This window comes from Amblyomma maculatum, chromosome 11 (genome assembly GCF_055883805.1).
Source record: "Amblyomma maculatum isolate TAMU_Amacu chromosome 11, ASM5588380v1, whole genome shotgun sequence".
In the NCBI taxonomy this organism is placed as follows: Eukaryota; Metazoa; Arthropoda; class Arachnida; order Ixodida; family Ixodidae; genus Amblyomma; species Amblyomma maculatum.
The window spans coordinates 67,414,754-67,536,649 of NC_139354.1; the positions used below are offsets into that span (position 1 = coordinate 67,414,754).

General features: G+C 45.3%; 2 protein-coding genes and 1 non-coding gene across 4 annotated transcripts; 1 reads left to right on the top strand and 2 right to left on the bottom strand.

The window, feature by feature from the left end:
* Positions 1 to 40,652: 40,652 nt before the first annotated feature.
* On the top strand, positions 40,653 to 110,590 carry LOC146174032 (uncharacterized). The gene is made up of 7 exons (XM_084583700.1): positions 40,653 to 40,806; positions 83,616 to 83,791; positions 89,222 to 90,598; positions 92,820 to 92,954; positions 104,016 to 104,150; positions 105,686 to 105,868; positions 108,603 to 110,590. The coding sequence occupies exons 2-7, from the start codon at positions 83,638 to 83,640 to the stop codon at positions 108,629 to 108,631; spliced, it is 2,013 nt and encodes a 670-aa protein (XP_084439826.1). The 5' UTR covers positions 40,653 to 40,806; positions 83,616 to 83,637; the 3' UTR covers positions 108,632 to 110,590.
* Positions 75,013 to 75,086, bottom strand: TRNAN-GUU (transfer RNA asparagine (anticodon GUU)). The gene has a single exon. It is a non-coding gene; the product is annotated as a tRNA-Asn (tRNA).
* Positions 110,591 to 113,653: 3,063 nt separating the features above from the next.
* LOC146174034 (uncharacterized) lies at positions 113,654 to 120,240 on the bottom strand. 2 transcript variants are annotated; one of them, XM_084583679.1, is made up of 4 exons: positions 119,994 to 120,240; positions 119,410 to 119,577; positions 115,741 to 115,851; positions 113,654 to 114,820 (listed from the first exon to the last, which is right to left on the bottom strand). In XM_084583679.1, exons 1-4 carry the CDS (start codon positions 120,144 to 120,146, stop codon positions 114,692 to 114,694), a joined length of 561 nt encoding a protein of 186 aa, XP_084439805.1. In that variant the 5' UTR covers positions 120,147 to 120,240; the 3' UTR covers positions 113,654 to 114,691. The 2 variants fall into 2 exon arrangements, with proteins under 2 accessions (XP_084439805.1, XP_084439806.1); XM_084583680.1 differs by lacking the exon at positions 115,741 to 115,851 and having other exon boundaries at positions 113,655 to 114,820; positions 119,994 to 120,239.
* Positions 120,241 to 121,896: the final 1,656 nt, after the last annotated feature.

Here is a 121,896-nt window from a genome sequence, read left to right on the forward strand (position 1 = left end):
CACTGCTTCGGAACTACAGACATTCTAACTCGAGGGTCACGTGATAGATCCGGACAAACCTAAGCGAAATTGGGAAACGTGAGAAGAGCTAACGCAGAATGTTCATTTGGGCTAGTTGGTAAACATTCATAACAGCAAAACAGCGCAAACAACGGTGGACAAGAACGATAAAGACACGGGACGAATTGAGAGTCAGCGCTCGTCCCGTGTCTATCTCGTTCTTGACCACCGTTGTTTGCGCTGTTTTACAATTATGAAGAGATAACGCTCCTTAAAAACAAGTTCTGTCATCGCTGAGACTTTCAAGCAGCGGCCCCAGAGGTATGTTTCGTGTTCCCAGTTTGGGCAATATATGTGATGCTGTACGACATTTTAACTCGAAGGCAAGTTTGGGACATGCCGCCGGCAGGAGACAATTAAAACTTTATAAAGTTGGGTGGTGGGAGTGCCTGCAGGAACAAGTCATACATGGCAAAATTACTTTTGAAAAGGAATTAAATTACATTACTAATTACTTCGCTGAAAATCGCAGAAAAGCAATTAAATTGCATTACTCATTACTGCTCGCCAAAAGTAATGAAATTACATTAGAATTACTTCGACTGAGTAATTAAATTACTTTGAAATTACTTTCTAGTTTCCATAAATGCAAAAACTAAGTAAAGTTATTAAACAAAACGACTTGTTCTGCAGAATATTCTAGTTGACCATAGTGCTGCTCAATTCTGTCACCTTTTGCCAATCCGTTGCGCTGGCTTCGGATTGCACCACGTCGTTCCTGCTTCGCGCTCTCTACTTTGTTGTCTATTGATGAAGCGATGACGCACTTTAGTAAAAGTAATTTCGAGAGGAATTAATTACTTTGCTGCGAAATTACTACCAAACGTAATTCACTACATTACTAAATTACCAAGCCGAAAAAGTAATTCATTACATTACAAATTACCGAAAGAAGTATTTAAATTACAGTAATTTCATTACTGTAATTCAATTACTGCCATGTCTGGAACAAGTATAGTAGCGTGCCGTTGCGGCGGTGACAGTAAAACACGAATGTTGGTGAGTTGGTCGGCGTTATTTTTTTTTTTCACTTTTAGAGCTCTACTGCTACCATTTCTTGCGGTCAAATGACGTCGGGATTTGACCTATAACAAAAGGATGCCGTCGCCACTCATTTACGGTAACGCAGTGGCAGGAGTGCCTCCCAGGGTGCATCGCCATGTGTACAAAGTATCGTTGTTCAGCCATGGTGAGTTTTAAATTTGGCCAGAGCCACCCCCAAACTTTGACCTCAGCTTTTTGAACCATAATCAATGTCCAGCCTAATGCGACTATGGTGAACAAGGGGATGACCTCCAAATTTCACCTTCACCTACCCAAAATTTGTCGCACCCGGTGTGTTTGGTTCGTTTGGTTTGTGAGGTTTAACGTCTCAAAGCGGCTGAGGATATCAGAGACACCATAGTGGACGGCTCCGGAAATTTGAAAAATTGTACGCTACCCATTTCTCCCCTGTTTTTCAGGCGCACCCCTACATTTGCCCAATAATATTTCCTATCGCAGTGCTGTAGGTGCCTGGTCTTACCCTCATTGCATGTTGACAGACACACCAGGCGTGTATTACCAGCTCCCGTCGGAGAAACAAACACTTGGTCCAAATAAAAGCGCTACCACTTGCGGCACGAAATGTTTATTCCCTTTTACAAACTAGTTCGCACTTTCATCAACCGTAAAACACACTGCTAAATCATCGCATGCAATATCCTCAAACTCGAACTTCAATTTCATAGAGACTGTAACCTCCGACATTGCTTCTCGAAATCCGTCACAAGCACAAGGGCTCAAAGTAGACGTCAAGAGCCAAAGGTGACAAAGGGAAGCCTTGTCTTACATATAAATGCACAAGTATAGTCCTTATTAACGCCATCTGTCATAACTATTCCAATGTTGACATGATCCTATATTGTGAACAGAACTTGGCATGCAACTTTCGTGAACGCCATGTGCAGGTGCTGTTGCAACATGATCATGCGCCCATGCATTCCATCCCATAAGTCCAATGTACTACTGATGGTATGAACGCTGGCAAAAGTCGCCCTGTATTTATGTCACATGTTTAATGTCGCCCTTCAGGGGCTGGTACTACACTCTGCAGACGTCGGTCGAAACCTTCATGTATATTTTATGCCCTACATTCTTTGAACTAATTAGATACCAATATAATTCCAGAGACTAACTGAGTCAGATGAATCGTTTCATAAATTAGTACCATGTGAAGCATTTCGAATTATGAGTGAGTCACCTCGCTTTCATAGCCTTCGCTAATACGTCCTTTTAAGGGTGTGTCATTTTTGTTCTAAACGCTTTACATATAGATACATAGAGACCTTCTGGCCCAGAAGACTTGTCCGAACACAGCTCCTGGATCGTTATTTCGATTTTTCGCTGCTGTTGAGCGAGCTTCAAGGGATTGCATAAGTTCTTCCCCTAATCTTGCTATTAGAGATATGAATTCTATTCCGAAGCAGTTAGTTTTGATTATTTTAGGTAGTGCATTCATTTCATCACTAAGCACCCGTTTAGTGGGCATCTCCGCCTGCCAGTTTTTCATTAGGCGGCATTATTACCACTCCACGATATATTTCTTCATCTAAAGCCTCGAGCTTATTTCTTGTTCCTATTGTTTTGTTTTTTTACAGTAATTTATTCTTGATACCCTCCGTTCCAAAGATAAATTGTAGGGCACTGTGAAGCCCTTTTCCTTTCACACAAAGTGTCCATGCTTTATCTAAATCAGCTCTTTTAATATCATATTCGAACCGCTGCCACACTTGTACGAATTACCTAGACACACTTTTCTGCATGTTTTCTATATCCTTCTTGACGTTCATAACGCACTTTGTATCATCCAGTGCTTTATCATTAAATTCCACAAGTCTCAATCAAATTCATAGCTATTTTCTTCGTAAGCGATGGCAAGAAAGTGGCCACTAAAACTGGTATAATCTCATAGCCGTCAAAACATGACAGCGCGCATTTAAAAGGAACATGTATTCGGTCCAGTCTTTCACGACTACCTTTCTGAAGGTACGTGCATTTTTCCTGGCCCTCGTGCGTCAATATCAAGCCTGCATCTTCAAGGTCATGTTCATTAACAAATGCCGAATGTAATTAAGCAGCGCCCTTGCCTCGAAAGCAACGGTTTGGTGATTTATCTAATGGTCTGTATTCGCATTTGGGGTGCCCAAGCTCTCCAAACGCCTTCCAGCCCGTAGAACATTACCTGTTAAAGAAAACAACAACTTTCTTTTTTGTCAACATAAAAGAGCCAAAAGCAAATAACACAAAGGTAAGCGCAGGGTATTTTTTGTGTGGCAGATCATAAGTAATTGTTCATAGCGAAGGTAAGTGGTTTAAAAGTGGAAAAAAAGAAAACCACATGCCACCGGCGGGATACGGAGTCACGACCTCCGAATTAGCGTCCGGGGCTCTATCACTGAGCTACAGCAACGGTTATTTATTTTCCACCTTCTTCAAACTTAAAGTAAAATAATTACTATGTAAGTTTAAAATTAAACCCCAGTCGACGTAGCTCAGTGGCAGGCGAGTATTCTACCATTGAACCTTTGTTGTGTATGCCTGAATTTTAATGTGTCATACGTAAATAGCGTATGTAAATAGCGTTTGTGTGATTTTTGTTGATTTTGCTTCTGTAAAATGCAATGCCTCAAGACCAGACAATAGGGAAAGAAAACAAAAAGTTGACGTTGCTCAGTAGTAGAGCACCGGACACGAAATTCCAAGGCCACGGGTTCAAATCTCACCGGCGGCTTGTGGTTTTAATGTTTTTTTACTTTCAAAATAATTTCCTTCACTGTTATCAATTACTTCAAAAGCAGCAGCACAAGTAATACCATAAGCTTCTCATTGTGTTAATGGCTCTTGGCTCTTTCCCTACGTGCCTCATAGCAAAGCCCCTCATTTTCCCTGCATTTCTCTTTGGTATAAAGCGCACGGTGTGTAGACACATTTAGCTGTTCAGGCAACTCGATAGGAATTAAAATCGCGGATAATAAAATACTTCCAATTTCACGTGAGAACACATACTCCACAGCCGCAATGAAGTTTCGTACAAAAATAATGCTTCCCTCCAACCTTTCAATTGAATTGCAAACGCTAATATTCTAACTGTTCCTAAAAACGTCAGCAATTCTGTCTGTACTACGTCTTCAATTTTAGTTTCCTATGCTGCAAGCAAATTGGTTGCGTCTTCTAACAGGCGGCGGTTCAGTTGCGGTAGTCATCAATGCACAAAGAGGCCTCCTAAGTTTAGCGTAACACTGCGTAAATTAGTCACAAGGTTGGTAACCATCTAAAAGTGTTCGAAATTGCTGATAAGTACACCAGTGGAAATCCAAAGTTGGTTCTGACGGCGGAACTCGGTGTTATTCCTATCAAATATTGGGCTTAACCATTGTGACAGGCAACACCTTAGCTATTACAGAATTTACGCAGACGCATTCCTACTTTTCTGGGCATGTTGGCGTTGCGCTTCAAAGACGTGCGGCGGGGTTGAAGATGCCCTCATTCGAGCCTCTTCGCCACATTTGCCATCCAATTTTAATTCCTGGTGATAGCCTTTCTAAGCATGCGTTACTGTCAACTTTGAAGACGTCAGGATGTCGACGTTGTCATTGTCTCAGGCGTTGTCACGCCCTGTCGAAGTCAAGCTTGCTATTCAGTACTCCTGGTTGATTCAGTACACCTGTTCGATTCTTGGGACCCATTCACTTCTGGTCGTAGCACATGATGGCCGAAAGTGAATTAGTAGGTCTCACAGGCAAGTTTGCACAGTCGGGTTAAAGCTGGTCATTATATATTTGGCGTGGTTTGACACCATTATGTCATACGTTACGACTTCATGCTGATAAGTGTGTGTGAGGTTAGAAAGGCGCTCGTTGAAGGACCGGTAACTACGCGAATGCCAAAGTGCATGTCGGGAAGGGGTGCGTGTATGCGAACGAGAATTTTCAAGCTATGTCTCAGACAGCAGCCATTAACGTTGCAAAGTCATATCCGTAAAGACGGAGCTTTAGTGTCCCCTACATTTTTTATTCCAGGTGATGGCACGCTGCTGATACTGTTATAAAAGATATGTTCAGTAGCGATTGCTAGTTTATGAATCCAATACACAAGGCGGAGCTTTTACACTTCATCGTGACACATCATATATATGTTGCAGAAACTTTTTTTTTTAAACTCCCTCATCGGTCGTGCTTTGACGAGGTGAAGCGATGATAACTGTATCCGCTAAAATTCATCCACCTCTTCGTTACTCGATCTCCTTATGACAGCATCCACACACACCTCTAGAGACAGCACTAAGCGCAATCTCAAGAATGCTCTCTGTATGGCCCATGTTAGAGGAAGATGGGGAGAGAAACTATATATATATATAAGGCGATAATCATAAGGCGTCGACAACGATGGGCAGTCTGGCTCACCAGTGCAAGCAGCTCATCCAGCCTATTGCTGATAATACATGCAGTCTCCGACTAAGCAACGGTAATATCTACGATATTATTTCGTAAACTGGACTAAATATTGGATGAAATCCTCGCTGGCAAGACTATTAACACGGTGGTGTTTAGTTGAATCAGTCTATAATCAAATGACCATTACTCGGAAGTCTTTTGAAGGCAAAATACAGTCGGAAGATATCTCGAAAAACTTCGCTCTCTTAAATATTCTAGTAGTCTGAGTGAAAGCGAGATCTGCGGTTGAAGTACCTTCCTGCTCTTATCTTTCTCATAAAATCCTAGACTTGTGAAATAATATCTTCTTTGCGCCAGACTACTACAGGAATAAGACAAATCCAGAACACATTTTGAAAACAATTTTGTTCATTCGTTTTTGGCATAGACCAGGGTACGTTATTGCTTTGCATTAGTAATTGAAAACCTGGTTAGCATATTTCCTTGTCTTTTATTCGCCGTAGTTCATATTGAAGTCTGTTTACAGTATGTTGCAATATTATCATGAATTGTGCTATGTGTGCTGTATTAATGTTATTTCTACTCACTGTGCATTTTTAGGAGTTCCAATTCATGGGACTGGGGAAAGAGACGGGCGCTTAGAGAGGAATTTCACTACCTTTTCGCCAACCGCCCAGAGAATCCGCTACCCGAGTCGTCGTGGTTAGTTAAGATAACGTAAAACTTTATTCAGACGATCAACTCCTTGAGTTACCTTAACTAACTAAGGCGACTGGGGATGTAAATGCATTTTGCCACAAAAAAGTTAACGTCTATCACTGTACAAAAGAAGTTGGTGAAAAAACAAAACAAAGAAAAAACAAGCTAGCTTTAAGTGGAAGTTATCTCATAAAGCAAGTACTTGCCCTACAATCCCTAAACAGTCATCATAAAGGGGAATAAAAAAACGTAATATTTAACTATGAAACCTGAAAGATGCATATCTGGACGAGAAAGTACATTGTTTAAGTTTCGAGTCAGCGGTCTGTGCGAGAGAGAAATGACTTCAAGAACAGCGCCTGGGAACCGCCTTCGTTAAAGCAGCACGCAGGCCGACTAACGAAGGGCATCGTACGTATCCCCACTGTGCAGCCCGAGAAAGACGATAATAAAAAAAAAGACAATAACATGGTTAAATCACACGAAAAACACGGCAATAAAAAATTAAGGAAGCAGCGGTTGGAGTCCGGTGGGAGCCTGGTAACAAGAAGAAGACGCGAACCGTCGGGGTCCCATTGTCGTGCAAATAAGACACGACAGTCGAGGGCACTCCTAATTAAGTCCACGGCGCGTTGGCAGTCCCTGTGAACGCACAAAGTGTCCGCGGAGCTGCGCCGCTGGCCCCCGCAGCCCTCAGCACGGATGGTGGAGGGCGGAACCAGCGAGACAGAGGAGGAAGTTAACCATAGTTCTTGGAGGTCAAGAAAACTGCCATCTTAGATCTCGAGATAAAGGTGACGATTGTGTCTTACGTTGGAAAAAGCGTCGAGTTGGTCATTCTAACAGCGCATCTGCGTCGCATTCGGGAGGGACAGAGTTCGAACCCTGGTGTCCCCGGGAGTCAATCCGCACACTTCATTTGCCTAGCCCATGCGTTAATCTACCCACAAACTTTAAAACACACTCCCCTGAACTATTTTGCTTTTCGCTCCATTTATATATATTTAAGTTTGTACCTACTTCTTAACCCGGTCTTAGTTTTCGAGGATACTAATGCTCATCCCCATTTTCTTTAAGTATTCCCTAGTAGCCTGGGAAATATTATCGCGCACTTCAAGTTCTGACTGCGTGATGTAATGCAAAATCACGGTATTTATATTCGGGTACAAAGATTTGATGTTGGGAAAGGTTGAGGGTCGCCGGAGAAGGGGTAGGCAGCGAACGCGATGGTTAGATGGCATCCTCGAGGCACTGCAGATGAAGTTATGTGATGTTAGGGAGATAGTGAGAGACCGGAAAGCGTGGTGTGACATGGTCCATAGGGTCACGAAGAGACGGACACGACTGAACTGAACTCAACTGACTGACATTTAACAGAACCTGTCACCACCGAGTGCTGATAACAGCAAATATGGTGCATCTAAGCAATTGCGCCATTTTTAAAACAAAAGGCTGTTTTTGAATTGCAAGCTACGAGAAATTTTCTGATCGGAGGTCTCCTTTTTTTATCGTACGCTGTAAATGCCAACGGCAGAGGCAAACCAAGTAGTCGCCAGAACCGCATGCATGTCTAGTTTTGTATCCCGCAGCATGGACGACTAAGAAAACTTTAAAAGAAAAAAAAAAGGCTTGAACATCACGATCCTCAACAAACAAAGTTTGCGATCGGCGAGTGTGACAGAGAAAAAGAGCGTTCTCTGATTGTTGAGTGGAATGTAGACACGGCTTCGACAAGAATGAGCAGGAATTTCGCTGTTGAGTTTGTGAACGTTTTGAAAGAACAACTTGATCTAAGCGGGCAGGAAGATATCCGATGCCCCTAAGGCGATGGCCCACTCGTCTTTGTCGTTCATGTATTGCTTCATCTCCTCGTTGTCGTGTCAGTTGAAGGGTGTTGATCATTGCGTCGAGAGCCCCCTCTGTTTACCGGACCGGCAACAAACAGCACGATGATGGAGCAGGCATCGAACAATCGCCCGTGTCCTCGCCTGTTCGCGACCAGGGCAGAAACAATAACAGGAAGACAGCTTTCAGGAAACAGAATAGAAAAGATGACACGGTAGTGATAGCAACCAAACCCCTCCACCGCATTTCATCTTCTTGGCCCTACAAACGCCTCGTCTTCGTCTTACCCGAGGACAGAAGGTCATTGTACTGTCCCCTTCTCGCCGCAAGGCGGAGAGGCAGTCTCAGCGAAAGGGATCTCCCGCTGAGGCAAGAACGCGGGGGTCTTGGGTTAGAAGCGCAGACGACAGTATTCAGGTTATTTGCCTTTTTTTTTTAACAGTATGCTTTTATTTGTTTTTGATAACGAAAGGAATCATGCTTGTCAGCAGGAATGTGTCTGACAGAAATGCTGCGTGTCATTTTGAGTTCGCTGACATTCGGGATACACCTGAATTTATAGAATCAGATCAGAGATTGACAGATTGCCTGTTGCAAGAGCCTGGTACTCTGCTCTAACTCTGGTAAAACATCTTCGAAAAGGCTCACTGTATATCCTGGAACTTTGCCATTGCCTTGGTAACAGGAAACACTTGTAATTAAGACCTCTCGAGTTTGATGTATAGTTAGAGACAGTAAATTGGAAATACTGATCGGCTCATGTGGCTACTGTTCTCGCCGAGAAAGCGTAGATAGCCGCTTTAAAGCGGTGTAGAGGTTTAATGTTTCAGCACTCCTGGAGTGCTATCAAAAAACAAAGAGGCGCCTATTCTGCTTTCTCACGGCCACCTTTGAAAGATAGTGATAGGACCTTCAGCGACTGCGGGATCTTTGCTTCGGTATAAGTAAAATATGTTATTTTATTTTCCTGCCGAGTGCACTTCCGCTCTTGGGCGGATCTCAGGTAGGTGAGGGGCCAACACAGTCCCTGCTTGTTTTCTTTCGTAAGGAATATAACGTTTATTTGCGCTTTTTTTTGCTTTTTACAGCACTCAAAATGAAGCCAGCATGACCTTCTGAACCATATGACGGCGAAGGATACAAGCATGAGAGCACTAATTTCTCTACCCGCCTTATCGCATTTTTCATCCTGTAAGGCCGCATTAACCGTTATTTTGCGGCACTTCAACGGAAATTCTTCCATGAACGTATATTCACCCGTCAGACGCCCCCAGTAATCATGTACAATGCACTAGCGGCTTCATAAGTGTCATGTACACTTAACAGCAAACGCGTACTCTGTGATAAATATTGCAAATAATGTTGTAACTTTTCATCTAACAGCTACAGGCCAAATGTTAGGCATCCACGTTCTTCTAGCGCTTCGTCAGTGCAGCTCAGATCGCGTCTTGCGTATTGCGGGTCATACAAGTTCACCTATACACGGCAATGTACATACAGAGGTGATAGCCAACTTGCCCAGAAAGTGAGAGCGCTGGCCAACTTGGCCACAGAAAGCGAGAGCACAAATTGAGACATACGTACTTTAGTCTTTCTTAAGTTTAAATGTACAGATATTAAAACCTTCTAAGTATAATTCTTTAGGGCTCTAGTCCTCTTTCTAAACTATTAAAGTAACCCTGAAGAAACGGAAATGTGCGACTGTGCAGGTAATTCAACCGCTTTCTAATCGATTGGGAGCCTGCGCACTATCCTTTAAGATACTGAGACAACTGATTCAGCTTTCTTAATTTTGTGGGTTGCATATATAAAGGAATTAGCGGTGAGGGGGCGGGCAGAAGAGTTCAGGATCTCGCTACAGAATAGGTATTCAGCTCTAACCGAGGACGGCGACATTACCCTAGAAGCAAGGAACAATAATTTCAGAGATATCATTACTGAGTGCGCGGTAGAATTAGGCGGTAGGACAGTTAGAGAGGATACCGGTAAGCTGTCTAAGGAGACGAAAGATTTGATTAAGAAACGCCAGAGAATGAAAGCTTCCAATCCAACAGACCGGATCGAATTGGCCGAGATATCAAAGCTAATCAATAGGCGCAAGGTGGCCGATATAACGAAGTATAACATGGAGAAAATTGAGCATGCTGTAAAGAACGGGGGAAGCCTTAAAGCGGTAAGGAAGAAATTGGGCATAGGCAAAAACCAGATGCATGCGATAAGGGACAAGGCGGGCAACGTCATCACGAATATGGACAAGATAGTCAAAGTAGCTGAGGAGTTCTATACAAATCTCTACAGTAGCCAAAGTAGTCAGGACCGTAATGAGATTGGCGGTAGGGACAAACATTCAGACGTTCCACCAGTGACGAAGGACGAGGTCAAGAAAGCATTAGAAACTATGAAAAGGGAGAAATCAGCTGGAGAGGATCAGATAACTACGGATTTGCTGAAGGACGGGGGGGATATCGTGTTAGAAAAACTGGCCACCTTGTATACGCAGTGCCTGGTGTCATCGACGGTACCGGAACCATGGAAGAATGCAAACATTATCCTCATTCATAAGAAAGGGAACTCTAAGGACCTTAAAAATTACAGACCAATCAGCTTACTGTCTGTTACGTATAAGGTATTTACTAAGGTAATCGCTAATAGAATCAGGACAACCTTAGACTTCAATCAAGCAAAGGATCAAGCAGGGTTTCGGAAACGGTACTCTACTATCGATCATATCCATACCATCAATCAGGTGATAGAAAAATGCTCGGAATATAACCAGCCCTTATACATAGCATTCATTGATTACGAAAAAGCATTTGACTCAGTTGAAACCTCGGCGGTGATGCAGGCATTGCGAAATCAGGGGGTAGATGAGCCGTACGTGAAAGTGCTGGAAGTGGCTGCACAGCAACCATAGTTCTACATAAAGAAAGTAACAAAATTCCCATAAAGAAAGGTGTTAGGCAAGGAGACACAATCTCCCCAGTACTATTCACAGCTTGCTTAGAGGAAGTATTCAGAGACTTGGAATGGGAGCAGTTAGGGATAAGGGTAGATGGAGAATACCTCAGTAATCTGCGATTTGCTGATGACATTGCCTTGCAAAGCAACTCGGGAGATGAACTACAAATAATGATTGATGACCTAGACAGGAAAAGTAGAAAGGAAGGCTTGAAAATCAATATGCAGAAGACTAAGGTAATGTTCAACAGCCTCGGGGAAGGAACAGCAGTTTACATTAGGTAGCGAAGTACTGGAAGTAGTAGGCGAATATGTCTACTTAGGACACGTAGTAACCGCAGATCCGGACCATGAAAAGGAAATAACAAGAAGAATAAGATTGGGATGGAGCGCATTTGGCAAGCACTCGCAGATTATGTCTAGCAGCTTACCGGTATCGCTCAAGAGGAAAGTATACAACAGTTGCATCTTACCTGTACTCACCTATGGGGCTGAAACGTGGAGGCTAACCAAGAGAGTTCTACTTAAGTTGAGGACAATCCAGAGGGCTATGGAACGAAAAATGGTAGGGGTAACATTAAGAGATAGGAAGCGTGCAGAGTGGGTCAGAGAAATAACTCAAGTTACCGACATTCTAGTGGACATTAAGAAGAAGAAATGGACATGGGCAGGACATGTACTGCGAAGAGAGGATAACCGATGGTCGCTTAGGGTAACAAACTGGATTCCAAGGGAAGGAAAGCGTAGCAGGGGGCGGCAGAAAGTTAGGTGGGCGGATGAGATTAAGAAGTTCGCAGGGGTCAAGTGGATGCAGCTAGCACAGAACCGGGTTAAGTGGAGAAATATGGGAGAGGCCTTCGCCCTGCAGTGGGTACAGTCAGGCTGATGATGATGATATATAAAGGATGAATAGTTCCGTTTAGCCCCAGACGCGATTTATTAAATGTATTGCCGTTTTTCCTAAATATATGGTTGTTTTCTTGTCATGTGTTTCAGCAGAAGCCTTCAAACGAACCCGGAGAGCTTTAACGGCGCTTCCGTTGTGGGTTCGAGCCGTGTTTGCATTGCCTGCTGGTGCTACGCATCCGATGCTGCAGCGGTCGTGGCGACATTTGTACGATGTTTGCGCTGTACCGGTGTATGCGCATCACGCTGAACCTGCCTTCTACCTAACGAGATTGGCTTTTTTTTTTTTGTGTGTCGGCCATCGAGAATGACGAATGGTACAATTTCCCTGAGGGCACCGCGATGCTCCCTCTAATCACATCTGCCTCTGATGGGTGAAATAAAGGAAATTCGCTGGCCTTTCAGCCATGATAAGGCGACAGCAACGTTCTATGCAGGTCTTGTCATTCTTATACGGATTCCTCACCGATAGAATTCATTGTGCGCACTGGCAACATAACCCTTCACTATCTCCTCAAATCACTGTCAAATATTAGCACCCTACGAGCGCCGTTTGCGTGATTATGCACCGCTTGCTCGGGCTGTAGCCACTGACGTTGCCACAATGTATGTGGACAATAAAATTAGCTGGAGCTCTTATAACCATCATCATGTTCAGAACAACTGCAAGTTTAGTCAAGAAAAGGATAGCGGCTGCTTCTTCGTAAACCTCAACACTCAGCCTTATCCGAGTGCTCCCCTTTAACTTATCCAACCTTTAAACTGATGATCTTCGAAAAGAACCTTTGATGGTTTGGATGAGCCTTTATCTAACGAAATATTCTGATTGTTGAAAAGACCAACCAAAAAGCCAATGCTTCAAACATTTCTGTCCAAGAGCCCAAACCATAACTTGTTCATGTTGTACTGTCGTAAATTTTCAGACTCGATTCAGTTTTTTTCATTCGAAGAGGGCAGCCTGAACCAGTGGGCTGAAAGATAACGCATTGCTGGAAAATAATGCGCAAAAATAAACCCAAAGCTCATTCTGTTTCTCGGACCTCAAATCGGTATTCTTGTAAAATGACCTTCTCAGAGCATATCTTTGCAGAAACGTGCTCAGTCCTTTAAGTCAGAAGACCAAAGGTGATTGAGTGCTAGCATAGTCTGGTTACGTAGACCGAAAATAAAGACAGAGGAACTTGCACCGGTTCGAAATTTCAATGTTGCTGATATGCAGCTCGAGTATTTTAGTAACGCCCTACTGAAAAACGAAACCTTCTACGGGGCAATAACCTCCCACAATCTCATCAAATCACACAGACTCTCATACGGTGCACATCATTATCATAACATATCTTCTATAATTTATGGTAATGAGCTAGAAACAATGAGATCTTACGCAATTATATGCGACTTGTGTGTGATTTCTTACGTGAATTGAGTGAGACTGTGTGAGAAAATGTGAGGTTATTGCCTCATGCAATTTTTTAAGTAGGGCGATCAATGACTTCTGTGCAGTAGGGGGAAATAAGAAAGCAACCGGCACTAAGTCCAATGAGATGAAAAAGAGAAAGAGAGACAACACCGGAGGAGAAAGATGTGAATGATTTTTGTCTGCTTGCAATCACCTCCAATACGCATCAAACCACAATCACGTGCCACAACCGGTTAACCATGACTACCCCGACAGTGGGTAAAATATTAGCCCTGATGAAGCAAGTGACTTCCCTCATCGTAGAAGCTCTTCGGCCTCGCAATGGATAATGCACTATCTCTGGTGGTGCAGTGGAACTGTCGAGACTTTGCGAATAAGGCCTCCGAAGTGAACATCCGTCTTCGCGACAAAAAGCTAAAGGCGTGGGCCTTCCTACATCAAGAGCATAACTCACTTCCTCGCCTTTCAAGATTCTGCGCTTACCATTCACCTTCCACTCCTGATCGCCGTTGTATCGCCTCTTCCCTCAACCCAGGTAAATCTGCCATTTATATTCACAGTTCACTTCCCCACACACCGATCGACCTTTCATGGTGGTGTAACACACGCCAAGAGTTTGCAGCACCCCTAGTTAAGCCTGTACGCACCCCACTTATTCTAGTTTCCTTTTATGGTCGTCCTGGTTCCGCATCTCCTAATCTTAGATGGGTTCGTTTTCTGCGTTCTACCTACTCGGGTATCCCTATTCTAGTCGGTGGAGACTTCAACGGCGCACACGTTTTGTGGAGTTCCCCATCGGATTCTCCTAGGGGTACACACATCCATGGCAGCTTTTCAGATAATTCTTTTCATCTTTTCAACCACCCGCATACATCTACCCGTCCACGAGGTGGGCTTTTCACCTGATTTGACTTGGTGGTTAGGCCCTGGTAGCCCTCGTTGGGCTGTTGAACTAGATACCTGGGGTAGTGATCACAGTCCTATCTTTATCTCTCTCACTCCTTCGCGCATACGTAAAATACGCCGTAGCGTACGAATAACATCATGGGAGTCTGTATGCGCAGGCAATCGCTTATCTGAATTCAACCCATCATCAGCATTGTCTTATCTCTCTGCTCTTCTTGCGTCCCACACGATTACCACCACTGTAAATGAAGAAGAGCCAAACCAAGACATCCACATCCTGAATCTTTGGGCTCTGCGTCGCCAGGCGGATCATTATGCTGCTCGTTACCCCGGTGATCCATCGGCTATCCCCGCTCTTCACCGGGCTACCGCACGTGCACGGCGGTATGAAAAGCGTCTAGGAAGGCAACGTTGGACTGCATGGTATACGCGCTTGTCCTCCAAGCAGGGTAATCGACAACTTTAGCGAGTGTTTCGCGCCATGGAGCGCTCTTCTCAAATTTATGATTAGACAGAGAGCATTCGCCTTGCGATGAATGTGGATGAGGACACATTTGCAAAACAGGCGGCTAGACAGTTTCTTCCACACTATGATTCCACCTCGACTTCTCCACCTTCCTTACCGGTTACCGAACCCCTCAATGAGATTACTTATGACCTAACCATGGCATAGCTGCTGGCCTCCATTGAACGCCTCAAATTTAACTCTGCTCCCGGGCACGACGGCATACCTAACTCCTTATTCCGCAACTTGGAAGGGATTACTTTGCAGACCCTGCTTGAGGCATTCAACGACGTGTGGTATTCTGGTGTCATGCCGAACGAGTGGAAACCTTCTATTGTTGTTCCAATACCGAAGTCAGGTCATTCTCCAGTATCTCTCTCGGCCCTTCGTTCAATTTCTTTGACGCCAACATTCTGCAAGCTTTACGAAAATATTATCGCCGCTCGCTTATCGTGGTGGTTGGAATCCCATGATTGTTATCCAGAATTCCAAATCGGCTTCCGGCCACAAATAGGAACGGAGGACGGCCTTGCTACTTTGGCTGCTGACGTGCTTCACCACTCTCCGCACAGTCATCTTGTTAGAACTGTGATCGCTACAGATATAACAAAGGCATATGATAACATCCTTCACTCAGCTATTCTTGCCTCCTTAAAAGCTCTTGGTCTCCCTCACAGGTTTCTCATCTCCATTCACGCCTTTCTAACAAATAGAACGTTCAGTGTGCGTGTCCATGGAAAGCCCTTTGGTCACTGCCCCTCAAACAGAGGAGTTCCCCAGGGCTCGGTTGAGGCAACAAAAATAAAACATATTACCATCCGTGACATCCTCACTGAGCTTCTCCGTGATCCTTCAGTGCTGTAAGTAGGAGCTCGAGGTTTGACCTTCTTTAAGCCATTCCTTTGAAAGCTATCACAAAGACTTCGCATGCATTACCTACAGCCTGTACAGATGTCTCATGATGTCTCATGCAACGCAGAACATGTCGTCGGTAGTGGTGGTACCAATATATAGACCAACACTGATCTGCGACGTAAGCACAATGCGGTGGCGCTTCTGTCGCCAGGTTCAGCCAACTGTGGTTGAAAAGTAGGCTTAGCGGCCTTATAAATACATGGAAGCGAACTATTTCGAAGCCGTTTTCTAATTTCACAAGGCACCTATGATGTCGTTATTCGACACGGAGCAACCATGAACATCCCAAAACAGATTGTGAAAGAATGAAACCTCATTACCGGGGCGAAGTATTAGAGAGATTTAGCTTACCGTGATCCGCGATCCGCCACCGTGACTCTGTAGCGCGCGTGGGCGGTGGGGCGCTCAAGCTGATTGGTCCCGACCGGCAGGTCTGTGCGCCGACATCCAGTATGTGGCGCCATCTATCGGCGTCAAGGGTGGTCTGGGCATGCGCAGTTGAGCGCGCGGCGGCGGATCACGGTAGCAGATCGCGGATCACGATAAGCTATAACTCTATTTTTACCACACCGCGAAACGTATGGGGGTGCGAGTTGGGAGGGCGACTCATATATAGAGGCACATGTAAACACAACTTACCGCAACATTTTTCTAGTTTCGCAGAGCACCAAAAGTGGTGGCCGCGGTAGCTGCTTTGAAGAAATGTGTGACAAAGTATGCTGCATCATTGTGGAAGCAATCTACTTTTAAAACCCCTTATTATCTAGAATCTGAGTTAGAAATGCATTTCGGCAGCGCGGCCCATACAACATATATGTAAAGAACGGTTCACAAAGGAGCTTTGCGCTACGAAAGAAGACGTTTGTTAAGAGATGGTGCATCATTTTAAGGCCATGAATATATGTGTGCAACAACATTTCGCGTCTGAGTCCTCGCGCATTTCTAGACGAACCCCCCCCCCCCCCTCGTCTAGGAGGCCAGTCGCCCAAGAGGCTTTTTTTGTGAACGTCCTGTACCATGTCCCAACATCATGATGCAAGGCGGAAGTAAAAAAAAAACACTTCCAAATGTTGGCGACGCACATGAGCCGCGTGAGGCAGTAATGATACTGTCGAGACACGGTTCGTTTTGTAATTAGAGAGGAAGAGGAATAAAACACGAAATAACAGGCACTACGTCATTCCGTTCTGAAAACATCGATCGTGGCTAAGTAGAGTCGGTAAGTTTTAAAATGAATTCGTATAGTTTCATCGCTATACATGCATGTAGTGAGCAAGTCGTAAGCAAACATTTTGACAGGCTTTAAAATCCGACGTCTGTGCACACGCTGCGTGGTATGAGCCGTACGGAAATAATAATAAAAAAAGAATAAGATACTGCACAGAAAGCGCCGAACAATATATGAGGACCATAGCAATACCACGAAAAAACGAAAATAAACGAAAAAGATAGTTAATTAGCACATCGCCCGTTCATGACCTACCTCATTCAAAGTATGCCTCCAAGGGTTTGCATGCCTGGACGGTCTCTGGAGTGAAGCCACTCAGAGAAAAAACCATGCACTGCAATGTTTGTCATGTCCAATGGTGGTAGAGCGTCCGCGTCAGTACGAAGGCCTTCCCAGCGAGTTTCAGACATAGCAAATGGGTCCGGGTGCACAACGCCGTCTATGTACAGCTTTTCATCGTAGCGCTGTTTATCCGATTGTGACAAGCTTTTCACATTTCTGCAGCGCACACAACAATCCCTTGCAAGTACTGCAAGTCTGACGATATACGGGACTCTTCACAGTACGATAAACTGACCGCGCACAGTTGCAGACGACCATGCCCACCGGTGCCGTCGAAAGCAGACGCTCTCCAGAGCTGAGGCAGCCGCTGTGGGATACCGCCGGCTGCGCCGTTGTCTGCTGCAATGCGCGATTCTCGTTCGGTCCATATTGCCATATAGTGTTTGACAACAGCTTCTATATAAAACAGCGCACATGAAACACGAAACACAGAGAAGAGCAGGACGGACCAGAGCGCACTAGCAACTGATGCGTGGTCGAAGAAACACCTCTCACGCGGTGAGCATGCGCCAGGAAATTCAGCACGTGTCTAAAACATAAAATCAAATCCGAAACATGGCATAGTTGTGCTAAGAACTTATGAAAGAACAGCCCACCAGTAGGACAAAAAACAAAAAACAAACAAAACCTAAAGCCATAGTGTAACCAGAGCAAACAATCGGCATATTATGTGCAGGCTCGTTGATGAGGGCACACAGAAAGCTTCCTGTGGGGTAAAACACCAGAATAGGTTTGTTCCTTGTGCAAAAGGTGTCGTGTATCGCATTCCCCTTAGCTGCGGCCATATCACGTGGGACAGACGAGGAAATGCGTGAACAAGAGGCTGCGCGACCACGCTACATCGTTAAGGACAGATCATGGTTCGAACCTTCCTCTGCACTGCAAAATATGCAAGGACTGCGAAGGTGGGTGTGTGCCCAAATTGGGAGCGACAAGCATCATCGGGCGCGGAAGGCAAAGAATTGACAGAGAGATATTGGAGGCTTGGAACATAATCATCCCAGGTGACGACTTGTGCGTTAGTTCTGCATCGGTATTATTGCTAGAGAAAGAACGCAGATTCCTGGGTAGCTGATAGCTGAATTTGTAGCACACTCATCCAGTTTTCGCTTACCTCATGTACCGATTGTTTGCTCTGGTCACACTATCGTTTTAGGTTTTTGTTTTTTGTTCTACTGGTGGGGGGAGGGGGGGGGGTTCTTTCATATGTTCTGAGCACAACTACGTCATGTTTTAGATTTGTTTTTATTTTCTACACACGTGCTGAATTTCCTGGCGCATGTTCACCGAGTGAGAGGTGTTTCTTCGACCAAGCATCAGTTGCTAGTGCGCTCTTGTCCGTCCTGCTCTTCTCTGTGTTTCGTGTTTTATGTGCGCTGTTTTAGATGGATCGCTACCAACTAGCCCCAATTTCGACATTACTGAAATGTTGTCTAGGATGTATCACTTGCGCGACAGTGTTATCAAGCTAATTTACCCCATGCGACAGCATATCAGGCTGTAAACAAGACTGCGCGATTCGCTTCATAAACCTTTTGGGGGTGTCCAGATTCACAACATAGATTATTCGTCGTGTTTTAAAAGTAGACTGCCTTCGCAGTGACGCTGCATACTTTGTCACACATTTCTTCGAAGCACTGGCCAATGTTCAACAACCGGCCACAACTTCCGGCGCTCTGCGAAACGAGAAAAACGTTGAGGTAAGTTGTGTTTACATGTTTTTCTATGGGTCGCCCTGCCAACTCGCACCCCAGTACGTTCCCGGTGTTTTAAAGATACTTCGCCTCAGTAATGAGATTTCATACTTCTACGATCTGTTTTAGGATGTTTATAGCTACTCCACATTGAATAACGACACCATATGTGTCCCGTGAAAAAAGAAAACTGCTTCAAAATATTTCAGTCCCCTGTATTCCTATGAGCGCTAGCCCTACTTTTCACCCCCAGTCGGCTGCGGCGCCGCGATCGCCCCCTTTGTTTGTAAACACCTTGTTGGTCTATAAGGGAACTCATGTTCAAGCTTCTGCTCAGGAGTAAGCGCGTGAGCGCCGTTTACCCCACCTTTTCATTTCGCGGATATATATTTTTTGCGTCTTCTGTAGTGAATTTTAAATTCGTTTATAAAAAACTTAGCTGTGGTTTAGCTTGTGGTTAAACCTGGAGTTACGCGAGCGCAATCGGCAAGGCTATGCTTAGGTTAGGGTTGAAAGTAAAGACTTGACCTTGGCACATAGCTTCCTCTGTGGTTTCAGCTTTTTTATGCCGATATAGGGGAATCACTTCACGTATGAGCACACCCATGCCTCTCTTCGTGGTGGTAGTGGTTTATTATTATTAAATAATCAAAAAGAAGGAAAAGAGTATTGCCTGCCGCTGCAACTGCTATCTAAATCATCTGAAGCACCTGAGCGGCGGCCGGCGGGAAATAAAAGGGGATAGGGTGAGGATAGCGAGGGGAAGTATAATGGGAAGCGATAGGAAGAAAGGACATTCACATTCGGGTATAAAATACCTCTATTGGTATGACATCGCCTCTACGTCGACCTCCGGGGTACACCGCCGTCACAATTAACGTTTGAACGAACCTTCTTTCCTAGCAACTCGCTGTTGTCGCTCGCCTCTACCAACTACCGAGTTATCTGTCTTCTTCTTCATTTCCTTATTTTTTTCTACATCTTCCTCTTGTTGTTAGTATTATTTTACACCTTCTTTTCCTTCTTTTTCTTCTCATGAACAGGCACGTCGAAATGGCGGGACTGGCAATGTAGCTCTCGCTACAAAAAAGAAAGAAACAGTATGTGTCTCGCTTCCAATGCACACTGCCACGCTTCATTTTTCTCTCTTTTTTTTTTTATCCTCGCACGCAGGCTTCTAGCGCGCTACTTCTCTAGATATCGGTTGCCATCTGTCGGGCGCGCGTGGCCCGGGCACTGCGAGTCGCGCGGGCATCTCACTTAGAATAAGTGTTTGTGAGCAAGCGTTTTTCAATTGCGTTGTGAGCGTGCTCTACAAACTATGCACACATTTCTCCTTGCTTTATTGGGCCCTTGGGTGATGCCTTAACCAGAAATAAAAGCAGGGGAGGTGCCCTTTAAGTTTTTGAAAACTTGGGGTTGCGGTCTGCACTCTATGAGTGTACGCTCTCTAACCCCTTTTCTCTGGGCATGAGACAGGTTCCTTGCTTTGTCGCTCTTTCTTTCTTTTTTCTCCCTCCCCATGTGTAGGGCAGGCTACTGCACATCGCCTATTTAACCTCCCTGCCTTCCTATTCTACTATTTCTGTCTCCCTCTTTCTTGAAGCCCATTGTTTTCTCTTTGAGACGATATTCGAGGGCAGTCTGCCATGTAGTTTATGAACTAGAAATCACCACTTATACGCAGAAATTAGCTCGCATTTTTTATTATTGTTATTGTGGCTGCCCTGCATATGTGAAAAATACACCTCTTTTTCTCTTTTACGTTTATTTTGGCATGAGGATGTTGACGTTTTGACACGACTCCATGGTGTGGGGAGTAACAGGATCGAAGAGCTTTGCACTGAATATATTCGGTCACCGGAGGTTTGCCTATGACTTTATTTTATCATTTCGGTTACGGGGATATAAACACAACCACCAGCAATCCAATTATTATTTCCGTATTTCAGAAAATCGTCGGCGAGAAAAACGGTTCATCGTAGCATCTTTTTGCAATTAGTAACGCTCTGCAACAAAACAAAAAAAAAAACATGATTTCATTGTATGCTATGACGCTGGCCTAAACGGCTACGCAGCGCAGCTTCAAAGCTCTTCTGCCTTCTGAAGTCGCGTGAGCCGGCTACTTTTTTAATAACTTAACATTATATGAAGACATAATACAAACAGCGAAACAATGTGCACTACAGCGGTATCTCAGTGGTTAGCGCTCTTGACTGTTAAGCCCGAAGACGATCATGGCAGCGGCGGCCGCACTTAGATGATGGTCGTGCGGCGATAGCCTACGACTGGGATTTCAGGAGATGGCAGGTTGCAGTGGGGTGCGTCAAAATGCGTGTTTCAACACCCAGATGGAGCTCCATGCATTGTGGAGGCCCCGCCAGATTCTGCCTTGATACCGGTAAAATTGTGGGCTTAATTGTAAGATTGCCGGTGCCCTCAGCATGAGGGAAGCCACGGCTGACCCCGAGCCGAATGCACTTCCGCTCTCGGGCAGATCTCAGGATCAGCACAGTCCCAGGTTGTTTTTTGCTCCAGTATTCGAGTAGTTCCGCAGACGGTTGGCCACCTGCTTTTTTTTTCGAACATACCATGCAGATAGATAACGCGGCAGTTACCATTTAACCATCACCCCGACAGTGGTCGTGTGGCGAAAGCGCATGGCTGCTCTTGGGGTAGGTGGCAGTGGTGGGGCTTCAGGGTGCGTGTGTCGTCACCCAGGTGGGACTCCGTGGGTTGTGGTGGCCCCGCCACGTTCTGTCCTGCTGCCGGTGGGATTGCGGGCTTAATTGTAAGATGGCCGCTGCTCTCAGCATGAGGGCAAGCCACGGCTGACCCCGAGCCGAATGCACTTCCGCTCTTAGGCGGATCTCAGGTAGGTGAGGGATCAACGCAGTCCCAGGTTGTTTTTTGCACCAGTATACGGGTAATTTCTCAGACGATTGGCCACCTGATTCCCCGAAAATACCATGCAGATAAATAACGCGGCAGTTACCATTTACCATCACCCCGATAGTGGTCGTGTGGTGAAAGCGCATGGCTGCTCTTGGGGTAGGTGGCAGGTTGCAGTGGTAGTGCTTCAGGGTGCGTATGTCGTCACACAGGTCAGTATCTGGCTCTGCCAGATACTACCCTGCTGCCGGTGGGATTACGGGCTTAATTGTAAGATGGCCGCTGCCCTCAGCATGAGGGCAAGCCACGGCTGACCCCGAGCCGAATGCACTTCCGCTCCTAGGCAGATCTCAGGTAGGTGAGGGATCAACGCAGTCCCAGGTTGTTTTTTGCACCAGTATACGGGTAATTTCTCAGACGATTGGCCATCTGATTTCCCGAAAATACCATGCAGATAGATAACGCGGCAGTTACCATTTAACCATCACCCCGATAGTGGTCGTGTGGTGAAAGCGCATGGCTGCTCTTGGGGTAGGTGGCAGGTTGCAGTGGTAGTGCTTCAGGGTGCGTATGTCGTCACACAGGTCAGTATCTGGCTCTGCCAGATACTGCCCTGCTGCCGGTGGGATTACGGGCTTAATTGTAAGATGGCCGCTGCCCTCAGCATGAGGGCAAGCCACGGCTGACCCCGAGCCGAATGCACTTCCGCTCTTAGGCGGATCTCAGGTATCTCAGGTAAGTGAGGGATCAACGCAGTCCCAGGTTGTTTTTTGCACCAGTATACGGGTAATTTCTCAGACGATTGGCCACCTGATTTCCCGAAAATACCATGCAGATAGATAACGCGGCAGTTACCATTTAACCATCACCCCGATAGTGGTCGTGTGGTGAAAGCGCATGGCTGCCCTTGGGGTAGGTGGCAGGTTGCAGTGGTAGTGCTTCAGGGTGCGTATGTCGCCACACAGGTCAGTATCTGGCTCTGCCAGATACTGCCCTGCTGCCGGTGGGATTACGGGCTTAATTGTAAGATGGCCGCTGCCCTCAGCATGAGGGCAAGCCACGGCTGACCCCGAGCCGAATGCACTTCCGCTCCTAGGCAGATCTCAGGTAGGTGAGGGATCAACGCAGTCCCAGGTTGTTTTTTGCACCAGTATACGGGTAATTTCTCAGACGATTGGCCACCTGATTTCCCGAAAATACCATGCAGATAGATAACGCGGCAGTTACCATTTAACCATCACCCCGGTAGTGGTCGTGTGGTGAAAGCGCATGGCTGCTCTTGGGGTAGGTGGCAGGTTGCAGTGGTAGTGCCTCAGGGTGCGTATGTCGTCACACAGGTCAGTATCTGGCTCTGCCAGATACTGCCCTGCTGCCGGTGGGATTACGGGCTTAATTGTAAGATGGCCGCTGCCCTCAGCATGAGGGCAAGCCACGGCTGACCCCGAGCCGAATGCACTTCCGCTCCTAGGCGGATCTCAGGTAGGTGAGGGATCAACGCAGTCCCAGGTTGTTTTTTGCACCAGTATACGGGTAATTTCTCAGACGCTTGGCCGCCTGCTTTTTCTAAAATACAGTGCAGATAGATAACGCGGCAGTTACCATTTAACCATCACCCCGACAGTGGTCGTGTGGCGAAAGCGCATGGCTGCTCTTGGGGTAGGTGGCAGGTGGCAGTGGTGGGGCTTCAGGGTGCGTGTGTCGTCACCCAGGTAGGACTCCGTGGGTTGTGGTGGCCCCGCCACGTTCTGTCCTGCTGCCGGTGGGATTGCGGGCTTAATTGTAAGATGGCCGCTGCTCTCAGCATGAGGGCAAGCCACGGCTGACCCCGAGCCGAATGCACTTCCGCTCTTAGGCGGATCTCAGGTAGGTGAGGGATCAACGCAGTCCCAGGTTGTTTTTTGCACCAGTATACAGGTAATTTCTCAGACACTTGGCCACCTTATTTCTCGAAAATACCATGCAGATAGATAACGCGGCAGTTACCATTTAACCATCACCCCGATAGTGGTCGTGTGGCGAAAGCGCATGGCTTCTCTTGGGGTAGGTGGCAGGTTGCAATGGTGGTGCTTCATGGTGCGTGTGCCGTCATCCAGGTCAGCATCTGACCCTGCCAGATACTGCCCTGCTGCCGGTGGGATTGCGGGCTTAATTGTAAGATGGCCGCTGCCCTCAGCATGAGGGCAAGCCACGGCTGACCCCGAGCCGAATGCACTTCCGCTCCTAGGCGGATCTCAGGTAGGTGAGGGATCAACGCAGTCCCAGGTTGTTTTTTGCACCAGTATACGGGTAATTTCTCAGACGATTGGCCACCTGATTTCCCTAAAATACCATGCAGATAGATAACGCGGCAGTTACCATTTAACCACCACCCCGATAGTGGTCGTGTGGCGAAATCAAATGGCTGCTCTTGAGTTAGGCGGCAGGTGTCGGTGGTAGTGCTTCAGAATGCGTGTGTCATTACCCCGGTGACGACACACCATGTGCTGTGGTGGCCTCGCCAGGTTCTGCCCTGATGCCGGTGGGATTGTGGGTTTAATTGTAAGATAGCCGCTTCCTACAGAATCAGGCCAAGCCACGGCTTATCCCAAGCCGAATGCACTTCGGCTCTTAGGCGGATCTCAGCTGGTGTTGGATCAACACTGTCCCAAGAATTTTTTTTGCTCCAACTATGTCTTATTCTATCTATATTCCCAGATCACGTAGCATCGCTGTCCAAGCTCCCCGTGGCACCTCCTTAGGTGTAAGGTGAGAGGGTGGCAGTTCCTTATCCTACGGGGCTGGAACGGTAGGTCAACGCTGCTTGCGGCGGGGGCTAGCCAGCCACCAAAATTTTATCCGTTGTAGGCCGTCATTGCACCCGCCACCGCTTTGGTGGTGGACGACGGCTGTTGTTGCGGCGCGCGTCTTTCTTTCCCTCTCCTTTTTTCTTTCTTCTCTATTCTCTCTTCTGTCCGCACGAGGCAGCGGAGGTGGCTCAGCTACAGAGCCAGTAGCAGGCCCGTACATTTTCTTTTCCTTCTTCCTACAGCCACAGCCACAACAACAGCCTTCTTAGTGGCAACATGAGCAGTGTTGTCCAGCTATTACGCGAAACTATTGACGCTACCGCGTTAATGACCCCGCTATAGGGAAACACCAGCCGTAATTCCCCTTGTCTAGAGTGAGGATGATAGCAGCAATAACAATGGTCATGTGTTCAGTGATATGATATTGATGGTAGTGATCAAAATGAAAGTGCAATAAGTTCATAATGATGATAGTAGCGATAGTGATAAAGATGATGGTTGAAGAGAGCAAAGTAACCAAGGCTAACGAAGTTTTCGCTTCGTCTGGGTTTAGGAGGGTTAAACCACAGCAATCTTTTAATGCGTAAGCATTCCTCGGCTCATGAGTGGTGGACAAAGCCTGTGGCCTGAGTGTGTTCGCGCGAACTGTCGGTGATAAATTGTAATTGATGTAACAATTTGGAGATTACGCAAATTTGACTAATAAATTGAGTCTGCGAAACATGTATATTATATGTTTAAAAATATTTGACTGAATAATTATTTACTTAAATTACCCAACTTGAAATTTGACAAAAATGTATGCCATACATAATTCGAGCATTCCCAATTCATTGGTGGCCTTCTAGCTTGCGGGTGCCACCCGGAATATTTCGCCTGCCTGGGCCCCCGAAATTTGACTTCGTCCGAAAATTTCCTAAATCGGTGCCTAAACTAATTTTGTACGACCAACTCACTGGAGGGTGCAGCGGTGGTGCCGAGGTAGAACATCCGCCTCGAATGCAATCAAACCGTGGCTTGAATGAAAGACAGATACGGTGATCCATGACATTAGTGTGTAGCGCAAATGGCCTGTGTTATGTACCTTTTCTTTGCCTTTCGTCCTTTTGCGCTGCACACTCCTCTCATGGAGTTAAAGAGGTTAGCGGCAAATTATCTATGCTATAAATGATTTGGTTAAGAAGCGCCAAAACATGAAAGACATGGTATACACTGGCAGAGCTATCAAAGGTCATCAATTGGCGTAAAGTAGCCGACATGAGGAAACATAATATGGGAAAAAATTGAGCTCGATCTAAAGAAAAGTGGTAGCCGTAAAGCGGGGACGAGTAAATTGGCCATCGGAAAAAATCAGATGTTTAGAGTAAAGGGAAAAGACAGACACTGTCATTACTGATATGGATTAGATAGTCGAAGTAGCCGAAGAGTTCTATACTGACATATACACTAGCCCAACTATAGTCAGGACAATAATGGTCTTGGCAGTTGTTAGGAGAAATCAGACGTTCCGCAAATAACGAAGGGCGGGGTTAAGAAAGCTTTAGAAGTTATGAAAAGGGAGAAAACAGGTGGGGAAGATCATTTCACTACAGATTAGTTAAAAAAACAGTGAGAATATTCTGCTAAAAATACTAGCCGCCAAATATGCAACGCCTGATGACATCGATGGTACCGAATTCTTGAAAGAACGCTAACGTTATTTTAATTCATTAAAAAGGGGACGTTAAGGACTTGAAAAATTACAGGCCAATCAGCCTACTAGCCGTTACGTACAAATTATTTACTAAAATAATTGCTAATAGAATCAAAGAAACCTCAGACTTCAATCTACCGAAAGATAGAAACATTCTCGGAATATACCCATACCCTCTGCATAGCATTCATTGATTGCGAGAAAGCATTTGACGAAGTCGAAACCTCAGCAGTCATGCAGGCATTTCGAAAACAGGGTGTGGATGAGACATATGTGAAAGTACTAGAAGGTACCGACTGTTGCAGCATAGCAATCATATTTTTTTATAAAGAAAGTAATAGAATTCTCATAAAGAAAGGCGTTAGGCAAGGAGACCAGATTTCCCCAATACTATTCACAGCTTGCTTAGATGTTGGTTGGTTGGTTCATTTATGGGTTTACTAAGGTAATTTTGAACTGCCTGGGAAACGCAAATCAGCTTAATATAGAAAAACTATGGTGGAGAACTCTGGACATTTCGACCAATCGGAGTTCTTTAACGTGCACTGACATCGCACGGCACTCGGGCGCCTTGCTTTTCACCTCCATCGAAAAGCGGCTTCCGCGGCCGGTATTCGATCCCGCATCCTTGGACACAGTACACGAGCGCCGCTTAGAACATGTAATCAAATATTTGGAACGGGAGTAGTAGGAAATGTTGTGCCGAAGGAGTATGGCCCGTAGTTCCCGTCACCCGTTCTGTGATCGAGCTGCGATGAGACCGAGTCAGCGTCGATGAGATGGGCAAGGGCGTCTTTATACACTATATACAGGGCATTTATAACAAATCGGCACGGAGGCCGAGGTCTACAAGCTAGACACAACTCTAGTCGCACAGCGACAGCCGGGGAGACTCGACGCGTCCCTCCTTGCGAGCGGCACGGCACTCCACGAACGCTCGTTGATGTCTCGCTCTCCAGAGGCAGTACCTTATACAGCCTGGAAAAGCCGTTAATACTCAAATTGTCTAATCCAGCGGCAGCACGTGTCGGCAACCCGAAAGGTCCAATGAGCGAGGGCACATACTGTTCGCTTCAAATCAGCCGCGGTGCGAAGCTAACTCGCCACTAGGGGACTAGCGCGGGGTGTGTTGAAACAAGCTGCCCGCCGATGTTTCCTGGCAATGCACCACTGCGTTGCAAAGCAGCACCGAAGCTTGCGAATGGGGTGCTAGCAGGTGAAGCTTGACATTCGGTTGAGCGCAATCCGGGCGGCTTGCCCGGGCACAACAGGGATAAATGTTGATGGGAAATACCTCAGTAATCTGCGATTCGCTGGTGGCATTGCCTTGCTAAGTAACTCAGACATCGAAGGGCTAAAAATGTTTGATGACCTAAGCAAAAGAAGCGGAATTTTAAACTTAAAGACTAATAGGCAGAAGACTAAGGTAATGTTGAACAGCCTGGAAAGGAAAAACAGCTCAAAATTGAAAACGAAGCGCTGGAAGTGGCGGACGAATATGTCTACTTAGGACAGGTAGTAACCGCAGATCCGGGCCATGAATGGGAAGTAGCCAGGAGAATAAGATTAGGATGGAGCTCATTTGGAAGGTACTCACATTAAACAGTTGCATCCTACCGATACTCACCTATGCGGCTGAAACAAAGGTCAACGAATAGGGTTCTACTTAAATTGAGAACAATGCAGAGGGCCATAGAACGAAAAATAGTAGGTGTAGCATTAAGAGACAAGACGCGTGCAGAGTAGATTAGAGAAACAACTCAAGTTACTGACATTCTAGTCGAAATTAAGAAGAAAAAATTGGCATGGGCAGGACATGTAATGCGAAGAGAGGATAACCGATGGTCTCTAAAAGTAATCAATTTGATTCCAATCGAAGGAAAGCGTAACAGGGGGCGGCAGAAAATTAGTTGGGTGGATGAAGTTTTCAAGCTCTGACTGCGCCTAGGTCTTCAAACGAAAGCCTGCACGAAAGCAAAGATCTTGATAAATCTATAGAAGGAAAAGAGACCGGGTGTGATTCGCTAAACTCTTCTCAGAGCCTGCACTATGTGCTGTTCAAGCTCTGGTGTTCAGAAATTCCGAGGTTTGATTAAAGTTTATTAATTAAAGTCCAGAGCTACAGGCAAGCGACAAAACGCAAATTCGTTACCGGACACTAACGGAACCAGTACCACACGACGCTTGTTTCCCTGTTTAAAATTATACCCCTCGCCCCATCATCAGGATAATGCTGTACAAATAGCCGACTTACGAAATTCTTTGGACAATACAATCCTCCGTCCATAGAAATAAAGAAGAAATAATAACTGCAGGTTATACCAGGTCTGTAAAACGAAATAAAAAGAACGGGCAATTTCTATCACGCCAGGGCCTAATGAGGCGGGGAATTCCCACTAGCACTTCAGTAAAGGAGATAAACTGCACTGCGCTGAGGGCAGCATGGAACATGTTGCTGGCCATAAGATGTAGCAACGATGAACACCGAAAGAAAAAAGTAATTACGAAGGTTCTGTGTGGAAGGGAGAGAAGAGCGTGGAATTCGAGTTCGTGTGCGTGTGCGTGTGCGTGTGCGTGTGCGTGTGCGTGTGTGCGTGTGCGTGTGCGTGTGCGTGTGCGTGTGCGTGTGCGTGTGCGTGTGCGTGTGCGTGTGCGCGTGTGCGTGTGCGTGTGCGTGTGCGTGTGCGTGTGCGTGTGCGTGTGCGTGTGTGTGTGTGTGTGTGTGTGTGTGTGTGTGTGTGTGTGTGTGTGTGTGTGTGTGTGTGTGTGTGTGTGTGTGTCCTGTGAGCCTTAAACACTTAAATAAGGTCTCATATATAAATGCGTCTTCGTAATATAAACACGCACGTCTGAAGTAAGTGATAGTTTAGATTCCTAAATAACGACATCATGCAATACACAGTCTCGCAGCAGTCCTCGAACGCGAATTAAACCCCACTTTCTGGCAAGCAGGAAAACACGTTCCAGGATCGTAATAAAGACGGAGTGAGCAAATGTTTGGGTTCACCCCGCACTCCATGATCGCGGGTAACTCCCGGGTTTTTGCCCCTTATTCCAGCCCCCCCCCCCCCCCCCTCCTCACACACACACACAGACGACCCGTCGTTGACTCCGTGCCGAGCGTGCAAGCACCCAGGCAGCCCCGCCCTAACATCCAGGAATAGAGGCGCGCTATCGAAAGCTCCGCGCGGCCGTAACTCATCTGCGACGCCGCCGGTAGCCGGACAGGTTCCCCTCATCCTCTGCTCCTTCCTCGCCCTCTCCGTTGACTCCCGGGGCGCCTTGGCATATGAGACTGCTGCATTAAGTGTTGCCCGATGGCACGCGTCCCCATCCAAAGACGAGTCTGAGTAAACATTATTGAAAGAAGCAGGCCTGCAAGAGGACAGCTGCGATGGAGGCAAAACAGGTGAGAGAGACAGAAAGAGGGAGATGCTTTAAGCGGATGTGGTGAGGCGAAGCGTGAAGCAGCAAAGGCTTGACTGCATCAAAAAGAGCAGTGGGTAAGGAACGGATCAGTCCAAGGCTGCTGGCTTGATTAATGCGCTTTGATGCAGTAACAGGCGGTTTTACGCTGAAGTGCGTTATCGCTCGCAGATTATCGGACACCAGATGCAAGCGCAGATAAACACAAATGAGTACATTTACGGAGAAAACATAGCACGCTCTCACGCACCCAACCATGTGGTACGTGAAAAAATATAAGCACGTGTCTAGACAAGCACCTTTAGCAGCTCATAAAACCGATCGAAACACAGAACCGAGCGGAAGAAACATACGAACCGAACGGAACGCTAACAATAAACTTTTATTTCAAAGGAAGCAAACTCATAAAAGAGCGCTCATTCTAAGGGACATGTGGACAACATAATCGAAAAAAAAAAAAATATTGCTGATGGGAAACCATAACAGACAGGCGGATAACAAGCGAAAGTAAAGGTTTGGTACACAAACGAGCTAAATTTTCACTCAGCAAAAAGCAAATCTGCAGCGAATGTGAGGCCGCGACGACCATAAGGCCACAGATGATAGAACTGTCTAGTTATTCATATTTCAAGTAACTAGAACTTTCTTTGCTTCAAAAATATTTTTTTTATTTTATTATTCCTTCAAGCCATCAGGCTAGTTTAGCTTATTTTGCCAGTCACTTTTCTCTACAGAACCCGCATATACTTTGTGTCGATTGTCCTAGAACTGCACTCAAGACGACCAATTACCAGACAGTTTGTCCTCCTTTGCAAGCCTCTTGGACAATGCCGAAATTTGGCTGCCTGTATAATGAATGCTTCATTGTCAGTGCCGAACTCGTGAACAGTTATTGCATGCACCCTTCGAGAAAAGTATTTTATCAACACTGTGATAAATACAACATACTTAAATGTTTCATGGGTTCAGCGTCTCTTGTTGAACACGCGACAGGAGTCACATCCGGGTTAGAATGAGACACTTACTCAAAGTCCCTAACACTGACAAGCGTCTACAGGATAAATACAGCGTAATTGAAGCAAGCCACGTCACAGTAAATATAAAAATATAGCAAAATAAAGCAAAAGAAAGCGTTAGTAAGTATGTGCGTTCGTGCATCGATTGGCAGCGTCGCAAGCCTCCTCCTCTCCATCAGCCGGCTCCACTACAGCCTCTCCCGTGCCCATACCGACCATTTGATCGTGTTGGCATCGATTTGTATGGACCTCTGCCGTACACACCCGCAGGGAATCGTTGGTTTATCGTGGCCGTCGATCATCTTACTCGCTACGTGGAGACAGCAGCACTTCAGGATACCACCGCACCCAATATCGCGTCCTTTCTTCTTCATCATTTCATTCTGCGGCGCGGAGACTCCATGAACTTCTAAGTGATCGAGGCAAATCTTTCTTATCCGAGCTTGTCGAAGCGCTCCTACGCGAAGGTCAAACCATCCACCGGACAACCAGCGCTTACCACCCCCAAACCAACGGCCTCACAGAGCGCTTCAATCGCCCACTGGGTGACATGATGTCCTAATACATCGCCTCTGATCACTCCGATTTGGACAAGATTCTCCCCTTTATAATGTATGCCTACAACACCGCTGTACAAGCAACTACAGTATTCTCACCATTGTTTCTACTGCAAGGGCGTGAACCTTCGTCTCCACTCGACACCATCTTCCCCTGCCATCCTGATGCTGCCAGGCACGCTGAAGAATATTGCGAGCTGGCTCGCTCGCTTACTTCGGAGGAGCAAGCCCAGAAGAAGGCACACAGCGACAGCACTCCCTCTGTCCACCAATTATCTCCAAGTGCTCATGTATGGCTTTGGGTCCCATCGAAACCACCAGGTCTAACCAGCAAGTTTACTGCCAAGTACCACGGACAATATCTAGTGCTCCAACAGGCTTCTCCCGTCAATCACCTAGTTGAACCGCCAGCCGCTTCCCCCGAACTTCGCCGCCTTGGGCGTGAGATCGTCCCCGTCGACCGTTTGAAGCCTTATTACGATCCCGCCATCATTTCGTCTCCTTGAGTCACCAGGATGGCTCCTCTTTTCTGCGGGGGCCAGATTGTAAAGAAGAAGTTCCGTTTGTACGGACAGAAAGAGGGAGTGCTTTTGCGGACTAGCTGTCTACAAGCTAAGCCACCACCGCTCCGGTCCTGCTCACTACTAGTGCCTGGATCCCCGCTTAACACTACTAATAATAGGAAAGCAATTCTCCAAAACAAAGAGTCGGGAGCGGACGAGGAAAACAGAGAGAAACACAGCACGCTTGGTTCGAGTGTCCACTGCAATAATCTGATCAACGATAACAATTCAATGTGCTGGGAAAGGGAGAATAAAATTTTGAAGGAAAACCTCTGAAGACTTCGATTTTTTTCTTTTCGCCAAACGTTTTAAAATACACTAACATAAGTCGAGCTTTCTCTAAATACAAAAAGCTTTCAAAATTTCGCTGGAGAGAACCTTACGACCGTGTTTAAATGGTATACTTTTCATAGGCATTGGGATGCGCCCACAGGACGCGCCACAACGAGCGCGAAAATTATGACTTTTTTTCTATTTTTCTCCTCACGTACAGTAATACTGCTCAGCGAACTTACTTCTCAACCACTATAACGGGCCCATATGAACAAAATGCTCTACATATGACTGCTTATTCACTCTGACCAGTGATTTAAGTGTTACGTCATGCGACTCTTCTCCCGAAATAACCACTCATCTGACTGCACAGATCTGTCAACTTTTTCGGTGCTTGAAAGAGAATCTGCAAATAACTTACAAAGTTAACCTTCGCAGGCAATGATTAACAATCTTTGTGAACATGTCCAAGCAGCGATAAGTTGAGATGTAAGTTATCGACTTTGAGTGTTTCGTGATTAGCAGTTCCTGAATGGCACGAAAGTGGAAACAATATTTTTCAGAAATTTGCTGTGAAACCAACTTTCCCAAGTTATAATTATTTCTTTTGGCAAAACAAAATATGAAACTGCCAAAACTCAGTTCCAATCAGAAGATATCAAGTCAATTCAGTCACTTCATAATGCCGGAGGGCGACTTTATAAATATTAGCCAGCTTTGTTGTTCAGATTAACATTTCATATATAGAACCTTCCAGTATACGCCCTGCATTTCTGGGCGCCGGACTTAGGCCTTACTTTGATACATTTGTAAAGAAAAAGAAGTTCAACTTATCATGTGAGCAACTGAAACGCATCTACAGCTACATCTACATCTACAGCGGTAGATGAAAACTGTTAGCCTTTTGACACCGTTTATTGCAAGAGATAAGGAAGCGCCACTTAGCTTTACGACCGCTAGGTGTTTAGTGTTCATTTGTGTTCTCTGGAGCAACACCCAACTTTGAGCTTTCGCATTTTCTCGTATTTTTTCATATTCGAACAGCCATTTTCTTGATAAACGGCAGGCTTACTTTGTATCATCATCAAAACTCTAGCCCCATCACATTTCCTGTCCGCTGCTTACTATATGGACATCATACTTCTCGCCACTCCTCTTCCTATAGGCCGTTTATCCCCCTAATCTTCCTCTCTACAGCGGAGTGCCACATCGATGTTCTTTTTTTTTTTTTTTCCTAGACTAAAAAACGTCCGCCTTTCCTATCCTTCGACCGTCGGCCGAACAATGAGCAGCCAAGCAAGAACACGGCTCAGTGAAAATGACAGGTCAGATGAAAGGGGCTGCTGATTGCAAGGTGTCCGTAACAGCAGCACTGCACGCACTGAAAGGAAAAACAGATCGGCTGAAGTGGGGCGAGCAGCGCAGATTACAGGGTTGGTGGCCATGTTCAGGATTTTCTTGTCACCGGTTTTGTCCCCCCCCCCCCCCCCCTGTAGAACATGGCGCCCGCTAAAATGAAGAGGCAGCTGTGCGGTCGCCTACTTAAACTCCGGATATTACTCGGCATTAGGTATTACTGCCACCTAGTTTATACTATAGGTCTATCGTAAGTGCTTATCTAAAGTCCTCAGGCGCACCTCAGTTGACAGAAACAGGTGACACGTAACGCGCAGGGGAAGGAAAGCCAACAGAACGGAAGCAGTATCCTGTCGTGCCTAGAAGACGGAGAGCAGGTTTACTGGCCCCAAATGGTCCAGTAAAAAGTGTAGCAAGTGAAAGAACGTCAGAGAGGAAGGATTATAAAGAGAGCAAAGAGTAAGGAAGAACCACAGCGGTGACCTATGCAGTACATTACAAAATAAACTACTAATGCGGACCGAGTAAAGCTTATGTGCCCAGCGCCGCCGTGTAAGTGCAGGCTTGCCAATGGGCAGAATAGAGCCTTCCCCTGACCTTTGTGATGATCGGCTGCCATACGGTGGCATGCTTAGGGTACTCAGCTCCAACTTGTGCAGAACACGCAAGTTAGATACGGTAATTTTTGGTGCGGCAGTCCTAGCAGAACCCAACTGAAGTAAACAACAAAGAACTCTGAGACACGCCGTAATACTATAGAGTGTCGGAGCGTCAACAATGGTAACTGCGGGCATCCCACTGTAGCTCATGTTGAACCCCATTCAGCATGGCTCACCAAATTTATGTGAGGAATTGGAAGAGGTGTCGAAAAAAAACAATAAAGGATTTTTTGCAGAACCACTAACTCTATGGTTCGGGGCATAGGCTCGTCCACTGACCAGACATTGTGCTTTCCTGGCGAAATTGCGTCTGCTTGCACGGCTTCATTCTTTCTTTGGCAATGTGATCGAAAAAATTACGAGCGCGAGACGCCAGCATGCCCATGTATGTTGTTCCTTGTCTGCATTCGCTACCCAATCGACCTGGAAGCTGAAGCTGCAGAATGCGCTACCAGGATGAATTGACACTGCACTGGATGGCTTCATTATGCGCGATAGCTTGGACACTTTAACGTGATAGCTTGGATAACTTGAACACTTTTGGAGGGTCATTCTCATCCAAACCGTGGATTTGTTGGACTTCTTAAGTCGAAAAAGAAATGTTTCTTTATTTGTGGCGTCCTCGTTTTTCTGGGCTTTGATTAATAAGTGAACCCAACTCTCCTTCTGTTATGAAAAAATAACTTTCAGCATCGTTCTCCTACGCAAAGCTTCCGGCCTTCGTAAGGGCTGCAGTGAATTCGGCCCTGGTTTGAAGTGCTTGGAGATGATTCGCAATGATACTAATAACGAATCAGAATTATGGATAATTCAAGTTGATCCATGCAGCTCTGTCTAATAAGAACAGTGTGAAAAGAACAGAATATCTGAGAAAGAATACATGAATACGAAGCAAGCGCCGTCAACCTATTAGCAAACCAGTCAGTATGGTAAGCACTATCCCCGTCTTAATCTGATTTGACCTTGTTGTCCTGTCCTCATGGTGTAATAGGAGACAGTGTGGCTCACTGAGGCTTAACGTAGCCGCCTAAGTGAAGGACCCAGTATTAATTTAGACCACCTGCGATCTTGCATTGTGTACGTCAAACTCATTTGGCCATAAATAACACCCTCCGCTGTGGTTCAGTAAGTGTGCAACTTGACAGCTGAGCGAGAGGTAGGGGGACCGAACCGTAGTTAGGAGGAGCGCGGCATGTATGCGGGTTAGAAATAAAGTAAGGTCATGCGATGTGGAATGTCAGGGCACGTTGATGAACATCACATTGATGAAACTAATTCACGTGGAATTACGTTGTGTTGGCTTCCGCAGGGGAAAAATCGAAAAAAAAGAATGCACTTTTTAGTAACGTACTTATTCCCTATCGTTCGGCCTGAGTCAGGCCTTACGTTTTGTATAGAGTCACTCCTCGTTATTATGGGCAAGTAAAATCTGTAGTTTCTCTGGTCGAAATTATTATTATGCATTTACTCTCCACTTACTATAGAAACTCGATGTCCATACAACGTGATGGAAATGCACAGAGACGATTGAAATCATTAGCGTTCTCCATCCGTCAATATGGACAAAGATACGAGCAAAACTGTAATAACGAGAAACTTTGCATGGAAGAACTATTGACCATGAAAGCGAAATATGCGCAAAATTACGTAAAGTAGTTAGGCATATTGCAAAAGCCATCATACCACTCAACGGACGGTAAACCGACGCTTTTTTATAAGCACATCAACTTCTAAGCACACGCATTACTCCTCTTCAGAGCCTGCTTCCTCTTCAGAAGGCTGCTGAAGCGCCTCTCTATCTGGAAGTTGTCCAAGTGATGCGGTGAAACGTGCAAAATCTACCTTGCGCGTGAAAGTAAAAAAAAAAAATAATAAACATGTAAATCCTGTGAGTGCCTTTTAAATTCGTTAATATTTTCAGAGACATCGAAGCCCCAGAGATGCCCATTTCTTTTACGTTGTCATGCCTCCTCAATTAGTCCCCAGTAAAATTGAAAGTTTTCATCATGCAGGAATAGTTTTTAATAGTATTTGTAAATATTTTCATTTAATCTTTACACTTCAGGGCCATGTGCCAAACATTTACTTTGTGATGGAGACGCGAATAGTTATTAAAGCGCAACAAAGAGAGGAAAGAAAATAGCTAGAGCGGAGAAAAGTAAGCGAAAGGAAGAAGAAAGAAATAGCTATAAGTGGCATGATAATCATATTATCTGCTTTATTAGAAGCGCCAAGGGAACATACCTGAGCACAGTTGAGGATACAGAATGAACGCCATATAAAAGGGGCATAAAACGCCCAATAAATTTTTAATATTACCGATAAATAACATAAGCAGCGCATAAAAGCGTAAAAGTCATAACGGAAACTATTATCCAAACTGCCCCATAATTTAATTGCTACAGGTAAACTGGTTAACAATTATATCAAAGTCAAACTTAAACCGAAGCAGGAAAGTGCTTCCATTCTAAGATCGTTCCACTCTGAAGAATGAAACAATCTTCCTAATGAAATAGTATCGATTACAAGTACAAGTAATTTTCGCATAGTTTTAGCTTGCGTTGTATAAGCACTGTCATTTCTCTATGCATTAATACATTTATTGTCGATTTTTTAGCTGATTTTATACATAGGATCCATCAATTATGTACTCGAGTTTCGATTATTTCTCTCCAATTACTTTTCTGCCCACCCCCTCCTAAATGCCTGTATTGTCCAAATGATAAAATATATAAATAAACAGTAACAAAATAACACAAACCAACACGCACCAAATCATCAGACAGCAAGGCACCATCCGACGCACTTCGCGAGCAGGTTAGGGCATCGTGCTTACAAGAAGGCGCCCTTGCGAAGTGCCTAAAGCAAAGGCAACACACACACACACACACACACACACACACACACACACACACACACACACACACACACACACACACACACACACACACACACACACACACACACACACACACACACACACACACACACACACACACACACACACACACACACACACACACACACACACACACACACACACACCTAAATAGACATGAACCCAAAGGAATCCTAGAAAATCGACTTATAACCAGCTCTTCCAGTCAAATCTCCTTTTACTTGCAACCCTTAAGCTTACCGCACCAATTCATGACTAAAAGATGAAGTGAGTGAAGCCAAGCACACCATATCAATTTCTGACTCACACTATAGTGGAAACCGCGAACTGCTGAAGTGCGAAGACACATGCAGATAAAAGAACCTTATACTGGTCATGCCGGAAGTGCGGATGTTCTTGTTGCTTCTTTATATCTCAACGATGCATTCAGATGTTCAAGAAAGGAGAATAGCTGGTATTGAAGCAAAATTCGTTACGCATCTGTCTAGCAAGAAAAATATCACACCATTAAATTTTTCTGCTAACATATTTTGTTCTTTATCTTCCGTTTCTATCCGGCAATTCATCTTGTTTTCTTTTATTCTGTGCAAAATTCTATATTTTGAGCTATTGCCTTTCTTATCCACGCAAGAATAACGCGCTTATTGTTTTAAGCGCGGTATTCTTGCGTGGCCAGAGCTGGAGCACTTCAATTATTTTATTAAGCGCTTCTATGCGGTAAGTAGGCTTGTCGCTCCCTTCTCATGCGCAAGGGCCGGCACAGGTAGAGGCGGCATTATATAGAATCTATCCTTGTGAGGTAGCCCTTCTTTCTTACTTTTACGGGAGAAAAATTAATCTTCTTCATCTCAGAGTAGAGCCTTAGACAAGTTAATGACATAACCAAGATCACGGTAAAAGAAGTGGGACGACGGGTGGAAAATCGTCTCTCCTCTACAGAAACCGAAGCTCGGACCTTCGGGGTAACAGCCTTCTTTTTGACACCGTTATGCAAGCACACACTGCACCGTCTCAGCTATATCTTAAGAAAGAGAACTTGTCGAAATATTATCCATTAAGTCGTAACCATCATCATTGACACTATTCATTTAAAACGTGTACAGACATGAAGACTGAATTGTCATTACAAAGATTGCCTTCTAGGAAGGAGTATGTTTAGAATACTGCATTTAGAAGAGTGCGTTGTTGGGCGAGTCGGTCAGACATGTCTTCCAAAGTATACTGCGCACACACAAACAAGGACTGTGCTTGTTGTGTGTACCTTCACGTCTTTGTTTTGTGTGCGCAGTGTACACTGAAAATACTGTATTTAGCCGGAGCCGTCGAACTAAAGTTTCAAACTTTCATTGTTACATCCACGAAATCTTACACTGGCAACCGGAAATCTAAATAAGTTTGTGCAGCAATTTTACAGTCGTGGTTTATAACATATTTTTAGGAATTCTTCGGCAGTGTGAGCAGCGAATTGATGCCATCTGCGGTAATTTTGAGCTCTATCGTCTTAATTATTGTCTTTTGTTTGCTTTCTTCTCATTCTCGACAAGAAAGAAACAAAAAAGGGAGATGTCGCAACGGGCGAGAGTTTATCACTCAAATGAGCTTCGGGATCTCTCCGTATACTGAACCGCTTCCCCCGGGAGTATGCTACAGTGAGTTATTTCCGGCATAGCATCAATTTAATCGTGTCACTTAAACATTCACGTGTTTTGGGTGGCAGCACTGGGCAGTAATAATCAGTGGACTTCCATTTCAGGCAACTGAAAGTCGCTTGGCCTGCTTGAACACGCTAGCTGGTAAATGAATCATATTTCGACCTATAGATCGATGATTCCGGCTTGAGCGAGAAGTCACAGGCACGAGTATATTTACATTATGTAGTTTCGTCATGGTGGGCAACATTACCGTCGAAAACATTGGTGCCTTCCTTTCATCTTACAACACGCAGCAAAACGTCCTATCCTGTATAGCGTTATTCAATGCAGACCTCGTTTTTTCTTGAGCTCTAATAATACATCAATTCAAAGAAAGATATGTTGGCAATTAATTAGACAGCTATCCAATTTCTTGCACGCAACCTTTTTACCCAAATCTCGTTGTTTTGTTAAATGCACTATCGAAGGCCTCTCCAAGCAGTCTTCTGTCTGTTCGTTCTGGGTGGGGGTGAAGAGGGGACTCAGTAAGCGCAGCACTCAAAAGCCAATTTATTCAGCTTCCGTGAAATGCTTCCCACCTGGTTCTTCTTTTATTTCTCGAGAAAATACATACAATCGAATGAGAGCGCCAGGGGAATAGAAACGTTCAAAATCAATTCAGACACGCGCGGGAAACCTGGAAGCCCCAGCAGCGCACTCAAGTCATCCCAGCTTGAAAGAGCTCCTGAGCCGTTACGGGTCGCAAAATGGTGCGTTAAAAGCGTTCCGAAGGGAGACGGCGACGGATCGGGGAAATGCGCTGAGCCTAGAGCAAAGACAACACACACACACACACACACACACACACACACACACACACACACACACACACACACACACACACACACACACACACACACACACACACACACACACACACACACACGCACACACACACACACATACACACACACCTAAATATACATGAACCCAAAGGAATCCCAGAAAAGACCGAAGACCGCGGCAGTCCGAAACCGACGGAGGAAGGTACAGCCAGAACAGAGTTGACCCCACACATACACACAGAAAAAAAGGATCAAACGCTGCAGCTCAGGGAGGGGCAAGGCATTCTGCGTTAGCTGTATGCACCCTACTCGTTTCTAACAAAACGGCGACAAATCGCGAGCACAGCGGTAAGCCGACGAGGAAGGGCCCTGGATATGTGTACACAACCGCGAAGAGCCCACCAGGAGAGGAGGAGTGGGCAGGGAGCGAGGAAAAGTCTCTCCCTTCCTCCAGGATCAATTCTCCCGTCCCGTCATGTCCCATTCCCCACCTCTCCACGCGCTTTGCTTACTATTTACCCCAACCACTACAGAACTGGCAACGTACGAGGTATCTTGATGCCCGGAAACTAGAGGTAAATAAAATAGAATAGAATCGCAGGCGGAGCTAGGAGCAGTAACAGGCTGTTCTGTCACGTATTAGAGCCGCGCTTGCTTCCCTTCCACCCGGCAGCTTCCGTTTGACGCGGATGCGAAAGACGGCCAGACGCTCGAAATGAAGTCCAGTGCACAACGCAGCACACTGCAACAGCACCACTGCTCCTCAGATCTCACTACGCGTCGCCGGCTACCTAGTCCTCTGGGAGCGAGAGTAGGAGAGGGCAGGAGAGGAAAACGGCGGAGAGAGGAATTGAAAAAGAAGCAGAAATAGAAGGAACTGCATCCTCCCCTGGCGTCGAGAGTACAACGCGGCCCACGGGGGCGTCCAACCAGATTGGACCGGTTTGCCCGACGCGCGGGTAGCGCGGGTTCCCAACGCGACGCGCGCGACGCTGAAAGAAGCAAAATAAAGCTGAGAGAGCAAAAGCGGGCACAAGGCGACGGCCATGGCTTGCGGTGGGCGCGCGGAGAAGGCACTCCGCTAGGCGGCGCGACCAGTCAGCTGCTTCTTATCCTCTCTCTCTTTTCCTCTCCCCTTCTAACTCTCTCAAGCTCTTTCTCTCCCATCCTCGCTCCATCCGATTCACGCCCTCGGTGGATTTGTTCGCAGCAGCCGGGCGATCCCTTCAAGCAAGCAAGGCGCCTGCACCACTGACGCCGACGCGAAGCTTGGGATCGTACGACGTGCTCGACTCGTGTGGTAAGTAGTCGAATACGTCCGTTCGACGGTATTGCGGAATTTCTCTCGAAGGTACTGCGTGAGAAGACAGGGCAGCCACCGAGAGTGGGGCCTGTACTACGCTCGCTCCACGACGCCTATCATCATCCACCGTAGCGCTGGCTCCTCCGGCGTGCCGAGGATGCGGAGCGCGATTCCTCGCAGCCGTAGTGCGGTGCTCCTCCGTGCTGTCCGTATGATGCGCGGCGGCCGCTGCTGAATGTGGGGTGCTTGGAAACCGTTGCCGGAATCGTGTTGAGAAATGGTTTAGTGCAAGGACACTTCATTTCTTCCTTTGTGCCCATCTTCTTGCAAGATTTCTTTTTCTTTCTAAATTTTTCTACGCATCCCTACGGAAATCGAGCGTGATGAATTGACGATATTTGATGAGGCACCAGAGTTCGCCGCAGCTTTTCACTTCCTTCAACGAGGTGCGCCCAGCGCGAAGCGGGTGTGATTTTAGCAAGAATTATTGACCAGAACCCATGAAAGCAACCGAGTGAGAACAAATCCAGTTGTGAAGTTTGAAGTCTCCGTTGTACCAAAGATAACAGCCGCCCGTAAAGCTTTGTAGCACTTTGTGCCTTACAGCTTAACAGACCGACCTCGGCTTCGCGATTGGCGAAGCATTTCTAAAGGCTATTTGCTTCCGACATATCCGAGCGCAGAAGCAGGTCGGTCCCAAAGTGATTTAACGTTGTTATCCTAGTAAATGTTTGCTGATACTCGCTAAAACGAACCCCTAAGGAGATGCTCTCCGTAACCACGGGAAAAAATTATGCCTATACCATTTTGGAGGAAAGTAATAAATGATTCACAATACCATTAGCTCGTGCAACATGTGAAATGCGGCACATTAACGATTCAATTGAATGTATCAATTGCGTGTGAATAAATTACTGAAGCAGCTTTCATTCTTTATGGTAGTAGTATAACTTTAGCAAGCTTTCTTTCTAAACATTCTTTATGGGGTTCCTATGTGGCTTTCTAGAATCGCGCTGTTGAGCAGTTATCTAAACGTTCATAAATTACTTCATATATATTCTGTGTAGTTCCGTTCAATACTTGTCAAAGGATTATAAAAATCGTGCCGACGAAACTGATTTAGTATGTATGGAACTGATTAACCGTTTAATGAGCCTGGATTTGGTCTAGTTTGTGAATAGTAAACATTTCTGTGTGTCATCGTCTTGCCACGTCCCTATCCTCTGTTTTCAGTCATAACTGTAGCTTCTGCAAACTTGATATAATCTAATTGAAGCTGAGAACGAACGTACCCTACGACCATTTTATATTTATTACGTCATCCAGTCAAAATGTTACTGCCGCACTGGCTGTAAAATTTATTTTTATATTGCAGACAACAGCTTCATTGCAGCCAATAGGCAGTTTGATGGGTGTCAATATGTGTAAACTTTATATGTTCAGACAGTCTAAGTAACCATAGCTCACAAAACAAGTTCAAATTTACTCTGTATTGTTTAATTTAAAACAATTCGCTCAGAGTGGATGTTTACTGTAGCCTTTATTCAAAGTTCAGGCGCCAACATTGTGAATTAATAAGCTCTTTTCACGATTATTACAGCTGGCTTGAGCGTAAAAAGATTAGTCAGCCTCGAGACCTGATTGTTATTCAAGCCGCCGAAGATAATTAGAAGACTATAATAAAACAAATTGTGCCGCTAGACTGAGTGGCTACTCACCAGGTGCAACGGATCTCACACATCAATACTAGTTTTCTTTTATCTTGCAGCTTGCATCCTATTCCATTTCGGTTTCGACTTCCCAGCAGCGCACTAAAAGTGACATATTCCATGCGCTTTCCATTCTCAACTGTACTGCACTCATGTTTAAAATACTGCTCTCTGATTACGTCACGCTTCTTGGCAAGAGATCCCCGGTTGCGAAGCCCTGCAGTCATCAGTACGGCGGGCACGTGCGGACAGATTGCCGCAATCTCGGTAATGGGGTGCGCCCGAGCGCGTAACAGCAAAACATGAATGGCAGGGCATCGACGGTTTCATCCGGCCACTTCGGAAAGAGATCACTGCGCTGCCGTGAGAGCATCATGGCCAAAGACACCACTGCTTTTAGCCCATATACTGCCTTGCGCAATCACCCAGATTGAAGCGTTTAGTGGCGATTATGGTCTTACAACATCAGGCGAACAGTTTGGAGTGTAGTCGTTGAAGACGAAGTCTGGTAGGTGCCTCCAATTTTCCATTAGGTCTTTCATAATTTCTGTTGCTTCAGTGAGAATTGGCAGCTACGGTGCGTCAAGAAGTTGAAAACAAGAAGCATCTTTTCAAAAAAGATCGATGGCACATAAAACGTATTGAAAAGTCTCAGCACGAAGAAAATTACGAACACAAAATGAAAACGGACACGACATATCGGTAGAATTCGCCCGAGTAATTTTGCGTTCTTGTGCAGATTTTTTTTTTATTTGCTAAACTGTTCCCATTTTCTGATTTAAAGCCAGAGAAAAAAAAAACACTGTTCAACCCGTTAATTCCTGGTTCAGACATCTGAACTATACACTTCTGCACAGCCTCTATAACTGTTCTTCAAGCAGTCCATGAAGAGCACTGCTCTTCATCACTATAGGTAACGCGTGTCTATGCGTTCACCATGGATCAGTATGGCAGCTTGTTAGCGACTGGTGCGGCTCATTTCAGCGCTCAGCGAGAGGAAATACATGATAAGCGCTCAGTGAATCAAAGCTCAGCTGTTGCAGCTCTAAGCGCTTGTTGCTGAGAAGAGAGCTGTTGCCACCCCGTTTATCTATAAGGGAAAAGGCGTACAGGACAGAAAAATAATCTGAGTAGAAAGCATCCAAGGTTGCGTGCGTCTGGGAAACCTTTTGCAATCTCTGGCACGTCACTCGGTTCATCTCGGCCTGTACTCAGTCATTCTGAGATATGTCGAGATAACTTTAATGTAGCCGAGTATTGTGTCAACTTTCAGTGACCTTGGGGCAAACCAGTAATATGCCACGTGTGAAACTCATTCGGTGCTATACGCTACGTTTGAAGCCGAGTAGGGGTATACCGATAAAGATGCGAAAATCGCGAGACTACTTGCCAATGGTAGTAAAGAGAGATAAAGCCTAAACAGTCTGTTCGGCATTCATCTCAATAACATCATGCTTGAAAATGGGTATACTCACACACTCGTTATATAGGCGAGAGTTCTTTGTAACGTTTTCTGTTGTTTCTCACCAAATTCTTCCATTCATTGTACATACCCAAATTAGCTTTTACGTCAAATTGCAGTTGAGGTCAAAAGTTCTGCTGAATACTTGTACCGCCTTAACTCGTACAAACTTTGCAAATACTAAACAAACAGAAAAACATGAATGCGGATGGGTTGCCTGTACACGTATACAGCCAGATTGTTTCGTAGTATGTTTTTCATGCTTCAGATCTTCTCACGCGCTATACTTAGTTACTTGAGCTCAAATATTAGCTTATCAGTGACATGGGTTAACGCATGTATAATTACCTCCTAATAATCCTAAATTATGATTCACAAAAGTTTTCGTAGGCGATGCATGCATGCTCCGCGTGATGGAGACGTGTAAACCCTAAGGAGAAAAAAGAAGGCCAATTTCATTGAAGTTTTCGTGAGACTAGTGTCAACCAATAAGAAAGCGGCGTTCCTTTTTTTTTCTTCTGTATGTTCTTTGAGCGTTACGATTGTGCTCTCCTTTGGTGTGCTCGAGTGTCAACAACAGCCATGCCGCGTGATTAAGTGCTCAGGTAGGCGCTCCGCAAAGCTCCGTAATTTATCTATTTATTTTTGCTCTTTCCTTCCTCAGCTTCCGTTCTTGACATGTCGTTAATCACGCTTAGCTAACAGTTCACTTTAGTATTTCCCTTTTCTTTTCCCGGGCAAGATTAGGCAATAATATAAAACCGATAGTTCCGAACAATGCAGCTTTACCTTTCGCGGAGTTTGTTCTTGTTTACTTTCCACTCGACATAGACAAATGCGCTTAAGTCACCGGTTGACTCGTGCCCCCCTGCTTCTGTTTGCAAATGCACCAGGCGTGATTTGGACAAAAATGCTGATCTATTCATGTTCAACATCTTAAGGTGTACACACAATCTGGCTTGCATAGGATGCTGGTTAAGCGTTTTGATGTCACAAACTTTAGTCGCCGCTTGTACAAGAATGGTATTAATACCGTTTCTTGGGCTAGTTGGTTCATACTCGTACTGTGAAAAACTGCGCAGAACTAAACACACCACAAGAAAGAAGACGGGACAAAGGCGCCTTTGTCCCGTCTTCTTTCTTGTGGTGTGTTTAGTTCGGCGCAGTTTTTCACAGTACAAGAATGGTAGTTTCTTGCTTTTCACTCGTATTTTAATCAATAGGCCCACAACCACATCTCATGAATAGGATGTATCAAATTTTCTGTTCCCTTATACCTTCCACTCGTTATGACCCACTCCCAATGCGCAGATTAGAAATACCTCGTGTCGCTATGACCCTATTCCAGTGACTAGAGTAGAAATACTGCTGGCTGTTTCAATTGGAGTCACAGCGGTAGTGGGCATTATAAAAACAACAACACGAAACATTGTTAGACAGCTCTTTTAAAGTCGCTTCATGAGGGGCTGAATGAAGCGGTTCATGTAATGTATTCCATATTTCATCAGTATGTGAAAATAACGACAGTCTTAAACAATTGAAGGAGAATCTGAACGAATTAATTATAGGTTCAGTGGGTTAAATTGTCGTATCGTTCGGACTGTGTCCATTATGTGCGACATTAATTGATACCTGTGCATCTACTGCTCCGGTGTCTTTCTTACTATTCATTCCTTTTTCTCATCCGTTCATATTTCGCGCTCTTTGGCCGCAGTTCTCTTTCCAACTTAAGGCGCCCTAATCAACCTTCAACTCTATTTCGTTGTTTCCATAACAAAAACAGCTTGTTTATTTTTTCTTATACCAATAAAAGTATGTGGCGTTGTTTTAAGTACTCATAAAACCTGTGCGCCTAGCTTGGATGTTAAACGCCCCTCTTCCGATGCGCCCAAGCTCACAGATTCTGCCAGCGGGTTCGTGGCAAAAAGTGCTAGTCCTTCACAGAACCATCTTTATAGTCCTGTTTCTTCTTTAGACTCCCTTCCTTCTTATGGAATCCTTGTGCACTGAATGTGTAACCCTTGTGCGCTGTGCCGCTGCTTTATGAAAGTTAATTTTTGCCTTAGCTTAAAGGTCTGTAAGCACGTGTGGATGGAGTTCATTCTACCCATGCGGGTTTTTCGCGCCAGCCATTGTTTTCGCTCAGCTCAATCGGAAAACGTTTGTTTTAGCTTGCACTTTTGCTGTCGGCGCAAGTGTGTGTGTGGCGGAAAGGTATTGGGAGAGGGCGGGGGAGGGGAGTTTACTGGAAGCAGAAACAACTGCATTGATCAATGTACTCTTTGTGGCTCTTCTGCGTCAATGATAAAAGCGATATCGACTTTACGGAGTTTCCAGCACTGATTCCGCCTAACAAAGTTATCTGTTAGGCTTGTCTGTATTCTGTTGAACCAAGTGACCACGGTACTGTCCAGTCCTGCCGACCATCGTCTTTTACTGCTTTCTCAAGCTTCGGGCATGCCACTCGATTCCGACAGAGAGTCTCTCAAAATATTGTCAAAGTGATTCAGTCCTCATAAATTTTTAGGCTAACACAACATTCCTGACACACAAGTGCCAAGCTTAATAGAAAACAAAGGTTCGAAGAAACACATAGATCATGGTGGCAACGTTTGCATCTAGCTACAAGCGTTGCCATCGTAACGTTTCTCCTGACTTTAGCTGATGTGGACCAATAATTATATCACGTGATTTTGAGCATTCCCCTCCTCAAAAAGGCTACAAATGAATATTGAGTATTGAGAATATTGAACTAGCAGAGATATGGATGTTGCTATTTGGTTTGAGGCTACCTTTCCCGGCCAGAAGGTCTACATGCAGGTTCTATCGTCAAAGTGGTCTATACAAAGTATTCGGCTAGCACCTTAGCTCCGTCGTAATCAATGTCTTCATGGAGGATTCAAAGTTCTCCACTTCATTTAAAACTCCACGGTGCTGCACCACTTCCGTAAGAGTGACAGCGCAAAATGAGAGCAGGGATGTCGCGGTTCGGCCACCAGCCAATGCTCTCTTGATTTTCCTTTAACAATATAACTGGTAGAATAAGTTACTGCTAGTAAATGAAAATAGTGATTTTGATGCATAAAAGCAGTACACATATCTCCCAGAATCATTGTTGATATTTTACTCAGCGCGAAAAACAAAGACCGGGGAAGAAACACAGACGGACAAACCAAGCGCTTGGTTTGTCCGTTTGTGTTTCTTTCCCGGTCTTCGTTTTTCGCGCTGTGCAAAATGCTTAACTCCCACTAACTGGCCTAGTATTCAGTTTTGTTGAGAATCATTGTGTTTGGAAAGAAAGTTCTTTTCTCACGCTTTTCTAGCATTTTAGAAAGCTGTTCTACGCTGATAGAAAAAAATATACGTCTGTGTCCGGAGGCCACCGAGTTCAAGGCCGTAGAAAGTCCAGTGCGGGAGTTAGAAAAAGCAAGTTTGAATCACACGGGTCAGCAGTGAGAAAGTAAAAATGTCTAACGCGCTGATAACGCTGTGTGTTTTAGCCTCTGATTAGGTGACGCCAAGTCTAGTTTCTGCTATGCTGCATCGTTTTAGTATTGTTTCAGGGTTGGAGCCCTGTAACCACTGGTCAGCGTACACATACCCTGATTGCCGGCGAGCAAACTGAAAGCAGCACGATCATAAGCAGCACCAAAGGGCACAAAGGCTTGGAAAAAAGACAAACGCTGACTGAATGCTGGACACTTGCGCCTATTCCATCAACTCGTTGCTGATGAAATAGCAACACACGAGACTTCCCTCCATCCAAATCGGAATAAAAGTATAGAAAATTTTCTGTTGTTACGAAAGAATTTCTGTTCAGTTTTTGCAGGAAACCATTGTGACTACATAACTTTCTGTAGTAACATCATAATATTCTACAGTTATAACAGAAAAGTACTACAGAACCACAGATAACGGAAAGCTGCTACAGAAAAAATTGCAGAACTACATAAAAGTATTGCAGAACTACAGAAAAATCTGACATTTACGAAAGAACTACAGAATATTTTGTAATATTTTTGACAGGGTTCTGTAGATTTCTTCGACTGGGATGGCTACCCAGCCATGATTTTCGTTTAATCAAGAGACAATAGTACGTGCCCTGTACGAGCTGAACCCCCCCCCCCCCCCCCCCCGGTCCCCCTTTCGGCTTTGGTTTTATTTTTTGTGGCATAGAGTGCACGCTTGCGTTCCCACGTCTTTATTCAACTGTAACGAAGCTGGACAAAGAACGAACTCACGTGTACTATGGAAACAAGACAGCGCACACAAGTCTATCCATCCGCACGTTTCCCACGCATGACAGATTAGGGATGGCAAGGGAGAGGAGTCGGAAAAAGAAATTGAGTGGGATCCGGAACTGATGAGTCACTGTAATGAAAGTCCGGGTTCCGCTTCTCCCACTCATGTCCTATGAAGCCACCTGTCGAGGGGAGTGTTGGATTCCTGGGGAACCTGAAATCTGGATGCGTACTCGCGTCATGCACGAGAGAGGGCGGATGCGTGGCGTGTGTGTAGAGTGACACGCACCGCTGCCTTCGGTCGAAGCTCAGGTATATCTACGCTTGGGGCACTAATGTGCCCTACGATCCAATTTTCAGGCCCATTTTTATCCCGATTATCCCCAACTCTTCAGTTTGTTGATGGCTGAAGGTGTGCTATCTATGTTAAAGTGAAATAAAAAAAAAGAGAGAGAGATTGGTGCCAGTGAAAACAAGCCCAGTTTTGAAATATGTGACTGTGCAGCACATAATCGAATTGAAAGAGTTCGTGAAAGATAAATTGGTGCTTCGCGTTGTGACATATATAGAACGAACAATAGCAGAAGAAGATACGCGATGTATTGCAGCAGGTTATGTTTATTCTAATGTGGGTCCTGAGCGACACCATATTTTAAGAAAATCGATTGGGTGGTTTCACTTGCATCTTCGCAGATGCCGACAGCACCAGGTTAAACGCTGCACCAATATATATATATATATATATACCAAGAAAATGTGGCTTCCAGTACGGCTCCCTGAACTTACCATATAATGCGTCTATTGTGCATTCTGTTATAATGATGCGAGATTTTTCTTCGACAATTCCATTCAATCTGTTACTTTAATTCTTTTTCCTGATTACATTTTTAGTTTTCTTCTTGTTTGGTTATTTTACTTTTTCGTCCTGCCTGCTTTCTTTTCGTCCTGTCGTGCTTTATTTTTTTTTATTTCATTCGATCTTTTTGCTGTATATATAATGGCAATTGGTGGCGAGATATTCACCTCGCTTGCGCGGATAATTCAATTATTTCATAAGCGCTACCTGGAAACAGTCATTCCGTATGCCGATTTTGCAATGTGTATCTTTTTCGTGATGCAAGGCCTTGAAGAATATCCCTCTGTCGATCGTCCCTATACGCTATAAGGGGGTGACAAATGCTCGAAGGTACGGGTATAAGGATGTTGTAAGTTTCTTTTCTTCTGATTCTGAGAAATAAGTGGTGTGCCCGGTTTATACGAATCGCTCACTCGTTTCTCCCTATTCACGGTTCTTGCGGCAGCAAATCTCCATTGACACACTGGGCAGTGAGGTTTCAAACCGCTCAATATCACTGGCTTTGAGAGGAAAGCAGTTTCTCGAATTCAGCTGTTACGAAACTTTTGCTTCAAATCCTGGCGATTTGTCGGGAACTTTTCTTTGCGGCAACCTGCTCGACGTATTCGCGCTCTATGGCGCATCTGCCACGGCTTGCAACACAGGGGTTGGCAGTACGAATAAACGATTTTTGTATATGTTCCACCTTACAGGTGGCGTGCCAGACTTTAGATTTCGAAATTATCATCCATTTTACTTTGCAGTTCCGGACATGCATCGCCTTGGAAACTTTCACGTTACATACCTGTCCGTGCCGAATGCATTTCGAACCGCTGTCGCTGATATCCAACGCAATTTCAGAAAACGTTACTGCCGAGAACATCTCGGAAACATATCAATCAGTAAGATAACGCTGAACTGAAAAAGAAAACAAGATTTTTTTAGTTAGTTAGTTAGTTAGTTAGTTAGTTAGTTAGTTAGTTAGTTAGTTAGTTAGTTAGTTAGTTAGTTAGTTAGTTAGTTAGTTAGTTAGTTAGTTAGTTAGTTAGTTAGTTAGTTAGTTAGTTAGTTAGTTAGTTAGTTAGTTAGTTAGTTAGTTAGTTAGTTAGTTAGTTAGTTAGTTAGTTAGTTAGTTAGTTAGTTAGTTAGTTAGTTAGTTAGTTAGTTAGTTAGTTAGTTAGTTAGTTAGTTAGTTAGTTAGTTAGTTAGTTAGTTAGTTAGTTAGTTAGTTAGTTAGTTAGTTAGTTAGTTAGTTAGTTAGTTAGTTAGTTAGTTAGTTAGTTAGTTAGTTAGTTAGTTAGTTAGTTAGTTAGTTAGTTAGTTAGTTAGTTAGTTAGTTAGTTAGTTAGTTAGTTAGTTAGTTAGTTAGTTAGTTAGTTAGTTAGTTAGTTAGTTAGTTAGTTAGTTAGTTAGTTAGTTAGTTAGTTAGTTAGTTAGTTAGTTAGTTAGTTAGTTAGTTAGTTAGTTAGTTAGTTAGTTAGTTAGTTAGTTAGTTAGTTAGTTAGTTAGTTAGTTAGTTAGTTAGTTAGTTAGTTAGTTAGTTAGTTAGTTAGTTAGTTAGTTAGTTATGTAGGGTATGCTGCTGGGCTGGTTGGTGGTGGTTGTGTCGCATGGTGTCGCAGCGCTGGCAGACAAAGACAAATAGACTAGGGACACACATAACTGCGCCGAGTTAGTTAGTTAGTAAGTTAGTTAGTTAATTAGTTAGTTAGTTTGTTTGTTTGTTTGTTTGTTTGTTTGTTTGTTTGTTAGTTAGTTAGTTAGTTAGTTAGTTAGTTAGTTAGTTAGTTAGTTAGTTAGTTAGTTAGTTAGTTAGTTAGTTAGTTAGTTAGTTAGTTAGTTAGTTAGTTAGTTAGTTAGTTAGTTAGTTAGTTAGTTAGTTAGTTAGTTAGTTAGTTAGTTAGTTATGTAGGGTATGCTGCTGGGCTGGTTGGTGGTGGTTGTGTCGCATGGTGTCGCAGCGCTGGCAGACAAAGACAAATAGACTAGGGACACACATAACTGCGCCGAGTTAGTTAGTTAGTAAGTTAGTTAGTTAATTAGTTAGTTAGTTTGTTTGTTTGTTTGTTTGTTTGTTTGTTTGTTTGTTAGTTAGTTAGTTAGTTAGTTAGTTAGTTAGTTAGTTAGTTAGTTAGTTAGTTAGTTAGTTAGTTAGTTAGTTAGTTAGTTAGTTAGTTAGTTAGTTAGTTAGTTAGTTAGTTAGTTAGTTAGTTAGTTAGTTAGTCAGCCTGTCTGTCTGTCTGTCTGTCTGTCTGTCTGTCTGTCTGTCTGTCTGTCTGTCTGTCTGTCTGTCTGTATGTCTGTCTGTCAGTCAGTCAGTCTGTTTGTGTGTTTGTTTGTTTGTTTGTTTGTTTGTTTGTTTGTTTGTTTGTTTGTTTGTTTGTTTGTTTGTTTGTTTGTTTCATTCATTCCTTCATTTGCTCATTCATTCAGTCAGTCGGTCGGCCGGTCGGTGTGAACAGTTTTGTGGCTAATTTCACTAACGACCGTGATGCAACGAATGATAAACTGATTGACACATATTTTGCAGGAACCTGTGGGTTGACATCGACGAGGTTGATTTCATTGATAATAAGACGCTCCATTAAAATAGCTGCAAGTGATTCTGCACTCGTGTCCTTTACTGCGCTTTAAGCACAGCAGTAGATAATGAACTTCAATTTCGGGCCCGCTGTAACTCTCGGAAGCTGCAAAACGCAGCGAATCGAACTCGCGACCCTTATAGTACCCTTATAGTACACTTATAGCAGCAGCTAAGGGCAGTAAGATGAATCACAGATAACGCCCGCATTAACAGACCGCAAAACGAACGAGCTAGGAAGCCAAGATAAAACTAACATCGGTTGCAGCACTCCAGGACCTCCTGCATTTCCCTCTCTCTCCCTCTCTCTCTCTCTCTCTGTCTGTCTCTCTCTCTCTCTCTCCGCCCCTCTGCATCCGGTTAATCCATGGCAAATTATTCACGAACGTTCGCTAATTGCATTGGGGCTTGCGTTCTTAGGGCTCCCAGAATAGGCGAGTTCGCTAGTCGAAAGCTTTTAGCAAGCGCTTCTCCACCCGGGCTTCTGTGCGGACGCTTTTAACGCAACAGGATCAAGAATGAAAAAGAAAAGAGAGAGAAAAAAGAAAGCGGAAGCGGGGCGGAAACAAATTACTACCGCGGGCGTTGATTGGGGACGGAGATGAATTTGAAATTTTAATGCGGGACTCGCTGCACAAATTCCCCCTTAATTATCAAAGCGCGCCAGTTCCCCGTGCGATGGAATGAATAAATATAAAAGAGGAGAAAAAATTGGTGATGCGCCGTGGCTTTTGGAGGCTGCCACGTGACGGGAAACAGAACGAGCTTGAAGCCCGAGGTGCATATTCTACTCTATTAGTTGCATGCAGTACGGGAAAAGTTTAGCGCCGGGCAGGTTGTCGCTGTTGCAGTAGCATGCATGATCGGCTGATTTCCCTTGTTAAACTGTCTTCGGCACCAACTGAAACCAACGCAACTACATCCCCTTTGAGGTTTTGAGGAGTATTAAATCAATCGTGAGCCAAACTGAAAGTGTCATTTGGTGTTATACTCGTCCGTCCCGTGGTTGTTTCCACTCCTTCGAGAGTCCGCGATCAGCTTCGCTCTAGATCAACCGGGCGCCACTCTGAAATGCGCCCCTGCTCGACATACTATTAACCAGACATGGCAGTAATTGAATTACAGTAATGAAATTACTGTGATTTAATTACTTTTTTCGGTAATTTGTAATGTAATGAATTACTGTTTCAGTTTGGTTATTTAGTAATGTAGTGAATTACTTTTTGGTAGTAATTTCGCAGCAAAGTAATTAATTCCTCTCGAAATTACTTTTACTAAAGTGCGCCATCACTCCTTCAATAGAAAACAAAGTAGAGTGCGCGAAAGCAGGAACGACGAGCTGTAATCCGAAGCCAGCGTAACGGATTGGCAAAAGGAGACAGAATTGAGCAGAACTACAGTCAACTAGAATACTCTGGAGAGCAAGTTGTTGTTTTGTTTAATAGCTTTACTTAGTTTTTGCATTTATGGAAACTAGAAAGTAATTTCAAAGTAATTGAATTATTCAGTAGAAGTAATTGTAATGTAATTTCATTACTTTTTTCGAGTAGTAATGAGTAATGTAATTTAATTACTTTTCTGCGATTTTCAGCCAAATAATTAGTAATGTAATTTAATTTCTTTTCAAAAGTAATTTTGCCATGTATGCTATTAACCCCTGATAACGCAATTCACGCACCTAATTGATACAGTCTGAGTACACAGAAAAGCGCTCCGCTGCGGTGCTCTCACGTAAGCTCCGTAGTTTGACGCTAGTGGTTTGAAGGTACTCCTCCACTGCGCTGCATGCTACTCCTGTTCCAACGCCGAGGAGCGGTTATATCTTTCAAAAGTAGCTCGCGGACGGCTTGTTTAATGGCGTGCCGAGCGTTGGCAGCCGTAATTGATGGCTTGTCATCGCCGTAAAACGCGTCCGCCCGTAAATTTTCGCGACGGCATTGTCTTTCTTGTGCGCTTTGCTGGTGGGAGAATATACCTGCGTTCTCTCTCAAGCTACTTTCTCCTGTTTCTCCCACGCTGTCTACCCGTCGCGCTCGCCGCTCAACTTTCACTTTATTTTACTCCCCTTGCGCTACATATTTATCTTTTTTTTTTCTTCTTCTCTTATCTGTTACCAGACTCCCTGGACTTCGTTATTTGGACACACTGCACGCCTCGAGATAAGGGCTCGCGGTCGCGGTCAGGCGACGGGAAAATGTCGAAACTCAAATCAATGAATAAAAACCGTGGTGCCACGTGCACTTTTTCTTCCTCTATTTTGCGGTTGGTTCTCTTCGTTCCATCGCGGCGGTGACGCGTCCGCGTTTCAGGTTACGCGGTGGTTTTAAAAGTCCGCCATTCTTTTTTCGTCATTCCTTCAGCTCTTTCTCGTTTTCCTTGCTTCCTTATTTCCCTCAAATGCTCTATAATTTATGCGCTGTGCGAGCCGTTTTAACTCGAAAGCGAGACCTCTGGAAAGAGAACAGACAACCTCCTCGACTGCCTGTAAAATGAAGTGGAGCTACAGTGGCTGCCGCGCGTTGTTCGGTGTCTGCTCTATACATAGGGACCCTGCCTCTTCATTAACATTTCTGTCTTGCTCGTCGGTCGTCCGGGGACGTTTAACGTTTTAGTTTCGTATTATGTAACGAGCAGTTCCGGCAACCTTTCTGATCGCGATATAAATATCTCAGATCGAGGGGGCCCTGTTCTACTGTCGCGTCGTCGAAACTTCCGGCGGGAATAAATTAGTGCGTATGCACGTGCTCCGAGATGCGACAGGTGAATAATGGACTACGTGAAGAAGGAACAGGTTTATATATAACGCCTTGAGGAAAGCGAATAGTTCGCGCGTGCTCCGAGGAAGCTTTACCGTGCCGGCGCTTGTTTGCATGAAGATGGCCTTAAATAATAATAGCGCAGGTTGGAGGACTTCTTGCTTTTTCAGAACCCGACGAAATAATTGGTTCGCAGTTTCGAAGTTCGTAGATTGTCGAGTCTCCTCTGTCTGAGAAATTCTTGTGAACTGTGTTGGTGGGATGCAGAAAGCTTCCAATCTCTCATGAAGCAATCCTTGAGAGAAAGTGTGTACGTATTCCTAATCGTTTTGCATGTACTTTCCGCGAAGAAAAGTTGCGCATCGTGCGTGGACGCCACCTGGAGCAGAAAATTTACTCTGATCTTTTTACTTTGCAATTGTTAAAAATTAAAGTCAGATTTCCGTTCGCTATTCTCTCTTATTTCTATATTCTAAACTGTATTATCTTGACTTCTGTGAGCACCATGTGATTTTTTTTTTATTCTACTATTGTACCGCATTTTTCTCTGGTGGCTCTAACACTCATGTGATAATTTTGTTTTCACTGTATCCCTTAAAGTATCAAGATAACTGACAGTCCCTTCCGTCCTATCTTGGAGTGGACGTTTGCATTATCCACCCTCTTACCTCAGGATACACAAACAACGCCTCCCTGACTATACCTGCTGCTGTTTTGCACTGTTCTCAGAGAACCCGAACTATCCTCAAAATGGAGGGGGCTGCCTCTTCAGTTATTGTGCATATTTTCCTCCCTCATTTTGTGCCTTGCGGCTTTGTATTGACACGATGATTCCCGTGGTTTCATTTTTCTTTTTCTTTTTGTCTCCGTTCTCTCCAGTGCTCACTCCATCCAACATGACGACGTGCCGCACGCACTTCCTAAAGCGTACAAAGCTGCCCCGTAAAGCTCCGCCCAATTGGCATGGCTAGAATAAAGAAAATGGCATAAAGGTCCGGGCTTCGAGGTGCTTTTAATGCGTCAAATTCGTAGGGCAAGTTGTCATCATAAGCCACACTCATTTCGACCTTACGCATACACAATTTGACCGTCCAGGCAACTAACTCTAAAAAGGGCGACATATCACATATTATCTAGACCGTATTAATATGCATAATTTCTATTTACGCTGGCACATGTATGACATTTACTCCCTGTTATTGCATGAACATTTTTGTAATATTTAATAAACTGAGGTCAATATACCAGCCTCTAGCCGCACAGGGCACCTCCAAGATCACCCTACAAATACCTACCCTAAGCGCCATGCAGCCTATCATTTTGTGCCCATACTGCCGCACTGACACTCCATTCAGGTATTAGGGCGAAATCACTCCTCTAGTCATCCCTCTCCTTCAGGTCACCTTGTATGTGATCGGTGCCTGAATTCCTATGCAACTATTGTTATGCTATGCTATGCTATGCTATGCTATGCTATGCTATGCTATGCTATGCTATGCTATGCTATGTTGTGCTATGCTGTGCTTGCGAATGTGGCACGAGCAAGATTTTAGATGCACGAGCAAGATTTAGATGCAGGAGAAAAAAGGAGTAGAAAAGAAAGCCCTCCCATAATCCGAGCAGAAACCTAGTTTGTGTCTCATTGGTTGCCACAGCAGCTGTGACGTCAGCCGTTGTCGAGCAGCCGATGCAGCGAGTGGGACGACGGCATCTATGCCGAGCAGATACCTCTGTAGCAGGTTCTCTCCCCCAGATGCTTTAATGCGCGCCATTTGCTCGTACACGTCACTAACGGAGCTTCATATGTGGCGCCAAATTCCCTCTCTTGCTCATTAAAACTGTGACGCAATGCCCTACAGTGTGCCACGAAATAAAAACGTTTAACGCTTCACCAAGCTCTATACCACTCTCTCAATTTTAAGTCTCTAAGCAAAACCATCAAGCGGAGTCTATGAGTCCTGAAAATGCGGCAAAGAAGACAGGGAGAACTGAAGAGAAATAATAAAAAGCAGAAGATGGTATGGGCCATTGAAATGTCAGGAGAACGGGCTGCGAGACTAGAGGCTGGCCGCAATTTAAAGTGTGCTAAACGCGTGTTCAACCGGAACGCGGTACCGCCTTTGCCCGACTGTTAATTTTACTGTGCATAAACCTGTATAAGCTTTTGTTATGTTCGCTGCCGAAGTGCCAAAGCACAGTTTTATCGTTATAACAAATATCATAAATTGGTAAATAGTTCCGCAGTAGTGATCATTTTCTTTATAAATCTGCACTGTTCTTGAGTAATTGTACTACATTTAATTGCTGAGGCGACCGCTGACGAAACGTATAGAAGTTAATAGCTTTTGCGATAGGGTTTCGTTGTTTCGGCAGTACAGTGTTAAACGCTGCTATAAATGGGTAAATGCAAATTGCGTTGATGAATGGAGCATCTATAATGAGGCCGGAGCGATTATTAATGACGTTCCCCGCTGTAACCGCTCCATATGCCTCTGCAGCAGGCACAGTATGCGGACAACGCTTGCATGTACGTACATTTGCTTACGAAAATGGCTTCGTGCAATAACTTCCGGTCGGCCTGCATAATCATACTCTGCATCCGGACTGGAACGGATATCGTTAGTAACATATGCTTTCGGAATTTCCATCAGTGTACTCGTTCATCTTACCAAAGTAGGTATCATAATAGGCGCCGTGTTCTAAACGACCATTGACAAACATTAACAAAACGCTGTTGCATGGTGCCCGTTATGGTAGGGGGAATAGAGTGGGAGGTTCCTGAAATAATGGCCGGAGAATTATAGCCAAACGGAGTAATGAGATGAGCATAATAAATTGCGCATGCATCTATCATACCAACCGGTATCACACACCGGTAACATTAAGGATAACGACTTTTTTTTTTTTTTTTTCACTCACGTATACTCGGCGCTTTAAGACACGCAGCGCCATGGCGAGGTGGACGCCTGGAATGAAGGTACATTAGCGATACGGCGCTTATATTTTTGCGCACTGTCCACGCAATAAACATTTCTGAGCTCACTTTCCGCGACGGAACATGGTACTTACTGGTTTGTTTTAAAGCGAGAACTTTTCTAACCCCATTACCCGAAAGTCCGATCACCGGTGTGTGGACCGACTGGTACCACAAAATGACTTCAGTTGCCCACATAAAGTGTTCCAGATACTGCGCCTTTCTCTTACTATGAATAAATTATTAAGGCAAATCTTTCTAGGATCATAGAGAAAAACACGTCGGTGAGATTTGTCCGCGAGATGTGTCAGCGAGATTCCGCGAGTGACAGATACTACGCCTATCTTTTCCTGTAACCAATCATAGAAGGCCGGTGAACTTTGATACGTTCAACGAAACGCTGCAGCGTTCCCCTTGCCGACCACTACCGTGGTAGTGGTCGACAAGGGGCACGCGATGTAACGCGTGCCGCAGCAACGCTCATGCTTTCGCATTTCTCCACTGCAGATTCGGCAGTGCTCTTGGAACTTTTTCTAGATATTGTAGCGAAAGCTACATTGGCCACGAACGAGGAGATTCGCGTGGCGGGAGGCACGGAGCCGTTGCCTAGCAACCGTCGCAGCTGGCGGACGCCGCTAGGGTGCCTCGATGTAGCGCGCCGCCGTACAGGGTGGAGACACCGCCTTCGACGGCGCCATGTTGGGGCAAGCTCAGATACGGCGGGCTATGGAGCGTCGGTCCGATTTCTTGTTCAGCACGCGCTTGCGCTAGCAGGCTCAACTGTGTACCGTTTTTACACACATACTCGCAATCCTGGGCGCTTTTTTGCTTGAAAAAAAAAATGTGAAAGCAACTACTGCTTGCTAGCATGCGTAGTTCTAAGAGGAAATTATCAAATTGCAGATGGTAAGCATTTACTCTTTCGCCGTCACGGATGTTCAAATGCGGTTATTTTGATGACTGGCTGTTTTATAAAGCAATGCATTTTGCACTGCCGGACATGAATGAGTTTATGAGGTGCATAAAATTCAATTGCGTCTATTGCTATAGATCAAAAACCATGTGTACGTTTCAGGGAGCCGTATATCGAAAATAATTTGTATCGCAATGGCACATCGTAAACCGTAGAAAAGACATAGCAAAAAACGATGCGTAAATCAACCTTTGACACGTGTCGCATGCTGATGCACACGGCATTTTATTCCAAAACAATCCTCATTAAGACTTTGAAGCTGATTTTAAATGCACGCCTAGGAGACATCTTTTAATAAAATTTGGCGCCAGCTACAGCTTTGCTGCCGTACCCATCATTCGATTTTTCTGGCTGACTTAGAGCGGTTTGGGACGATGCGCTTGCGCATTTACTTCAGTTGGCTAACAGTCTGTTCATAAGCTTTGGGTATCCCGCGCAAAAATTTTTACACGCAATCAAACAATGTCGGGACAGCTGTTGATTTGAGGAGCCACCGTCCATACACTGTGTTTGCCCTCAAACTGGCGCTGAAATGAGATAGGCGACGAAACAGTCATTTTGCGTATTTTGTAGTGTGCACGCAAATGAATGAAATAATAAAAACATTATGGAAGCAATGCGATATTTACATGTACGATCGCAAAATTTTTCCATGGATGCCAAACCAGCGACTGCACTAATTCGGGTGTCAGGCGGTCAAATTTAGCTTCACCTAAATTTGGCTTAACCTCCGACGAGTACTTGCGGTGACAACAGGGTGTGAATATCGCCTCGCGATGCGTAATTATAATAAAGGGAAGGAAAAGGTGCATTCGGGATGAACTGTGGTACTGCGCAAGAACCTTGCTTGCTCACGACCGCTTTCACAAGATGATGCCGCTACACCTTCCAGCTCACGAGACAGTTTCTTTAAGACTTGTCGAGCTGCCGATGCATATTCTTAAAACGACCTAATTTTCGTGAGAACCCAACTTTTTATATTATTGCGAATCTCAGAAACCTCGCGTAAAACTGCTCATGTGTATAATTAAAAAAGAACGGCTTCAGGGGACCTGTTATCTCGGTTTCGCGAAATATTGTACTAACGATAAGCCCACTTGCCAAATTCCAGCGCGGCCAACTCACGGGGTGTTTTTTTTTTTTTTTCGACCAAAATAATTGTTACAAACTGCGTCTCACTTCCTACTCTGTCGCGAGATGACATGCCATCCGTCGCTTGCCAATGTATTATTTCCCGAGATGAACAGAGGAAATGTAATCTATGTGAATCTGATGCCTCGGCGATTGCCACCAGCTTTCAAGATCGGGTGTAAAGGGGAGCGATCGAAAGGGCACAATGGTGCATTCCTTTGGCAAATACCGGGCTCGACCTTCTCCACATGTTCTTGGTGCGGCTATGAACACAGAAAGGCAGATCCTCAACAACAGATATTATTGTGTGACACTACGCGTATGATACTAAAGTCGAGTGTCACTCACTGAAAGTTACACTAAATTTCCCCGAGTGACTACAACATAAGCAGACGCAGATGTCCATATATTTAGTTTATAAGCCCTCACGTACGCTGAAAATTCAAAATTTACACTTAAAAACAAAGCGCGCTACTCGCGATGCCAGGCAATGCGATGCTTCGACCTGCTTCAACGTTGAAGAAGGCAGACCAAAATCTGTTGCGCACGATGCTAGATGCATGGGGAAGCCAAAAACCGCACAAAGCTCGTGATTACAAGCAGATGGGTGAAGCGGCGTGAGATAACGTCATTCCAAACAGAAGTGCGTAACTGCTTTGGGCGAGCACAAAAATATATTTTAAAACGATTTCGTATAAACAGATACAGACCGCAAGAAAGACGACACGCGCACATACGCAAGCACTTGTGTGTGTTTGTCATCTTTTTAGTGGTCTGTGTCTGCGCTAGACCTTTTTACACGATTGAAATGCACCTATTCGCTCAAAAAAATTATGAATGCATAAAAGAAGCACAGGTATTGTGGCTTACTTCGCAGTCTTCACGCTTCACATTCGCGTCCCATACATTTCTCCGTCTCTTTTCCCATGAAGAACAAAAACATCTGGCTCCTTTTTTTTTTCTTTTTTGCTGAGCCAGCACACAATGGAACACAACAGCCTGGCGTGCTAGTTTTTGCGACTGAACACAGTTCAATCGCCCAGCACCGAGCGCACAGCGCAACCGCTTCGGACACACCGCAGCAACGGCCCGAAGCGACTTGCCCCAAGATGGCGAGCGCGGCGGCACGAGGCATGCCAAAGGGTGTCACCACCCTGTACGGCGGCGCTGGTATCGAGGCACCCTAGACGCCGCGCGCTCGCCGCGCCATCTGGCAAGCAAGAAAGAACCAGAAGAAGATGCCTCGTCTTTAATGCAACAACATAGCTAGACATAGTGAGTGCCGCATCTTAATTCTCCTTCTCTAGCGTGGGGATGATAGTAGTGGTGATTATAGGCTAGTCAGCGGCGCATTTTCGGCGAGCGTATAGTGCCTAGAATATACTGGCATATTCTAGGCACTATAGCGAGCGTGTTCTTATAATTGGACAGGAATGGATTGAACTAGATTAGATTGGACTGGATTGGGTTGGACTCGACTGGGCTGGTGGATTGGACAGGTTTGGATTGAATTGGACAGGACTGGTTGGGTTGTATGTGTACTATATTGGATTGAATTAGATTAGACTGGATTGGAATAGATTAGATTGGATTAGGTTGAATTGGATTGGATTGGATCGGAGAGTACTAGGCAGCCCAGCGCCAGGCACACGTATATCCTAGCCTAGCTGAGCAGCCACGGCCAATTTTTTTCTACATATTCTTTCTCAAGATCTGATCTGATTACCGGTCTTACAGCCGCGCACATGGCACGTGGGATGCGTTGCACTTTTCTGATCGCTTCCTTGTTCGATATACTTTCCGCATATAATACGATACCCGAACTCCGCTGCAGTAATTTTCTGCGCCGCAGAGAAGGGACGCTCACAGATGCGCAATCAGTCGACATACAGCGTTCCAGTTTATTAACAAGCGAGTATCGCACCGCTACCGCAGCGTAATCAATATGCGTGCAGAGTGTCGAAATCCGCCGTGTTCGATTACATTGGGCTGCCTATAATAATACCGAAGCATGAAACGCATTTACAAGAGCTAACATGGTCGATCATAATAAAACACAAAGTTAACATCTGAGCAAATCTGCATCCTCCTCTTCCCTTTAGGTGGAGACGAGTATTTCTACCTCTCTACATTGAGGACGGCTGATATGTATTACAGTCTTGATTCTAGTTGAAGACCATTGGTTGAGATTGCTCAATTGACTTAATTTACAATTACAGGCTCGCAGCTGACGCTGTAGACTCTAACGCATATAATGCGGCATAATATGGCCGCACCAGTAGACTACCAAAGTGCTGGAAATCGAAAACAGCACCACATGAATACCCCGCCGGGGTGGTGCAGTGGTAAGACGCCCGACTACTGTGCCGGAGTTCCCGGGATCGAATCCCGGCCTCGGCGGCTGCGTTTCGATGGAGGCGAAACGAAGTGGCGTCCGTGTGCTGTGCGATGTCAGCGCACGTTAAAGATCCCCAGGTGGTCGAAATTACTCCCTAGCCCTCCACTACGGCTCCTCTTTCTCTCTTTCCACTTTCATTCCCACCTTCCTCCCTTCCCTTACGGCGCGGTTCGAGTGTCCACAGAGCAAGTGTGACAGTTACTGCGCCTTTCCCTTCCTGTGAACCAATTTACCACATGAATAAAACAAGTGAACGCAATCAAACAACTGAATAACGAAACAAATGAATGAATGAATGAATGAATGAATGAATGAATGAATGACGCAAACGACACATTGGGTCGTACCTAATTCGCGGCTGGTATGTCTGCTTTCGAGCATGCACTATCAATATTGCCGTCGTTTACCTGGTAATAACTCGCACAGAGTTCTTCTTTTCACACTAAATTTATCCCAGTTTCACTAATCAAATCTACCGTCGTTACTTAAATAACATTTTTGAACGCACCTTACTCCGCACACCATTTTTACTCTCAGAAATCAGCCAGCGATTTTCCATCCGGCAAATGCATATCGGCAATGTAATAATCTCCTTTTAAGGTTGCCGTAATTGCCAATTGAGATTTGTTTGTAATTGTAAATTAACGTTGGCGGTTCCACCATCACTTGAACCTAGTTATACGAGAGAGATCTCTGTTAGGCATGGTTTTGCATGGTTTAGCAACGTTGTACATGGTTCGACGGTTTGAATTATAGTGAACTAGAATATATTCTAATTCACTATAGTTTGAATTAAGGGAAGGTTCAAGCTTCGCCTTACGAGTAGGCGCGATAATGATTTGAGATATAGTTGATATTATCCTGTGTTTCCTGTTTGTAGCGCAAATACAGACGTTTATCATAGAGACTAAATATTATCGGTACATTGCTATTGTAAAAAAGGGCTGCGAAAGGATAATCACAAGGTTGATTGAAAATAATTTCTAAGGCCTTCTTTTGAGGAGATAAAAATGTTTTGAAGAGTGGTCTTTGGAGCAGCTTCCCAAATTAGGTTGCAGTAATGCAAATATCACATGAAGAGGGTTTTAAACCGTATATGAGTACAGCTAAATGCAGGGCCCAAAACAGTACACCTGTAGCACGGTATTTCCATTAGCACGCTTCTGCTTATCTCTTTTCCTTTACTTTTACGAGGAAAAAGTAAAAATATAGCGGAAAATAAAAGCACACAAACCTCTGTCCACTGTTACAAGAGCGGATCATCCTATAGAAACGTCTCAGCCGGCTATAGGCTATATACTAGTCGCTGCTTTTTTCTGCAGTGCCTACTGCCGAGCAGTAAAAGCACTAGTTACGCATCGAAAGAGGCGCGCGCCTTTGAATGGATTAACGGCAATGCGAAGTGCAGGCGGCACCCGCAGCACTATTGCGCACGGCCGTTGGAAGAGGCCACCCCATTTCGATGGACGGCCATTTCATTCGCATCGCAAAGCGCACGAAGGGGCAATTACAGCACCCTCGCCCTGCCTTCCTTTCTTTCTTCAACCCTGCACATTCGACATTGCGTACAACCCTCGCTTCTTTTATGCGCTTCATTTCTATTGAGAGCGTCACCGCAGAAAAGGAGGAGGAGGAGGAGGAGGAGGAGGAGGAGGAGGAGGAGGGCAATGTTTTGCGGTGCGGCCAGTAGTCCCCTGGTCTTTCCAAGATGGACTCGCCCCTCTCCCGTTGAGTGTTTCCCGCGCAGATGGGTGCAATCAGCATGGGCAGGCAGCGGATTTCGCGCGGAAATGTTGCGGCGCTTTCAGGCAGTTTCGGCATTTGCATCAGCGGGTGTGCTGGTTGAGGTTGGCATGCAATGGCAGTTCCTCTTTGTTGTCTTTTATTGCTTTATAACTCGAAGATTCGCTTCAGCGAATAGTTCGGCTTAAGGCGCAACTTGCAAAGCCACTTCTCAAAAGATAAACTTGAAAAATGCACACCTTTGATAGCTCTGGAAAAGTAATGCAGAGCTCATCGTAGCTGCCACTTGGGCTGGTAGGATGCGAAAACGTTGCGAAATTACCTCTAGGCACATATATTTAGGCAGTCTCAAACTGCGAAATTACCTCGAGGCACAAATATTTAGGCAGTCTCAAACTGTGTTTAGCTTGAATGCAGTGGAGAGGTGGCTGAAGCCCCTCGTACGCGCATTGTTTGCTGTAACTCACAAGTGCGAGATGCCGGGCTAGTTGGTAATGCATTCTTAAATCCGAGCAAGGTACAACACACAAACACAGGAGAAACAGACGGACGCGGCGCCCGCGTCTCCCTCCTTTTTCTCCTGTGTGTTTGTGTGTTGTACCTTGCGCTCTTTTTATGATTGCTGTACTTAGAGGACACAGTGTAACAAAAGTGGTTAAAGAAACAAAGTTTTCCAAAAATGAACCAACTCGCCCAAAAAGAAGCGTTAATAAAGAAACAGGCTTTGGGGTAGATTGGGAAAATTTGGATATGCTATAGCTGTCTCCAATGGAAATATGATGAGGGCAAACGTTACCTCAGAAAACGCAGAGTACGACATTTTGCTTAAAGCAAGACTATCTTCGAAGGTAACGTACAATTGCTTCAAGATTTACGTACAAAATGGCTTACTAGCTCGGAAATAAGTGCGATGAAATGTTTGTGGAGAACACCTTATTAACCCCCGATTAGCGAATGTCGTTGATATGCTAAGCAACTCCCGGGTATTAATTGGCAGCCCTCGGCAGAGAACTAAAATCTAGAAAAAAAGTTTTCGGAATGAAGGAAGTTTTGGAACGATGCGAAAATATTCATCAGCAACCTAGAGGAAGGGACCAAGAGGTTACGGTGAGAGGAATAGGGGCTAGACGTGGTAACCGAGTGGCGCACAGTTGAGGGTTTGGTGCGACTGCACTTTTCCACTGCTATATAAAGATGTCTGCTCATCGAAGCTTTCAGACAGATGCAATGTCAGCGTAAATAAAAGGGAGAGGGTCCAGTGAGCCGTTCGCTGTGACTCAAGCTGCGAAAAGCACTCGATATAGTACCGCAATTTAATTATTCTGTATTTTCTGGACTCCCGGCGTCACGAAGCCGTATTCCCTCGCCTGATGTTGCACAAGCGTGGCTTCCGTGACGGTAGGCAGGCAGCGTAAAATTGTGCGACAAGTTTACTTCGTTAAGGGCATCAGCCGGCAGAACAACCCGAATAAAATTTCGTCCTCTCTTATACGAAGGTGATGGGATATCGGCCTGAGTAGCCTGCCTGTCTGGCTATTTGCCTTGGGCTAATACGAATTTGGACGCATGCTAACAATTAAAGCCGTTGTCAACTCCTTCGTTTATCTCCGGGTTTTAGAGCGAAAAGCTATATACTACGCCACGTTTCGCCAAGGTTACAGACGGAGATAATTTGACCCTCAATCCGGAGGAGCGCCGGGGGTGTATCCGTGACGTCATACCACGTGGCGCGCGCCACATCTGCTACCGGTTCGCCGTGCGCCCGCCTCGCCAGCTGCCGCAATGTGTAAAACCACGTGACTCACCGCTTGCTAGGAAATCTTTGTCGTTTAAAGGGCCCCATGAAAAGCTATTTACTAAACTAGAAAACGCTGACGAGTATATTCCATCAGTCCTCTCCTCGACGCAACAGCATTTAATCTAGCATCACCGACACCGAAAATACCAGCGATCGAAAATGCACTTCTCACCTCCCCCCTTATCACAATGCACCACGCCAGTGCGCAAAAATAATAGTAAAACAAGCTGTGACGGCTCCCCACCCCGCTTCATCCCAGCAAGTCCCGATGACGGCACTGGGGAGGTTTGCTTAATGTGCAGGAGCAGTGTATCGCCCTTAAACGGTTACGAGTGGTCGCCAGGAGTACGTTTTAAAAAAAAAAATTACTTGTATATTATCGGCTCTACGCAAAGCTTTTAAATTTGGCTAAAATATTTATAAATACAATATTTATGGATTCGTTCCACTAGAAGATTGGAGGAAGTGCCGTTTCAGGGGCCCTTTAAGAGGGAGGGAGCATTGACTGAAGCTGCTGTTTTGGCGACTTTTGCCGCCGCTTCGAGCCTTTTCCCTGTACAAGCATATCAGTCAGTCTTCGACGGAGACTGACCCGTTGCCCAGGGTGTTAACACGTGCGGTAGCGAGCCAGAGGTCGAAGCGGCAGCACCAACTGCGACAGAGGCCTATGGCTTAAACTCTCGATTTGGTTTGGTTTGGGGAGTTTAACGTCCCAAATCGACTCAGGCTATGAGAGACGCCGTTGTGGAGGACTCCGGAAATCTCGATTTAGCTCGATTTAGTTCAATTACAGTTGAACCTCTGCAAGTGTAACCGAAAGTAAAGGATCATTCGCTCAATAACTAGGTTTAGAAGAGTTAAACGTAAGCAATATTTAATGTTTACACCCTTTTATTAGTCGTGCACACGTACTGTCGAGATTGAATGAGTCTAAAGCGACTGAACGCGCTTATAGCTTCAGAAACTCTAAACCAACCGGTAATTCTATAGGGCATGGAAGAACTGCCTGTTTCCCTGGATATGTAACAATAGGCCTGCTTCGTAGTCTTGCACGTGAAATTCCGTAGCGTTTTCTTTCACGAGACAATGCTCTCCTTTTGGTGTCGTTTCAGTTGCACTCCTTTCACGTTAGCATAGGGTGCCATCTCTATCGCCCTCCCAAGAGTTCCTGGGCTAAGTGCGAGAGTGATTATTGACGATATCTGCAACTGCTTTTTTCCTCTCACTAGCCCACAGAAGAGCGCTACTCACAGTATGCGACAGGTAAAGGCCACATATCTCCGTTAGATCTTATGTGTTTGCGCGTCTTGGAGTATCTTGCCAGCAGTCCTACCTCATGAATGATTTTCTTTTTCTGAAATATTTTCTTTCCCATCAATACTTATCAAACCGGCTGCTCGACCTGGCCTAATCTTTGAATATTGATCCCGGTATAGTATATTTGTATGGCACCTCTTTTCCATCACTTCCCTTTCATCCCTTTCATTTTCCGCTTGCCACAACTGGCTGAACGTACTTAACCGGGCGAGCGGGCCAGGCGCTACATTTATTTGCAACAAAAACATCGGTGGGCAAACCCGCATCTATGGCCACAAAGCAGGGAAGACAGCTTTACTCGGCTGGACAAAGTTTACTGAGCAGTTCGGACCACCGTCCGCGCATCTGCGGATGTCGTCCGCAGCCACGCTTTCATCGTGCTCATATTTCAAGAGCATTCGTTACCCGCCTCGCCTGAAACCCTCTCTCGCGCGAATTAAAAGCATCGTCCCGCCCGCCCAGCGGGGCAGTCTTAATTGGAGCAACCCCTGCCGCCACGCGCCGTCATGTCCCGCTGTCGCGTTCTTTGAACTTTGCCCCCACCCGCCGTTTTGCCTGCGCTCGTGTGCGACGCGCCCCTCTTCCTTCCCTTTCCCCCATCCCTCGTAGAGTGAGTCGAAAAAGAGAGGAGGACAGATGACAAGGATCGTCATAACTTTTTTTTCCCACGCCGCTTCGTGATGCGGCTCTCGCCCACAACGATGCCACGCGCTGCGCTGGAACACTACAGCCTCTTGGGTCCCCCCCCCCCCCCCCCCTCTGCCTACCTCCCAACTTGCCTCCGTTGCGCAATCCACTCTGTTCTAGCCTCCCCCATCCTTCCCCTAATAAGCGTCCATGGCTGCCCGCCTAATTACGGCCGCCCAGCGTCTCGTGAACTCAACGGCGACCACGCGGGACGCGTAACCGGAGAGGCGGAACGAAATGAGGGGAGGACGAGCGCGAAGACGAGAGAGAAGGAGAGCTCTTTGGCGACCAGGTCTCACGTTACTGTCTTTGTTTAGGGCGTGTTTATTTAAGAGCTAGGCGGGTTTGGGGCAGTGCGCGCCGGTCTTCTAATGACGGTTCTGTTTTGTCTGGGGTGCACTGCTGTCAAAGCTGCAGCTAAGAGTAAGCTCAGTGGGAATGCAAATTTGCGCCCCTTAAGAGCCTCTCCACTTGCCCCTCCCCTAAGCTCTTTCCTTCTTTAGTGATCTTTCCCCGCGGCAGACTATTCCATAAGAATAGTCTGCGTGTGTCCTCCGGCTTATGAGAAATTGCTCTCCTTAGATGGTCGGACGTTTTATCTGGCGCGAGTGACGCGGAGTAGTTACTCGTTTAACAGGATGGTTAAGTCCACCTAAAATGAGATGGAGGTTTAGGCTTTACGAAGGTTGTGTCCTTTCTCGAGAAGACACGGTGCCTTTTCTTTCCGTTCAGCCTTGTTTGTAATTTGCTCCCAGAGGCTCACTAATTATTTTAACCTTCTTTCTCGCGATGCAGAGCAGTTAATCGCAAAGACAAGTATAGTGCCCCAAGTGGCTTAGATATCGTAATACGGAAAACGCGCACGAAAGAGAAACAGATGAGATAGAGGTATGTTCGGTATGTGGCGGGAAGGCAGGGGGTTAGATGACTCCACTTATCAGAGGCAACCTTTTGTCGTGCTTTCTCTAAGCATAGACTCAAAAAATAACGAGCCCGTATGAGCAGAGCAGTCCCTGTCAGCGTGATAGACGACTCTTGCGATCAAGTTGCCGACGTGCCCCCTTCAACCGTTGTTTGTTTCGTGAAAGCGGTTTCCCCCCATGACGTGATGCAAGAGAGCCACCGACTAGTAATTGACATCTGAGCCCCCCTAACTGCGAGGAAAGTGGAGCCTCCGAGACCATGGGCTTTCTCTGAAGCGATGCAGAGCTGGCGGCATAGGAGTTGCTCAACCGCTTCTGTGACACACACAGGCGGAGGAGAAGGGCAAGTGATGCGCGTTTTATGAAGAGAGAGTTCTCCAGCAAAGTGCGGACGGATGATTAGGTGATAGCCGACCATTTGAAGAAGTATCAATGTAAGATTGTTCTTTCCTTGTAGTCTAATGAACTGTACCATTATTAGCAAAAAAGAGTGCTCGCGATAAGCTACTTTTCTTCTCTTTTTTGTTTGATATCACATGGACCTTGAATACGAAAATGTGTTCATTTCCAACGTTCGGGCTGTTTTTCGGTCAACTTGTGCGCTCCAAAGTTGCTGGTGCTCCCTAAATCGTCGCCGTTCAGGCACAAAATGGCCGAGTGTTTTGTTTCTTGTTTTTTTTTAATTTTTCTTTATTTGTGCTAAAAAACAGTAAACGAGCAGCTGGTTGGACCCATAGCCTTTACGGCTAGCTATGGGTCCAAATGAAAAACAAGTACAGTGTTACTGCAGATCTTGTGCAGAAAAACTTCAAAATTAACACACACAATCAATTCATTCCGACAGTTCCGTGAAAATTAGATAGTGTTTTAAAGATGCCGAAAAGTTAGTTTTCTTTAACTTCATTTGGGACTTAATTCCACACATGGGTTCCACTATATTCTAGGAGTCTCCGGCAGCACATATTATAACAATGTGGTAAAATAAATAGGTTGTTAGTTGCAGCTCTTGTTTGTTTCATTGGTAATCTAAATAAACTAAGCGGCAGGGGGTTGTTAGATTTTATTACAGTGTTTCATTTATACATACAGCCATAACCATCAGACTGTTGGCCAGTTAAGATGGTTTCCTAAACTCCTGCAGTGACTAAATGTACCTTTGACAGTTTGCATGGTCTCCTTGAGTCGGGGTTCGTACCAGCAATAATGCATTCTAAAAGCACACCTCTCAGGGAGGAGTTGGAAGCTTTTGGTTAAAACCTAAAAACGCTGATAAACGTTAGGCGATTTTGTTTAACCTCGTTCACACCGAAAAAATTAGTACTGCTGGCAAGCAGTCACTGCCCATAATCAGTAAAAGTGGTAAACCAGGAACGCAGTGAGACAGCCATAACTTTGGGATTAAGTTCTGTAGTTGGGGTACGATATTCGAACTGAGAAACTCGTTGCAAATCAGGATGCTCTGCATCTGATCGGGCTAGCATAGCGCTGCCTGCTTGGGCTCTTCCGGGTGTCATTTTGATATCTGGCCATATCAGATTTCATATCAGTGGAGGCCAAGCTGATTCCTGGAGACTGGGACGATATCGAAGTCCGTATACTTCAAGAAAAAAAACATCGCCTTGGCGAGCACTCCAAACCACCAAATATCTTGTCGAGTGACGGCCTTGCAATCGTCTACCAGGAGGGTTAGGCTTATCTAAGCAGAGAGGCTTGTTACGGCACAGCGCCCCGTCTCCGCCAGATCAAATACCGGAGTTCATATTATTTACGCATGGCACGATAGGAACGGGGGCCTCGACGATATATACACAGCGCTGTTGGAGCCGAAAGCTCTGTTTTAGGAAACTTGTTCAGATGCATGGCATAATTCTGACATCTTAACCCGTGCTTAGCCAGAGAGAAGTGAGGCGCTGCGGAAACAAACCAAACGTGAGCTTGTTTTCCTACGCTTATTGTCCTCGCTATCTCGCTCCTTCTTTTGAGTCTTTAAAGGCTCCACATCCTAGTAAGCACTGTCGGCTAGTGCTTACTTTAGCGCTGCGTGCTTAGACATGCTTTTAGGGCCTTGGCATCGTTAACTGTATTTCTCCACTGCATGCAAGTGCAATGAGAAATTTGGGAACCGCAACAAGCAGCCATCAATGCAAGATCCTTAAGAAGCGACACGAAAGTGTCATGCTCTGGATCGCTGTCTGTCCAACGCCGACAGTTAAAAATGAGTGGTCCTCTTGTTCTGCACATTTGCAATGCACTTTGATGATGCCCTGAAGAGATATTTTATGGTCGTAGTTAAATGCAACATATCAGTAGGGGTGATTAGTCAAATTTTAAAAATGCTCCTCGCTACCACCCGCAACAAATTGGCGATTTTTGCTGTGGGCCATCTGACAAACCGTAGTGACGCCAGCGGACCGCAGCCATGCACGACCTAATTTCTTTACTTTCTCTTTCTCGTCATAGTTTTTTGACATGAGTGGGTAGAGGAGCATCATTTTGTTTTGTTTTTACCGCCGATAATTTTCGTGGCAGAGAAGCTAGCTACAAGACCCTAATTCGGCCGAAACTATAACGATTTTTCCGACCTTGAATGAATGAATTGCCTGCATTTCCATAAAAATACAATTTATGGGGGATTTAAGGAAAAAGTTGCGCACGGCAACGTGACGGGCCTTAAACCTAGTCTGAAAGCAGCGGCAGCGGACACAGGCACTGATTCAGAAAAAAAACAAGGGAACAATACACAAAGTAACCTAATAACAATACTCGAATCTATTCAGAACCGCGCCACTAGATTTATTCTATCAAAATATTCTTACAGCAGCAGTATTACAGCATTAAAAGCGCAGCTTAGCCTACGTTTTGCTACCTTCTCGACCATGCACTCATAGCCCGAAGAGAGGTAAGCGAGGGAAAGCGTCCCTCATTTCCATGGACACATTGACCTTCTCAACATTCTTTATTTTCTTTTTTGCTTGAGTCGAAAGCTATTTTCCCAAATTACCCAATCTTTGCTTGTAGTGTCAAGAACGCATAGGTGAACAATTTAAGCTTAATGTTTTTTTACGTGGTAGTCTCTTTATTTTCAATGCTAGAGGACGTCTGCAAACCCTAATATCGGGAACAGAATTATAGCAATTCTATGGATGCGAAGTCTGCTCCGCCGCTTATATAGTTGACGTGCAGCGGTAATATTGAGCATGGCATTAACCAAAACGCGCTTATTTTGTGAGAACTACAATATGGAGCACTTTAAGATGCTGTTGATTAAAATGAGCTAAAAACTATATCTCTCACAGATACCAACAACTTATCGGTAAAATCGCTTTTGATGGCAGTTCTACTACAAGTACAGCGGTGGTGCCCACCGTGTGCTTTCTTTTGCGAAAGCTTATTAGCTAAGATCGAACAAGGTTAAGAGACTAAGGGTGACATTTGTTAAAAAAGACTAAAGTACGCTGCCTTAGGCTTATATAACTACAATTCTAGCCATTCTTGCGGAGCCGTCACGTGGCCGGACTGCATAAAGCGGTATTTTCGCTGACCTGCTATTGGCCAGTCGCTTTCTTCTGTCCAACTCCCTGCTGCCTGAGCATTCCAGCACATCTCAGTATTTCATCTTGCCGGTGAAGTGCAGAGAGGCGGTACTGTCGAGGCATCCTACACAGTCCCTACACTCTACACCAATTTAACATTTTCTGAACCGTGAATTCTGCCCTCGTTTTGTCACCATGTGCTGAGGTCTATCTTAATATGCCAATATATTTATACTCGCCTCCGACAGAAGACTGTCTCTTCAGTAGAAATGTGTATCCTTCTAGTTTCTGAATGCTTTAGCTCGGTGAACGCTTTTCGAACCCCGAACTATCCCACACGACGAGATAAAACTGTTACCACTGACCGGCGATGTCTCACACCTCCCAACGAAGACCTTAATAGAGAGCAGTCGATTGCCTGGAGACAGCTACAGACTAACACATACCCCAACCTGAGTCTACTCAGTAAACTCCCTCCCACGACATATGAGAATAAATGCCCACTATACCGGGAACCCCGTACACTCTACCATGTTAAATGGGCGTGTCAAAAAACACAGGTAGCGCCAATAACACCAGACTAACACCGCAGCAGTGGGGGCTGCGTTGTTTTGCTCGTCGCCTGATGACGAGCTCAAACTGATCGACAGAGCGCGCAAGACGGGAAAGGCCACTGGGGCCCTGGACTGAGGGCCCCACCAACGCCGGGAGAATTCCCTTTGTGTAAATAAAGTTTTTCATTCATTCACAGGCTTGTAACATTACCAAGGGTAAGCATGAAAAAGAACTGAACAAGGGTTGAGGGGGAGGCTCAGTTATCAAGCCGAGCCAACGTTTTGACAAGGGGACTTGTCTTGGATCACCAAGGGCAAGGGAGCATTTCGAGGATTTTTTGTTTCTACAGATTTAATAACGGTTATAATAATGACATAAAAATCACAATAATTATCAATATCGGACGTTCTTGTCAGGCACTGACGTTGTGCGCTGCTTAACAGGGAATATGGTAAGTGTAACGCGCCGTTAAGAAATCTCGCCATGATAACAATAATACGAAATAATATGGGAGGTGAAAGTACGAGCAGTTGAGTGATTTACACTTAACAACTTAGCAGTTCGTTAGTAGCAATTTATTAGTTTCTCTATATGTTTAATAATGTGGCATCCTGCATTCTGGAGCTTTAAAAAAGGGGACAGAGTATGGCACTGGTCGGTCTTCTACTTTCTTTAACAAATGCAGCAAAGCAAAAATTCTTAGACAGCAGTAAAAATAAGAACTCAAATTTTCAGCTTCTCTGCGACCAAAGATAGCTCTAAAATAACCAATAAAATGAAATACTCACCGTAGCTTCATTAACTGGCGCTGCTACAATAGTGAGACAATCACGGTCCATTTAATTTTTTGAAGATTGGTGACAGATTGCTTGTCTTTTTGCTGATATTCTGTCAAAGAACAAATGCAAACCCTATAGGCGTTGATTCTTCTCTAATTCTTTTAAAAATAGTTGTCTGTTTAGTTTTTTTTTCTTTTTTTTTTTTCAGGGCTGTCGTACTACCCTCATGTACTTATTTATATTATACTGGCTCCCATTTTCAAACATTATATCGAACAACGTCTATCGCCGCGTTCAGTTGTTTGTACTTAAAATGAATATTTGCTCTCTGCTATGGATTAGAATTATCTTTCCCATAACTTCCACCTGTACCTTCATTTCCCGTATCGGACTGCAATAAAGCAAATCCCCACAGCAAACTCTTCATTCAGCCTTTTATTACTCCCTGATTCCGAAATTTTGCTGATTCTTCTATTCTGTTCCTCAAATGCGAAAAATGTATTCTCTGTGGTGTTAGATATCTTTTTTTTTTTTTTTTTATAATGCTTGATGACCTAATTTCGGCTTAAACCTAGCTTGTAGTATATCTTTTGTAATTGGGCCCCCTGCGGTCGTAACATAGGAGATATCAAAAGTTGTGCGTGGAACCCTTTGCTCAAATGCGAACCAATGCATCGTGCTTGCACAAGTGCGGATCTTCGTGGCGGCCTCAAACAATAAGTGCGGTTATATGACAGTGCTGATTTGTCTTTATTTTTCTGTACACCGAGACCCAGTAGCAATCAATTGTTTGTGCTACCTTGCGTTGATGTATTTTGTTGTGTGGAGGGCGACATTATTTTATCATATTTTCTAGAGTGCAACTCAGTCACTGTCGCGGCACCATTGAACATATTTGGCTCCTTTAGAAGTATTATTACATTCATTCATTTATTTATTTATTTATTTATTTATTTATTTATTTATTTATTTATTTATTTATTTATTTATTTATTTATTTATTTATTTATTTATAACACTACCCACAGAACCATTGCCTGGCATTAGGGGGGATTAAGGAAAAAAAAAAGATAACATGTGCAGAGGGATTCGTTAACCGCAAATCACCTTTTGTTTTATCAGTTTTCCACTTTCTCCTTTGACGCACAAGCCCGCGTTATCAATTGAGGGCCACATATTATGCTCATGAATTTTATACTTACTTGCAGTATGCAATATGAGATGCCCCTGGGAAAAATTATTTCGTGTAAATGGCTAAGCTAAAAACTCACAATGACGTCATGTCTTCAGATACTAAAGTGTCTCTAATCTCAAAAGCCCTAAAGGCCAGGGTAAACAAAATCAACAGAATTTTGACTAAGTACCTAATACCGTGCCAAAACCAGTGTGGCGCTGGTATTTCTCTTTTGTCGCGTAGCCACTGTAGTTGGCTGGAATGAGACATTCGTCATGAAATGAATTATTTATATCGATTGTCTGCGCTACTGCAGCGCCATACTGCGGGACATGCAGCTGCCTCAAAAGCGCGCTGATATGCAGATTTTATGCAGTTGTTGCTATCTCGTTCTTGTCATTCAGTTGTTGCCATACAGTTGTTGCTACGCAGCTAATGGCCAATCAGAGCTGCTCTACCAGTGCTCTCGCGCTATATATATATATATATATATATATATATATATATATATATGCAGAGTTTATTAGTCTCTGTCAGCTGTCTAGTGACGCAGTGGGGTAATAATCGCAAGAATGTAACAGTGCAAAATGTCCACAGCAACCAGAGAGTAAAGAAAAAGAGACGCGCCGCGAGACGCCCCCGGGAGGGCTCGAACCTCCAACCTTTCGGTTAACAGCCGAACGCGCTAGCCAATTGCGCCACGGAGGCGGGCTTGCAAACGTATGCCCGTAGCGGCAGTGCTAGGTTTCTGGCGTCGATTAAATACATTTTCATTATTCGCAGGTCACTGCTGATGTATATATCTGTGTCTATTCGTTATCTCTATTATCCTTCATGTGCGCTTCGCTATTCGCCGTATACGAACCTTTTTTTTTTTTTTTTTTTTTTTTTGCCCTTAGTTATTACGATATCACCGTTTATACCGAAATGGCGCTGCTATCTTTACTTCACACCCTGGCAGACATATAGACTCTATGTAGCAAGCCTTCTGGCGTTACACAACTACGCACTCGAGTGGGCTGATAAGCGGATGGAGAACATGTACCACGCCGCTTCCTGGCCCTTGATACGTCTTTTTTTTTTCTGATTTTTAGTTGTATTCACTGCCTTTGTAGTACGACCTTTTTGTTTTATGCTCGCCTCACGAGGACAGTTATATTGAGTAGGTTAGATTAATCTATATTGAGTACGCTAAAGTGATCTATCTGTAGTACCATTAGACTGCATACCTCTACCTCTACAACAATTAACATTGTTTTGCGAACACGCGCTGACGTCGGTGGAAACTTTGCGTTCTATGAAAGTGGGGTGGGCCAATATCCATCAGCATTTTGGTGCAACATTGCACATACACCGGATGGACCCTCTGGAGACGAGTTCGGAAGCCGTAGCTAGTGCGGTTAATATCTTGAACGGGCATTGCCATCCTGTATTTTGCGAAGTTCCGTTTCTTTTTCCGTTTTTTTCGATCTTTTGTCATTGGTCCTCGCTTCACCTCGACGTGGACAATAGTGGATGACATGCACGTTAACAGAAAAACATGCACGTTGATAGCTCTACATTATCGAGGATATTTGGTTTACCCAGTGTGTTCTGCACTTAACGATGGTGGCAACCGGACCAATCGCCTATATCCGCGCGAGGCGAGTTATTAGAGAGATTTAGCACACCGTGATCCGCGATCCGCTACCGTGAACCGTCACCGCGCGTTCCATTGCGCATGCCCAGATCACTTTCATGCCGATAGATGGCGCCACATACTTGATGTCGGCACATTGACCTGGCGCATCGGAACCAATCAGCTTGTACGCCTCGCCCACGAGCGGTAGAGTGTCACGGTGGCGGATCGCGGATCACGGTATGCTAAATCTCTCTATTTTAGTGCGAAAGCGTTCCCAACATCGTCCGAGCTGAGTCACGACCTTGCTTGTGCCTGACCCCTGATTGGCCCAGCTGATAGTGACGTCATGATCCCCGTGTCCTGGCGCGGATAATTCAAGCAATCCTTCCACACGGTATCATCGGCCAAGCCAGGCTAAACCCCCGTAACAGCCTAACAAAGTCTTCTAACGCTTCTTCACACACAGAAAAAAATGTCGCAGTTTGAGCGGATTCTTACCTTGGAATTTATTGTAGGAAGCGCGTACACAACGTCGCGTAGCTACCGACACAGCCGATCTCAAACCGGCGTGCAGACTGCGACACTCTGGCGGTGTTCATTGCATATCGTCTTCTCCATCAACTTCCATCTATGCGCTAAAATTTTCGCACGTCCTGCTCGGTTTAAGTACAATAAAGCCTTACCATAATTAGTTGCACGCTCGTCAGACGCCGTCACCCATCTATAGCATCGAACATTAAAATGTTACGAAAATGTTACGCAAGTTGCATAAAAGGTATAGGGGTGATTTTACTGGACCCCATCCGCAAGTTGCACATGTGTAGACGGCGCCTGCCATTGCAATGGTCTTTGTAGCAGACGACGCGCGCGCCCACTAGCACTGTTGTAATATACGATTTCCTACGGCACTGAATAGCGAAAACGGTAGGCAGTCCACAGAGAAGACACAAGGATAGCGCCTGTCCTTCTGTCTTCTCCGTGTATTGTCTACTGTTTGCGCTATTCAGTTTCGTAGGAAATCATGAACCAACTAGGCCCACCCGAAATTTTATTGTGATACACGGTGCGACTGTTTTGCTCTTGGCGTAAATATGCGGCTCAGTGGATATCCGCGTGGCGCAGAGAAAGACCGATATCTTTAAAAGGTTCGTATACGACTACGGCAATCGACTCCAAAATGTTCAACCTTTTCTTTTCATTTATTACCTTTTTTTTACGTATTCTTTTATGTCCTGAGGCAATATACAACGTTATATGAAAGAAAGTCTTTGCAACTGATGCACCGAAAGTCTTCCGCTCTCCGTCTTTTGTGAGCTCCTCAGTTTTGTTGCACTAGTTCCTCACAACTCTGGGAAAGCGAAAAAAAAATAAAAAAGAAGGTCATACTGAGCAGGGAACTGAGCAACCGGCAGTCCTGAATGATCGTGTAAGTTTGAAGAAAGGCAGACATTAGATATTTTGGCGAGCGGGATATTTAAAGCTGTCATGCTGAAGAACATTGAAAACAGTGAATTAAAATTTCACCTGAACGCAAATATAGTATCATGGTAATGTTTCAGTGCTACCATGGGTGGCATCTCAATTTGGGATTATCGTTAAACTTGGCATTTTTGAGGATGGCGGGCATTTCGACTCTGACGAGAGCTGAGCGCGCTTGTTAATAGCTTCACCGCCTAGTTTCATTTTGCGTGCGTGCGCGCGAGCGTGTGTGTGTGTGTGTGTGTGTGTGTGTGTGTGTGTGTGTGTGTGTGTGTGTGTGTGTGTGTGTGTGTGTGTGTGTGTGTGTGTGTGTGTGTGTGTGTGTGTGTGTGTGTGTGTGTGTGCGTGTGCGTGTGTGTGTGTGTGTGCGCGTGTGCGCGCGTGCGTGTGTGTGCGTGTGTGTTCGTGCGGGCGTGTGTGTGTGCGCGCGCGTGTGTGCGCGCGCGTGTGTGTGTGTGCGCGTGTGTGTGTGTGCGCGCGTGCGTGCGTGCGTGTGCATGTGCGTGCGCGTGCGTGCGCGCGAGCGAGCGCAAGCGCGACACGGAGAGAGAGAGAGAGACTGAGCGGGAGATCAACATTCGGCCGAATGTACTTTCAGTACTAAACCTTCCTTTCTGTTGTCAAAGGCTGCGTGCTTACCTGCCGTAAAAGCCACGCGACAACGGAAAGTCGAATTTCTTCGCAGGCGATGAAGGGTTGTTTCAGGCCTTGAGACTAGGGCGTTGGTTGCAGAGCAGGTCGCGTTTGTAAACTCGTCCTTTCTAACCGCTTTCTCAAGGTTAGTCTCCGCAGAAACTCTTGGCAACTCAACTCTCGCATGTTACAAGTCAAGTGTGGAGCTCGCGCGCGGTGAGTCATACTGCGCACGATTTAACCCTTTCCTAATTCACGCCTGACTGATTGTACGCTTCGAGGCCAGAGCGCGTTAAGGCAAGGTCGTGTCTACTTTTCTTTTTGCTGCCGATAAGCGAAATGTAGCCGCCGCGTTAAATGAGATGCTGTTACTTCTGCCCTACGTTTCAGCGCATCCAAAACGTGAAATACAACTGGATGGATCCGAGCTTGATCTACCGGCTTCGAATATTTTCTCTACTCATTTTAATCTATTCTATCTTTTTCTTTTTTTGCGGCTACATGGCTGCGGATCTGAAATTGCAAAATGTTTATACACGCATCTCGTCCACGAGAGCTGACGTGAGCATGAAACACACAACAAAGACGTAGCACTCTCAAGGGTGGGTCACGGATGCTGGTATACGCATTAAACACATAAAAGCCCATAAGGGAGTAAAAAGGGAGTACTTGCCCTCTAACGCACCCCCTGTAAAATGCAGGGTATGCTGCCGGAGCCCTGGCGTACATTTGCATCACCAAAAATGCGAAATAGCTATGGTCGGCAAAAGAAGCAGAAACTCTCACTTACAGATATTGTACCCCAGATTTCGATCTCATCTAAATGTTAACCTCAAAGTTTCTAGTGCCGAAGTTAAATGTATTCTGCAATCGCTAATTGCATCAAATGAGTGCGGCGGGAATGTGCCTCTGTTGCCAACAATTCTGTAGATTTATTTATCGAAAATCCAACCCAGTTGGTTTGAAAAGAATACCCTGTTTCTATAGGGAGTGCGCTGGATGACACGTTACTCCATCTTTACTCTGTTATAGGGGTATTCGTGCTTAGAGTGAGCCGCGCGCCTTTGGTGGGCAGGTTGCGGTGTGAGGTGGCGAGGAATCGCCTAGCTTTCCAACGTGACCCGCTTTTGTATTCTTCGGGGTGGTCGTTGTCTGCTTTCGCGGCCTTAACATCCACTATGGTCGGATACTACTCAATAAAAAAAAATAAAAATGACGACCATTACCCCACAAAGGAAGCACTTCGGCCACGGCGTTGACTGAGCTCCGTGACACTGTGGTTTATCGTATGTTTAAGGCGTGGTGACCCTCCTTTCATCTGCCAAATTTTGTGTTATCCCACTACCAGCTTTTTAAGGGGATAATCCACGAGAATTGGCCGATCCCATTTGCTGAAGGGGGTACTTTAAGAGGCAAAAGCCGCTTATATTTTGACCTGTATTTGACTGTAATCGCTATTCTAAGGGCCCTAATGACAATTATTGAAATGTAGCTATTCTACGTCAGCTGCAGGGCGAATGACAGTTTGTTTTACACCTTTCTGTGAGAAAAATAAATGAAAAGTTGCAAATACAGATTGGTCTAAGCCATCTGGAAACAAAGGTGTTTGCTTTTTTTTTTTTTTTTGCTCTACTAGTGCTTTTTCGAATCTCGTTCAGGGCTGCATACGACTTTTTTTTTTTTTTTTCTGGCGCGAAATGTTCGAGTGTTTAATATTACTTCGCCATACGTGTCTTGGCTAGTCGGTTTTCGCTGCCCTCGAGAGTTGCGGAACTTTTAATAAAAGTTCGTTTTCGGGCTGGCTTCGTGCTCGGAGTCAGGTAAGCCGCTGTTTGCGGACGAATATTTACCTGAATTTGTAGCTGATTGGAGCTGTGAGAGTATTTCATACTTGAAGAAGACAGCATACGTACAGAACTAAACTCCCACATGACATTATAGTTATTATCATCCACCTGGCTGCACACACTGCAGAGTAAGAGCCTCTTCAGTATGCCTCCAATTAATTCAGTCCTGTGGGAGCTGCACCCTCATAATCTTCGCGAAATTCGTGATCTCATCTGCCCACCTAATTTTCTCCCGCTCCTGCTGGGTTTGCTTCTGTGCAAACCAGTCATTTATCGTTAGTGACCATCGATTACCTTTCCTTAGTATTACATGCCCTATCAATGTCCATTTCTTCATTTTGACAGAATGAGACGCTTTCTCTGTGACCCTCTCTCCTTGCTATATATCCCTTAATAGGAAGATTTAGAATAAGGGGACCCTATCGGTTGGGGGAATATGGTAATAGTGGGGCACGACTGCGCATGCCCAGAGTGCCACACCCCTCGGCTATTCATTGCAGCCCTCCGCGCACGCGCATTATGGCCCCGCTACTACCATATCCCCGCAAACGACTGGGTCCCCCTATTCTAAGTTCTCTAATGTTACACCTGTCATCACCAAAAGTATCTAGTGACAATCTGTGCGGAAAAGTTACAGGTCTGCGCTTAAGGAAATTACGGCAGCCAGTTTACAGGACTGTTTTCACTAACTGCATCGTCATTACCCTCGCTACTATCATCCTCACGCTAGACAAGAACTACGATTTGTTTCTGACGCAACCAGCGTGGAGTATTGGTTTGGGCGCTCAGCTAGGGATCGGAGGCATAGTGGTTCCAAAGAATGGGCACGCGTCAATGGCAGTTTGTTTCTGCAGAATTTCCTCCTGTCACTACGTCTCTCTCGTTGTCTGAGCCTAACTGAACACAAGGAAGGAATCGATCCCGAAGCATTGACATCAGTGTACTCAGCTATATGAACTTAGACAGGCAGCGTTGGTTTCCGAGGCTACCAAATGAAAAGCACGTGATCTCTCTTAGTCACTCTATCATTGAGTTCACACAGCAGATAAGCCACCCTCCTACCCCTGAAGTCGCGTGAGGACAATGCAGAGTCGCCTTGCACTGTCAGTTCAACAGGGAGAGCCCTGCAATCGTGAACACGCGAAAACAGCGTCTGCCGACGCAGCGCCAGGGACTCATCCTGACCAAGGGACAGCGCACGCGCCAAGCGCGCATCACGTGACTCTGCGAGACCTTTTGCATGCAATATACTAAAAGCAAAGCCCCTCCCGCAAACACACACCCACGCAGCAGGCAGTACTGGCAGGGTACAGCCGTCGCTTGAACGATGTACCATGGCTAGCGCTGAATAAGCGTTGAAGCTCTTCACACGCCCACTAGATGCGCCACAACGGCCAGAACCACTTCCTACTACACACAAAGAGAGACTGGGGCATGAACGAAACGAGTTGGTATCCCTTGGTTTCCAGCACCACTAATGTATCGCGGGTAGGTGAAAAGGAAGCCGGAGGGAGGGGGAAGAAGATGGCGACCATTTTGCGTAATGGGGTCCAATTTGACATTTCCGCTCGAATGTAAGTACCGCCACTGCGTCTGTTGCTCGCTCGCAGCGAGCGGGTCGGTCGCAATGTGTGGCGCTCTTTTCGCGCCCGAATATACACATACGCGCGTGTGCGAAGTCGTCGGACGCTCCGAGATACGGCGTCATCTAGTTCCCCCTTGCTTCATGGCCACAACTTTGTTATTGTTTTCTTTTTCCTGTCCGCTCCTCTGCTCTTACTTCCCGCTCTCGCCCTCCGAGATAGCGTTCGCGTCCGTCTCCTAATAACGGCGGCAGCCTTGCACCACAGCGTCGGTTCCCGCGCAGTTTCTTCGGAGGAAGCAATTAGCGCGCGCTTTCTGGTCTAACCCCTACAGCTTCTGTACAGAGCTGATGCGGTCACCGCGCTATCGCATGTCGCGAAAAGAGGAGAGGGCAGAGTGTTGGGCTTCGCTCCCGTGGCCTAAACGTGTGCCGGCGTCCTACGTATTCGCGTGCGCATGCGCGTATTTTTTTTTTTACACGTCAGCGGAGATATTTACTGCTGTCGCGGATGTGAGAACGAAGTGGCTGCCTAGCACCACACGCTCTGTCTTGTGGACACGTGGTTTGTACGACGTCGCCGACATATGGCCTTGAACTTGCTGATGTCAAAGGCAACGCTCTCATTAAAGTTGTTTACTTGCCTTCAATTTTTATCTCCTAACCCTCCAAGTGGGCGACCACGAGCTGAGCGAGAGGGATGGCGGTCCGACTCATTTCAAGCTGGCCAGACCCACTTGCGGCCACTCTTCTTATGGCGTTCTTCTGTGGGCGCCGGCACGTGTGATCAGGAGGGGGGGAGGGGGGGGGTTCATTGGGCTTGTGTCCGAAAATAAATTTGCGTGCGCTAAGTATAGTATTGAAGAAAGCGGCGCAGCTTGGCCGCAAAGAACAGTTGGCTGGAAAGCCCATGGGCGGCGCCACTATCGAAACACTGACGATAGGTTATGCTTGAGTATTAGGATTCGTAGCTGAAAGGACCGAAAACTAAAGTTGCCAATACGATTCCTCGGCTCTGCGTCGGCCTACCTCATACATCTGCGAGATTATTTCTACGTATAATCTCCAAATTAACACGTTGCAATAAATTATCAAAATTGGTAACCAAAATTAGCCGTCGCAATATATCTGCCCTCCCGCGGGACACTCATGGCACCGCTCGGATTCTGTTGTAACTCTCGCCCTAACATCCCCAACGTTCCTAAATATCAATGAATTACAGATTTTGTGTTGGATGCAATGAAGCGTTTAATCTTACTGTCCAGAGTGCCGAGATCTTTTGCTACTTCCTAAAACGTATGGTATCGGCCAAAAATCGTCACATATTGCACGCTTCGACCTTTCTAGTGGATCATTTACGGTAGTCCTAAATACCAAATGGTCTTGAAGGACACTCAATAAGGCTGTCTTCACCTCCCATAAGTAAATAGCTTCACAAAATCTAGAGAGAAAAAGGCTAAATTTAAAGGGTCCTGTCTTCAGGTCTTTTTCATTTGTACATAATGCCGCTGGTGGTTGGGACCTCCACGACTATCTATCTGGACAAACGTGACCGAGCAATGCTTCTATGGTAGTTTTGCTGTGCGCGAAGACACGTGGCAGATATGCACTCCTTGTAAGAATTGCAGCAGCGGGAGAGGAGACTGGAGAGACGGAAACGATGTAGATAGAGTTGAAAGGCAAGCTTTCCCTGTTGGCGTCGCTGTGGGCGTTAGCCTCCACAGTCGGGGCAGGCGGGATGTCCGGAACGTCGAAGGAGGCGATGGCAAATTAGAGAGAGGGAAGGGTATATATCCATGCTGTGCAATAGTGTGGTCCACTGAGAGGTTACAGAAGTGCTTTCACTAGACGGCTGAAGAACGAACCATGCGTCCTGAAGAGTTCTGACCAAGGTTGTACCTGTGAGTGCTTACACGTGTTGTGTCAGAGTGTCTCTTTGGTGCGATGTGCACTGACTACAGTAGTCTCATCTGCAGTAGCCTACTCGATTTACCGTCAGCAGGGCCTAAGGGTAACACTCATCGATCTCTTCGTCTTCTTCTTTCCGGTGCTGTTCTCTGGACCCTGCGAAGTAGTAGCAGCAGCCCAGCAGGCGTGATGTGCCGAGCCGTGCTGCTGGCGGCGCTGGCCGTGCTCGTCGTGGCAGTGGTGAGCGCCAACCGGGACGCGGACATTTTCGCCGAGTCCGACCACGAGGTGGTCTACCGCTTTCCGCGCGGCGCCAGGAGAGGCGGCTCCTCCGGGGGCAGAGGTAGGTGCAGTAGGAGCCGCCTGTCCTTTATAAAAGCTAAACAGTATGGTGTCAATACAACCACGTTACCGGATATCTTGGAAGACAACGAAGGGCAGGGCGTTGAAAAGGAGCAGTACGCGACTTTTCACTTACTCTAAAAAGGTCGAAGGAGAAGTATTTATAACCTGAGCCACTCGAGGAGTCACTTCTGAAGCATACTGTGTAAGCAAGCCAGTACCTAATGATGAGCACAGTGAAAGAGAAAATGTGCATTTGTCAGTTTGAGCTGAATGCTTATAAGATTCAAAATATTTACAGCCAACCCACCTCTCGCAATGAAGGCATACGTACAGGCAGATAGACCCATTATTAAAACTGCGGGTTTGCTTGACCTTATGACTTCATAAGCCAGAGGCTGATTCTCTAAAAAGAATGACTGAACTCAACAGTACCTTGAGGTTATGACATCACAGAGAAAAGTCTAGCTGAGTGGCGGCACAGAAACAAACGGTCAAAGGGAAATAGTCTGGTGTTATGACGTCACAGTCAAAGCCGATCATCAGGAGAGAAACTCACATAGGTTGGATGAAACAGCGCGAAGGACGAGAATAAAGATGGCACTCAAGAGTAATGCAGAGTAACCGGTTACTGATGAAAATGGCACTGCGAAGCATGAGAAAACTTTGTCTAACGCCTCTTGTCATTACAGATACGCGCCCAAGAACACAAGGGCAAAGTTAACGGCTTTATGAGCAGTGTACTTGGTGCGGTCAAGATTCAGGCGGGCCTTAGGGCGGGTGCTGCCACAAGTTTAGGTACGACGTTTTACATCGACGCTGATACAAGCATCAGTTATTGGCCTAGCGGTGGGGCGAAAATTTTGGAACTTCTTTGGTAAACTCCATACCGTACTGAGAGCTTTATGTTGCAGAATATCTTAGCGCGAATAATTAGGATGAAAAAGGGTTACCTGGAGCCGAAATCATATTCAGAAGTGCTTTAGGCCATAACTCTACCTTTTTTCGCATTGTACTGAGACACTACAATGCTACAGAAAGGACTACAGAGGCGAGAACATGTCTTGTACCTCCATCTGAGGTTTATAGCTTTAGATGGGGCGTAATTGCACAGATGGACTGATAAGTCACACGTGGCCCGAGAAGGCTACTTTGATACTTGCTGCCTACAAATTGTGTATGTGTGGACAGACTGGCTTCTTTCAGAGGGAAACGATGGGACAAACTTGCCCTTAATTGACTGTGACGTCACAACCTCTTCGCTGGCTGCTAGCTGGTAGCATTAAGGTATATTTCTGCAGCAAGGTGGCTATAAAGCCAAATCGTTCATCGGGCCGTTTTTCGCGGATCACCCTGCGTGAAGTGCTCGTGACCAAGCGTTAAAGACTGCGCTGCCTACAGTTTGATTCCGAGCCCATATAGTACAATGATTCCCTTATGTTGAATATATATTCTGTTACTGCCACTCACGCACTCTGGCAAATGCCGACAACAGCAGGAGAATGCTGTGTCTTGCTAAAAAATTTCCCGATAGGCAAGAACAAAAATGGAACGGTACCAGAATAGAATCGTTATTGTTATTCAGGCTCGAGCCACTTCTACACCCCGCCGCCTTTCGTATACTTATACTTGCGGGCAGCTTTCTGTGGCTTTGATGCAGAGACTAGGCACAAAATGGCGGAAAACGGGCATTTGTCCCCTTCCCACTAGCAACCCCGCACTGTCTCTCCCTACACCCTCCAACACCTCTCACAAGCAGCAAACTATTTAATTTCCGCACCAGGGGGGCAAAACACTTCGTGCCTTTTCCGGCCTCACTTGCGCTGCAGAGCCGCAGAAAGTTGTTCGCGAGTATGCCTGCTCTCATTCTAGAATCAGTACAAACGAAAGACGTAAAACAATGCATAGAAACAAGGGCTTTTATTTTGACTATTACTGATCTTGCCTTAGGAAGCGAAAGTGCAATATGTCCACTGCAATGAGCAAACCGATTAGCTTGTGCCATGTTCTCTCGCTTGTGCGCTGCTAAAATTTCTGGGCGCTCAACGCCAAGTTGCTTGGGGTGCACCAAAAGACTCCGACAAATGCATCTCCCCCAACAGCCACGCTCAACTGAACCAACTGCAAAAACATTTTGTGTGTCTTAGAGAACTCATCTGTCGGTGCACAAAGAAAAAAAATGTTTCTGTGCGGTCCTATGCAATGTGAAAGGCGGCATCTTGCGCATTCGACGATTTCTCCTGGGGGGAAGTAAAGTTCAATTTTAACACATTCATTTCTCTTCTTTCTTTAAGCTCTAGGACGCAGATGAGCCATTCCTGCTTGCCCTGCTCTTACGACTTGGATCATCCGCTCGATAAAGAAAATGATAAGCAAATGCTTGAAATGAACAGATGCTGCTCGAATCCACAGCAAACATGGTGGAATCTTACAAGGCATAAATGATGCTTAAAATAACTGGGCAAAACATTATCCGGAGATTTAGGTATTACTGATGATTATGCGAACTGCAGCCTTACTATTAACTATTACTATTACTATTAACTATTATTGTTAGGTGCCCCACCTTACCTGCAAACGTGTACAATAACTTTGAGGAGCTGCCAAAAAAACATTCTTGTCGGACTAAAGGATGTACTGCACGGCACACCTATGATAAGGTTTTCATGCCTTCGCTGTGTAGTCTGTAGTCTGTGCCGTGCACTTCGTTCCTTTTATTGCCAGCAATACTGTTGATTCGCTTCTATATAGCTTTAGAATATTTCTGACGACACAAGGACGCGCTCGCTCCTGCAACTGAGCTGTCCTGCATTACAATTTACTATCAGCGGTCACAGCCGAGGAGGCCGCCTCAATTATCGATTAACTACTAAGCTGTCTGGTAAGCAAACGCTTGTGAGCATCTTCGCTTGAGTCTGTCGCAATTATATCCGCGTGAAAGCTTGAAAGCTCTGAGAAGCTTCGTCGCTTGTTCTTGCCTACTCTTTCTTCGGGTTACATGCGCAAGAATCTCAGCGCCTTCCGCTTTCGCTGGCATGTTGATGCGCATCATTTAAGCACACGTACGTCGAGCATTCTCCTCACTATCGCAAGACCTTGCCCAGCTTTCACACTTCGACAACAACTTCAGCGCGCAGACTAGCGCACTTGTAAAGAATCCCAAATTTCTCTTTTTGCCAACCTGCTTCAAGGTTCAAGCACCTCGTCTAGATCTTCTGCAAGCTCATCTACCTCCTCCAAAAGCTCTTCAAGATCGTCTTCGGGCTCGTCATCCAGTTGGCTTCCGTCAGTGTTGAGGAGAGGAGGAGGGAGCCAGAAACCGTCAAATCCCAACCCTTCAAGACCTGTCTACAACACTAGAAGGCCGGCACCATACCCAACGATGCCGCCGTTCAGACACGTTACTCCGAGTGCCCCTTCATATCCGAGACAACAGGGAAGGCTCGTGCCTCCTAGCGCACCCTCGTACCCGGGGCAGAGGGGCTTGTACCCTCAGTTACCAGGTTATCGACCACAGACCCCCACTGCACCACAGATGGGGCCAGTAAACGCTGGATTGCGGCAGACAAGACCAATGCAGCCTGCGGCTGGCGTTCAGTACCCTCCAGGATTTAAGCCATTGCTTCCTAGTGTTCCTCCCATAGCCCCTGGATATCCTGGCGTAAGGTCCTTGGTACCAAATAGCGGGAACAAACCGCAAGCGCCTAATCCTCTGGGTTCTGCATTTAGCACGAGAAGACCTGCACCATACCCAACTATGCCACCTCCTAGGCCAGCACCTCCAGGTTCTTCCTTATATCCAGGACACTCAGGCAGACCCGGTCTTCCAAGTGCTCCTGCTTATCCACCACGTGGAGTGTCCTATCCCCAAGTGCCCGGCTACCGGCCGCCATTGCCGAGTGCGCCACCAATGGAGCCCAGAAAAATGGGTCCTGAGGCGACCAAACCGACGCTGCCGGCAAGTGGTGCTCTACACCCTCCAGGATTTGTGCCAGTGCCTCCTAGTGCTCCTCCTGCAGAGAGTAGTTATCCAGGAGGTAGAATGTCTGCACTAGGTTATCAACCCGGAAGCAGTCCCAGTTTTTCCAGTGATCAGCACATCGGTCATGGTCTCCCGTCTTCTCCTCGTAGCCAGTATCCTGGGCGCGTCCAAACCGGTTCTTTACCAGGGCTGTCCGCGGGCACCGGACATGGTCATCCGAGCTACCCGGGAAGTCAATCTCCAGCCTCTCAGAATTTTCAACCAGGGTACCCTGCAGGACTCTATCCAACACCAGCTTCGCGGCAGTCCGGTTATCCTGATCTTTCTGGCGGCCAGCATTCCGCACGGGGAAGGCCGGGCTATCCTTCGGTACAGCATCAAATTTCAGGACGGAACTCCCCCGGAGGTCACTACCCGAGTTCAGTAGGCTCCCCTCGGAGGCATACTCCAGGAACCCATCTGGGGGACTATTCCAGTGCCAGAATAGTTGAAGTCCCAAGAGGAAGCAGCGGCCTTGGAGGCAGTAAGAAGCTTATAAATAACATATCGGGACAACTTGGCTTCTCTGCTTTTCAGTGACAGAAGTGTCAGTGTGCGGCGTAAAAAGAGATTACAGAGAAGCTTGCTCTGTGATGTTTTACAAGCACGAAACGAGCCTGCCATGTACTCTGCCCATTGCTTAGCTTGTGCACTTTCTGTCGCTTACTTTATGCGCTGCGGTTACGGCTTCTGCAAAAACGTGCCGGGATCTTACGAAAACGAAGTTTCATTTCATGAACACCATATTGTACATCTTCGACGCTAAGTGCCAGTCCAGCGAAATTGCTCGCTTAAGCACCTGCCTTCCAATACTCCTCCCGAGCTCGCAATGAGCAGATCATGCTACGACGCCTCTTCTCCGTGCCTCTCCAAAAACTCTTTCTGTATTGCTGGCTTGTTCATTATTTTTGACAGCACATGAACGTCTTTTGGAAACATAGACTGAACTACTGCTCTTTCTTTGCGACACAAGTGCTTTTGCGACGCGCTCGTCTCGCCTCGGTACCGCACCACCGCTTCAGTGCCTAGGAGCTTTAAACCAACCATGCAACACCTGGACACCGCAAAGAATCAGACGAAAACAAAGGACACAAACTTGTTTGCTTCATGGCTTTTGACCTTTCTCAACGTTCGGTCACTTCGCTACCTGCGACCTCTACAGAATGTTCGCACTTGCTTTACCTCTTTCAACGAACCTCTTCGAACATTAGAGACTCAGCGCTTTACGCTTTTGCCATCGGAGTGACGTGTGCATTATGATGCTGTGCGAAGTTTTCTGCGACACTGCATATCTCCACTATCACACAGCGTCCTTTAGCTTCAGTGCTTCAAGGCCCTGTCTGCTTTCAACGAGTGAAGTAGCACGTGTTGCGCTGTACAAGTTTCATTTTTTCCTTACCCTATTTTAAGGTTCAAGCTCCTCAAGGTCGTCTGGAGGCTCTAGATCATCTGGAAGCTCATCAAGCTCCTCAAGTTCATCTTCTAGCTCTTCCAGCTCATCGCACGGGGGGCTTTCATCACTGTTCAAGAGACCAGGAGGTAGGAAGCCATCGAAACCTAAGCCTCCGGGACCTGTGTATGTCACGAGAAAGCCGTCGCCTGGCCCTACTTCTAGGCCAGCTCCTTACCCCACGATGCCACCTCCAAGACCTGCTCCTTATCCCACAATGCCTCCTCCAAGGCAACCTCCGAGCGCACCCTCTTATCCAGGACAAGGTGGTTCATACCCACACCCGCCTGGCAGCCGACCACAGACGCCAAGTGCACCACCAATGGAGCCAGGAAGAGTAGTTCCGGGACAGTCCCATCCTGTTCAGAACCCAAGCGGAGGCCAGCACCCTCCAGGATTCAAACCTGTGTCTCCTAGCGCTCCTCCTGCGGAGCCCGCATATCCTGGCGGAAGACCGTCAGCGCCAGGTTATCCGCCTGGAAGCTATCCTGGCCAACCCGGTGGCGGTCAGTATCCAGGACACGGCCAACCGGGTTATCCAGGAGGTCAGCCAGCATATCCCGGAGGACGGTATCCGGCCCCCGGCGCAGGACAGCCAGGCTACCCTTATCCTCCCGGTGGTCAATATCCAGGGCAGGGGAGGCCAAGTTATCCATCCGGGCAATATCCAAGTTCAGGACAGGGTTACCCTGGAGGTCGCTATCCAGGAGGAGGCGGCGGCTATCCAGGTGGTCATTACCCCGGAGCGGGGGGCTATCCAGGAGGCCATTACCCTGGTGCCGGCGGCTACCCAGGAGGTCACTACCCAGGCGGCTACCCCGGTAGTTATCCCTCTAGTGTCTACAACCCTTCAGTGCCCAAGAAACCCAGTGGCCTTCTCGGGCAGCTTCTGGGCAGTAGTGGTGGTGGTGGTTTCGGAAGCAGTAAGCGTCCGGGTCACGTGTTCGCACCAACTCACCCCTTCTATGGTGGAGTGCCTGTGGCCACAATGTACGGCGTTGAGAAAGGTCTCAAAAAGAAAGGCATCAAGCAAAAAGACATCGCCAAAGTACTCGGTGCAGCGCTACTGTACAAGACGCTGCGCCATCGCAGGAAAAGATGGAAGCCCAAGTTTTTTGGGGGCTACTATGGTTCGAGTTACTACGGCTACGGCGGCTACGGCGGCTACGGAGGTTACGGCGGTTACGGCGGTTACGGCGGTTACGGCGGTTACGGCGGTTACGGCTACGGTGGGCGACGGTACTATGGCTCCTCTTACGGCCGCTATCGCAACACTACTTCCGTCAACGGAACTGCTTCTTTTATCGATGGTGCCCCCGAAAACGTCACTTATATAGGTAAAGGCGAAAAATCGCTCGTTTTTGTATTCTTTTATGGGTTTTGACGCAACACGTCACTGTTTTCTTGCGCCAGTTCTGCTGAATGGTTAACGAATTACGATCGATGCGGATGTGTGGGCTGGAGTAGGAAAAAAAACGTCACAGCCCTGCATTCATAGGAAATTAGCATGTGCAACCATTCATTATTTTGATGACCTATTAATGAATAGCTGAAACGAGACGAGCCAGGATAGGAAAACATTAATTAATGTTTCGAAACCTGCCTCAGATATAACGTTAAAGAGATAACAAATTTCAGTCGCGAGTATCTAATAACCGAACTAAGGAAAGTTGTCTTTCTTAAATTGTTTGAAGAAGATTTAAAAGCCTTTCTCCACGTCTTTGGATATGGATCCTCTCCAGCGCCTGAAATCCTCATGCCGACTGTTTTAATGTAGCAGCCAGCTAAGTACCTATCTACTTTCCTGTGGAGCGCATTTTTATTTCCTTTTATGTATAGTACTAGAGCTCATCGCAATTCCTTCAGTCTACGTTCATGAACCGATGTCAGAAACGCGTCATATGACGGCAAACAAGAAAAACGTTTAAAACCTCCGCTATGCACTCGCGCTTGGTATTCGGCAGCTCTTTCAAAGGCGTTCTTTCAAGAGACAAACTATAATTTAGTCTATAAAAGCAGGCACTATATTCATCAAAGCACAGCCGCAAAAAAGGTTTATGGCCCATAACTCCGAAAAGTACCTGCTGCTCCCCTGCGTCGTTACTAAAAGCGTTGATGGCGTTTATCATATTTTACCCGTGCTGTGCACAGACGCTATGGCAGGATTGAAGGACGTTTTTACTCAGGGGACATTTTTACTGAGACGGTGCCAGAAACCGCTGACAGTCGCCTAACTGAAATTTATTAGAGCAAGACAGCAGTAATTGTGTGCGCTCTTTCATGTGTATGCTTTCACGCTGACTTTTGTGATGCTTCGAGCGTTTCCTAATGTTACTAGACATGCAATGAAAAGCGTTTAGAGGTCTTCAATAACTAGCCCAATAGCTTCCCCGCACGAATGAATACAACACAAATAGATGCCGCTCCATCAGAAATCATATAACATGTGCTACCCAACTAGCAATCTTTTTGTGCCGACGCGCGAATTGCTCGATTTGAAAATCAGTGCCGTCTTTAAGCTACGCATCTTTTTGTTGCGCGTGCATCGCAAGTTGTATTCAACACTATGAACCAACATTCTATTCGGCAATTATTCCACTTACATTTCAAACGTACCATGTATAAAAATATCCAACAGGGAATTCTCTCGAGCCTTCGTGAAACGCGGTGTCCAAGGTCTCCGAGTCCGTATCAACGTTCTGTATTTGATTTATTAATAATTATTTTAAATGCGGAGTTGTTTTATTACTTTGAGTACTAACTACGTTAGGATATCACGTGCTGACCAAGCTCGATCCGAACGTAAAGGGTTGTTCCAACAGCCAACCAGTAGGATGCACGTTGGTCTAATACATACTGTAGCTCCGGTGTTGCCCTTTCCACTTGTCATGTTGTTCTCCGGACTGTCATCTGCATTTGGTGCTGCCACTTTCATCATTATTGAGGCAGGTGGTCTGATTCAACGATCAGTATGGCTACTTTTTGTTGGAAATTTGTCTCATTGTTACTCCTACATTCCTGCGCTGTATTTTCGCTTGTCAAGTTTTCATGTTATGAACTGTATTTTTAGATCGGTATTGAGCTGTTAACTATTACTGTCTCTACGTTTCGTTGGTGCCTAATTTTCATGTTTAATTCCACTCTAAATACGTTCGCAGTTGTTACCCCCCTTACTCTATGCTCCGAATTTGGGCCTGTAAGGTATTTTGAATCCAGAAATAAATAATCTTCCGTAGTAAGCATATGCAGTTGTGCACGTCCGGTTATGGAACCCGTCCGACTGGTTATGTGGCTCTTCTGGTTATGTGGACTGTCCGGTTATGTAACCAGTCCAGTTATGTGAGCCATTGGGTAGTCAGGTTTGTTAGTTTTTGGGTTCTCGTACAGCTGCCACACCAGCTCCTACCAAAAGGGGAGGCAATACAACTGCTAGGTTAGGTTAGGTTAGGTTAGGTTAGGTTAGGTTAGGTTAGGTTAGGTTAGGTTAGGTTAGGTTAGGTTAGATTCGCGCGTCTTGATCGCACGTTGTCTGACTGGTTACTTTTGCGGTGAGCGCAGAGGAGTGCCGCTACAAGAAGGAACCGTGGGAGGAGTGCGACCACTCCACCAACACGCAGAAGCGGAAGCTCATCCTCAAGCGTGGCAGCGGAAAGTGCGAGCCCACCAAGGAACTCACTAGGAACTGCAAGAAAGGTGAGCTGCTGACGGCCTCAACGGTGCCGCCTATAACTGGTCTGCGGAGTGGGCTGTTTGTCAGTTCTGAAAGACAAATATTACTTAATGCGTAGTGTTTTTTTCCCTTTTGTTTCCTCTTCATTTAGCCTTCCTTTTTTTAGTCACGTTTCTTTTTTTCTCTCTCTCTCTTCTCTTTCCTTTGGCATTTTTTTTTTTCGCGGGACGACTCCTAAACTTTTTAGCTTCTAAAGCTTTCCAAGTTTGAATGCCTAATTTTTATTTCGTCACAACTAAAGCAAAATCTATCTACAGCACAGTATTTCCCGTTCTGTTCCCTATTGCCTACATCATTTTCTTACACTTTGCATGCCCTTTCCAGCCTAAATAAAATTTCGACTGACACAGCTCACCTCTAGTTTGCTTCTTCATGTGCATGTCCTGAGCTCTGGGCTCTGATCATGCATGCAGTACCACTAGCTGATCAGCTCAGTGTCCCAAAGAGGATTTATATCACATACTTATTTGCAGAAGATAGCGTCCCGCGTTTAGACCACAGTCAGTGCGCCTCACCCAAAGCTCAAACGGCGTCTGTTCGAGCTCTTCTAAACCGTTTCGTTATTCCAAGCCCTACTCGCGACCATTGACGTAATCCGTGACTCTATTCCAAAAGAGCTGGTGGTAAAATTTACACTGGTACTCGTCTGTCTGGTTCCACTTCTATTGCGTAAGCAATAATACGCCAGGTTTCAGCCCGTCGCGTAAACCCGGCCGGTAGCCGCGTTTGACCTTTAGAGCGACCGCAGATAGCGCCCCTCTTCAAGCCGTCGGTAGCCACGCCGCGCCGCAGCCTAAACATATCGCACCACACTTGGCTAGAATCTGAGCGTAGCCGTGCAGTATTGCTTACGCAATCTACCGGTTTAACTAAAGCTAAACCCCAGCTAATGTTTTTTTTTTAGTTAACAGTAAAAACTGCCCGTTAAATCATCGTGAGAACCCAGCATGTATGGTGGCCAATCGGTCGTCGTGGCTTACGAATAGTTCACTTAAGCCCCAGGGCATCGTCATTAGCGCATCCTTTTAATGTGTAAGCAGTACGAGTGAAGGTGAAAATGGCGGCCTGTGTCCTGCGCGGTCACGTAATGAAGCCCTTCTCGTCTGCAGCAACCGGAAGGCAGGACAACGCCCCCACTTGCGCCGATGTGTGGGAGGGGAATATCGGCATTAATTGGCACAGGCAAAGAGTCACTGACATAAGCGTTCAGCAACGCCTCCTAGCGGGCGGAGAGTTCGGAGGAAGGTAAAGTGATGCCGAAAGCAATCGTGCCGTCATTGGCTAATGCAACGCGCTTGCCATGTAAAGCGAAATGTAAACCCATAAGAAAATATCAACAAGCTATAAAGGCAGTCGAAGTGCAGCAAAGTTTATACGCAGCAAATGCAAAGTGCGAAATCATTAGCGAGCCGTAAAAGTCAGCCAAAAGGAAAGAAAATTAATTAGCGCAACTTTCACGGCATTGGATACTGCAGAAGGGAAGGCATCAAACAAACAAGCCTCATTCTAAATGTGCACTGCGCACAGGCAGTTTATTGCGCCAGACTGTCTGAGCTGTGTTAGTTTTTACGTCTTTCGCGATCAAACAAAATGTGCGGGGCGCGCATTGAATGACCCGAGAATTTTTTAGAGAGTTAATTAGGCACTATCAGAATCAGGATTCACTTTAGCTTTTCATTGACATCTTTCGTGGAGGTTGTGCGTATAGAAATGATCTTAAAACAGATGATGCCTTAGTGGCCACGCAAAATAGGAAAGTAGCAAGGAATAGCAATTTGGATGTTTAAATATATACATTTAGTGATTAGCAGTAAACGCCCCTTACAGTTTACTGGTTCTACTCTCCCGGTGGTCCTCTTTCAAGGATGGGCCTCTAACCAAGCCACTTATCCCCAAAATTCCTTCCAAATCTTGCACATTCACATATCCGCCATATTGTCTTTATTTCTGTTCACATTATTCTCAATTTACTGAGTAAACAAAGCTGGTGCTCTCTCCGACCAGACACTCGTGGTCTGATCTGGAGCACTGCTCGAAAAATAATTTGTTGGTTTAGTACGCCCAACGTGAAGGACATGGAAAAAAAAATCAAACATGCCCTCTTTACGTTCCCATTATCTTTGCGCTCTCCAATAGTAATTAACGGAGCATAATTTGAAGAGTTAGTGCAGTAATGCTTGTCTATACACTCCTTCTAAATGCTTCCATTTTGTATTTCCATGCTTTTGTTAACGTTTATAATGGCTGTTTCGCGTTTTATCTGTTTTCTCTCCTCTTTCTTTCTAACGCTGCTCTCAGTGCCGTCGTCAAGTAAGTTCTTTTTTTTTTTTTCTTCTTGGCGGCTTCCAAGCTCCTTTGCCTTGCATGTCAAGTTTCCAAGCAATCAAAACGTTCCATTCCAGTTCAACATGAGCTTCGTAGAGAGCAAGCCTAGTTGGTTCGAATTTACAGAAAAGGGTTCAAAAGGAAAAGTGCTGCGTTACTGAACTTAACTATCCGCTGGCAAGAAGTGTTGGGATCGTGAAGTTGCTTAGTGTAGCAACAATTCAATATCCCTCTTACAGGATGGGGGGCAAGAGACGAAAGTCCCAGATAAATTTGTTCCAAAAGGTGCTTCTGTCGTTCTCAGATAGGTTTTATGCGCACAAAAAGACGACACAAAAAGACAAGGGAGACAGGACGGAGCGCAACTTTCAACTGTTTTATTTCGGAAATGTACACGACATTTATACCAAAAAAATTATCATTGCATAATCATCAGTACCACGTGCGAGCCAAATACCCAGGAAAAGCACAAAGGAAGGGCACAGGTCACTCACCTGTTATCTAATTTATCTAAAAAACAAATTCTTTATCATACATTGTCACAGATGGTGCGCTAATACATGAACTTCCGCTTTTTCTAATGTGGTAGGCCTCAGCCAATTCTCGCGCAAGCGTGTCAGTGCTCCTGCACAAGATGCCGGTGCCTTGTAGCGTTGCATCACACAGTTTTTTTGCTTTCTGTTTTTGGTCATTATCTTTTCCACACTCACTGATGTACGCCGGCAGGTTCGCACCTGCCGGCGCACATCAGTGAGTGTGGAAAAGTCTGCCGGCGCACATCAGTCGCGTACATTTCCGGAATCAAATGTCGTGTACATTTCCGGAATAAAACAGTTGAAAGTTGCGCTCCGTCCTGTCTCCCTTGTCTTTTTGTGTCGTCGTTTTGTGCGCATAAAACTTATCTGAGTATGAACCAACTAGCCCCACAACGCATATTTCTGTCGTTCTGTTTGGTCTAAGCCTTTGGCACTCTGAGTTCGAAACAGAAAGCTACAGCTGTTCTTTTCAGTCAATTAATAAATCACTTTATTGACAGGTAACATATACATCCGTATTTGTGTACAGGCGGGGCCACAGAACATAAATAAGCGTTGCGGAAGTGGTCCTTAGGTTATACATCACATATTTGTCAATCTGAGCAACTATGCAACTACAAAAACTAAGAGAAATACAAGAATACAGGACATGCATAGCGTGAACAGAAATTTCAGCAAATAACTGATAATCTAACCGAAAGTACATTTTTGCTGCAACCAAAAACGTTGTATGGTTTGTTCTTGTGGTTGTATGGTTAATGATAGGGGTCCTAAAGCAAAATAGGAGCCTGCTTTCGCAAGGTGATTTTAAATGTGTGAGATGTTGATGACGCAATGCTGTTTGGCAAACAGCTCCATGAATGTGCCGCTACAAAAGAAAAAAAAAATGATCTGTTGTTTGTTCTTATATTTGGTACAGTCAAAGTAGTGGTAGAAGGATAATCATAGTTAGCACTTGCTGGCGCTGTTTGTTATTATTACTCGAAGACAACTTAGTGCCACTGTGAATTGGCTTGTGAAGTATGTTTATAACTGGGGTTCATACAGATGGATATTAAGTAAGCTAAAAGGGAATTTATTTTAATCTTCCTTGTTAGTAAATATGATTGCCCATAAAAATATGTTCTAAGCGACTTGTATGGAAGTGAGAATGATATGAAATGTTTGGACATCAATTCTTACTGCATATGTAATAGAAAGCGAATGAAGCTATATTAGACGGTTATAAGAATTTAGAGGAAATGGCGTAGTTTGCAAATGAATGATATTTTTTTTTTGTATATTGTAAAAGTTATTTCCTAACGTGTTCGTGCCACTGACATTTTGTTCTAAATACGCTCCTAATTACATCATGTGGCCAACGCACTGTAGTCTGTGACTGCCAAACCAAGTGCTTTCATTGTTAGCTAGGGGTGCTAACATATTCTTAAGTAGCATTTGCAAAAACTGTCCGTTGTGAGAAATCTAGTGGGTGCATTAATGCGAGAGTAATGTTTTCGGAAACAAAATTAACACCCAAAACTTTTACTAGTCTGGACGTCCGCCGAACTGATCATCTCGACCTGGATGAAGCATGCTTTCAGAAAAAACTTTCTTTCGGCGCTTTTTAGCCTGTTTCAGAAACCTGTCTTGACAAAGGGTGAAGGGTCTGAAATGGGAGCATTCGCAGACGCCTGAGGCGTTTTTCCGAACAAACTTTCTCGAAGGAACGACCTGCGCAAAAGCCACGTCACGCGTTTCAATATAGAAGCAAAATACACGCCGCGCGCAGTCGGCCCTCACTTATGGCGCTAATGAAGAAGTATCGCTCTCCAGATTGCGACACGTTCGTATTTCCGGGGCACTTCCTTAGCACGCCCTGTTATCTGCCACGCGGCGCTCGTTTTCAAGCAGTGGCTTTTCTTCAAACCATTGCCCAAGGTCATGCCCACTTGTTGCCCTCTTAGGACAATCTCCTCTTGACACGACAAAGAACATGAGCACTTACGCTGGGACATGTCTGCATTTTGTTTTTGCAAGAAAAAAGTAAAAAAAAACTCTTGCAGGGCCTGTACACAGGGCATAAAACAGCGGAGTACTATATACGTTTCTATTAGACGAACATATTCAGCCTAACTCAAAAAGCTATATGGCTCGTGACTTTCCCCTGTAAATAACGCTAGTTTGGTGAAACAAATGTGAACAGTTCATGCAAAGCCGCGTTGCTCCCTGTGTCCGATTGCAACGTCTCGGAGTGTCCTCTGAGACGTCCATTCAAGCACTGCTTAGTATGTCCGGTGTATGCTTTCCCACTCATGTGGTCTAAAGTACACTGTACTGACAAACGCAGTAACTATGCTCCCGAACATTTTATGGCTGTGCAGCCAGGGCTCCGGAGGCGGAGCTTCCGTCGCAGTGTTGCTACACCATCCTGGCATACCTGAGTATACGGTTTCGGTTCCAGTTCACCCTTTTCTTGAAACTATAGTTTTTGAGCCGCCGCCGATGCATAAATGACTTTGTTTAGAATACTTTACGCATGGAGTGAACGTAAATTTGTGGTTAATAAATGTCACGCCTGTGTACGACGTGTAACAAGGGCATTGCGAAAGCGTACAGAAGCTGGCGGGTACACACAGCAATCAGCAGCCGAAATACCCTTCGGGAGATTCCCGACAGATGGCGCAACCATTCTGTTTGCTTGGCCTACTGTACTAATTTGAAAATGCACCACATTAGCGTTGTTGTATTAATAACCTGAATATTTACTTAATGGTACAGTATTTCAGAGCCCGATCCCCGATATTTATGAACGGCCTATATCTGCTTCAGGTTTCCTGTGAACCAATTATTATTATTATTATTATTATTATTATTATTATTATTATTATTATTATTATTATTATTATTATTATTATTATTATTCTTGACATCTGTCTATCGAATTTTGAAAGTGTTCGAGTCTCGAGTTCAGACATACCGCTTACTCGCTGTGACAAATTTCACCTTCCGCTTCTAGTTACTACTGCTGTCTCTGCCTCACCTTCTACTAATTCAGATCGGGTGAGGAATTCGCCCCGTTTCGCGTATGCACGTGGTGATTATGTCGGTCTTTTCAATTTCTTCTCTTCCGTCGACTGGTCCCTTTTAAATGACATTAATGATTCAGATGGACAAGTCAGCCGCTTTACAGAAATAGTTCTTGATGGTATGCGTCGGTACATACCTTTGCATACTCCTACGCGTAGGAAGTTCCCTTCCTGGTTTTCAAGGGAACTAATAACGGCGTTAAAACTCAAGGAACGGGCCCATCGTAAAGCGAAACGCCCTGGGTTTCACAATTGGGCAGATGAGTTTCGCCGTGTGCGTTCTCTTTGCAAACGCTTATACAAGCGGGACTATGACTCATATCTTGAGTCTTTAGAGAGGAGTGCCTCAAATCGTCCTAGTCAGTTCTGGCGTTACGTTCGCAAGCGTTCCATTAAATCAGATCTAAGTATCAGCTTAGTTGACTCTCAGGGTTCGGAAATTCGGGATGTTGCCGACAGTTTTGCCCAACATTTTTCCTCCGTTTATAAACATCCACATTGTGATTCCGTTTGCCTCCCATCTGGTGCACTATCTAATTCCATTCTCTTTGACGAGGAGTTGATAACTGAGAGTCTTAAGCGTCTGAGACCTTCTTTGTCTCCTGGACCTGATGGCATTCCAGCTGCCATAATAAAAGCCTTCAGTTATATCTTTGTACCAGTACTGACTGCCATATTTAATAACTGTTTAAAAAATGCTGCCTTCCCTCGCGTGTGGAAAATGGCACGCGTGTTTCCTGTCTTCAAGTCTGGAAACAAATATGATGTTTCCAGTTATCGTCCGATTTCTCTTCTATGTGCAACCTCTAAGCTTTTCGAATTAGCTTTGCACAGCGTACTTTCCTTCCATCTCAAACATATCATAGTACCGAATCAACATGGCTTCATGTCGGGTCGCTCTACTTCTACCAACCTAGTCACGTTTATGACGTATGCCTCTGCAGCAGTCCTTCAGAGGGGTCAGGTTGACACTGTTTACTGTGATATGAGCAAAGCTTTTGACGTTGTTACTCACTCACTACTTCTTGAAAAACTTCTACTCTCTGGCGTTGAAGTCTCACTCGTAGCCCTCCTACGCAACTATCTCCTTGATCGCTTCTGCTTTGTCAGTGTCAATGGACAGACTTCTTTCGTTTACCCTGCAACGAGTGGAGTTCCTCAAGGTTCAGTACTAGGCTCGCTTCTCTTCTCCGTTTTTATTAATGATGTTTCCTCGGCAATAAAGAACTCCTCGTTTCTTCTTTATGCTGATGATATAAAAATATTCAAGGTAATACATTCTTTTCAAGATTGCTTGTTGTTGCAATCGGACATATCTGCTTTTTCTGATTGGTGTGCGAAGAATCGACTTACTCTCAATTCTTCCAAAACTAGGGTTGTGTCCTTTACTCGTAAAACACATAGCTTTCTCTACCATTATTCTGTGAATTCTGTGCTGTTGGACAGGGTTGATGAAATTAATGACCTTGGTGTACTTTTTGACCGCACCCTCAGCTTCTCCTCTCACACTAAACGCATTGCTCAGCGGGCTATGCGCACACTCGGTTTCGTTTGCAGACTTTCGAGAGAGTTCCATACTCCACTTCCGTTCCTAAAACTGTACCTGTCCATATGCTTGCCGGTCTTGGAGTATGCGTCGGTTGTTTGGAATGGCACTTGCAAACCGAACTTGGACAAGGTTGACAGAGTACAAAAAAATTTTTACGGATATTTCATTATCGCTTTCCTTGGGCAACTTCCCCCTCTCGCTCCACCAGGAGCGCCCAACTGAATCTTCTTTCTCTTCACTGCCGTCGTATCAGACTTGATATCATATTTCTGTACAAACTCCTTCATGGCCACATTATGTGCCCTCAGCTCTTAGAGTACATCCTACTGCGCGTTCCGCGAAAGAGCATGAGGGAATTCAGACCATTTCAGGTTTCTCCTCTTCATTCCCACTCCCCTCTGGACAGGATGCAGTGGTTATTTAACTCTTTTTGTCCTCACCTTGACATCTTCCAAAACTCGCTCTGTTCATTTACATTGGATGTTCGTAGCGTTGTATTCTAAATAGTACTTTATTACATATAACTCCCACTTTCTAGCCTTAATATTGTATTTACTTCACTTTTTGTTTTTTCTCCTGTTCAATGCTGTCTTTATCTTGAACTACTTTTTATCCGTTTCTTACTTATATTTCAACTTTAAACTTTATATTCGAATGTTACTGTCCCTTGTTCAATTTTACTTCTTTATTGTATTATTCTGTACTTCTTGCCTGTGTTTTAAGTACCATGCACTTGTTGCGCCTGGAATGGTTGTTTATTTTATGTATATTTCTATATTACTATAATCAATGTCAGTTATTTGTTGTTGTTTTTTTTTTCTTCTATCTACCGTTCTTTTTTTTTTTCTTTCCTGGTGTGCTCAAAAATTATCTCACTGTGTATATAAGTGATTCTACTCATTGTTTGCTTACTTTCCGTGATACTTTTCGTCTCAGTTTCATTTCATGTATTATTTATTTCTTTTTTTGTGTGTTATCTCTGTGTGTGTAAACATGTTTGTGCTTTTTCGTTTTTGTTTCTTTTTTTATTTGTGCTGCAGCACAAAGACAACATGGTTGTTCCTGCGCACATTAAATAAAGATTGATTGATTGATTGATTGATTATTGTTATTATTATTATTATTATTATTATTATTATTATTATTATTATTATTATTATTATTATTATTATTATTATTATTATTATATTCTGCTGCACAGTATCTGATGCGTTTCAGTGTTGTAGCTTTGACTGCATAGCCAGAAAAAAACTTGTCCCAAACGAAGTTCGCAACGTGTGCAGTGGAGGTTGTGTAAACAGTTCCCACATCGTTTTGGAAAATAGGCATCGGGTACACTGAACAGAGCTTGAATGAAATAATAACTCGGAGAGCATGGCAAAACTTTGCAATCGAGTACAGAGAGAAATTTGGCTTTATATGTGAAAGACAGTCGGAATCGTTCGCCCTAGCTTCACCGGACTGCCATTATTGCAAAGGGGGTGTACGGACACGACTGATCGCGAGCTGTTTGAGGTGTTCCTGATCAATAAGTATGTGCGGTCGACCACGCTTATCGACGACGAAGACTGGCGTTTTCTGTAGAGGATCAACTGGGCAACCTATCTTTAATTAGTTGTAATTTTTTCGTGAACGTTTGCGCATTAAAGTGGTTTTATGTGCGTGGATAAGCCAGAAATTAATTGGATGTAACTCCAGTACCAGCCTTAAAGCGATGAAGAGGACATTGGGCATAGGCAAAGATGAGGTGTATGACCTCATGGACAAGACGTGCAATGTCATCCCTAATATGGACAAGACAGTCAATATAGCCGAGGAGTTTTATATTGACCTATACAGTAGCCAAAGTAGTCAGGATAATAATGAGATTGGCGGTAGCGAAGAGCAATCAGACGTTCCGTCAGTAACGAAGGACGAGGTTAAGAAAGTTTTAAAAGCTATGAAAAGGGGAAAGCAGCTGGGAAATATCAGGTAACTGGAGATTAGTTGAGGGACGGCGGTGATATCGTGCTAGAAAAACTAACCACCCTGTATACGCAATGCCTGATGACATGGAAAGTACCAGAATCATTGAAGAACGCTAACATTATCTTAATTTATTGGAACTGGGACGCAACTGACTTGAAAAATTAGAGACCAATAATATATTTTACGTACAAGGTATTCACTAAGGTAATAGCTAATATATATATTAAGGGCAACCTTACACTTCTATCAACAAAAGGATCAAACAGGTTTTCGGAAAGAGTACTACCGATCCTACCTAAACTATCAACCAAGTGACGGAAAAATTCTCAAAATATAACAAGCTCCATTACATAGCGTTCATTGATTACGAAAAAGCATTTGACTCAGTCGAAAACAAGGCAGTTATGCTGACATTGCGAAATCAGGGTGTAGATGAGCCTTATGTGAAAGTCCTGGATATAATGGATGCGCTGTAATCATAGTCCTGCATAAAGAAAGTAATAAAATTATTATAATGAAGAAAACACAATCTCCCCAGTACTATTCGCAGCTTCCATAGAGGAAGTGTTCAGAGACTCGGAATGGGAGCATGCAGTTAGGGAAAAGGATTGATGGAGAAAACCTCAGTAATATATTATTAACTGATGACATTGCCTTAATTGCTAAGTAATTCAGGGGATGAATTGCAAAGAATGTTCGATAACCGAAAATGAAAAGCAGAAAGGTAGTCCTAAATTATTATGCAGAAGACTAAGGTAATGTTCAATAGCCTTGGGAAAGAAGAGCAGTATAGGTACCGAAGCACTGGAAGTGGTTGGCGAATATGTTTACTTAGGGCAGGTATATTAGCCGCAGATCTGGACCATGAAAGGGAAACAACTAGGAGAATAAGATTAGGATGCAGCGCATTTGGCAAATACTCGCAGATTAGACTATCAGCTTACTGGTATCGCTAAAGAGGAAAGTGTATAACAGTTGCATCTTACCTGTACTCACCTATGGGACTGAAACGTGGAGGCTAACGAAAAGGGTACTACTTAGGTTGAGGGTAATGCAGAGTGATGTGGAACGGAACAGGATTGGTGTAATGTCAGGAGATACGAAGCGTGCAGAGTGGGTCAGAGAAATACTTATAGTCTACGACATTCGTGTGGAAATCAAGAAGAAATGGGCATGGGCAGGGCATGTAGTGCGAAGAGTGCATAACCGATGGTCGTTTAGGGTCACAAACTGGATTCCAAGGCAAGGAGAGCGTAGCAGGGGGCGGCAGAAAGTTAGGTTGGCGGATGAGGGTAAAATATTCGCAGGATATTCGTGGATGCAGCTAGCACAGGACCTAGTTAGTTGGAGAGGCCCTGCCTTCGCCCTTCAGGGGGTCTAATTCGGCAGATGATGATGGTGATAATGACGATGATGGGTGTAGTTCGGTTGATGATGATTATGATGTAACTCCGGAAAGGGTGTGTGTGCATATGCTTTCTTCAGGTCCTATACGCCTTGTTTTCCGCGAGTTCTTCTGCCTCTAAAAGGCTGATGCGCCCCTGTTTTCACTGTTTTTTTTTTTTAATTATCTTGCAGCATGCCGCTATGAGAAGGGCGCGTGGAACCCGTGTAACACGACGGCCAACACACGAAGCCGAGTGGACAAGCTGAAACCCCGGAGCGATCCCACGTGCGAACCCACCCGCCACATGGTTAAGAAGTGCAAGTCTGGTCAGTCGTTTTCCAACCTCTCAATTAACTAGATGGTATTAGTGGCGTCGTTCTCCAGAAAACCCGCCTTCCGCGTTGTACACGTTGGCCGCTTCTGCGTTAATGCTCTGGTAACGTCACAGTAAAATAACCGCGGGGTTAAATGTGGAATGTCGCCACCCTAATCAAAAATTCTTAAAACTATTCTCCAGGAATCAGGTGCGCCAAAAATAGACTCCTGAAAAAGGACTGTTAACTTTTCCACAACGCGCAGCTTCTGATAACTAATATGTTCACGTTAGGAGGAATAAATACAGATGATTCTTTGCTAGCATGCCTGTTTGACCACATTCGTTTGCTGTGAATGCGTAGCATTAGGCCTCAGTGGTACTGTTTCGTTTCTGTTGCGTATTTTTTTTTTTTTTCATTTAACCACGTTAGACTAGCATTATTTCCATTAGCGCTCGTTTTTATATGGTGTGTGCGCGGTTTAGCGTTTGATTTTGAATTTTACTCGTCTAGACCTTTTTATTGATATGAATTGACGCTGTAGCCTAATGTTCAATAGTTAATCACAATTAATGAATTAACCCTTTATAAGCAAGACCTTCAATTGTATAGTGTAATCTATCGTACACGATATAGCGTAAATTTTAATTTTTAAACACAATTTGCTAATTAACAGTAAATACGTAATGCAAATATGGTCGATGTAGCTAACCAACGATATATGATCTAATTATGTTACGTAAGCTTCACTTTACCGAGAATTACCTAATTAACGTTAATTATTTGATACTTACAATTAATCCAGTGCAGTTTTACTGGACATAAGCAATTCAACGGTATAACACTTTTGACTACTATAACCAACATATGCTATGCGGCCACTGCGGGTACAATGTGCACACGCATTCTGTACAGACATTTCGTACACATCACGCGTGAGCCGTATGTTACACACTAATACGCAAGTCGTCCAAACTTTCTGCCGTCACGTGGTTCAGTGGGCTTAAAAGCAGAACTGGTGGAGCACTTGATAATACTCAAGCCCAGATGGCACAATTAAGCGAGTGGAATACGCAAATGAAGGCTCGGACGAGAAGAGCATCGAGGACGAGCCGACGCGTCACATCGCAAGCTTTAGTACATCATTGCAGTTCTCATTCTGTTGCTCGCGGCGGCGAACAGTATGAAGTGCATCTGCACAGGAGAACGCAAACGTGAGAAACTAACTTAACCCCAATCTCAGACGAGTTGAAGGTGATCACTTTTCCCCCATGACTTATTGCAATAAATATCCTCGCATGTTCTTCATATTTAGCCTAACAGTTTGGTTTCTCGGTTCTGCGTCACCCTACCAGGTGGAAACCAAGTAATTGCCACTTAAGAAAAAGTTTGTTGACCCAGATCAACCGTAGTGAAAGTGAGAATCTTCAAATTGCTATAAAACGTACGTGATGAAGACCTGCTTCGCGTGTCTTCAGCTTTTCACTTCTAAGAGACAGACAGTGGTCGATGACACCGTGTTTTGACCACGACGTTCTTCATCGCAGGACTGGGCTGCCGCTACAACCGCAGCGTTAAGTGGAGCGAATGCGACGCACAGACGCAGACCAGGACCAAGACCATGCCGCTGGTGAGCGGCAACAGCGCCACATGCGAGAGCCACAAGATCGTCACCAAGCCGTGCCGCTCGGCCGGCGATCTGCGCCAGGCGAAGCGCAGGCCCAAGCAGGGTGAGAAGAGCATTGCACACATCAAAAGACAATGCACGTAATCGGGACATGCCACTCGTGAAAAAGCTATTGTTTCTTGTACATGATTTCATGTGCCGACAAGAAGGGCTAACCAGCATCTTTGTTACGTCTTGTTTCTGGTTTTGTTTATGGGGTTTACTGTCCCAAAGCGACTTAGGTTGCTTAGGTTATGAGAAACGCTGTGGTGGAGGACTCCGGAAATTGCAACCACGTGGTGCTCTTAAATGTGCGCTGACATCGCACAGGACACGGGCACCTCGCTTTTCGCCTCCATCGAAAATAGACCGCCACAGCCGGGATGGTCTTGTTTCTGTTCATGCTCTTATTCGTTTAGCTGCATATGATATCAGAAGGTTGTTTTCGCATGCAAACCCTCCTGAATAACCACCTAGCCTGGACCATGTGGCCCAAAATTCAGACATGCAGAACTATGGCGGATCAGTCAGCGAAAATATTGCAGCTTGCTTAAGAAAGTCAACGAATACTGCGCTTTTTTATGTGTACAGAATTTCTAGCTCAGGATTGTGAGCCTTCATTCCCCATTCTTCTTCTCCTCTGCTCCCTTTCGCGCTGTGTGTACAGGGTGGTCATAAATATGTGCGAACAACACGAAGCGTGGCCGTGTTTCGCGGAGCGTCGACACATCCGGTGCGGCCGTGCATCGAAGCAAAGTGGCGCATGCGCACAGGGGCCTGGAGGCGGTGCTTCGTGTCGTCTGCTGCAACGCGAAAGCGCACTGTCCTTACACTGCTACTGTTTTTATTACTGGGACAGCATAATTATTAAGCAGCAGAGGAAAAAGTGGCTTTCGTACTTCGTGTCGATTGTCAGACGATGAACATAAAGATGGCATTGAACAAGTTTTGTCAAATCATCCGAGCAACACTCACTAAGGCAGACTAGCCGCTTAGCTTAGCACTCATTTGCAGGAGCTTATCAGCTTCGCCGGCGGATAAGACATTGCCATTCTCAAGCTAGTATGATAAGACAACTGATAGCCTTCCATAGGACTGAGCAAACGCTGCAGTGAGTGGACCGCGATAACACCATCTCCGTGCATAACACACGGTTAGGTGCGCTTCTCAGTAAAGAAACACGGTGCGTCTTCGTGCTGTAGTAGACGACACGAAGCACCTCCTCCAAGCCCCTGTGCGCTTGCGCTACTTTGCTTCTATGCGCGGCCGCGCCGGATGCGCTGACGCTTCGCGGAGCGCGGCCACGCTTCGCGGTGTTCGCACATATTTAGAACCACCTTGTACATTCCTGGTCGTACGCTGTTCATGTTTATTGGTGTTAAAATGTCTTTTAGGAAAGAGGAGTCTTTGATAAAAGGTTTCCGCTGATTTTTCTTGAAGAGCTAAAGGGTACAACGCAGCAGCAATAAGCGACGTAAGCAGCAGGGGTAATGGTAAAAAGAGCAGGGTTAGCGTAGTGGACTGCATTTGACCTTCGTCGTTGCGCTGTTCCTTCAAGAAACGACCCAACTGCGAGCTCACCTTTCTGTCCTACATTATTTTAAGTATGACACTTTGCACAGAGGCCGACTCGTCGCCGTTTTGAATGGTGTAGAAAGGTACCAAGAGTCATAAAAATGAGAACAACCGTAGTGGTCATCTGCGGGCAGAGAAGACTACACAAGTGAAGGCACAAGCGATTATCGACCCATCAAATTCTGCTCAGTGCTCAACTTTTTTTTCCTCCCTCTATATCTACAGAATGCCGCACTAATGATCAGTGCTCAATATCTCGTCCTGTCATTCGATAGATCTTTAGCTGGCCACCCTCAGAACCTTAGCGGTACTGAATGGTGCTAACGAGCAATCAGAATTCCATTTAAAAGATGCTGGCCTTTTATTTTTTCCTAGGGAGCACGTTTGCAGACCAAGGCCTGTGGGCTCTGGGTAGATGTTCACCTGTTCCTAAATGACAATCTGACTGCACCGCAAGGTTGCCTCAAGTTTTTCCAAGAAAATGAGACCTCCGACCAATCGTTTCGCCTCAAAAGAGGAGAAGAAGCTTTGGTTCTATAAAGCATACACCTTTAGATCCCCGTTGGTGGAGAATGTTTAGTGTCTAGTAGAGGAAGCTTTTCATTGGAACAGTCGGAAGCTTTTCAATGTTTAGGATACATCGAAAGTTCGAATGTCACAGGGCCTACTTTTAGGCAGTCATTTACTACGTCGTCAAGTCACAAAATCTGCCTAGGGAATAAGACAAGTATTAGTTTCACCTCTGACGACATCAGCACCTTAGTAGACGTTTCATGTTCAAGAATATAATATGAGTAAAGCAAACAATGCGGCCTGGGTTTCTTGTGTCCAAGTGCGTCGATAGTTTGGAGGTCACAAGGTCCGCACTGGAGCCGTATAGTTGGGCATTTACGACACAACCAATCCACAAAGTCTGTGCAGAGGATGTGAAAAGCATTTATTTGACCTCTGAGAATATTTCCGTCTGCGTAGGTGCCATATGTTCAAAACTATATGTGAGTAAAGGAAGCTGTCTGGCGCAGGAACTTTTTACACGCCTTGTACATTGATCACCCCCAAGCAAGAGGTCAATAAGCCTGCCCCAAGAGGCGGCCGTTCGGTTTAATTCGTGGTGTTTAAATTGTGGGCGGATAAATTAAGAAGCAGCAAATGAGGACCTTTAAGTTATTAGTCTTGTTATGCAGTGTTTCTCGCGATAAAATTCATATTTTGGTTGTTCGCAGATGAGGAAGAAGAGGAGGAGGACGAGTAGGCATCACAGTCTGGTGTACGGGCTCTTCAAGCTGCCTTCTTCCCGAGAAAAGGCAGCCCAGATCTTTCCAAACGAACGGGGAGGGGGAGGGAGAAGCGGAGTGATGGACGAGAGGAGCCCTTCTTTCAACTCAAAGCGCAAATCTCGACGACGTCTTCAACGCGAACTAAGGCGACGCGCAGCACTCTACGCCGCAAGACATCGGATGCCACCACCAAGTCATAGGGATCAGGGGGAGTTGTCCGGGCGAAAAACAAAGCATTTTTTTTTTTTCATTCGCCGGGTCTGGGGTCTGACAGGACGAATGCTCGTTAAGGCCCGATTGACTTCGCTTAATCTTGAATACTCTCATCAGACTCATTTAACCGCCCTCAATGGCCTCTCATGAATGTTCTGTGGCACGAAGGCCGGTATTAAATATTGACTGCGACTCTCGTTTCGACACAGGGCCTTTCAAACCAAAGATCCCGCGATGGCTGAGTCTGATGCCAGAAAATATTAACACAATAATATTCTCTTGCTTAAAGAAGCACATACTGAGTAGCTTCTGCTACTGTAATCGAGTCCTAAAGTACGGTTGTAATATTCCGCACTTCAGTACACAACCATGTAAAGGCAAGCGTCAGTCGTGGAGAACGAACAAAATTAAACAGGCTCTGCAACTCATGCGCTGAGAAAACCTGAATCGAGACGAGAGTCGATGACTCTTTCAAGGTATACTCAAATTAATCTTTTCTTTTTTTTACAACCATGTACTTGCAGTCTTTGGCGTCACTCATATACCTTCACACAGTGACATTGCAGTCATGACCGCTTGTAATATCTCGGCACACATGTGTTGTTAAGCATTTAGGAGTGTTAAACCAGGCTGCAGCTGTCTCATGAACAGGCACGTCCGATGGAACAGGGCACATATCGAAAAGGTTCATCTGGTTCGGTTGTGTGCGATTGTGCTGAAGATGTGATGTAATAGATCTAGTATTCACTTGCCTGGCAGACAAGAAAACAATATTCATGAACAGACATGAATTTATTTAAAAAGCTACCAAAGTTCACACCCTAATCGGCTGCACCAACTACTTTTATTGATATAGCCAACAGGCTTTTCTTAAAGATGCAGTAGAGAGTAGCGTGGCAGATGCTTAGTTCAGAAGTAAGTTGGCAACAATGACAGTTTTAAACCAAACGGCATCAGAGCGCGCATGTAACTCGTGCTTGAGTCTACTGGTCGTTCTCCCATAAAAATGTCGACCAATTTCGCGCTTCCCGGCTTCCAGTGCTTTATATAGAAGTAGAGTTGCCTGACTCTGAACTTCTTAACTTCAGAATGCCTCAGAACGCTGCCAGTCTCCACATGCATAAGATTCAAAACCGCTCTTATTCCTGAAGGATTCTAGGTACTCTAACCAGAGCGAGCAGTTGACATCACTCTATCGTGGTCCTTAGTTAGCTTTTGGGACACAAGCGCACACAACCATTACATTCTCTATTAGTAAGGTCGTGACAGTCTTTCTCGTGCTTTTTGCGTATTAATCGATGTGCCAACAGAATACTTTCAGGGCATTCCAGGTGGGGGATGGGAAAGCAATGGGCCAGTGACATGTGCTGGTGTCCCAGCCATGTTCTGACATTGCGCGTGTCTTAATAACTTAGCCGTCTTTTTCATACTTCAGCTCTCATACTTAACGCATCTGAGATGGGGAAAGGAAGTGGGAAAGGGAGCTTAAGGGTTACCGTTGTTCGACGTAGTGTCATTCCCCTCAGCCTACTTCCGCCGTAGTGAACACTCCTTCCTCTCTTGTCCAGTGTATATCCGCGTGTCCTTGGCAAAGATAAACGATGGTGTTCCCTTCTTTTTGGACAACGAAAAGTGTGCGCGAGGCGATGTTTCTTTTTTATTGTTTACTTGTTTGCTTCTGAGTGACTTGCACTATGAATAAAAGAAACGTCTTAAAAACATCTCTTTAAGTAAGTCTTTAGTCACGTACTGAACATGTCCCAAATGTGCCGGCCGTCTTTTAGGCGTTTAATGGCTGCTCGCACTGTGATCGGGCATATTCCAAACCTATATAGGTATACCAGTAATATCTCGTAGCGGCTACTTCGTCCGTTCAGGTACGTACACTGGGGATGTACTCTCAAAAAGAGCGAACCAGCTGTTCTGCACTCCATTAACAGCTGTTTACTCTGCTTAAATTTCCTAGGGAGTAAAACGCATCCTTGAGAAGAGAGTATAGCTGCCTTTGTGCTCCCTGTAGGTGGAAAAGCTGAAAAAAGGTGCTGTCGTTGAGGATGTAACGCATCAGAAACCTGTGAATACATCTGGCCTGCACTTTCTTGAAAATGCAGCAGCCGCTGAATCCACTGCCTCAAAAGCAAAGTGACCACGTTTGCGATGCTGGAATAAAGTGATGCAGCTGATCAAAAGTGCGCAAGTACCATTCATCAATATCTGCATGCATGCATTTGCGTTTGTAACGTTAAGAGCCTGTCTCCTATCTGTCAAATTCGTCATTTTTTTATAGCCTGTCTAATAATTGTAGACGTTTCTGAGGAATGAATACAATTATAAGCTATGTGAAAACAATTTATGCTTTTCAAGGGTTTCGTTCACGTTTCGTATACCTCTTTCAAAGCAGTGACCTCCTGAGGAAAAAAAAAAACGCTTCGCAGAAGGAACCCACATAATACAGCTCGAAGAATTCTTGCTTGAAGTCAAGCGACACGGCAGTGTTATAAAATGAATAATAAAAAATAATACAACCATAGTGTGAATGCTTTAAATTTACAGGCAGGGCTTTCTGGCATTTCTTCCGAAATTCTAATGCCTTTCTTTAGTTTTCCGTTTCACGTCTAATGGAGGCTTATTTTTCACAGGAATATCGCCGCTTCTTTTCAGTGCTACAAGAGTACAGCTGAGCTATGAAAAGTATTATATCGTTTATCATAACTCGTTTGCTGACAAGAAGAGTTGATGAACCAGTCAGCATAGAAGTGGTGATCTGTAGAACGATGGTTTAAATTTATGGGCTCCCGCGGCAAGAAAAAGTGTAACACTGAAGAAATTCTACCATTGTTGTATAGAACTGAACAGAAATAGAAGTTCGCCCAGAATCCTCATTTATGCATTGATCATATAGAATAATACAACACAAGCTAAAGCGAATTAAGGCCCGCGCTGTGCCAAAACCACGCATGGATCGCGTCCGATAACGGGGCTATGTCGAGAGAAGCTAAGCAAGGAATGTCATATTGTCCAAACGCGCAGCCCTGTAATGGTTCAGAAAGAGGTCTCGCTGTTCGTAGCGACACAAGCGGCTGACGTTAGCACTTTTTAAGCGCTCAAACAAGCAATCTCAGCGCCCCCTGGGCACTACAGATTACCTATAGTTCGCACACAGCAGCTCGAAGTAGTTAGAGATAAGAGTATTTCGAAAAAAAAAAAAAAATCAAGGTTACATTTGTCCAGATCTTTTCACGACCCTGGGAGAAACCAGTTTGACTTATGAAGCAGGCGTGGGGTGAGAACCCGCAGCTTTTTCCTGTGCTATGAGCACAGCCCAGTCTCCAATATGGCAGCGCCCTTTGGCCAATTTTGAAAATGTCTATAGACCTTATGCAAAACTGCTGCCACCTCTCGGATGTTCAGTGAACCCCGCCAGGAGACACCATGCGCAGTGCGGCTGCTGCCGTCGCACTAGCTGCATATCTATAGTGCTGCAGAAGTTTGTGTTATTTGTTCGCATTCAGAGCAAAAAATGACGGAAGAATGGACATGGATTTGTACTCGCTGCCTACATTCCCATTTTACTGCATAAAGCGGTACTGCGCTGCCCAAACTTCTTACGAACGGCAACATCAGCATAGCTACAACCGAAAAACTCACGTTGCGACTTCTAATTTCCTTCTCTGCTTCGACAGATTCCTTAATACTCTGCTCAAACATGCGTCCATGAACGAGCTCGATATCGCTTCCGGGCGTCAAACACGTCTATTATGTGATTACACTGTGTCGGCCGCCGCAGGAGGCTTTCGAGCCAAGCATGAGCCTGGTTCAACATGCTACTGCGCCCGGCCTCGATCATTCGCGTTCCACAGTAAGCTGTGCAAATACGCGTACACGAAGGAGTTTGATACTGTTTATGTAATGTAGGATCGGTGCCTATAAACATTGTGGTGCGATGGATCTGGAAAAATTCATAGTGCAGCGTGAGCACTCTTTGGACCGTTAACGGCACATTATTTTGTTAGTGTGTAAGCAACCAAACAACAACTCCTAACGACGTGAACTGCCAGCTAAATGCAACAGGCTAACGACGCTATTCCACGTGCGCTCATCCTCCTCAGATAGCTGCTGTCGCCGTAACATCGTGGTTCCATTTCGTGAAAGGCGATACATTAGCAGATACATTATCGATACAAAATCGGTATCTTACCCTGCGTAGTGACATCGCAGATGTTCGCCTCATACTCAGACGCGATGTCAAGCGTGGACGCGTTTTCGAGCAATATAAATTGTAGAATTAAAATTTCGCGTTCGAATTAAAAAAAGAACAGCCTTGCGCTTTTAAAGTGCGGCAGCGTTTTCTATCTGATACCTGGGCGTATACATATGTAGAAAATCTCTGGACAGCTTGTATGCATAAAGCAGTAAATTCTGGGATGAGATGGTGCTATAAGCAAATCAAGAGTAACACTCTTGACTATATATTTTACGTTAAAAATGCAAAAATACATAAAAATTAAATAATATATAAAAGTGCAACGCATTGTGGGCGATATATTTCACCTTCCTAGTACCACGAGTAGGAATTTAAAATGTTTCAAAGCAGGCTAAATAAGATGCCATTTTTAGAGTTCAGGTGCGCCGTTGATAGAGAGTGCACCTACAGCGCGAGAATCATGTGACAGCAGACTAACACAAGGCCACAAGAAAAAAAAAACTTAATGGATATAGCTTGCTGCTTCTTTTCTACGACAACTTTGCTTACAGCAAGGGACACAACAATATGTCGGCATTATCTGCAACCAGCACTGAACCAGCGGTCCGCTTGCCGCTCCTCGGTTCAAGTACCTTCAAACATGGCGGAAACATGCGCGGTGCTCGCTAGATGGCAGCACTTTTGCATATATGAGGTTTATAAGCGCAGTAATGCGAAAGCATTTATCTTACCGTTCAATTATTTTAACCTCGTGTTTGCCGCATGATAGCCTCAGTTGCTTGTGCGCCATAAAATCCAACAGAACAATTAGCCAGTTATGTAATCCAGTAATTGCGTAAATGAGTAACTAATTCACCTAAATGAATGGATGACTTATCAATTGTTACGTAATTCAATAAATCAAATAACAATCTAATCTATTCAATTGCGTATTAAATCTACTCCGTTATGATTAACAAGTTGATTGACTAAATCAGTGCCTAACTAATTCTTATAAATGATGAAATGACCTACTGATTTCTATTCAGCAAGTATTTACACAATTCGGTGAGATGGTTAATGATTCCTACTAATTACATAATTAATCAATGAATTGTAATAATTATTAATACAATGAATTATTGACAGTTGGTCTCTCTGAAGACAGGCTCTGTCCACGCCCTCCAGTGACGGCACTCATAAAAAATCCTTTAGCATTGAAGAGGTAGTTTTCGCCGTGCTTGTAGTTTCAAACATGGTGGCCACACTGACGTCAGCACACGTTACCTATGATGTGGCGGCCGATTTTTGTGTCGTGTACGTTCATATAAAACCCAAGTTGAGAATCAGGCCGCGCCGTGCGTCGGCTGCCTTAAGAAAACATACACACAAAAACTAACATCACATAACTTTTGCCGAAATAAACAGGCGACACTTTGCTTTTCATATAATGTCAAGCGTGCACAGATGAGAATTCACACAATAATTCATTTAATGAGCACTCATGTTGCCCATAAGAGCGCAAGTAGTTTAGAGCCCATGGACATCACAAAGAACATAGCTTGAGTGGTAAACCTATGTTGCTGTAGGCAAAACTATGCCAGATATTCCGGTGCGTAGCTGAGAGGCGCAGAGCGGGTCACTGGACTACGTCGGCCATCTTGCGTTCGAGGTCGGCGAAGTTGATGTTATGGCGAGTGTTCACTGTGCCCGTGAGACAATAGATGGCGTGGATGATGTGAACGCCTCCTAAGACCACGGCAGTTATCTGCAGCAAGAAACGGGTGATTCGTTTTACGCCATTTTACCAGCCTCTAGCTGCGATCAACGGCACGTTTACGCAACCACCGATCATCACCATATATTTCCGATTATTTTGCTCTTACCAATTTTACCTCGTGAACAAAGGCTCATTTCAACGTTTTCGTTCTTGGACAGCTGACAAAATGCCAGCTGGCCACATTTGGTTGGTGAGTATCACTTTCGCCGCAGCATTAAATAGAAGGTCCTAGACCAACCAGATGTTCGTATTTGCTGCCTTCATACCGTCCATTATATTGATTAATTACAAAGGCAACTAGAAAGATTACAGTTGATGCAATCCGATAATTATGTATAGAAAGCAGAGCTTTTGCAGAACAGAAAAAGCTGGACAAAACGTGATTAGGTATACGCCATTAATCGCGTGAAGGAATCAAGTGCTCGAATTTCAGTGTAGCTATAATTTCCCAGCTGCATTGTTAATGGAGCACTAAGGAGAAATCCTTCTTATTTTGTTCCCACAGCAAAAATCGATTGCAAGGCTCCTACGTTAACGATAGTTGAGGCTCAAAATCATATTTATTTCTGAAACCAATGCATCTCAAGATGCAGTCTTTGTTCCCCACCATTAAATTCAGGCTCTTGACGTCAGTAGCTTAAAACCTCCTTGATCACCGTTTGATAGTGAGCGGCAACCCAGCCCCAGATGTCGGCAGATAATTCTCTGATGTAAACATAGTTTGCTTCCAAACCATCGGTGGTGGTGCTGTCTTTTCGGTTGTTTTTTTTTTCTTTGACATTTTAAACAGAACTTTGTTTTTCATTAAAAAACTTCAGTCTGTCAAAGAGCGCTGACTTAAAATAGGCCTCCACGTTCCTTTAATGTGCTGTTGCCTTTCGCGCTGTGCGCGCTTCTAAAGAGCGTACCCCTCCGACGACGCCGGCGGCACACTGTAGGATGCTCAGGCGCAGGCTCAGAACACTGCAGAAGCCAGGTCCGAAGAGGAAGAAAAACGCCATGAAGTGGAATGACACGTACTGCGAGCCAGAAAGACGAGAAGGATGGTGCTTATTACCGACAGGGTTCGATCGAGCTATGGCCGGTATAATGTTGTCAAGCGAAGGATAACAAAGGGAGATAGCAACCGCAAGAACTTCACAGTTGGAAGACGCAAAAAAATATTACAATATTACAACTCCTACTACAATATGTGTGTGTGTGTGTGTGTGTGTGTGTGTGTGTGTGTGTGTGTGTGTGTGTGTGTGTGTGTGTGTGTGTGTGTGTGTGTGTGTGTGTGTGTGTGTGTGTGTGTGTGTGTGTGTGTGTGTGTGTGTGTGTGTGTGTGTGTGTGTGTGTGTGTGTGTGTGTGTGTGTGTGTGTGTGTGTGTGTGTGTGTGTGTGTGTGTGTGTGTGTGTGTGTGTGTGTGTGTGTGTGTGTGCAGTGGCGAACGGCAGCGGCTATGCGTTTCGGCTTGAAAGTGTGGGAAATGGCTCCGGGAGCGTGCGCAGCTGGAGCAGCGCGCTGCCCCTGCTGCGGAGCTGGTTACGAGGGACAACGGCGACGCCGACGGTGACGACGTGGAACGCAGGAACGGTGGCTAAAAAGCTGCGCTCTGAAATAAATACCTGGACACAGCACGTTGCCGCTTCTCTTATTCGGTCATTACTGGCTTGCAACAAGCTCAGCAACACATTGTGTTGAATTATGCATGGAGTGCGCATCAAAACAGGGTAGTCTAAATGAAAAAATACAGCAAAAACTCGAGAGACATGCCCCTAGAGTTACTGATATCATACCTAGCCGCAATTTACACCACTGCCGTACCAACGTCCTTAAGTGGTACACAAATATCTTCCAGGAGATATTGCTACTTATACTTGCATGGAATTGATTGTTTTGCACTTGTTTTCTGCAGTTCTGAAGTGGAGTTCACGCCGAATCGACCAAAGGTTCATATTAACTCCCTCAGTTCTTTGTGGTTGGCCACTGCAGGATGGAGGCCGGCGGCACAAGCCAGCTCTTGCTGATATTCTTCCTGTCCTGTATAATGACGTGCTTTGACACAGCTCATAGCTGTGCAGAAAGCAACCGGTACTGTCAAGACCCGACTTAGTTAACACATCAGATTGTGTTGTCATTGACTCTTCTCACGTACCGTAAAATGGGGTTACTTTGTGACAAATTTCATACGTTTTCATTCTCTCGCTTAACAATTATCAACATAAAGACGAATGAATAGTGGCATAACGCTGCTAAAGCCTTCCCTCACACGACGGTATGTTCTACAAATCCGCATCTTTAATACAAACGGCAATGTTCTGGTTAAAAGCTGTCACAAAGTTGCCCCGCCGTGTGGGGCAACTTTGTGACAACGTTGTTTTTGGCTGAATATTATTGGGAAAAAAAAGGGCTGACATAAAGTTACCCCATCAAAAGTTTATTTGCGTTGTCTACAATTGGTTTCTGCTCCGGCAGCGTTACAATTGTATTACAAATGATTGATACATGTACCTCCTCAATCAAGATCTTTTGCTTCAAAGATGCCTCGCTTGCCTACTGGTCTAGGGGATTCAATAGTGTACAAAATTTCTTCTTTTGAGTACAAAATAGCGTCTTCGCGGTCCGGCCATCTAAAATTCTTTTTGGTCCTCTCCATAGTGCTGACGATGTAACCCTCAGGTTTGACTTCCGTCACTCTTCCCGGGAACAGATGTCCTTCAAAGTTTACTACGACAAAGTCATCCCCCTTGAAGGTGCTCTCTCCGGAAACCGTACCGCGGACCCTCGGGACGTGGCTAGTATTTGGAACCACGGAAGTGGTAGGAGTGTCCGTTTCCGATATGTTGTCAAGACTTCCGGAGAGTACCTCGGAATCACTTGTATTTTCTTCCGAGCACTTTTTGTTGTCTCCATGCTGAGCATCTGAAAACGATTCGCTGTCACTGCTTTCTTCTGCGCGGTCGTCCTCAAGAGAAGACCTCTTCCTAGGTCGTCTATAGCTCTGATACCGGAGGAAGAGCTGCCCTTCTTTCCGGTTGTCGCTTTTTCCGTCCTGCTGGCTTCTTTGTTGGCGTGTCACAAAGTTACCCCGCGAAGTATCAACATTTTAGTTTCCTTTCTACAACCTTATACAAACATGACTTGATTAAATTTATATTACAGTTTATTTTAGCCTAGATATTAGCAATCAGAAGTACATATTTGTTTTCGTTGGTTTTCTAGTGCGGACGGGTCGAGCACACAAAGTTTACGGTGCTTCACCGATGGGCGCTAAAACACGATTCAACCTGTCGACGTCTCGGTGGCTCCGGAGCGCGGGAACTTCGGCCGGTTGCTGGTATAGGTGGCACGGCAAGTCAGGCGAGCTTGTTGAGTGGCTCGTAGCTTTTCGGCGGCGCCTGGTCGTGGCGCGAGATATAAAATACAGAAAACTGAGCGCGTGTCACAAAGTAACCCCTGCAGTCACAAAGTAACCTCATTTTACGGTATAAGAAGGTAACCTTCAGCAAAAAGATACATTATACGGCGACCCTCAATAGCCACTCCAATTACGGTCGGTTGGAACTTTCAAAAAGCGCATCATCCAGCAAAAGTCCGAAATATTTTACGTCAGCCACTGGAGTAGATATCACGACCAGGTATGGGCGTGAAGAGAACGAGGGTTCAAAAACCATGCTGTTGAGTGACTTCATTCACGGTTGGATAGGAGGAGGACCTCTTTATATGAATGATGGAGATCAATAAGATCCGGTACTATAGCTGCTTAGGTTCTTGCTCAACAATAAACATTATACGGCTGCGTAGAGCATATACAAGTAGTCCCAACATATGTCACGTGGTTATAAGTCTTCAAATAGACAGAAAAAGACCATGCGCCGGCTTAGCTTGGCTATGCACTTTGCTGAGAAGCAGTGTTTACCACTCAGTTAACTAAATTTTTCTTCATTTAGCTTTGCTTCACCATATCTATTGCCACGTTTAGCTGAATTTTGCTTTGTCTAACTTGCTTTATTTTTATCTTGCAGCACCGTCGTCATAACGATGACCAGTGACAGCAGCAGCAAGCGAGCTTCGAAGCTCGCTTTATTTGCTTCGCTTAGCTTTGATTAGCCCCGTCTTGCCATGTTTATCTAAATATTTAACGGGTTCTTTAAGGTTTTCAAAATCTTAAAGGTAGGATGAATGCAGCCTAATTAAAGTATAATGTTCAACTTTATCAGTGGAGATGAACACAATGGCATTTGAAGTGCATGGCTTAACGCAGTGGTTAGCGAAGCTGATCTCTTCGCCTCGGTTTGTTTCGAAACCCACTGGAGGAGAGTTTGTTTTTATTATTTTTCGAAATATTGCACGAAGAAGGCTTCACTACCACCGTGGCGAAATTCAAGAATGTGGCTGGTGATGCTTCTTCATTACAAAAAGGGGGCTGCGCCTCAGCAAGCTAAGCCTGGATTGCTGATGGGTCACAAGCAAGACTGCATCGTTCCCCTTCTGCGTATACAGTGGGCTCTCGCAGGCGCTGTGTGCGTGCAGATTGTGAGTGGTACAACATTGACCGTAAACGAACGACCTGCCGTGCCCTGTCACTGCTTACGTAGACGGAGGTGGCGATGGACCAGGAGACGACTGGTGAGAAGAGGCCGCAGAGCAGGAAGTGCATGCCTTGCATCGCCATGGCGAATGCCACTGTGGCCATGCACCGTAGCGTCGAGTCGCCGCCGCCCAGGATCTGCAACATCAGGAACAGCGAGGCCGCCAACGTCTGCGCAAAGAAAGAGCCCATGTCAACGGTCGGCTGAGTCATGTGGACACACCAGTCCCATTCTTGGGGGATCTCCTCGTACTTATCACCAACTCAGCTCGCATCTACTCGATAAGGTTTCGATGACCCGTAGCTATAGCCCTGCTGCTCGTGAGCTACATGCAACGTATATCCATAAATTCCCTAATCTGATCCTCCTACCTTGCCTTCTTGCCGCTATCTACATTGCAGAGTTTAACCTCCCTTTCAATGCAGTTCGTTTCACCGAGGGACTGTCGGTTACCTGCTGTCATCATAATGCATCTTCACCCTGTCAATCGCACGTCGCCTCACTCGCCTCCTCTCTAAATCCGTCCATGCCAGAGCTCACTTTAACTTTATTTCTCAGTGATGTTTTATAGATTTGTGTGCCGTACCACTTCGACGACGTTGAAGAACCCGTTCCAGGTGATGACGTAGTCGCTGTTGATCTTCACCTGCGCTAGATCCCTGTCGCCGCGCAGCAGGTCACGGACCAAGTCGTTCAGGCTCTCATTGCCCGGAAGCGGAATCTCAGGAAAATCGTCCATGTCACGTGACGAAGGGACAATCGGATACTCCTAGACCAGTGTCCCAGTAGTTTTCAAAGCCTGAATGAGCTCCCTTGAAGACAGAGATGAGAGTAGACTTGAGATATAAGGAAGGAGATTAAAAGAAACCGCTATAAATGTTTACCGAAACGCACGTAGTATAAGCTGACCGTCGGTGTACTTACTGATTCACCAACTGTAGCCGAGCAATGCGGGACGTTGAAAATAGGCTTGGGATACGACGTGTGAAACACCTTGAGGCAACCTCTTCTTCTTTCCAGCTTTGCCCGAAACTGCCACGAGGGGACGCCACTTTGTTCATTGCTTCTTTTTATCTCGTTTTTACAGAACAGAAATTGCGGGTAGGATATTTTGGCATAATATTTTGGGACTTAAAGGAAGAGAATTGTCTGTCTGTCGCAACGACTTTGACAACCAAAGAAAAAAGGAAAGATGATGAGTAAAAATAGATTCTTTCTAATGCGAAACAAATGGCATAAATTCGTCGCATTTTTCTTGTCTTACCTCGTAGTCGAAGATAACATTCGCACTAGCGCACAATACGGTATTTTCGGGCACCACGGAAGTTTCGAGTGCTTGTAGGCGAGGCACATAGTCTGTCAGTGCAGCTATTGGCACCGAATGTCAAGATGATGGACTGTGAGTGGCAATGTCGCATTTCTATACCCGGTAAGCTAGAATCAGTCGCAAACAGGAAACCATCAAAGAAATTGGTAGAAAACAGGGCGTTCTGAGGAATATACCTAGCAAAAAGAAGCAACAGATAATGTGTTAGGCAGAATAAATATGAAGACACGGGCTGGATGAGGGGGAGGGCGTGAGGGAAGTGGCGCCTAGCTGTCTGCAACAACGGTCGCTGCAACTCTTTTCATGCTGAAAGATTTCCTGAAGTCGGTTTTGAGCGTCTCTACTGAGCACTGTCTCTGGTGCAACGTATCTTGCAGGTAATGGAAGCAGAATTCACTTCTTCGTTTCTAACACTCTCTGCAGAAGCAACTTCAGAACAGCATCTGTGAGAACTGCGCCGCTCTAAATGTACTTGGAAGTCACGCATCCGAAACGAAAACTTCATTTAGCTTTTTAGCTCTCAGGACAGCCCTCTGAGCTATTACGTTAGAGCGCGTATGACATGGACTCAAATTGACGTGTGCGGTACCTAGCATGGTTTGGAAGGCTTTGAATGCTACGCTGCTGAATGGTGAGGCGGTATCACCTCACAGACTAAAGCGTAGTTCATAAATACTGAAAATACCTCCCGTCATAATCTCAGTAGGCTCGCTGTCACATTATAGAATCCAAAAAATTCAAAAAAGAAGGAACAGAAGTCGACAATTATAGCGAACTGTCGGCCGCCATAAAGGACTAAGTCCTTTCTTACGGCTTCTTAGTCAGGGCAATCTAGCAACTTCGTATCTCGAGAGCAGCACTTTAGCATTCTGCAGGTGAACTCTCGTAAGTTGCGACCTCTATAGAGTGCAGCTAACGCTTCTCGTTCCCGCTTTCATTTATTCTTTCTAGGATGTGGGCATCATGAACTGGAAAACCCTTTTTTTTCCGCTGTTGATTACCTTATTTTTGCGAAGGATCAGGGTCTGTCGAATGTGCATCCCTAGGATAACACAACCAATAGTACTACATAAGACTCGAGACGAAAGCCACTGACACATAGGAAGGCATAGGGCATGTTTTGTTTTGTTTTTTCTCAGTGTGAAGTATCAATTGAATGCGG

Bases quoted from the DNA above. Each gene is read 5' to 3' on its own strand.
- LOC146174034 (XM_084583679.1), bottom strand. From the start codon at position 120,146: ATGGACGATTTTCCTGAGATTCCGCTTCCGGGCAATGAGAGCCTGAAC. The intron at 115,852-119,409 runs GTAAGCAGTGAC...TCTGGCTCGCAG, and splicing joins CCATCGCCACCTCCGTCTAC to TACGTGTCATTCCACTTCAT. The intron at 114,821-115,740 runs GTACGCTCTTTA...TTCTTGCTGCAG, and splicing joins CCGCCGGCGTCGTCGGAGGG to ATAACTGCCGTGGTCTTAGG.
- LOC146174032 (XM_084583700.1), top strand. From the start codon at position 83,638: ATGTGCCGAGCCGTGCTGCTGGCGGCGCTGGCCGTGCTCGTCGTGGCA. The intron at 90,599-92,819 runs GTAAAGGCGAAA...CGGTGAGCGCAG, and splicing joins CGAAAACGTCACTTATATAG to AGGAGTGCCGCTACAAGAAG. The intron at 105,869-108,602 runs GTGAGAAGAGCA...GGTTGTTCGCAG, and splicing joins GAAGCGCAGGCCCAAGCAGG to ATGAGGAAGAAGAGGAGGAG.